General features: G+C 42.6%; 1 protein-coding gene across 3 annotated transcripts; it reads left to right on the top strand.

Annotated features, from left to right (window-relative positions):
* The first annotated feature begins 21436 nt into the window (after nucleotides 1-21436).
* tafa5l (TAFA chemokine like family member 5, like) lies at nucleotides 21437-63118 on the top strand. 3 transcript variants are annotated; one of them, XM_080445053.1, is made up of 5 exons: nucleotides 21437-22123; nucleotides 34875-35024; nucleotides 43832-43959; nucleotides 56139-56183; nucleotides 61883-63118. In XM_080445053.1, the coding sequence occupies exons 1-4, from the start codon at nucleotides 22027-22029 to the stop codon at nucleotides 56160-56162; spliced, it is 399 nt and encodes a 132-aa protein (XP_080301179.1). In that variant the 5' UTR covers nucleotides 21437-22026; the 3' UTR covers nucleotides 56163-56183; nucleotides 61883-63118. The 3 variants fall into 3 exon arrangements, with proteins under 3 accessions (XP_080301179.1, XP_080301180.1, XP_080301178.1); XM_080445054.1 differs by having other exon boundaries at nucleotides 56139-56192; nucleotides 61883-61916; XM_080445052.1 differs by lacking the exon at nucleotides 56139-56183.
* Nucleotides 63119-108566: the final 45448 nt, after the last annotated feature.

The raw sequence follows: 108566 nt of genomic DNA, 5'->3' as shown, positions 1-108566 counted from the left end.
CGGGGGACTGTCTGGTAGTGGTGGCTGGGCTCGTAGCACTATTAGATATACAGTGGCGTTCAAGTTGGCCCATTTGGCTGGCTGCAAACTGCATTGTGACACACTGACAGGCCTGGAATCACAAACCCCATGTTTTGTCTGCTACAGTGTCAAAGACCACCCCTCCCTCTGTCTGTCTGTCTCTCCCTCTCTCTCACTCAGCTCTAGACAGAAACTCTCCCTTTGCAGTGCGTTTATGCCCATTCCTATTTTTATTTACCCCTTGTTAAAACCACTTTCAACCTGGCGTTCCTATTTTTGGGCATGGCATTATGGGTGAAAATGTGATGTCCTACAACAAAGTATAGAAGCTTAAGTGGTTAAGATTCCGATGCACTCACGCTATCTTGTACCTTCTCCTCCTCAAGGTTTCGTAGTGGGCTCTTGTCTGGCTAAATGGGCTTGAAGACAGAGTGCTCAATCAGCGGCTGCCTGGCGCCTCCCCCTCGTCACCCCTCCCTTCCTTCCTAATTAAACTGCAGAACTGTTCAAGGTAGCCGGAGTTTGAAGGCAGCTAAGTGAATATTCCAAGTTATGGGCCCCAAAATGCTACACATGGGCGGCCCAATGCAGCCTTGCTATGCCGCGATCGATAGACTAACACTGTGTCCTATTTGGATGTTTGTTTTCTCTCTTATGCTGTACAAACTACACTGGTAACATATACGTCTGCTGTGGGAGGAAAATGTAATGCAAGCAAAAGCATTATCTAGGCAAAAATGTTACAAAATATAATTTGAACTGTTTCGATCCTTCTTTTTTTTCCTGTTCTTACTCAATCTATCCTCTCACGAAAAACTACAAAATAATTTCACCTACTTCCTTACACCTGCAAACCTGTGATGTGACAATAAAGCTGATTCTGATTCCAAATCTTACAAAGTAGCGAAAATAGCAGATCTATTAGATCTGCTGAGCTTCCACAAAGTATAAAATAGGGCTTAAATGGTTAACATACAAAACAATCAAAAACAACCACAATATCCATCATATATGATGGACATATAATAGTCCAACGTAGTCACAGTGTGTCAGAGGGTAACACTGTCTGCTGGTAACCTTAGTGTACGCAAGCTAGCTTTCAAGAATGTTCAAGGTGCAGATTGACACGTCCCAAATGAAAAGTGCTGTCCTTGTCTTTGTCTGCCTTCTCTATCATTCTACACCCCCCCCCCAACACACACACACACACACACACACACACACACACACACACACACACACACACACACACACACACACACACACACACACACACACACACACACACACACACACACACACACACACACACACACACACACACACCTCCACACATGAAATGATCCCTCACGGCATTGTGCCTTCAAGGCTGGCTGCTCAGGTATAGATTATGCTGCCTGCCTCCTGATGCACGTTTTCATTTGTGAGAAGGTGGTGAGAAACAGCAGATACAGAGACAGGGTGAGAGAAAATGATAGGGGGGGGGGGGTTAGCTATAGGCAGTGACAGAGAAGCCCGCCAAGCATGGACTGCTTCTGGCAAATGAGAATCTGTCGCGCCTCCCTCTCCATCCAGACGTCAGGGCCCTGCGGATCCCAAATTATGGCTGTAAATTTTGCACAATGGCCGTACGCTTGATTACCCCTGATCTGTGCTTTCGCGCTCCTCCTTTTCATCTGTGTCTGTGTGCCTCCTTTCATTCTGTCTGTTTCACTTTCTTTCTCTCTTCCTCAGTCCTGCCTGCTCTCTTTCTTACCATCTTTTACCATTTGTCTATTACTCTCTGCCGTCCTGAGTTTCTTTCCCCCTAGTGTCTATCTTTCCTCTTGTGGCCGCGCTGTTTTCTTCCCTCTAAAAGCTGAATCCTTCTAACGTGACTGACATTGACAAGATCCCCATGACATACTGACAAGACCAGATCTGGTGGTGCATTGCTTCTTATTGCTGCCATTCTTCACACAGTTGAAGGCCCCTCTCTGCAGCATGCATGCAGAGCACTCGGGGACATTATTTGAATTCTGTGCCTGTCGGCCGTTCTGTGTGTGATTTAAGGAGGAAGTAATGAAAAGAAATAGTGCCTTCTTGATATAATGGCAAAACTTTTTTTTCTTTTCTCCCGCTCTCTAATCCCTGCTAAGATTAGCTCTTCCTTAAGTGGATGAGTCACTAGAATTACTAGGCCAACTGAAGAAGAGGCCATTTGACATTCAAGTGGACAGCGTTCGAACGAAAATAACAACAACGCAAGAGAATGGTGAAGGAGATAAATCGAGCATTAGCCTCCGGCTCCTCCATCAAGACTAGTGTGGGGGCGTGAGCCGCTGGAAGATTTTTCATCGCAAACTCCAACTCATATTTTGTGCATACCGAAAAGGTACACAGTGAAATCCTGTTCATTTATTCATTTGTAACTCCGAGGACAACTTGAACCAAATGGACCCTTACAAGTCCATTTGGTTCCATTTGAGTTAAATTAAAGCTGCAACCTGGAACTTATTGTAATGAATAAAACATGTGTAACCAATTATGGTAGAGTATGTTAATACAATACAACTAGTACATCTGCAGTGGTCGGAGTGTAACTCCCTATCTTCCCTGGCCAAGCAGGGATTCTGTCATGGAGGAGAGGTAGAATTTTGGAGGAAACATGAAAACGAATTGTAGCTTTAACACTGAGAATTGTATTTTACCGTGTAACTTTTCGGTTCTCTGGATGTATCTCCATACAATGTTAATGTTAGGTTGCTGGCTTGCCCAGATTTTGGGGGGAGGGTGTAGCATCGGGGATGCTGCCTGCAGCGGTAGCACGGAGACAAACATTAGAGGAAGCAGCGGAGACAGGTCTGCTTACAGTCACTTTGCAACCAACTGCTTGACGGGTAAACACCAAATTCCCACTATGCCCTGCCTGTTGGTGCACTGAAATTTGGCTCCTTGACTGGAAATAAACCACTATGGATGCAGTTTTGGTCAAGGATGGATGTTTCAGTAACAGCACCTCCTAGGCCTATGATACACAGGCCTGCATGGACCCTGCTTTTAGTACGTGGCATCAACCACATGATCCATTTCACTGTGTTCGCACCGACATCACCCCCCATCCGCACCTACAGTATGTGTTTGCCTGCTGTGGGGCACACATTGGTGATCAATTTTGTGAGCCATGGAAAAATACAAGAATTGGTTTTGAAAGCAGCACTTAGAGCTGCAATCCGGAAATTATTTAGATGAATAAAATGTTCAAAACCAGGCTGCCTCTACTTGCAGGAGGTACTACACAGGCATCTCACTAATTGTCATTATAGCAAAACATCTTTGTCCAGACGGATAAGGGCATGGACTAAAACAAGGGCCACCTTTAGCTATATTTATTATATTTTATTTAGTGCACTCTTGCTCTCCCTGCGTGTTACAAACTTCCGACACAAATGCGTTTATTTTGTATACTGAGTGAAGTCTACAATGACTGTGAACATAAAAGCTACTGTAGATGTATCCATTGATTAAGTTTGACTGACTTTGCATGCATACTGTATTTGTTGACTCATATAGCCTAACTATTGATGCATAATATGAACTTTGGCTGTTCCGTTATTTGAATGTAGAAATGTGCCACATTTATCACTGCTAGTGCCAGTGCCTACCAGTTGATTGTTTAATTCCCTTGTCGATTCTGGCGTGAATCCTGGAGTTCTTGAATTGCTCCCATGGTGTAAAGTAACTACAGTATGTATACATTTACTCAATTAATGTACTTAAATACAATTTTGAGATACTTTTAATTTAGGCTTCAGCCAACTCAGCACCGTTCGAGTTATGTCTCGATAGGGACAACATTGTGAATCACCGCCTAGTCTCGGTATCTCCGAGACGTTAACACCGCCTCACACGCAGTCCAAGCTAACACAGCCGAGCGCTCCCTACCCCCGTTTCAGCCAATCAGAAGCCGCGTCTGGCCCCGGCTCCGTCTCTGGCTCATCCTATGAACACAATTATCGTGAGAGGGAGAGAGGCATTTGGGGATAAAGCATAGCGTCTTAAAGGCAATGGCACCTGGCACGCTGATTGGTTTGATTAATGTAACGCCCAAACCGCACCTATTCATAATGTAAGGGGTATAGCGCAAGTGATTTAGGGACAAGGCTGGTGGCGCACGTCAGCAACACGACCCCTCGCGCAGAGCTTTATGCCCAAATAGCGGGTAGGGTGGCTGGAGAGAACTATTGGACCCAGAGTCTGTACTGTAACTATGCCCCCTGAAACCGGCCATCTGTTTGTCACTTTCGTTCAAAATATATTTTAAAATATCTTCAAAATATATTTTGCAAGCTAGATTATGCTTTGACTAATTTGGTTTACTGTAGGAATTATTTACGCGACTGCAAAGGCAAAACAGCTCATTTTCAGCGCTTCCGTTGCACAGACTGTCGAAGCATTTGAAAATTGTGTGGGCCAACAGTCGGTCTCAATATCTCAAAGGCAAATATTGTCGTTGTTTAGTTTTTATTATCCACTATTATTTGAGAACTTTAGTTACTTTGTATATTTAGATTATTATATTAACTGATAAATTATGTATCATTATAGGGTAATCTAGTAGCACAAAATCATAGCCACCTGCAACATTAAAGTTAACAAAATGCATTACTAATTACAAACAATCCAATAATATAATGTGCCATAATTTATATTGATGGCCAATACATTTGGAATTTTACTCCAGTCAATTTTGAATACAGGCCTTTACTACATTGCCTATTTCTACATTGTGGTACTTCTACTTTTACTTACCACTCACCAGTGACTGTTCCTCTTCGTTCATTGTCCTCTTTAAGGCACATGGACTGGACCCGGACCCCGCCCGTTGTCTATCAAACGAGAAGTAATCAGCATGGACCGATTGACAACTGTCCGTATAATTAAGCAATTTATATACTGTAGTATGACAGGGTCGCGTACCAAAAAGAACAGATCTACAAGCTAACAACGTGTCGCATCGCAACATGCTGATAGTTTATAGATTTATTCTTCTAGGAAAGCAAGGATTATCTCCCAAGCCCGATGCGGCCATAGCTTAGTGGCTAGAGGGCCGTATGGTAATCAGAAGGTCATGGTTCATTTCCTGGCCATGGTCTAACACGTTGAAGTGTCCCTGAGCAAGACTTTAATTAACCCCCAACTACTTGAGGTCTGTATAGTTCCCAAACCAGGCAATGATGCAGCCCTGTCAGTGGTTCCTCTTTAGAAGAAGGCCTGTAGGACTTTGGGGCCCACTCCAAACTTCTTAAGTTGCCTGAGATAATACGTACATCTAGCACATCTGCAGTGGTTGGAGGTGATCTACCTGGTCTTCCTTTGAGGAATAGGGTGCCCCTGGTGCCGATTAGGACACCTACCGGTTGACAACCGGTCGTACTGCCCAAAGCTCATAAGCGCGACATCTCTCCTGGCTAAGCAGAGGTTGCCACTCGGTTTGGTTGTAGATGTAGACGACATCTACCCGGGTAGGACATGAAACTTTTTAAGCTCATAGGAATATCCAAGCACCTCTCCCTGCTTTCTATTCCTCCCTTTGCTCCCAACGTCTGAATTCCTGCCTGTTATTTCTTTCATAGACACATATTGCTCTGTCATAGAAAGACATTCTTAGACCGCAGTTCTCATAATGTGTGCTTTTCCCCCCTGAAGACATTATACAACGGCGCAAATACATTTCACCTCTCAGCATCATGTATGCATTATACCTGCTGAATATCCTTCCTGAAAGAGAAATATGGCACTTGCCACCAGCTGAAGGGTGTTAAATGTCGATGCTACTATACAGTGACATTTACAAGGAGAGATAACAGCATTGCGGTGACACCACGCTGGGCTAATAATCCTCCCTAAAATGATGACAACTAAAGATCACGATAAAATAAAAAACAACTCAGGAATGTCATCATTTAACAAGCCACTACTCCTAAAACCATAGCCTACACCAGGGGCACGGTAGGATTTTGTAAGCACAGCACCATGCCACCATATTCGTTTTCCCCTTCCTTGCTGGCATAGTAAAATGCTCAGTGTTACTCGGAGTGTACAAATGGAACCTTACGGGTCCATTTGGTTCCATTTGTACACTCTCAGGGTTACATTTACAGTATGGATTTTATTGTGTGCCCTACTTTCTGAAGCCATATTGTTGTCATTCAAAGGGAGTGGCCACCCAGCACCCACACCGCTGGAGGAGAAGCAAGGTCTCTGGGCAGATCGAGTATGAGGCTCCTGGGCTGCTGCTCTCGCTCCTCATTTCCCTCATGTCTGCCGGCGTGTCAGAGGCTCCTGGCCACAGCTGGAAGATAAATAGACCCCCACCACCTCACTTTGTCATGGTGTCTCTGCAGGCTGTACATGGAACTAAGAGACTCCCCGGCTCTCGCAAATGGGATATCCGCAGCCCTGCATTGACCTCCTGCATGTGGCTGGACATTTCTTTGAGTCGTAGAAGAATTGCGAACCATTCCCAAATGATCTCATAAGACATTTGGATGAGCCTCGTGAGCTTTTTTCCTCTCATTCCTTCCCTCTCGTTTTCCATTTTCTCCCAATTTAGTATTCGCCGATCCCCCCCCTTGTGTATTGTGGTCCCTGTCACTGCCAACCCCCACCGTTGAGGCCTGTGGAACGAGCGGAGTAGACTACAATACGGCTGCTCCTCGACTTGATGACTTTCATCGGGAGAGCATAACACGCTGTTTTCCCCTGCTTCCCTCCCCGCTGAACAGACCAACCAGTTTTTCACTGCACTTCAAGATGTACAGAGAAATGTTTCAAATAACCCAAGGACCAAAAATGTCATCCAGTGTGCATTTTGGGGGGTATAATATAAGCACCTATGTAGAGTAGGTGTGTACGTGTGTTCTTTGTGAGAGATGGTGTACAGTATGAGAGCCTGGGTAACTGTCGATAGAGCCCAAAGGTGAACGCCTTTGAATCACAAGGTTCTGGGTTCGATACCGGGCGGCAGTGGTGGAAAAAGTACTAAAATTCTTTACTTAAGTAAAAGTACCAATACTGCACATTATAGAAATACTCTGTTACAAGTAAAAGTCCAGAATTAAATTTGAGTAAAAGTACAAAAGTATTGGCATCAAAATGTACTTAAAGTACCAAAAGTAAAAGTACTAAAATGTTTGAAAATAGAAGATCTACAAGCTCACAACGCGATCGGCTATTTTCAACCTAGGTATAAAATAGGGCTAAAGTGGTTAATGTATGTCATATAATATCATAATTTATATCTGCAAAGTAACTAGTAACTAAAGTTTTCAAATAATTGTAGTGGAGTAAAAGCACAATATTTGCCTTGCGGAAATTGGAAATACTCAAGTAAAGTACAAATACCTCAGAATTGTACTTAAGTAAATGTACTTAGTTATTTTACACCACTGCCGGGCGGGCACTCAATGTATGAGTAGCACAGCTTGGATAACGTGTGGCAAGTACTGGGACCTGACAGTAGGTGTGGCACTCACACCTTAGCAAACCATCTCCCTGATCTGGCGACTTGTAAGGAGGACAGACGCCCTCGTTGCTCGGCTGATACCGACAATAAGCCACGTCGACCTACATACAGTACTTGTGGTCTCTTTGTACATGCACAAGGCCCTGTGTGTGTGTGTGCACACATAAAGCGTTGCCAACTTGTGCTTCATCCGTAGGCGACGAGGAGTTGAAGGCACCAAAGCCCCTTATTCCATACAGTAGTTCCTAGTGTTCCATCTCTTCGATTCAGAATGGCTGCTTCCCCCACCAGGTGACAGCAACACCAAGCTGTCTCAGTGTTTGCATGGAAACACATCAAAGACACAAGAGAGTGAGAGAGAGAGAGAGAGAGAGAGAGAGAGAGAGAGAGAGAGAGAATGAAAGACAAAGAAACATCTGCTGTACTGTACCGTTGTCTTGAAGGTCTCTGTTCCTTTTCTTGACAGCACAGCGACCTGTCACTCATTCCTTTTCCTGCCTACTGGAGGTAAAAAAGCAACGTGCCGCACCGCTATCGCAATGTGATGAACTTCAAGGCGGCCAATACCTTCTCAACCAGCCTACGATGCATACGTTCTTCCCCACGTACAGGGTGTGCCCATGCATATTTCAGTGGTTTTTAAGGTATTTCTTCCACACTGAGTGTTCTCGGCGTGATGAAAGAGGGGTTGACGCGTGGCCTGAGGAGCTTGGAACTGAGATTAAACTCGAGATGCCTTTAGGGCCGACAGGCAGTGATTACAACAGCTCCCATTAAAAGCTGCCTTGACGGAAATGCAGAGTGGCATCTCTCGCCGGGCCGACGGAATGCGCACACGGCCGTCTTGTAGACACACGGCAGGAAATGTTCCAGGGATAATGGGTCACATGCAGTATCCTACCACTGTTGACTGTCACAACAGCTCTTCCAGAATGAGATCCTCCAACAAGATCCTGTTTGGTTGGTGGAATAGAGTATGCGTATATATATAGATGGACTGCTCTGTCCTGTCACATCACAACGGTGTCTCAAAACTGAAACAGTGTTGGTGTCTGGATGATTTGCACAGAGGGTTATAGGAATCTGGCCTGTAACTTTATCCACCTGCGGTCCATGAAATCTGACACGTAGGCAACCACAGTACCTAGTACATCACGGCTCATGTGTTCACCAACAGCCTGTAGCATGAAAAACATGTTGCCGCAGAGCGTCGCGAGTGATGCCTAATTAATCCAGCAAATCATCCAGAGCCATCAAATCCCTCCATTAGATGCCACCTGCTATTCACATGCTTCCATGGACACAGGAGCTCATTTGAATTCGTCTTTCGGAAATAAATGAGACAAAATGAACAAGTGCTGCATAACGCTTAGGCGGCCCGGGGGTGAGGGGGAAAAAAACCAACATTTTTTTCATTGCTGATGATGCGTGGTGGCAGCATGGCAGATTGGTAGTGACTGGGTAAAGGAGATCCCTGTCCGTGACTGGAGTTTACCATATAAAGACACACAGTAAAAAGAGTTTTAATTTAACTCGGATGCTGAATTCGCACCAGCAGGGGTGAGTGAATTTGTGAATGTTCGATTGAGCTAAATGGACCAGTTGTGGTCCACAGAGAGATCTGCTGCTTAGGGTTAAGCAGCAGGTGTAAGAGAGCTCACAGGCAGGGAGGAAAATGACAGACACTCGATGCTTGTCTTTGGCAGCTTGTTTGCAAATTATCTATACATTTTAGGTAAGAAATAGGCCATTTGATTAGTTTCACATCTACAACTGCTAGTTTGAAACGTCGTTTGAATCAATATTCTCTACTTAACACACAGTAACCTAGTCCGTTTTGTGTGTAGGCGACACCTAGTCCACACCTACCACAGCGTGCTTCTGGTTGGCTATTGCTCTGTCGGTTTCCGTCTCAGTGCGGCAGCGGCAAAGTTGAACTTGTTTCAACTTTGCCACTCAAGTTGAACTTTTTTCAACTTTGTCGGCTCCGCCTCCTGCCGCAGCGGTGAAAGTGCCGGTCGATTCTCGCCAGAGACGATGCATTGAACCTCGCCGCTTTCTCAGAACGCAGAAGTGGAATAGAACTGTACAGTATGGAGGCATCGTGTTTCCTTGCGCTGTGCTTTAAATCAGTGGTTTTCAACCAGTGGTCCTTGGGGGGCTACCAGGGGGTCCCCAGCTAAATTAGTTAACATAGCCTCAGAATCATTTTAACCACTTAGCTTTAGCTATTCAAAAATAGCAGATATACAAGATCATAGCGCGGCACCGAGTGCCGCGCTATGATCTTGTAGATCTGCTATTTTTGAAAAATCTTGAAAATGTGTGCAAATCTTTGAATATATAAATTTTTCAAAGACAATTTTTTTAACTCAAATCTTTGCTTCTGGGGGTCCCTGGCACAAAACATTTTCAGATGGTGGTCCGCGGCCAAATGTATATCAATTTAGGGGTCCCTGGCATGAAAAAGGTTGAAAACCACTGCTTTAAATCATCAGCCCTTAAATATACGTACAATATAGGATTCTCCGCAGGGTCGCAACGCTATGTATAAAATATGACTTCCCATCGAGGGACAGCAACAGCATGCTGTTGAGCTGCCAGCGGGAACTGTACCCGCTCTGCTGCCGCTGCTGATGTGCTCTTTCTAGGGATTTCAGCAGAGGTGCGGCATAAGCAATCTTCAACACTCACTAAAACGGCTGCAAACGAAGACGTGTTCAGCCTATGATTTGAACTGGATTCTCTAATAGATTCTTGGTGTAAATGTCAATGGTGTGTATCAGTCCCAGGTGCTGCGTGTATTGACCTGCTCTAGATTCAAGCACCATATTGACCTTCTGTATTCAGCTCAGTTAATTGCACCAAGCTTTAGTCCGTCAAATACGTACGGCTGAACACCATCACTGGAAGCACAGCTTGACCTTACAGCCCCATCATCATCATCATCATCATCATCATCATCATCATCGTAAGTCACTGATGCAATGAAAATGTCTCTACACACATTTATAACCTCTGCTAAACATTAACCTGAAGGGTCATCCACACCCAGAATGATAACTACAGTATAACCATACACATGTCGTTTTAAAAATCATTCTAATCATTCAAAAACGTATTCCACCATGGAGCAGATGGGTAGAGTCCACACGACAGCTATAACGACAGCCAATCAAAATCCATCCAAATGTACAGGATGTCACGTTCAACACAGTAATCATGTTCAACATGTTTACAGAACATTATCGTTCATGAGTGTGTATGCTCGCATTAATATGGTTATAGTTATCTTTATAGTTACTTGGTGTTGAAGGCCCTTAAGCCTATGTCGCAATCATACTTGGAGTGGTCCTCCGTAGACCTAGCTATACTAAGTAAGAGGTGTTCAATGAAACATCAGCCAAGTTTCTAGTGGGATTCAAAGTCCCACCTAGGAGGATTTAATTAGCGGTGTGAATGGATCACATTGCGCCCCCTTTCTCTCTCTCTCCTTGGTAATCAGTTCTGGGCCATTAATGGTCGGATGACTATCGACTGGCGGAGCAGCCTGCTGATAATTGAATGTGTAGAGGCCATTAAACATTCCTAATCAAAAATAAACACTCCAGAGCTACGGTTCGCGCTCGCTCAACAATAAGATGAGGTGACGATGGAAGATTGTTCAGTGAAAAACAAGGGGGGAAATGTGTCAGAAAATGTGCTCTGCATTTATCTCTTTCTAAAGAGTTTACTTTTTTCTTTTGGAGGCTTTCAGTGCCCACAATAAAGAACTCGACAGACTAGAAAATAGACATATTGAGTTCCCCAACTCAGTGTTACAATAACAAAAAAGTTGAAGGAGAGGAGAGAGACAGGAAAACCACTTTGTAATTGAATGTGAGAGAGTGCATTCCACCTCGCAGAGGGTTTAATAAATCACTACTGGTGACTGTGGCATGCCGTTGGGAATCACCATATCGCTATTGACTTTGTGCTATTGATTGGACGTCATTGTCACCACAACTCATATGAAGTTGGCTGCTCAATATGATTAGTCCACAAACCCAACCTTGAGACAATCAATGCTGTTTTATAGACTGTGGTCAAGTCCGGTAAACACATGGATTTCTCATATATGCAATAGGCCTCCTCACGTAAATTTAGAAAAGAAAACATGATACGGTCTGATGAAAAAAAAGAATCAAGTGAAGCAGCTAAGCAAATTGTCATTTTAACATGCTCTGTAGGTTGCATTAGGCTTATCATGTAAACGGTAGCACGGATTGGTTTCTCATTTTAAAGCGACCAAATTGCCCTGTGATGTGCCATAGCCTGAAGTGGCGAGAAACGTGAAGAAGTACTGGGATGGAATCATTATGAGGGGCACATTGCATTCAGTAATTGCGCGGGGGACCTCGCTGTTGCTCTCGGATTTGTTTGTGTTGTTCATTCAAGGTCCACTGCGCTTCAAAAGGACAGACGCTCCTTTGCTTTCTGCAGAGGCATGCCAAACACGGCTCTCACTCCAGCGGAGCAGAAAAAGGGTCCACTCCACGTCCCATCAGACTCGCACGCCGCTCATGTCACCCGTAAGGCCACGGGTAGAACAGAGAATTATGCTAGTAATAAAAAGACAAATTTTTGCATGGAACCCAGAGTTTAACAACCCCAGTCCTGCCAGAAACACCATCAAGACGAAATTATACGATGCTGCATAGGGTCACGGACATTCTTAAGGACTGACCTTAAGAATGTTTTCAAAATGTGATCTTTTGGATACCTGAAATAGCCATGGCTGGAGAACTTAAATACACTGGAACTGCAAAATATAAAAGCTAGAAATCGGTTGCACAGTGTTTTTGTTCAAATCATGCCCATTTAATTGCTGAAATCAGATAAGGCTGCCTTGAGTATGAAGTGCAACAATGGACACTCCTTTTGCAAGCTTTCCTTTTATGTTCACAAAAGGACATTTTCTGAGCAAAATTGACCCAATTGTACCTCACACGCAATAGCCTGATTCTTACAAAAGCAAGATTGAGGCCGTCGCCAGTGCAAATCCCAGCTGGGGGAAATCTATGCGGCGAAGTGAGAAAACCATGCGTCTCCTCGCAACAACTAGGCTACAGTTGATGTGCCCTTGAGCCAGGCACTTATCCCCAAACTGCTCGGTGGCCAGCAGTAGATGTAGCAGCGCAGGGGCATCTCCCAGGCGTGAATATGTGTAAGTGTATGAATTCAAAGCACAGCATTACTCAGAAGCATAAAACCTGATTTATGCTTCATCATATGGTGTTGTTGTGTGCTAAACAATAGCTGATTTAACTTGTAGATCGTCTATTTTCAGTATGTGAAACCAGCGTACAAACGGGGTATAAATCAAGCATAAGGCTTAGAGGGATATTATTGCATGGTCCCATCTGCGAATCAATGTTATCCCTCATCCTGCCGAGGGAAAAGTCTGTTCTGTTTGTGCACAGATGAAACAACATGCCATATGCTCTACTACAGAGATCTCGGGTGGGTAGCAGAAGACATGGTGGGAGGTGGGAATCCATGAGACTGTTAGTCTGATTGTATTGTACAACAAATCATTGTCATAAGGTGCTTATGGAAAAGGCTGGAGAGCCAGAGATAATCCTATAGTCTAACTTAAGAAAATGCTCCATATATGCCCTAATTACAGAACAATATGGAGATATGTTTTGTATAGTGTTTTGTCTATTTGTTTGCCTACACCCAGGAGTTTGGTAATTGCACTTTGCACAAATCTGAATTCTACAAAGACTGTACGCATCAGTGTGCATCCATTATTCTTATGTTCCTTTGAATTAGATTGAAGTAACAGGCTTCAACAGAATTACTTTGAACTTGGGAGGTTTGATTGGATTCTAGCACAATTTCATCATGTAGTATTATTATGTGAAAGCTTGTCTCAGTAATAAACCCTGCCTAATTTAGTCATAAATATGTATTTTAAGAATCATACAGTGCAAAGGCTGTCAAATAATGGTCTAACTGACAGCGTCAACACGTAACAGGCTATTGTTGCAACAAAATGGTTTCACACACAAAAAAAATATTAATCTCTAATGAAAACATTTCACATTTACTGCCATTTGCATGCCATTTCCCTGCTGGTTCATGTCTTCGTGAGATTGAATGGGCTCCATTTGAATAGCTTAGGACAAGTAACTCTTCATATAATAAAGTGGTAATGTGAGAGTCCCGCACCGTAAAATCTTCAGTGTTAATTTATCCATTTGTAACTCAAGAGAGTGTACAAATGGAACCAAAACGGACCCTCACGGGTTTGTTTGGTTCCATTTGCACACTCAAAGTTAAATTAACACTCAGGATTTTGCAGCGCAGTTGGCCAATATGTCATCATAAAAGCCACTGAGGGACGGGGTGATGGTATGGGAGCGCGGCAGGGCCACCTCTCCATCTGCTAATAAAGTGCACACTGGCTGGTCAGGGATGGAGAGGAGAGTTATGGCTGTGGTCCCCCAGCAGCAAGAGGCTTTTAATGGCATCCTTTCAAAGAGATAGACTGGCATCTGCAGGCTTCTACATCTGACTGAGACCGACTTGGGAGACCGCCTTGAGAGACATACAGTATGCAGCAACACGCAGTACAGTACAGCAGGTACCACAGGTACTTGCAGGAAAACATGGACCCTTATGCCTGCATGCACACGAACCACTGGGTGGCTGATACTATGAAGCAGTTGTCCTCTGGGAACTGTTCATCCTCAACATTTGTAAAAGGAAAATCCATTTTAATCACTTCTCTATGTATTTGATCTAGGATAGATGGTTCAACATACCACTATAGCCTTTATACTGCTTTTACTCCTGCTACTACTACTACTACTACTACTACTACTACTACTACTACTACTACTACTACTACTACTACTACTACTACTACTACTACTACTACTACTACTACTACTACTACTACTACTACTACTACTGTAACAGTGTATTCACAGGTCTCCCTAAGAAAATGGATCAGACAGCTGCATTTGATTCAGAACTCTGCTGCTCGAGTCCTTACCAAGACCAAGAAAGTGGATCATATCACTCTAGTTCTCAGATCTTGACTCCGGCTCCCTATCTGTCAAAGTATTGATTTCAAAATGCTGCTGTTGGTTTATAAAGCGTTGAATGGTTTAGGGCCAAAACACATTTCTGATTTTGTACTACATCATGAACCAATCCAGACCTATCAGGTTGGCTGGGACCGGTCTGCTTTGTAAACCCAGAGTCAGGATTAATTTTGGAGAAACAGCTTTTATGCACCACATATCTGGAACAGACTGCCAACAAAATTCAGGTGTGCTACAACTCAGTTCTTTTTAAATCAAAGCTAACAACCTTTCTGTTTGCTGTTGCCTTTTACTGAGGTTTTTAATTATTTCTTCTGCACTCATTTTAATCTCTGTTTTGTGTATTCAAATGTAGTTTTATAATATTCAATCTTAATGTCTCCAAGAGTAAAGCACTTTGAATTGCCTTGTAGTTGAAATGTGCAATAAAATTTACCTTGCCTTACTACAGTACAATATGTATACTTTTTTATATGTCTGATTTTAGTTATCTAAAAGCCTCTAGGCTTCTAAACTTCTCCTGCACAATATTGTTATATGTATTTTTTCTTATATTTTTAACTCTTTATGTGCTGCTAATAAATAAAACTAAAAACTCAAAAACTGTTGATGACGACGACTACTACTAATACTACTACTGTAATATATTGGAGGTTTGACATACAACAAATACCTGTAGACAGTGGTGGAAGAAGTACTGTACTCAAATTTTTTACTTGAGTAAAAGTATCAATGCCACAATGTAGAAATGGTGAGGAAAAGGTTTGGAATTCAAAATGTACTTAGTATATGCAGGGCATCAAAATATACTTAGTATATACAGGGCTGAAGTAGTTGATGTACGTTTTGTAATAATAATCATTATAATCAAAAGAAAATCTAGTAACTAAAGTTGTCCAATCATTGTAGTGGCGTAAAAAGAACAATATTTGCCTCTGAGGTGTAGTGGAGTAGAAGTAAAAGTATAGAAATTTGGAAATTGTCCAGTAAAGTCAGAATTGTAATTAAGTACAGTACTTGAGTAAATGTACTTAAGCACTTTCCACCACTGCCTGTAGGCTACTGAATTATACTTATTTAAGTCTAGTAGATGGACAATCTTGGAGATATTCTTGTGCCGCCATGCACTCTACTTTGTCCAATACTGCAGGCCCAAACATATGGGAACTGTTGAAGACAAGTACAACTGATCTACTCAGAGAGATAAAAAAGTGTATTGTGTCTTTCTCTTTATCACATGACTGTGATAAAGACCTGCCTTGCCTTGTTCCTGTCCTGTCCTGCCTTGCCTTGCCTTGTCTAGCTTAGCTTTATCAGTCATGACTCATATCTTCTGGCCTTGTGAACGTGACCTCTGCATTCTCTGTATGTACTTAATAAACTTCAGAACATGACGTGTGACTCTATCCTGTTGTAATCTTATTCTCCGAGCTCATGCTTGCTTGCAGAGGGGCAATTCAACTGAATGACTAAGCAGGGGGATATTATCACAACAGAGGTCTACTTAATTCACAAAAACAACAACAACTACTACTACTACTACTACTACTACTACTGCTGCTGCTACTACTACTACTACTATTAATAGAACTACTATAACTACTAATAATACTGTACCATATATCAGTGGTTCTCAACCTTTTCAGGCCGTGACCCCCCAAAATAATCATATTTTAACTGGGGACCCCCCTCCCTTACTAGCACTTGGAATGTGGGAGTTGAGGCATAACATTTTCGGTTCCACAGATAAATATTGTGAAAATAGCAGATGTACAAGCTCACAATTTTGTTGATTACTTTTGATGCAGTAATGGCCTTTTTCTTTTCTTTCTTTTTGAGGTCCCCCCCCCACCCCCAAATCATGTGAGGACCCCCCCTGGGGGTCCCGACCCACAGGTTGAGAACCACTGCCATATATGCCAGTAATGATTCAATGGCAGCTTCATTGTTACTCGGCTTTATTACTCAACATCGCACTAATAAATGTTACTGCATCATATACAGAGTAGAGCTGTATCCAAACTACCTCTCTCAACAGATGCAGAGAGGTAGCTATATTCCCAAGCATTGGGAATATAGCCCAGTGGCGTACCCACTGTAGAGGCAGGACAGGCGGTCGCCTGCCCAACTAGGATCTCACCTCCCCTAGAAAACCCAAATAACCTGAAAATGTATCATTGCGTGCTTAATGTCCTCAAAGTCACGCATCCAACACGCTTTGAACTGAGCAGATTGGACCTTCCGTTCCAGAGATAATGGCCAAAACATCTTGAAAACGTCCACTTTCACCGGTTCGGTCGATTTGGGGGTGGGGGGGTGCAAAAAAAAAAACTCGCCTGCCCTAAATTTATTCCTGGGGCGCTACTGATATAGCCTACCTGAGACACAACCCAACCCCTCATCCCTGCAACTGCCAAACACAGTACACCCCAACAATGAAAATACAAGCTGGACTGACAACCCATGAGTGACTGGCAGGGTGGACACCACACACAACTCTGTAAACCACTGGTTCTCAACGTGGGTTCCCAAGGAAACCCCTCAAGGACCCCTGGAGGTCCCCACTCCCCAGCAAAATGAGCAAGAGTTTAAACCCATTAAGACCTGAGGCGATTCTTTAAAAAATTCTAAATCCTACGTTTTTGGAAAAAAAAATCTAAAAACATTTTTTTCAAGATTTTTCAAAAATAGCAGATCTACAAGCTCGTAGCGCAGCACTCGGTGCCGCGCTATGAGCTTGTATATCTGCTATTTTTTAATAGCCAAAGAAATCTAAAGTGACACAGATGCGTTCCAGGTCTCAATGGGTTGAACACTTGAGGCCAAGGGGGGAATCCCTCTATTGGTTTCCCTATTGGTTTCCCACGCAGCCGCAGGAGACCCGGTTCAAATCTAGGGTGTTAAAAGTTGTGTGTGCCGAATATAGCAGATCTCTACAAGCTCACAACGGGTCGCGGTTGCGATACGTTGTGATCTTGCAAATCCGCCAGGTTCAGAGCATAACACTGTCATATGACGAAGTATACCGTAAATCAGGCTTGAGTGTGGGCACACAAACATGCATGGCCTCCAGGCCATGCATGACGGAGGGCCTCAGTATTGTTCTTCATATACTGTACAGTCTGCATAACAACAAGCAGAACTTTGTTGTTATTGTTGTTTTTTTTGCTTTTATGTATATCTACCCGTTTCACTGAAGAGTACCTGTTTGAGAAAGCCACAGAACCCAGGCAGCGCTTCCTCCTTCTGTTTTATGCATGGCAACCAGTTCATCATCTGTGAAAAAGCACCAGAAAGATGATGACACCACAAGTGATGCGTTATGTGTGTATAAGTGGTGTATAAGTGGTGTGTTATGAGCTTTTAGATGCTATAAGAAAAATGTTGAAAAACACAAATATCGTATGGGGGTCCCTGTCACAAAATCTTTTCAGATGGGGGTTCAGGGCCAAGTGCATATTAATTTGGGGGTCCTAGACATGAACATGAAGTTTGAGAACCACTGTCTTATAATTAATGCTGCAATCCGTACCTTTTATGTCCTACCAGGGATTCAGACCCTTGTCTCCTGCACGAGAGACCAAAGTTCTACCGCTCATTAAAGAGGCAATCCCTGCTAATCCAGGCGAGATATTGTGCTTATGCGTTTCAGGCAGTACTACTTGTCTACCAGTAGGATGTCTTACCCAACACCAGGGTATGTATGATATGATGTCGGGTATGGAATGGTATGGAAGAGTAGGGAGACCGCCTCCAACCACTGCAGATGTATTTACAAACTCTACCACATGGGGTCTTCAACAGGGGGTCCGGGACCCCTAGGGGGTCCTCAGAGTTACTACATGGGGGCTGCCTATAGTGCCTGCAGGCAGCTAAGATCAGTTGCTCACCAAGATATCATCACCGCACTATTCTGACATCATAGTGTCATAGTGCGTCAGTGCATCATAGTGCGTCATTTTTGTGTAATCTGGCCCAAATTGTGTCTTATTATATATGATTTTGGGTTAGGTTGTTTTTGCCAAATCATTGTGTGATAGGAACTTTTTACTTTAACCACTTGAACCCTAGCATCCCTATTCTGGGGGGAACATTCGCAGAGAATAGAAGTTCTACAAGCTCGCAAAACGTTGCAGTGCGAGGTTGTATATCTGCATCTTTTGCATTGCAAAGAGGTTTGGTGTAGACGGAAAAAATAACAGACCAAGTACAGAGCCAAAGGTCAAGTTTAGCAAGTATATTAAGTGGTTAAATGTCTGAAAATACACATGAACATGAATCCAACATATCAATAGAAAAGATAATGATGTGTAAACAAACAAACAAAAGCATTAATTTACACAACACTGATGTCAAACAAGTCTATATGAAATCTATGAAAAGTTAAATCTGCAATACAATTCTATACAATAGGCTATGGAGTTGGGGGGGTCCCTGCTTCATCTCTCTCTCAGGGGTCCTTGGCTTGAAAAAGACCCCTGGTCTACCGCAATGTGGAAATTGTTTTAAGAAGTTAAATAGGCTATATATTGCAGGCCTACCTTTGTTACATGAAGGATAGAGATACTGTAGGTGCTGGTGGTTCGCCCTGGATTGTTGGTCAGAACACAAGGATGAGGCAAGGTGTAGAGTTGTTTAACCATTTACTGATGCCCAACTCAAAAACAGACAGCATACAGGTGATGTGTGTGGCTCCTGAAACAAATCAGGATGAAACATACTGTAAGCTCTACTGTACATTATATAACATTACAAAATTAAATAAACACAGGTAAAGGAGTAAAGAAAGACAATAACCCAAGGCATCATCTAGCAAAGGCATACAGCTCCTGTAGGTCACATGATGTGACTGCCTGCTTAGGATGAATCAACATGCACCACAAACAAAGTAGGATTAAATAACAACGGTTTAATAAACATGGAAACACAACTTACTGCGCTGGTCAATGACGCGCACATGGGGACAGAAACAGCAGAAAAATAATATAACAATAGTGTCCATTAACGTCGCTCTGTAGCGCAAACTTCTCTCACAGTCACTTTAATCACTAATTATGAACAGGTGCGCTGTTGCAGCAGCGCTCTGTGCCATAAAGCCTGGCTGTGCTGTGACTGCTGTCTCTATAGCTCTTGGACGTTATTACATTAAATGTAACAAAAACCATGTTTAAAATGTCATGAGTGCGTCACATTTTTACATGTCTTAAATGTTGAACTAATCGGCATCGTGGTGTGTGTGTGTGTGTGTGTGTGTGTGTGTGTGTGTGTGTGTGTGCGCGCGCGCGCGCGTGTGTGTGTGTGTGTGTGTGTGTGTGTGTGTGTGCGTGCGTGCGTGTGTGCGTGCGTGCGTGCGTGCGTGCGTGTGTGTGTGTGTGTTTGGCCACTGTGGGGGTGATAATAATAGGTATTAGGCTAATAATAATATTAATGATAATATAGAAATATATTATGCCTTCTTACATAGCCTATTAAATGTTGGGGGGGTGCATGGTCCTTGAGGATTGTTTTAAATATGCTAGTGGTCCAGAAGTTAAAAAAACAAAACAAATGTAGACAACCACAGCTCTGCCGTACAGATTGGTTAAAATGACATTGTTATCGTAAAATGAATTCTGATTTGCAGCTTTAAATGGGCCTATTCTAACCATTTATTACAATTAAACCCAGAGCTGCAAACAAGGCTGTCCTGACCTGAATACAAAGCTCAAGGGCAATTAACACCAACAAGAGAATGCATAATGAGGGACAAAGGAGCATGTTGTTTTTGGGGGCCTATCTTTCGATTGCACGGTTGGTAGATTGATTGGTTTAAATAAAATCCATCATCTGCACTTTGGGATTTACAGTTTATCTGAGAAAAAAAAAAGTTCTGTACCATTTCAGAAAAGAATCAGGGCAGATTATTTTCTCTTCAAACTGGCGCTGCACAGTAAAACCCTCTGTTAATTTATCCATTTATTGTTAACCCTGAGAGACGAGTGTTCAAATGGAACAAAATGGACTCTTATGGGTCCATGTTGTTCCATTTGTACACTCAAAGTGAAATGAACACTCGGGGTTTTACAGTGTGCGTGTGCTGTGATGGGATGGAAAAGAGGGGCATATTGTACAAAGCAACACACTGCGCACCAATTTCCCCCCCTTGGACACCACCACCAGGGATTAATGCTCTTTACTGGAAGAGAGCCTGCATTCACTCCACTGATCCACTACGATTCTGTGACTCGACACAAAAAAAAAACCTGCTTAGATACCCGCTGGTTCTTCACGATGGGAATTAAAATGTCCTTTTCAATTCTGCTGTAATTAAAGTGTGTGGTGCTGTGAGGAAGCGCTGACTTTGCGAACAGGAGCGGTTCCCCCCTGGAACAAGTGAGGGAGCAACAACACCCAGCGAACGTTCGAGATGATCCCGATAAGAAATAATCGATATTAAATCCCTTAGGTAAAAAAAAAAAAAGGAATACCCTGCGCCCATATATGGATTAAGTTCCAAGTTACCTCGACCACCAACAAACCATTAAATCGTGTTGAATCGCAGCTGCCTACGGGCAGCAGAAGATCAGTTGCGCACCAAGAAGATCATCACCGCACTATTTCTGATGTGATTATTTATTTTTTTGCGTAATTTGGCCCAAATTGTGGCCTTTATTACACCGTATGATGCATTATTTGGGTTCGGTTGTTTTCTTTAAACGCCACTCAAGGGCTGTGCTTGTTTATTGATGGCAGACTAGCCATGTTATCAACTTGTAACGTAATGTTTGTCTCGGCTGGCAGTCGGTCTCAGTGCAGAAGTTGATGAGACACGGTGCGCTGCGTCGCCGAGCGCATGAGGAAAGGGGAAGGTGACGCCGCTCGATGCTCGAGGAAGGTCTCCGTTGAACTTCCACCATCATTCTACTGCGATCCAGAGGATCAAATCTACCCTCCAGATGATGTATTGTTCTATCTCGTTGCCTATACTTCAAAACAAACCTAATTTGCGATAATCCAGCCACAGGATTGACTGCATAAACTTGCCAAATCCTCTCCTCGGAGTCGTACGTATATACGGTTAGTTGAACTTGTCTTGGACGCAGAGCTCGGCTCCCCGCTCCTCTCTCTCTGCGTTGACAGCCGGTTTGTGAGATACAAACGGGATTTGTTTTGATCAACGGGATATTATCTGTCCATCACATTTTGGCCTGGGCTTTCTTTTTTTCCCCTTCTTCTCTCTCTTCTGCTATTATACCTCAAAATGGACGCCAATGACAGACAATCGAAACACCACCGGAGTAACTATTTTGTCCTCCCCCGTGTCGAGCATCTTCACATGTAAAACCAGGAGATTTTTAAAGTTGGAATAACAACAACAAGCCGATAAGGGAAGGACCGGTCGGGGGGCCAGCAGGGAGGAGGATGCAGTCGGGAGTGAAGACGTTCTCCGCAGGTGGAGGTGCGTCACTTTGCTGCCTGCTGCTCCTGTGGATGTTCTACTCCCATCTCCTGAGAGAGGGTAAGAACCCAACATATACATCACACCTGGGTGGAAAAAGACAACTGTTATATTACTTTGGACCTACCAGAGTGAGTGTGTGTGTGTGTGTGTGTGTGTGTGTGTGTGTGTGTGTGTGTGTGTGTGTGTGTATGTGTGTGTGTGTGAGAGAGAGAGAGAGAGAGAGAGAGAGGCACACACACACACACACACACACACACACACACACACACACACACACACACACACACACACACACACACACACACGTGCAGGTGCAAACGCCATGCCTGTGTGTGTGTGTGTGTGTGTGTGTGTGTGTGTGTGTGTGTGTGTGTGTGTGTGTGTGTGTGTGTGTCTCTATGTGTGTGTGTGTGTGTGTGTGTGTGTGTGTGTGTGTGTGTGTGTGTGTGTGTGTGTGTGTGTGTGTGTGTGTGTGTGTGTCTATCTATACTGTGTATATTTATAATATACTTTAGGAGCTATACATTGCAGTGTCATCTTTTGTGATGATTTCATTCTGCCCTGCCCCTGCTGCACCTGCTCAACATATTGGATGTGCATGCACGTTCTTTTCTTTTTGTTACTGCTGCAAATGCCCCATAATTATACAGCAATTATGTTCGCAGCCATCAAACCTCATTCACATTATACATTATGTGCTATTCTTATAGCTGATAGGCTACACTTGTTCCCTTTCACGGTTTGATTATTAGTGAATGAATGGGGGTTTTGGTTAAACCATACATCCTGATCCTTTCTTTCAGTGAGAAGAAAAAAAGACGAGAACATCACTCCGACCGTAGTTTGCTATAGGCCTAGGCTACTGCTGGCAATACTTTCATTTTATATATATTCAAAGCCTTACCATTCCTTTCAGGTTTCGGCTATGTTCGTCCATTTCATGCTATGCTACTGTTATAACCTTTCCTGTTGAATAATGCATCCCCTACAGCAATTACACCTTCAGCCTCCAGGACATAAAGCAAAAACATGATTCACTCCACTTCATTGGCCACTGTCCTAACACAACACTAAAGAGCCCAGTTTTGTGGAGGATACATTAGCAGAACATAAAGCAATGGAACTTGTTAGGAAGACTCTCCTCTTTTTCATTATACACACCATGTTAGCAGATTAAATCTTCTAATCAACCATCGACCAGAAGTAGCCTATAATGAGGCCTATACCACCGTTTCTCAACGCCTGGTTCGGGGCCCACCAGAAGTCCAAATTGGGGACGCTTATGGGTCTGTAATTCTGAGAGTGTACAAACAGAAGCATAATCTACACTTTCAGTGTTAATAATTAACTCTGAGAGTGAACAACTGGAACCAAAAGGACCAGTAATTGTCCACGCATTTGGTACCATTTTGTACACTCTCAGAGTTACAGACCCTTAAGGGTCCATTTGGACCCCCTGGTGGGCCCCAGACCCGACATTAAGAACCAGTGGCCTGTACCACCGTGGAGCAGGCATTGTGCCCACATGAATGTATTTTGGCCCAATGCCGGGTACAGAATTTGATAATGATGTAAAATGAATTGCCTGTTCAATGAAATGTTCTTCCTTTGCCCTGAGATGCTTAATTTATGCTCCGTCATATGACGGTGTCCCACGCGATGCCATAAATTGGGCATTATACGCGCCATGTTTTCACCCATCTCTTCTCATCTCCCTCTCATCGCCACCCTCAATCAATCACTCTCGAGCAACTGTGTCATCTCAGGAAGTACAACACTTCTCGCAAAAGCCATCTATTATTGGCCTGTTTTCATCACCAAACCATGTCATTGCTTTATTATTATGAGCTACAAAATCAATTTGTCAATCTAGTATGAACTCTGTTCCGCTAGCTGTGGCCGATATTCCCAGAGTAAGACAGCAGTCTCCGGGGATTGCATGCCCCAATTATGCTTAATGTATAGTCTGTTGTATGATGGTGTCGCGCGCCAAAAAAAGCAGATCTACAAGCTCTACTGCATTTGAGCTTTTTTGGCACATGACACTGTCATTATGATGAAATATAAATCAGGCTTTATACACAGCTGTATCTGACTTGAACTTTGACAGTCTCCTTGTAAGTAGCCGGGGGGTGGAGGTGGGGTTCTCGCCCCCATATTTGAGTCCAGCTTTGAACTGAATTGTGTAGCGATGTGTAATTCTTAAGCCTCAATACTAATCTGCAAATCCTACTACAAAAGATCCACCTTTTGAAAGTAGCTGTGTGATCAGTTGCTGCTGTTGGATGCATATTTCTATGCTGTGCCTCCATCAGTCAGAGTTAGATACTTAGGTTAAAGCTACAGTCCGTATGTTTTATGTGATGTTATTTCAACGATGTTCAGACCACAATAAAATGGCGGTGCTTCTAGTGTGCAAGCTGGAGTGCTGTCTGCTAAAATAACTTTATTGACATTGTCAATGAGTCAGTGTCCTACCCGACACCAGGGTCTAAACTTCTCAATGGAAGAGTAGGGACTCCACCTCCAACCATTGCAGGTGTACTAGTTATATTTTATCAACATACTCTACCATACAGATAACGTTTTATTCATTGAAATAAGTCCTGGATTGTAACTTTAAGCCTGAAAGTAATCTCTTATCTCTTGGAAGGCCTATGAGCCAGAGCACACCTTAAAATGACTTACAGACAACACCTACGCACCACGTCCACTCGCCCGGTCCCGAAAGGCCACAGCAATGAGGCAAGGTGCGGGTGGATGAGTGGGCCAAGCGGATGGCAGCCGGTGAGGTGCTGTGGCGAGTGGCTGCCTCACACCGCCTTCCCCCCTCCGTTGCTCCGCCATCCGTCATGGCGGTAGAGACAGGAAATCAAAGCGCTGTTGCCTGTCCACGCATGCCATTGGGCCGGCGCCCGGCACGATGAATGGCCTGTCAGACCCCTCTCCGCGCTGCCAGTTTATTCAACGATAAATTTGGAAATGTCTGGATTTCCTCACTGGGGCCCACTCCGGTTCAGTGGTGCAGTCACAGAGCAGCGGCAACCCTTCTCTGCTTTGTCAACCACAAACCTTAGTGCTCGACAGGGGGGGTCGCAGCCGAGGTTCGAGACAGAGGCAATTTTTCTCCCATTTAGAAGTTTAAGGCACAGGTTTTCAAAGCCAAAGGCTATTTGGGGATCCTTGGCATGGAAAACTTTGGGAGGCCCTGGTTTGAAGTGCCAATGAAATGAAAAATGTGTTTTTCACACTTTCAGAGCATATCCGTGGTCATAATTAGCAAGCAGTGAAGCCATTTCCTGACATCTTTATAAGGCACATTGGTAAAGTAACAAGAAGACACTGACTGCAGGCCTCTACTCAGTAGGCTGCCTTTTAATGCCATAAGGCAATTGTTTTATGGGAGAATATAGGATCAAGGTGTTACACCAAGCAACTGCTCCAAAGATTCATACTAAATATTCAGACTTCCGTATCCGTAATAAGGTCAAGGTCATTTTGATACAACAAGCCTCATTTATATATTTTTTCGTAATCTGTGTGTAAATGTATGGATCAGTGGATACAAACAACAACAACAAAAATGTACTGAATTTATAATGCACAAAGATACAACATTGTTTGTATCCTTGTTATTTGTTGATAAATACCAATACACGCCCCTGAAATACCATGCAAGTAACTTGGAATTCCCAGCTCCTTACTTTGGTGGCAATGTAGAGATGGCAGAGAAAAGGCAAAAGGCAAAAAAGAATTTCTGTGTCAAAAGTTCTGCAACATGTTATTATTATTTGACAAAAATCCAAGCCTACAAAAACCCACGTCAGCCACAACCACAATGTCCACAATGGATGAACGCACTATCCATGTCTTTGGCTTCATTCATTCGTTAATTGTTCAGCTCATGGTAAGTGCTAATCACACAAACTAACATAACTAACATAGAACATTTTATAGCAAATTCCTTATAAAGGAAATGGCCAAATTCGCTGGCTATATTACCATCACAAGTAACATCTATTGCCATAATAGGAGAAAGCCACAATGTAAATGCTTAAATGAACCCTAAAATCTGTTTCAAAGAAAATACTCTACTGTTATGAGTGCACACAGTGTTGTCCTCCATTATGCAAACTGCCAAACTTTAAAGTAATGTGAGCCAAATCGACTTTCATAATCTGTCTGCTTCAGACATTTTAGTGAATCACACTTTTACAATCAAGCATCTACAAACACATTTTACAGACATGTTTTCGCCATTAACGAATACAATATGAAGTTATGAACAGATTAGAGAACTTGTTAAATCTCTTCAGACCCTATGAATGAACTGATAAGACAACTTTGATAAAGCCCACATTGTTTGTCTAAATGCAATGCCCAGCGATTTATGATCAAATTGTTTCATCTCACATTTGATAAATGTAGCCCAATAAGTCACTTACTGTAAAGGTGGGGAGGAATCCTGTCATTTTGATTGCCTTAAAGGAGTAGTTCACCAAAAAAAATTACTTATTTTCTATCAATTACACACCCGATGAAGCATTGAATTTGTGGATTATTTTTCCCGTTTTTGACGCATTCCTGAGCCAATAATTTGATGACCGGGTGTATTTCCGGTAGGAGACTCAAAGAGACTCCTTTGAGTCTCCTACCGGATACATTAGCGTCTTTCTGCCGGTAATCAAATTATTGGCTTAGGAATGCGACAAAAACTAAAAAATCTCCATGAATTCAAATGCTTCATGGGGTGTGTAATTGATAGAAAATAAGACATTTTTTGGGTCAGCTACTCCTTTAAACAACCCAAAGAATAACTATTTCAAAGCTATTTAATTTATGCTGTCATCTCTATTTACAGCCTGGAGCTGCCCCTTTGACAGTAGACTTGTGCAAGCAGTACCACTTTGTGGACTGGTGCAATGTTTCTTTGTTGGATTACTTGGATACAGTGGATACAAATGGATACAGTATGTGCATACAGTAACTCACAAACCAGAACATGTACTCTTATGTAAACAATGCTCCAAGGTTCCATCATGGTTTTCTCTTCTATCTTTAAAAGACGATTGTCTGGTATGTTTAGTCCATTGACTCTGGTTAATGACTATTTTCCAAAGCATGCTATGGTTTGATTTTGAATTCCATTTGAGACTTGAACTTAATTGAGATAGGAAATCTCAATTGCGTTTTGTTCAATTTTACTGTACAGATGAATTTGAAAAATCTAGCCCAGAATTGTTCCTAGATAAAAGTTTGATTTACAATCGGATTTGAAACGTCCATAACTCTTAACCGTTAACCGACTAAGTTACTCAGTTTGCCAACATTTTAACGGAAAATTGTGTTTATGTATGTTGTGACAAAAGCTGTGAATAATAATGATGACAATGGCGTGTATTGACACCGCTATGGACCTTTAAGAATTGATTGTCTATATGAAACTGTATTTTGGAGAGACATCATCACAGGATATAGAGGGAAGGATACGTTCTTGTGTCTTGTCTCTCAATGTGGGACACAGTTGCCTCTTGTAGAACAGGCACCTAAAAAATAAATAAAAAAGGAGATTGATTAGTATTCTTTTGGGGACTCAGAGAGATGCGCTACACTGTCCTGTTACGCTGCACTGCTCAACCGTCCAGGCATCAAACTAACTAGAATGGCGGAGAATTACTGACGTTCTAAAATGAAAAGCGATACTTTCTGATCCAGACTTCCATTAGGCATGCACAAGGAAGACAGCTTTGATTATGACCTTGGCAGCGAATTGTAAGCAGATCAACCAGCCCTGCTACAGTATGCGCTGAAGCTGCAAACCTGTGAGAATGTTTATGGTGGGAAAAAATGAAAAAGAATTCTCTCTTTTACAGCTAAATCAATTTGGCAGCACACAAACCTCATATTTCATAGCTCTCCCTGAATATGAATTTCCGTTCAGCTGTCTGCTTTGCCTTCCCTCGTGGTCGAGTCGAGTGCAGTGCTCAGTTTGTTTCTGCATTGTTATTTTCTCTGTAGAAGGCATTGGGCTTGAAAGTGTTCCATCACGGGGCGAGGAGAGAGGTGTAAATGATTTCAGTTGAATTCCCTGCATCTCGGGTACCATACAACCTCTCTTGGCCCAATACCGCGTTCATATTTTCCTCACAGAGGGGAGCTGTGCTTGCAATTCTCAAGGCACCAATACTTCCAGATGCCAAAATCACTTGGCACTTATGGAGGAATAACAGTCTATGGTATGGTTTGGGCGTGCGCTGGTTTCTCTGTCTGTCGCATTAACATAAAGAACATGAGAAGGGTGTGCTTTCTAAAGGCCTAATTCAGTACTCACCGCTGCCTCAGAATCCCCCTACGCATTACAATCACAGAAAGATACTGTTTGGCCTCATAGCACAGTGGTACATTCATGCCTCAAGCTTGTATTTGTAGAGAACATAAATAGAGCCTGACCAATATGCCGGTTTAGCGGATATTGTATCTTTCATTATTGGACTGTTTGTGACAACATCGGTATGGGCAACCGATGATGTATATATACCTACGTAATGTTTCATTTGTGTTTATTTGGATTTATTTGTTTGCTTATAAATGTTCTCAAATATAGAAACTTTAACCACTTGCAGTAAGCCCTATTCAAAAACATTTACAAAAAATAGTCCATCTACAAGCTCAGGTGTTGCAATGCGACACGTTGTGAGCTTGTAGATCTTTCTGTTTTTGTAATCGGTGGGCTAGGACTCTCCGAAATCAGGATCTAAACGTAAACTCAACTGCACGTTGGCTACACCAGATCACATACAGTACATGCTGTGGCTTTGGTGACACATTTAAGCCGGCCTGTCCCACGCGGAAGACGATGTACATCCCACAAGTGCAAGAGTACGTACAGTACTGCACTGTCAGCCCTGCTAGGTGTACAATTAAAGAGAAACACCCAACTCAATTTAATAATGCAGTATAATGTTAGTCCTGTGGTCTGGGGCGGTCCAGTCGTTATTAATATTGTGATGTAAGCTGTAAATGTGGAGCGAGACTGATGTTGTGTACCAGCAGATGGTTTATATCTTACAGCCAAATTAAATTTGTTTTTGCTTTTTCTTCTTCTTCTTTTTTACCTAAAAATGCACTCATATCTCTGCTAAAAAAATTACATCTGGGTGCAGTTAATTGATCTCATCTACACACAGTCACACACAGGTTCAAGTCTTAGTGCTGTGATTTGTGGAGAATAAGACAGTTTATGGTCATACATACTGATCGGGTTGTCGTACAGCAGATGCATAACATCTGGAACCGAGCCGTATGCCCTCTTTAGACTTGATATAGTGTGTGTGTGTGTGTGTGTGTGTGTGTGTGTGTGTGTGTGTGTGTGTGTGTGTGTGTGTGTGTGTGTGTGTGTGTGTGTGTGTGTGTGTGTGTGTGTGTGTGTGTGTGTGTGTGTGTGTCGCTCCAGTGCTCTTGTGCCCTACTTGCTGAGGAACATAAGATCACAGTGGTGTAGCGTGCAGGGTCATCAGAAGAACATCTGGTTCCTTCACCTGCCCGGTGTCCTACTAGCGTATATGTATAGTACTACCTACTGTGCCTTAGGTATCACATGGCGTTAAGGTAATGAGATGCGCAGTGCTATAGAGATGTCATGACTAGCGTATGCTATTTGAAATAAGATTCGCCAGTAGATGTCCTCCTGGATTGAAGTAGCAGTGGGATTGCAAATGGCATGGAGGGAAAATTATGGGAGTTTAAGGCTGCAATTCAGAACTTATTTGAATGAATAAAACGTTATTTAACCAATCTGTATGGTAGAGCAGGGGTCTTCAACGTTTTCAGCCCTAGCTGAGAGAGAGATGAAGCAGGGACCCCCTCTATATTGTATAAAATTGTGTTTCGGATTACACTTTTTTTGTTTATGTGGTCTGCTCTTTTTCCCCTCTACACCGATAGCTCTTTGCCAAAAAATAGCCGATCTACAAGCTGACAACGCCTCGCAGCGCGAGGCGTTGTCAGCTTGTAGATCGGCTATTTTTGGCCAAAGTTCTCCTCAGAAAAGGGATGCTAGGGTTCAAGGGGTTAATGTAAAAACAAATATATATCACACAAAGATTTGGCGGACCCCCTGTAGTAACTCTGAGGACCCCCTAGGGGTCCCGGACCCCTGTTGAAGACCCCTGTGGTAGAGTATGTTATAGAACTGAACTCTTATACAACTCTTCCATTGAGAAATTTAGGGTGTGTTTAGAAATACACTCTGAGACCGCTGGGTCATACTCTCTGGGGGCAGACATCGATACCAGAGTTCAGCTGAGTTCTGAGCACATTCTCAGAGTTTTATTTCCGAATGCACCCTTAGACCCAATGTCGGGTAGATCACCTACGTGTTTAAGTAGTACTGCCTGAAGCTCATTATGCTCAATATCTCCCCTGGCCAAACAGGGATTCTGTCTACTGTTAAATATATTTTCATTAATTCCGCCAACACAAATCCATTGTTCAAAAATTATCTCTAGTTGGTCTTATTTTTGTTTGTTGTTCAGGGGCCTTAAAACAGGAGGTAGATTGCCCAATTCTAACAGAAAGGTTGGCAAATTGTCTGTACCATGTAAATCAAATGTATACTTTGCATCTATACCTTTTTTTTCTCCGACCGTACTCTGAACATTGGGTACTTGGGAGTATTATTTTCTAGAAGTTGAACATTTTCATCATGGCAACCAGGCAGTTCAACGGCGGACATAATAAGAAAGGACAAATTGTGGCAGTGAGTTGACATGCTGTAATGGTAACCTGTTTCCCTGCAGTTATGTAACCATGTGGTCCTATGGTTTTCTGATCTTCTGTATATTTCACTTCAAAGCTATGGCGTGCGTTGAACAGACATGGGTGAAATAACACAGCCAGCTAGAACTATGCCCGGAGCCGTTGTGCTGCTCGAACCTCCGTGCCAGTGTCTCGGTCGTATATGTGATGGGGCTTTTCAAGTGGATGCTGGTGTGATCCAGTGATAAGGTCATTCGCCCGCCAGTCAGCACTGGGAGACGGTCTCTGCGCTCTAGGGTGGGGGTGGGCGGTGGTGGGAGGGGGGGCACAGCCTCGGCAGTTGTCATCTGTGATGGAAACCGGTGGCCACAGACGACAGCCCCCCCCGTGTCATCCGTCACTTGGCACGCCCGCTGTCGCCGCCGCGTTCGCATTTCATCATCTGACTGAAAGAGAGACGAGGCCAATGTCTATACTTCGGTGACAGAAACCACCCCCGTCACATGAATGAACTCCCCCTATGCGCGATGGAGCGCTGCTGGCCATGGCTGAGGGCGCAAAGCAGAGCGTCTCCGAATCCCCACCGTCACCTCCACCCACCCCCCCCCCACATCCATAAGTCTCTGTGCCACTGGCCACTGTTCCTCACTTCAACTCTATTCTGCCGTTTTCCTTTTAAGGCTTTGTAAACTAAAATTGCACAGGGCAGATATGTCAAATCCTATGTTTAAATTAAAACCGATCTTTCTGACGACACGACATAGCGGTGTATGGGAACCTGCAGTATGTCGCACCAAACGTGGCACAAATACTGTTCAGGGGTCTGCCATGAGAATAGTCACCCTGCAGGGACTACATGACGGCTCCTATGATCCAATCCGCACCAAGCCTGCCACAAACACTATTCAGGGGTCTGGCATGAGGATAGCAAACATATGGGGCACCTACAGCAGTGTTAGAGCATTTTAAACACTTCAAATGGACATAACTCGGTGACCATTGCTCTGATCAGCGCGATGTAGGGCTAGATTTGAAGGCCACACAGCTGCCCGAAAATAATCTAGTAACATATACAAAGACATTTCTTACAATGACTAGTTCCAAATAAACAAAGTAAATAACAATAGAATTGTACTATTGCCAAAACGGACCATATCCTTGATCATTTTAATAATTGTTCAACCGTGTCGTGAGCTTGTAGATCGGCTATTTTCACTACATTTTGGACATTTGTATCAACATTTTTGAACAATTTCTCACTAAATGGCTCCCAAGATAAGGATACTAGGTTGAAAGTGGTTAAAAGAGCATGGACAACCATGTGGAAATAATGATGGAAATATGCCATATCTGTTTATTTCCTCCAGCTGTTTTCATGCTGGATGAATGGAAATGATTCAAACGATAATGAAAAAGAATTGCGATAAGCTCAAATAATATAGCAATCATGCGATTATGTACCTCCTTCAGGCTTATTGCAAGAGACCCATTCATCTGTTAGCGTCATCTGTTGAAAACACGGGAAAAGGCACTGATATGATGGCATATGATGAGGGAAGGGGGGGGGGCAAGATGTGCGTCACCTTCAAAGATTGTGGGTGTTTTAAGACGCCGCTGTTTAAATTCCTAAATCAGTGAGCGCCAGTGGAGCAGTGCCTCACTAGATGCACAGTCAAATCCTCAGTGTTAATCGGACTCTGAAAGTGTACAAAATGTGTGCCTTCTCAGTTGCTGGGAAGGTTTGACCTTGCACTTCAAATGCATTCCGCCTCGCTTCAACGTCTGTCTGCTTTCATTCATGACTAAATGACTCTCTAGATTTTTGAAGCGTTTGAACATGATACACAGTTTCTGCTTTATGAGATAATTGCATTTGTGGCAAACATGGGACAGTAGACCGTATTCATGCACACCGGTTTCATATTTCTTAATTAAATGCTGCTTTTATGTGAATTAAATGTGTCAACCACAGAGTTCAAATTGAGGTCAGATCAAGTCAGTTGAGATGAAGTAAGATGTCTCTTTCGAATACGTCTTAGGTATATGGTGCATTTCCATAGCACCTATCTCCAAAGTGGTTTACAATGTGCATTACATTCACCCATTCACACACAGACAGTGGAGGAAACCATGCTCATCGGGAACAGTTACGTTAAGTCTTGCTCAAGGATACTTCGACACAAAGCCAGTCTGACTGTAACTTTTGTCAGTAATTGGTATAGAAAAATATACTGTAAATAAAACTGTTTTTCTTTCAAGTGTGTGAGGAAAGTAGGCCTTTAACCCCCAAGGTAGATAAAAGTGTGCCCTGAATAGAGCTAATGTTTTAGAAAACAAGAGGATTAATACAGTATAACAGTTAATACATTCAGAGTAGTAATGTGCGTTGTGGACAGGGTCAGTGTAAATAAAAAGCTACAATTATCCCGGGTGTTTTACAGCACGCCACCTCAACAAAACCACTTATCATTTAATGTTGATGAGAGAGATTACATGCTACAAAAGGCCATCCATAGGTCTCCATGCATACTGTAGGTATCATTATGTTCAGTTCAGGCAATGAAACAATGTTGCAATTGTTGATGCTACAGCACATTGCGTTGTTTTCCCATAGGGCTGGGATGTTTCCTGAGCTGCGTGTGTTCCTCTGACTCAGCTGTGTGTGTGAGGAGACTATTGACCAGATAATACTGATCGTTACACCGTCTAAATGCTTGGATCTGCAGTTTCTGGATGGAGCGGAAAGCTGTTGAGCCAAGAAAGCAAGGGGCCAGAAGAACTAAACTTTTAACCTTCAGAGTAGTTCAACCTTGCTTTAAGAGTAATTACAGGTGTACATTTCTGAAATGAGCAATGTGATTATTTCCTTGGCGAATGTTCTCCCGGGTGTTACAGAAAAAGTTCTCTCTCTCATCCAACTTAAATTGTTTGGGGATTCTCTACATTTTTCACACAGATATAACTCAAATTGGATTATTTGTCTAAAGAATTTGAGGCAAAAGTTTGAAAGTGATTTTTCACAGACTCTTTGCTCCCCAGGCATGAGATGATGAGGAAAAATGCACCCTCTCTGATGTTTTTAGTGATGATAAAACACTATTTCCCGAACAGCACATTTGATGTTGAAATACCCATGTGGGTTACTTAAATATGGGTAATTAATTTAGAGGTAGGCCTATCCATTCTGACTTTTCATTTTGCAGAAAGGAGAAATAGGAAAAAGAAAACAAGAAAACGAATAAGCCAGAATGCCGTCGCCCTGGAGTTATGCATCAATTTGTAATGTCTCGAGAACTCTGAAGTAATTCTGTGCACAGCCACCATGGAGCATATTGAAAAGAAAGTGTGTCCACTTTCCATGGCCTTGATGTTTCAGCTGACTTGGTTTAACCCATTAAGACCGGGAACGCCTCCGTTTGAGATTTGTTTGGCTATTCAAAAATAGCAGAGTGCCGCGCTATGAGCTTGTAGATCTGCATTTTTTTTGAAAAATCGTGAAAATGTGAGCTACTGGGGGTCCCTGGAACAAAATATTGTGAGATGAGGGTCCGTGGTCAAATACATATAATTTTGACATGAAAAAGTTTGAGCATCACTGATATTGTAGCAACATATGTTTTTTTCAAAAAACTGTTAGGATTTAGGAGACATTTGTAGAATCCCCAGAAGCAAAGATTTGAGTTAAAAATGTTTGCTTTAAAAATATATATATATTCAAAGATTTGCACACATTTTCACGATAAAAAAAAAATAGGAGATCTACAAGCTATGAGCTTGTAGATCTGCTATTTTTGAATAGCTTAAATGACAGAGATGCGTTCCCGGTCTCAATGAGTTAAAGGCTGCCGTGCTACGAAGCCGTTACAGGTCACCTCCGCCAAGGTATCGTTGTGATTGGTGGGAGCAGACGTCAGCAAATTATCTTTATTTCCAACAAACACCACGGGATTGCGTGTGCGCTTTGGACTATGAACAACAACAGCATTTGTAATTTGTTTTGCTGTGGCCTTTTTTTTATGGTAATGTGATGTGCTTTGTTCCCCTTTGCCAGGCCAGTTGGCGGTGGGCACCTGTGAGATAGTGATGCTGAACCGAGACAGCAGCATGCCCAGACGTACCATCGCCCGGCAGACGGCCCGCTGCGCCTGCCGGAGAGGCCAGATTGCAGGCACCACGCGGGCCCGTCCGGCATGTGTCGACGGTGAGTGTGTAATAATGATCACTATCTGTTACACACCTAAAAACAGACAATCTACAACCTCACATCTGCTACAATGGCTATTTTAGATTTTTATTTTGTATTTCTGAACATGTTCACCGATAATAACATGCCCAAAATGGGCACACCTGGTTGAAAGTGTTTAACAAACTTTATGCTTACCACCGCATCGCTGCTCTGGAGCTGGGCATAAACTCATTTGTCATGCGTTTTTGACTTGGTCCGAGGTTGAAGCCCCTCTGTTTTGCATACGGCGTGGACAATAGATTTTTGTCCCAGCGCAACACAGGGATTTAACTCGTGGTTTAAAAATCGGGAAGACATTACCAGCCGAGCAACCTCTACTGTGCAGTAATTGCCATATGCTGACTCCAGTGTATGCGGAATGCTACGGCTCTGCAGCAGGAGAGGAACGACACGACATGGGAGGGTTGGCCAAATCCAAACGCTCAATGGCATTGTGTATCTCAAGGCCCTTGCAGGTCCAATTTTACAATCCCAGTTAAATTAACACCTCTCTCTCCCTCCCTCTCTCTCTCTCTCTCTCTCTCTCTCTCTCTATCTCTCTCTTGCTCTCTGACTCCGCAGACAAGGGGACTGTAACACTCAACAGACACAATTAACTAAGAGAGAACTATGATTACACTGGCAAGAGATTGATTATTACTGGCTGCCCAGCCTGCCTTCCCCCAGTGCGCTCCATTAATAGCCAGTGCATTAAAGACAGGGCCTGAATGCTGGCACGCTCCGCCGCCAGGTCGCTGACAACTGAAAACTTGTCCGTCGCTACAGAATTTCACCCATACTGCACCTAAGCACCTTCAATGGTCCCCCTCATAAAGATGCTGTCTCAGAGCTTTACGGCTCAGCAGGTATTTACCATCAGGGCATCCTGGAGGCTCACCCTAATTATTACGCACGCCACGCTGGCACAAATTTAATTGACCTGAAATGGTTCCCAAACACCTCGTTCCTGTGTCTCCATTTAATAAAGCAGATATGCCTTCGGAAGGATAATGCATTTTTTTAAAGCTCCATTTTGATTAGAATTCCCCTTTCTCCCTTGTAGCCTTTTTTCTTTTTTCTTTGAAAAGTACACAGTCCCGCTTGTATCCTTCACTTATTCATCTTAGTAATTTTGCTCTTATTACCACAGCAAAGGCTGAGTGTCCTCTGGATATTACTTCGGCGCGTATTCAGGAAAGGGCTCTCAAATGAAACAGCTCTCAAACACCCTGTGATAATCTACATGATATATAAGAGCTCATTTAAAGGTGCAATCCAGAACTTATTTTAATGAATAAAATGCCATTTTGAGTATGTTAATACAATAAAACTAGCACATCTGCAGTGGTTGGACTCTCTCCCTACTCTTCCATTGAGAAATGTAGACCCATGGTGTCGCGTTGGACACCTACTGGTTGCCAACGTCAGTAAAGTTATTTGAAGCAGACAAGCACACCGGATCGCACCCTAGATGCGCCGCCATCTTTATTGTACTTCAGACATAATTGCATTTACCTCAACATAACACATAACACTTACGGAGCTGCATCAGCAGTAGCGTGTCCACAAAAGATTGGCCCTGCGGTGAACAAAGAGTTCCGCCTATCAGCGTGAAACTGTAATGATGGAGCTTGTACGACAAAGGATTTCACCCACGTCTTCACACCTATAAACCTGTGATGTGACAATGAAGTTGAGTTGAGTTGAGGTGTTTGAAGGTTTCCAAACGCCTCGTTAACTTTGACTCTTTTCAGTCAGCTGCCTCTTGGGCCACTGTGCGATTGGAGTGGATCCGTTTCATCTGTACTATTCTTTTCAACGGTGGTGTGAAGTAACTACGTACATTTACTCAAGTACTGTACTTAAGTACAATTGTGAAGTATTTTTTACTTTACTTGAGTATTTCCAATTTTCTGTACTTTTACTTCTACTCCACTACATCTCAGAGGCAAATATTGCTCCACTACAATTATTTGAAAACTTTAGTTAACTTTGTAGATTTGGATTATTATTACAAAATATACATTAACCACTTCAGCCCTATACATTTCGGCCATTTGAAAATAGCAGATCTACAAGCTCATAATGCATCGCGATGTGACGCATTGTGAGCTTGTAGATCTGCTATTTTCAAAGGATTTCTTTTTTTTTATAGATTTGAAAACTTCTGCATAATGAATACTTTTACTCTTGGTACTTTAAGTACATTTTTGATACCAATACTTTTGTACTTTTAATCAAGTACATTTTGAATTCCGGACTTTTACTTGTAACTTGTAAAACAATTGAGTACTTTTTCCACCCCTGCTTTTCAAGCCGACTAACTGGCATTGCTTGCGCCGTTTACATTAAAAGACAAATACATTCAGTGTTATACTGTATAAAACAAGACCTTGGTCTTGCCAGGGCTTCCGTTAGGTGTTGCTGGCTTTTAGCCTCTCGTTTTTGTGGCGAGGTGTGTTGCTATTGTGCTGATTAAGTCTGCATACACAGGGGGATTATGGGCTTTTTCTTGCTCATCTCCCGCTCATCTCCCGCCTCTCATTGTAATCTCCTCTCCTCGCCTGATTTCTCTCCCCCTTCTGTCTGTCTGTCTGTCTGTCTGTCTGTCTGTCTGTCTGTCTGTCTGTCTGTCTGTCTGTCTCTCTCTCTCCGTCTTCTCTCTCCCCCTCTCTCACTCCCTTTCTGTCTCTCTCTCTCCCCCTATCTCTCTCTCTCTCTCTCTCTCTCTCTCTCTTTGTCGCTCTCTCCTTGGCCCACTGTTGCCATGCCACCACAGCCATATAAAGCTCGACAGCTAATATGAAGAGAGTCTGCATGCAGCAAGATGTATCTACAGCTGCAAGCTTCGTCTTTCTCCAGCGCTCTCTCTCTCTCTCTCTCTCTCTCTCTCTCTCTCTCTGCCTCGGTTTCTACTCCCACTCTTCCTCTCTTGCACATCCCTCTATCTTACCCTTATCATCCTCTCCGCCACCCCCCCCCCCTTCTCTCTTTGTCTTCCTCCTACGTTCTCATGCTGCTGTGGTCACATGCGTACAGTGGTGTAAAGTAACTACTGTTACTTTACTAGTGCATTTACTCAAGCACTGTACTTAAAGGTAGGGTATGTGATATTCTTTTGTGTTTTTTTTGTTAAAAAGGTTAAAGTACTATATTCTGATAGTAATCATTGCTACAGAGCGTTTGTTCGGTCACAGGGGTCTCTCCAGCTCTTTAGTAAACAGAATATAGTACATTTTCAGGTAGGTGACAACATTTAAGCCAATCAGGAGAGAGCACTGAAAATGCTTTTTCTGTTTAACCCATTAAGACCTGGAACTGTGTCATTTTTTGATTTGAGCTAAAAAAGCATTATTTTACACTTTGGGCTATTCAAAAATAGCAGATCTACAAGCTCGTAGCGCGGCACCGAGTGCCGCGCTACGAGCTTGTAGATCTGCTATTTTTGAAAAATCGTGAAAATGTGTGCAAATCTTTGAATATATATATTTTTAAAGCGAACATTTTCAAATCTTTGCTTCTGGGGGGTCCCTGGAACAACATATTTTGAAGGGGGTCCGTGGCCAAATACATAATTTTGGGGGTCCTTGACATGAAAAAGATTGAGCACCACTGATATAGAAACATACGTTTTTCAGAATACTGTTGAGATTTAGGAGACATGTAGAATCGGCTTCAGGTCTCAATGGGTTAATAAAGAGCTGGAGAGACATGGAGACTCCTTTTTACTGAACAAACACTCTATAGCAATGATTACTATCAGAATATAGAGCTATTTAACACTTATTTTAACCAAAGTAAATCACTTACCCTACCTTTAAGTACAATTTTAGGTACTTTTACTTACTTTTACTTACAAAGACACTTTATAGCTAATTAAGTTATATGGTAGTTATAACGAGCTGTTCTGCTGAGCTTATAATGCATTATGACCAGCACTTTTAATACCTCATAAACCTGTTTATACAGTAAGTTGTTATGCATAATTATGAACATTTATAACAAGCGTTATAGCCTTGTAAGTGCATTATAATGCATTATAATTGCGATTTTAGCGCATTATAGACCCGACCTTTAATTTAAGTGTTACCAAACCGAGTACTTCCTCCACCAATGCAAGCGTATGCTGGCCCGGTCCTCTCTGGCCCCTCAGGCCGTGCCGGGCTGGGCCCGGGACAGCCCGGGCTTGGATGGCATGCTTTTCGCTGAGACACATGTGTGATCTGGTGGAAGGGCCAAAGACAGTGACAGGCGAGAGTCTCTATATATACTGCTGGGACCAGGGGCAGCTGACATCCCCGGGCTGCTGTCCACAGCCTCTGGGTTTGAAATCCGACACAGCCGGCATCTGTCTATCTGGACAGGCCACCCGGGTGCCGTGCAGCAGCCAGAATGTCATACCCCCCCGCGTGAACGGTATAGCGTCTCAGGAGGTAGAAGCAGCCGAAAGTTCCCGGTTCGATCCTGGGCTCCCACCTGTGTTAAGCTGGACACATACGCCACTTTTAGGTGATCACCCTCTCACCGCGGTGGTTGGAAAACTACAACATGACGTCACTGAGCCGCGGTGATAAGCGGGTCACCGCTCACCCCGACTCATCTCTCTGTTTTTACTAACCGAAATCACCCTGCCGCAGTGATTGGTCTAGAACAGTGGTTTTCAATCTTTTTCATGCCAAGGACCCCTAAATTGATATACATTTGGCCGCGGACCCCCATCTGAAATATGTTTGTGCCAGGGACCCCCAGAAGCAAAGATTTTAGTTAAAAATTGCTTTAGAAAATATATATATTCAAAGATATGCACACATTTTCAAGATTTTTCAAAAATAGCAGATCTACAAGCTCATAGCGCGGCACTCGGTGCCGCGCTTTGAGCTTGTAGATCTGCTATTTTTGAATAGCCAAAACCAAGTGGTTAAAATGATTGTGACGCTATGTTAACTAATTTTGCTAGGGACCCCCTGGTACCCCCCCAAGGGCCACTGGTGGTCCCCGGACCACTGGTTGAAAACCACTGGTCTAGAAGTTGGGTGGGCGGTCCCCTTGGTTTCACAGGCACATCGTGAACAGTGTTGTGAAACAGATGGGAGACACAGAACAGAGCGCAGCAGAGAGCAAGCGGACATCACCCGACTATGACCTTTCAGGCGAAAACGTTTTCACCTAAATGGTGAAAGGGTTAGCAGCTAAAATGGTAGCATGCAGCCACCTTTACTGTCGAAGTGTCCTTGAGCAAGACACTGAACCCCCTAACTGCTCCCGATGAGCAGGTTGGTGCCTTGCATGGTTTCCACCGCCATCGGAGTGTGTGTGAATGGGTGAATGTCATGCACATTGATAAAGGCGCTAAATAATTGCACCATTTACCATACACAACTTCTTCTCATCTCTCCCCACCGCAATAGGCGTGCTTACATTCATCCTGGCGTCATGTCATACTTTATTTATTTTATTTCAAACAATCTTCAAAATGTTTCGAAAATAGCAGATCCACAATAGGGCTTAAAACGGCCATCCCTCCCGGAGGGACAGGTCTTTAGTTGCACCAAACTCAGCGAAATTGTGCAAAAAAGCCGAACTGATGGGGGGGGGTAAAAAGATATACTGTATAGATTTACATTCCATCCAGCAACTCAGCTGTTTGCATCAGCCGAGCATTTCAGCAACCTCATAGAGGTATTATAATGACACCGTATCTTATAAAACATAATGACACATGATAACATGATGACGGTCATTTCTTTACGCAAGACTGAATGAGATGCTAAATGGAAAATCTCTAGTTAGGAGTGTGTGTGTGTGTGAGTGTGAGTGGGTGTGTGTGTGTGTGTGTGTGTGTGTGTGTGTGTGTGTGTGTGTGTGTGTGTGTGTGTGTACGCACAAAAGCAAATTAGTTCGACATCGGCTGAAATGAAAACTTAACAGCAGCATTAAACAGCTACATTGAGCGCATTCTGCTTGAACGCATGTAATCCACCAGTCAACACTGATCAAGTAAAATCTTCATACGTAGATGGCTCTGAATAGATAAATAAAAAATACTAACAAGTGTGGGTTCCATATAACAGTATCTAGAACCACGGGCAGCAGAAGCAGTGGATGAAGAATGCATTTTATTTGAGCCAAGCTCCACTATAGCCTTGGTGGGTGGGCTGATGCACTCTGCCGTTAGTCAGCACTCCCTCTGCTTTGCCTACTCAGCTTTTATTCCGTGCCCCTGGAAAATTGAGTTTTGCCAGCCCCCGTAATGCACTCAAAACTACATCTGCAAGTGACTGATAAATCTACGCTTTGTTGCGCCTGACGGATGGCTGTGACAATGGAATTCACCGCGGCGGGCTGCTGTGTCAGTAGCGGGGTCGCGCTCGGCGCTCGCCCCACCACCGCTTGTCAGTGGAATCAACGGGCAGCGCCGACCACAAATAATGATGTCTTGAAATCTAGCTGTATGTGTTGTGGGGGGATGTGGGTGTCTTGTTTATGCCGTCTTCTTCATGTAAAGGAGGGGAGTCAACATGGACTCCATACCCTCATTTCCATGTACGAGGACAGAATGCCTTCTTCACGTGTGTCAACAGTATCCATTATTTGCTGAGGTGGAAATGGCCTCCTGTCTACGGAGCTGTAATTGTGTGTGTGTGTGTGTGTGTGTGTGTGTGCGTGTGCGTGTGCGTGTGCGTGTGCGTGTGCGTGTGCGTGTTCGTTCGTACATACATGTGACCGCTGTTCGCAAGGCTCAATAAATCTCGCTGGATGACATGTCTTTATGGCATATAGCAGCACCCAGGGTCTGACTCCAAGGACCTATTTCAAATGACAGAGTGTTAACAAGGTTTGTTCCAGGGTTACCTTACGGCAAAATGTCACCAGGTCTCCCCTCCCCTCTCTCTCTCTTTTTCCCTCTCTCTCTCAGTCCCCCCCCCCCCCCCCCCCGGCTCTCAGCGTGGACCTTCGAACAAACCTCACAGTCCCTCTCTTTCAATTTGTTCCCTCGCCGCACACCCGAGGGACGGCTGGGCAGACGGGAGCACGGCGGGCAGGGTTGCCAGATTTGCTTATTATAATTTCCCCACAATATTTTATTTGAAAATAGCCGATCTACAAGCTCACAACGCGTCGCATCGCGACGCGTTGTGAGCTTGTAGATCGGCTATTTTCAAATAGCTGATGTATATGTTAACTTAAAGTGCTCATTGTGGACCATAGTCGCTTCTTTTGGGCTGGTTGTCCTAGACCTGGTTGCTTGTTTCTCTCACGGAATCTGGCAACACCGACGGCAGGCGGCTGCGGCCAGGTCCACAGAGAGCAGATAACCTTTTTGAGTGTTGCTTTGCCGCACTGTGCAAAGAACAATCAGTGCTTATCAGCGTGGACTATACGGGGCGAATGCTAATCCAGTGTCACGCGCACGAACACATTACAGAGAGAGCGAGTGAGGAAACGAGAGTCTGTCACTCCGGCCACTGCAGACAAATAAACTTCAGATAGAAATCAAAGCAAGTCCATCTGTTTTTGATGGCCATGCCTATAGAGCCCGACTGACGTATCGCTCTGGTCGATATATCTGCCATTATTTTGACCTTTTTGGTGACCTCGGTATCTGCAATTATGCGGCCGCTGCGTACTGATTTTTAACTACTGTAACCCTGGTGTCCCTGGTTTTGGGGATGTCATTGCAGGTGAAACTTTTCAAAAGTTTATTTTTGAACATGTTTGAATGGGGCTTAAGTGGTTAAATAAAATCTAATGTTACTTGTTTGCTTGTTCTTTGCATAATTAACCCATTAAGACCTGGAACGCATCTGTGTCATTTTTTGATTTGAGCTAAAAAAGCATGATTTTGCACTTTTGGCTATTCAAAATGAACTTGTAGATCTGCTATTTTTTTTAAATCGTGAAAATGTGTGCAAATCTTTTAATATATATTGTTTTAAAGCAAACATTTTTAACTCAAATCTTTGCTTCTGGGGGGTCCCTGGAACAAAACATTCTGAGATGGGGGTCTGCGGGCAAATACATATAATTTTGGGGGTCCTTGACATGAAAAAGATTGAGCACCACTGATATAGAAACATATGTTTTTGTCAGAAAACTGTTGGGATTTAGAAGACATTCGTAGAATCGGCTTCAGGTCTCAATTGGTTAAAGTAAAATGTTCTTCTCAAAAAAAGTTATTTGTGTTTGATTTTAAGTTAAGTTTTCCCCCCAAAAAAATCGGTCAAAGCTTTGGTAGGATTGGTCTAGGACCCTCCAAAATTTGGGTTTTTCCAAATGTGCCCCCCAATCCTCCCCCAACACCACAATATGGACGCTATAGGGTTTAACCCATTGAGACCTGAAGCCGATTCTACATGTCTCCTAAATCCCAACAATTTTCTGAAAAACGTATGTTTCTATATCAGTGGTACTCAATCTTTTTCATGTCAAGGACCCCCAAAATTATATGTATTTGGCCGTGGACCCCCATCAAAATATGTTGTTCCAGGGACCCCCAGAAGCAAAGATTTGAGTTAAAAATGTTCGCTTTAAAAATATATATATTGAAAGATTTGCACACATTTTCACGAATTTTCAAAAATAGCAGATCTACAAGCTCATAGCGCGGCACTCGGTGCCGCGCTATGAGCTTGTATATCTGCTATTTTTGAATAGCCCAAAGTGTAAAATAATGCTTTTTTGCTAAAATCTAAAAATTACACAGTTCCAGGTCTTAATGGGTTAAGAGGTTATATATATTGCGCTAATTTGCCCTGCATGCATGCCCTCTGTCTGCCCCACAGCGCGCATCGTGAGGAGTCGTCAGTGGTGTGAGATGGCGCCCTGCCTGGAGGGCGAGGCGTGCGGCCTCCTTTTCAACCGATCGGGCTGGACCTGCACCAGAGGCAGCGGACGCATCAAGACCGTCACGGTAATCCAGTGTTTCCCATCCTAGTGTCAGACGAGGGGGGGGGGGGCAAAAAGCAAGCAAAAAGGTTGCGCTCTCCTCACAGGTGAACCACGCGCTCTGCGTTCAGTGGATCAGAGCGTGACATCGCTCGATCCCGTCAACTCACAGCCAGGGCCCACCGCACGACGTGTTCAGCAACTTAACCCATTAAGACCTGGAACTGTGTCATTTTTAGATTTGAGCTAAAAAGAATTATTTTACAATTTGGGCTATTCAAAAATAGCAGATCTACAAGCTCGTAGCGCGGCACTCGGTGCCGCGCTATGAGCTTGTAGATCTGCTATTTTTGAATAGCCCAGATGCTTTTTGAAAAATCGTGAAAATGTGTGCAAATCTTTGAATATATATATTTTTAAAGCGAACATTTTTAACTAAAATCTTTGCTTCTGGGGGGTCCCTGGAACAAAATATTTTGATGGGGGTCCGCGGCCAAAAACATATAATTTTGGGGGTCCTTGACATGAAAAAGATTGAGCACCACTGATACAGAATACTGTTGAGATTTAGGAGACATGTAAAATCGGCTTCAGGTCTCAATGGGTTAAAACCCGACGAGGGCATTGAGGACGGCTTTTTTTTCTATTATGTTCCTTCCTGGCTGGCGGAGTGGTGGTAGCACCTGCAGACGATCGAGGTTCACCTGAGGTTGAGGGAGGGAGGGAGGGAGGGAGGGAGAGAGAGTGTGGGGTGGTGAGTAAAGGAATAAGCAGAATAGACAGTAAGTAACCTATAGAGACAGGGAGACAGCGCAGACAGAGTGTGTTGGTGTCAGCGGTCAGCGTGCGGTGACAGTAGGGACAGAGAGCTCATTGTCAGGTACACGGTGTCAGAGGTCAGCCAGTGACTGAGTCTGATGAGTTTCAGCCTCTCTTTTTCTCTCTTTCTCTCTTCCTCTTCTCTCTCCCTCCACACCCCCACCGCTGTGCCAGATTTCATGCTTGCGTTGCCACTGCGCTGTTTGTGTTTACAGCTTGGTAAATAGATTTTTAAAAGATCAATACATTTATTTAAAAAATGCCGATTACGCTGCATACCCTCCATTGGCTTTCAGTGAAGGGCTTTTGGAGAAGTTAATTGTAAGCGATGTTTGTTTGGGGCTTTTTGTGTGTGTGTGTGTGTGTGTGTGTGTGTGTGTGTGTGTGTGTGTGTGTGTGTGTGTGTGTGTGTGTGTGTGTGTGTGTGTGTGTGTGTGTGTGTGTGTGTGTGTGTGTGTGTGTGTGTGTGTGTTTACTTTGGTTTTGTTTTGTTGTGCTGCGTTTTGTTTGTTTGGAAGGGGGCGAGACTTGGCAGCTAAGGAGAAGAGACATTTGTTGTACTGTAAGGACCTGTAATGAGAGGGAAGCACATTCCACAAGATGGATGAAAATGAGAAATCTATACAGAGGATTGATCAGACTCAGGGATGGAGAGAATGCGAGGGCAGAGGACAGAGAGAGAGCGATAGAGACAGAGAGAGAGAGAGAGAGAGAGAGAGAGAGAGAGAGAGAGAGAGAGAGAGAGAGAGAGGGGGAGAGAGAGAGAGAGAGAGAGAGAGAGAGAGAGAGAGAGAGAGAGAGAGAGAGAGGGGGGGAGAGAGAGAGAGACAGACAGAGAGAGGTATAAGAGAGCCAGGATTGAGCAAGCGACAAGCTGCAGTTAGGCAATCAGCCAAGCACTTTGTATATTGTGTGTGTGTGTGTGTGTGTGTGTGTGTGTGTGTGTGTGTGTGTGTGTGTGTGTGTGTGTGTGTGTGTGTGTGTGTGTGTGTGTGTGTGTGTGTGTGTGTGTGTGTGTGTGTGTGTGTGTGTGTGTGTGTGTGTGTGTGTGCCTGCCCATCTGTGTGTGCACTGCATGCATGTGTGTATGTGCCTGCATGTAGGTCCTCATCTTTGTGACTCCCTGTCATCACACACACACACACACACACACACACACACACACACACACACACACACACACACACACACACACACACGCGCGCGCACGCACACACACACTAACTTCACGCACACTTTCCCCCTGCACCTGCAACTCGTTCTAAATTCTGCGCTCCCTCCCCCCTCTGGGGTGTGTTGCTAGCGGTGGCACTGCCAGGTCACACACTCCAGGCTAACCCGCTAATGGAGTTTGCATATGCAGCCCGCTCCCATTGCCAGGCAGCCATTAATATGAATCACTCTCGAGAGGCCCCCCAAACAAGCTGGCAATTTGTCTTCACTAGTGAGCCGCTGAAAGGTTCAAATATGATATTCTCCTGGGTGGAGAGCCCGATGGGAAGAGGGGGGGGGGTTAGGTTTGGTGCTGCAAACCTGATTGTGGGCTGTCTCTCGTCTTGGGACCGCATTCAAACTGGCGGTGTGCTCCGAGGGTGTCTGGACATCCGATGTTTGTAGATATGGATTGCCGCGGTCGCACAAGAGGACTAACTGTTTATGGGTGTGAAGAGGGAGGGCAGTCGCTGAGGTGAATGGTCGACAACGCGGTCAAGATGAAAGTGGAGTGCGGTAGATCACATCAGTAGCTCACAGCCCGGTGAGTGAACGCTGTAGCATTGGCCTTTGCCACACGAGTGCCGCGAGTGCAAATTTAAAACAAACCCAGCTAAAAACGCTTCTTGACTTATGGAAGAGACTAGGCAGCTCCCTGAAATGATGTTCTATGCTGCAAGAGTTTCTTCTTTCTTTTTCTTTTTCCCCTTTTCAACCAATTTTAGTCATTATGTAAATTCCCAATTCCCCTTGCACTGTAGTCCCTTGTCGCTGCTGACCCTTACTTTTAGTTTCAGGAGGGAAGGCGAAGGCGTTGTGTGAGAGACATCTCCCACACAGTGCTTAATTAATTATTTCCAGTTTGAAGCTTGTGTAAGTGTATATCATTTTATTATTTTTACCAGTCTGCTTCTTTCCCCTGGCATCGAGAAGTTTCACCGGGAGGACTATAGCACATGCGGAGTAACACGCTATTCTTCACAGTTCAGCTCCCAACTGAACAGGCAAACTAGGAGTCACTAGTCCAGCGAAAGAGATCGCCCTGTCCGCCCGTCTTCCCACCCTCGAACATGTCCAATGGTGTTTGCATGGAACGCCAGGCCAAGCCAGAGGCACCAGAGAAAATCTCGAAGATGGTGGTAAGGAAATGTACCCCCCCGTGCCACACGGACACCACAGCAAAAGTTTCTTTACAGGGAAGAGGGAGCTTTGTTTCATGAACTGCAGGTTCTGTAATTGAATCACTGATTTGATCACACTGTCACTGAAGATTTCACTTGCAACTTATGTCCCTGAGACAACACTTGACAGTAGCTGGGGGGCAAATTACTCACGTTACATAATTGCGACGCTGTTGCTCAGCTGTTGTGTTGCCTGGAGTGGAACTGAATAGCTGCAGTGGTGCATTTGTATTGGTTTTATTGCTTCTGTTGTTTTTTAAACCAAATGAAGGTATGTTGAAAAACAAACAACACACATACATTTTGTTTGCTCTTGTTCACAGATTTTCAATCACAAATGTATGAAATAATATTTGTCAGACAGACACACACCTATGCAATGACCTCTTCTGTAATATTATAATGTCTATGACAAGCTAGTAACACTCAAGTCATGTTTCATATGGCCAGAATTCCTTTATATCCTTCTGTTGATAAGCTGCCAGACCAGAGAGACTTCCTCACAGGGAACATGAAAGAGACACAGTCACCAATGGAGCCGTTTATCTCCTAGATCTAAATGGATTTGGAAATGTTGGTTGTTTGATGTACTTGACAGCCTGGGGTTGTCGATGGCCTGGTGGTGACTGCCTGTAAATGCACAGAAACAATTATTGGAAGGTCCTGGGTTCGATTCCCGCAGGGGACGCTGTGGGCGTTGGGGGCGTGTCCTCTCCTCCGCGTCATCAGTGCCCATACCTTAGGTGGGGTTGGCAAAAGGGCCTCTCTGTGTGAAGTTTGCATGTTCTCCCCGTGTCCCCTAGGGTAGGTACCCTCACAAAAAAATGCAGTAATCCTGGTCACTATACTTCTTCCCCCTGGCCAGCCGGGGCGCCTGATGGAGGGGAAGGGAACTGGTTGGAATAACGTGTTCCTTCCACGCGCTACGTCCAACCAGGGAAACTCTCCCCTGTCAGGTGACAAGAAGGTCAGTTGGCTCTCATGCATAGACAATTAGCACTGGGTGTAAAAAATGGGGTTTAGTTTCAAAATTGTGGGATAAAAATAAATAAAAATAAATAAAAATAAATAAAAATAAATAAAAATAAATAAAAATAAACAATTATTGGTGCGCCATGTGCAATGGCCGTGCGGTCGACTCAGCGCTGTCCGAGTTGCATACCGATAGGGTGGGAATCAGTTGTGATCATTATGTCATCGTAACCATGGTACGCGAACGGGCATCCTCTGCGTCAGCATTGGACGCGAAAGGTACGAAATATGATGAGCGTAGATGTGAGAATACGTTGCGTTGGTATTTGAGTAAAATCTAGCAAGGCCTATGGTAGGCTAGCCTTGAGCAGAGAACAGAGGAGTACAACAATGGAGTACAGTCAAGTCACCAAGATTACAATTCATTTTAACCACGTGAACCCTAGCATCCTTATTCTGGACATGTCATAATAAGCGAACATTTGGCAAAAGTAGGAAAACGTTCTACAAAAATAGCGGATCTACAAGGTCACAACTCACTTTGCAATGTGAGGTGTTGTGAGCTGGTAGACGTGCTATTTTCGCTATTTGATGTACGTCAAAGTATACAGGGTTTAAGTGGTTAATGGAACATACAAGCTTCCATATGGGTTTAACTGTGACACCTGCTCTAGTTTATGTTCAGAAATGATTTTCATTCTCTGTCTCATTTGCATGTGACTCTACAGAACACACAGCACTTTATATATAGTGCTGTATGTGTACATGACAGCCATGTGGACCTGGGAAAGACCTGTGAGGGAGTTTATGTACAGTACATGTGATTCTGAGTATATTTCCGCTATGAACTATAGTGACATTATTCCTCTGAATTTACATATAATTGCACGTAACCACCACAGCTATTAGAGCTGTGAAACACATTCGGATCAAAGGTCCTAGTAATTTAGGCAGTCACGCTGCAGTGACCGCTATGGAGGCTGCAAGTCAGGTTTCACAGAAAAAGACGGAAGACTGGGGTATGTATGGTAGCTGTTCATGTAGGGGCTGGTCAGCAGGTGCAATTCAGCCATTTTGTTTGAACAAGAAGCAAATGTTGGAGAAACAAGAGGCGGTAAAGCCGCTGGGACCTGTGTGTGCTTCCACCCCATACCACTGCCTCTGGGTGCTCTGAGCTTTCCTACAGACGTATTTCCTTGAGTAAAGTTTCCTCAGGGCAGCTGAAGAAATGTGTGATAAAAGCTGCCAGACACACTGTCCCCTCATGGGAAAGACCACATTCTGACTAATAGTGTGAGACAATTTATAAAAAAGAATGGGAATATTATTATTAATACAAATCCAGAGTTCCGAACAGCGTGTCCTGAAATTGTTTAATAATAACAGCAAGAACAGATAGAGAGTCTAATAACGGCGTGGCCTCCCTGTCCAATCCTTTTGTTATCGATAGACTATGTGCAGATTGTGAATGAAGGCATACAAATCATAAGCTTTTATCTCAGTGGTGAAGCTAGGTCTATGCGACCTAGCTGCTGTGTATTCATATCGTCGCTGTTCGGTGGAGTCACAAGCCTTTGTTACTACTTTTCAGTTGTTATGTATTGTCATGTATTAAATATTTATAAAACCCATAAACAGACTTGAACACTTTCAACCCGGAGTCTATCTATCTATCTATCTATCTATCTGTCTGTCTGTCTGTCTATCTGTCTATCTATCTATCTATCTATCTATCTATCTATCTATCTATCTATCTATCTATCTATCTATCTATCTATCTATCTATCTATCTATCTATCTATCTATCTATCTATCTATCTATCTACCTACCATATCTATCTACACACAAATGTACAGCAAAAACAGCAGATTTGCAAGCTCACATCGTGATGCATTGTGAGGGTCTAGGTCGTCTATTTTCACTAGCTTTATGCAAAACTGTCATACAACTAAGTATAAAATTAATAATAATGGAAAAAAATTACATGGAGAGTTTTCTGGCCGACAGCGACGGTATCATAGTGTGGTGACAGTCTACACCTCGTTGGGTGCTTCACAGGAAAGATGTTGGATGCTGGAAGGTAAGGTGTAACTAGAGCATGAGCTGTGATTGGTCTACATTTGAGGGGAAGGGAAGACATTCTGTACATACAAATGGTGCTCTGCACAGCTTGGCCTACGGCCATAGTTAAAGTGAGGTTAATATAATATAATTGGCAGAGGTATAGATATTTCCTGGCTTTAATTATGTGATTTAACCACATGAACCCTAGCGTGCCTTGCCTGTTCTGGAGCAAAGAGATTTGGGGCCCTATCTTGCCGCCTTACGCCTTTATGCCTTTAACTTTTTGGGAATTTTTTACTCTTTTGAAAAACATTTTAAAATTGTTTTTCAAAATAGTCAAAAATGCCAAAAAGGTATAGGCGCAAGATAGGGCCCTCCGTGTTGAGGGGAAAAGGAGCTGACCAAGAATAGAGTCCTGGGGGACCCCTGTCAACTAAGTATAGGTATTAAGTGTTTAAGAAAGTAGTAAAAATCTCAAAATAATTTACCAAAAATAAATGCAGATATTTTATTCTATCAGTACTTTGCTGTACTAGTATTTGTAAAAAAGAAAGAGAAAAGAAAGAGGGGAAAAAAGCATTTTATATAAAACAAAGCTAATGTTTAGGCAACGCCTGTTAGCTTTCAAATGCCTACTGTACAGTACTTACACACTTACTTTTGTACTTACGTACATACAGGCAACATATCACACTGAACTGCAAGTAGTACTGTAGATGTGAATAGCAACCACAACTTCATTACCACTACACTATATCAAATTGAAACGTTCATCTCATAGAAAGGATTGAACAGGTCATACTGCAACTGCTTTACAAAACTCGAGTTTAATTTTCACGCTAACCACTGTGTTATTATCACAGGTTATTCACTAACGGCAAGAATCTCTTGTCATTGTCTGTTCAACTATACTGAGAAAGTTATCCTGGGATTAAAAAATGCTGTGGTCATTTTGATACGATAAAAGCATGTGCCAAAATTATAAATGGACAGAATAGTTTTTTAGTTTGCACCAAACTACCAGGTTATATGTTTAATTTTTTTTTATTAATTCCAACTACTCTTTTGTGTAAAATCTGGCTGCCTGTTCTGAATAGGTTTCATACTGTAAGGGCCGTCACATTTGACAGGAATTCATGATTTCATTTGGACAACCTGGTTAAATATAAATTCACATCAAGAGAAGCATGTGCAGTGTGTGTGTGTGTGTGTGGTCTACAAATTGAATTCGCTTTTTCAATTTCAGTTGCTGTTAATTAAGTAACCGGTGCCACAAATTCACAATGAAAATTAAAAGTAGGTCATGTATTACCCCGAGATAATAACACCCTGAAAGGATTTGGGTGGAATGCGTGGTCACCAGTGTCCCCCTGAGCTTCCTGACTTCCAACACAGTCTGCCATTGTTAATCTGTACCTCTTAGGAATGGAGGTCCTTAGAGAAATGTTCACCCTTTTTAAAATGAATTAAAATACCAGGACAGAGGTCTGGTACTTGCACTACAGTAGAAATGTATTCTTTTTTTAAAAAGGAGCACAAACCCAGTTTGTATACACTGTATACGCTGACTGTGCTACTTGGTTTAATTCCAAAGGCTGCTGTGTATTCTGGTCCCTGTTGGTGAAGTGACAGTTGTCAGGTCAACTTATCAGATTGTAAGCTGGCCGAACTCCAAGAGAAGGACGCTGTGGGTTGCTGTGCCATTTCCAATGCTTTTCATGCAGGGGCGATGAATTTCAACTCATTCAGTCAGCATGAATCTCAGTACTATATACAGCACAAATGATAGATGTTATGGTAGATAAGCAAATATTGTCCATTCCTATTTGTTTCTCGATCTGTCATTTATCGAGTGTACATGAGAAATGCACGTATTGGTTTTGTACTCGTCTGCTAGCCTGGATGTCGTGGTGTGCTCATCAGTCTTGTGTGTCAGTAGAGATAATATCATTGCTGTCAGGTGGAAAACCTTATCTGTCAAAGAAAAAAAAGGAATCTGTGTTCCAATGGATCCAATGTAGTTATTATTTAGTCGCACGCTGTTGTTAGTCATTTTTATTGGTTAAATATTTATAAACCCACAGACGTAACCACTTTCACTTTTCTTTTAAATAGCGAAAATAGTCAAGCTCACAGTTGTGCTGCATCGCAATGTATTTCCGCTACTTTTGTGTAACACTATTGTAGTACTATGAAGTAGGGTATTAATTTAAGGAAGAAAAAAATTACATACAAAGTTGAAATATGGAGATACAAGGTTTTTGCCCAACAGCAACAATATGTGGACTTATGTGGAAATAACATTGAACCTGGGTTATAGGATGGAGACATGAGAGATACAGTAGAGAGAGAAACGTTTAGGTTACTTTGATTCCGTTCACTGACTTCCCAGTTTGCTCCTTTTATCTTTTCATTTCCCAAGCCTCTCATGTTGCGGTTTCCATTTAAGAAGCTAGTTAAGTTCATGACACCACTGACAAGAGCTGATGTCTCTTTTGGCAATGCCTTTGTTCTGAAGGATAAATAAAGCAACATTTTTTTGTGGTTCATTCTTTCTGCTGCCACCACCTATTAATCGAGCTCTTTATTTCTTCTTTCTGCATGTTACTAGTCGCTTGTCTCTGTCTCACTCTCGGAGCGAATGCGTTGCCCTTCTTCTGCGATCACTTTGAGCACCCCCCCCCACACACATTTCAGAGCAAGTTATGGTCTAGAATAATGTTAATGGATGCACAGCCTGTGGAATGAAAACACAGAGACAGATTTGACTCGCAAAGTCATTTTTGTGCCCCTTGGATCTTTTCTTTTCTGTAATACTTACTGTAGGCCCATTATTATACTGCAAGCACCTCTACCCAGTGATGAAATCAGTACTGAAAAATATCTTGAATGTACACATTCGTCACCCTACCAATGAACTGCCCGGAGTAGTTTCCACATGATGTCTGCCCAGCCAGTGACGGAGAGCCTGCAGAGTCGGATGTTTCACAGATAATTACACATTTTTGGCCCTGTACAACTTCAGTTCCCACCCAGAATAAGTGACGCGGTGTCTACTTAATCCCCTAACAGTTCCTCCCTGAATGCTCATCCTAGCCATATGAGCAGCCATCAGCTGCGTTGTGCTGAATGTGTGCTGAATTTCCACCACAGGAGTAATGTTAAAAAGGTTTACTGGGACAGGTGCGTAGGAGCAGGCAGTCAATGCGTTGCGAGTACACCGTTTCGGTCCAACTGACCTTCATCAGGTATCCCCAACAGTGATACCTGATGAAGGTACCTTATTTCTTGAAATGATGTCATCGGTGAGAACCCATATATGAAGATGATATCGTTGCTGTCCGGCAGAAAACAAATCCTCCTAACTCCTGAAAAATGAACATTTTGGAGTGATTTCTGCCGGACAGCTGGCAGAAACCAGCTGAAAAAAAGGCATAACTTATAATAACAGCATTTCTAGTGGCTGCTAATAGCTAGTAGCTCTGGGAGTCTTTAGTTCATGAAGGCAGTGAAGTCCTCTATAGCAGCCCGCTCTGACACCCCTTGAGCAGTAAACAAACAAGCTGCTTTACCTGAGGTGGACGTTCCACTAGGCAGACTTTCTATGTAGAGGGGTTGGCAGAATTACCCTTTTTTGCAGGGTTGATTTGGGTAATCTGAAGCGTACTCCATTTCGAAGAGGCTTTGATCCTCCAAATATGCTGTTTTGATGATAAGGGAAAGAGTTTAATTGAATCGTTTATAATGTTTTTTGCCAGTGCCTGTTGGCACTCTTTCATAGATCCCAGCCTTCATTTGAACTCTGAAACGTAATCATTTACGCTGATTACTGTGTGCACAAGGCAGGCTCGAACAAAAGCACCTATCGCTCCAGGCTGGGATACAGGAGTTTCACTTTCACCCCCAGCATGGGCAATTAGCAACCTGTGCAATTAGCAAAATGCTCATTAGTGTCTTTCTATCCCCTCCTCAATCTCTCAATCCCCCCCTCCCCCCCCCCCGTGCCAGTGGTAGATGAATATGTCTGCAGTGCCGCTGGCTTCTTGCCTTGTAACCAGCATGGGCAGTGTGAGTACTGCTCAGCGGTTCATGGTTGGCAGGCGAGCGGGCCCTCTCTCTGTCTCCTGCCCACCTCATCTCATGGGGGGCCCACCTCACCTTGTTACCCTTTTAATTAGTAGGAGCAGTTAATAGTCCCGACTTCTGCCGCCTCAGCACTCTGCTCCTGACTTCAAGAATCCCTCCCGATCAATAGCTGGGGAGCGAGATAGAGAGCGAGGGAGGGAATTGGTGGGGGGTTCTATTGTGGGGAGGAATAAAGGTACAGCAGTAGCCCGTCTTTAGATTGAAAGGAAAACGAAAAGCTCTTGTTTTTTTTCTTTTCTTATTTTTCCTAGAATGGCAGGGGAAGAAAGCACCGAGTCTATGTGTATTGCCATCTATCATGTAGCTTTTCGCCCTCGTACGTTTGAATAGATGGCATGATCTTGGAATTCCTCTCACACACCGACAGAGAAAACACAGAAGGGTCTAAACATTCACTCGACATTTTCTCTCACCCCCCCCCCCCCTCAATGTAATCAAAGAGCCAAGAGGTTTTGCTGTGAAGATTCTGTGTTGGCCCTATCAGCTTTCCCCCCCCCCCGCACCCCTTCACCCGCCCTCGGCACCCAGTTCTTGTTTTGATTTAAAGATGCAATAGAAAATACTTAGCATTTAGATGACATGTTGGTGGATCAGAGGACTGCAGGCGGACAGACAGCCCACAGAGAGACAGACAGGCACGTGGAACGGCAGGCCCGGGGTGGGCAGCAGAATACCAAGTTCACCCCCGCTGCTGCAGAATGCCTGGCACAGCACATAGGGGAGAGCAGAGGCTGCTGGGAATGCCAATGCGCTGCCCAGACAGCCGTCCCGCCTCGGCCGGCGCGATTGGCTGAACAGGCCATTAGCTTCCTGATTATGATTAGCCCGGCCATTATCTGCACAAAAGTGGCTCATTCACCAACATCAAGAAGCCGAGGGAGCTGTTTTCTTCCTCCAGTCAAGAGGAAAACACAGCCATTTCATGTCCAGTATTAACCCATTAAGACCTGAAGCCGATTCTACATGTCTCCTAAATCCCAACATTATTCTGAAAAACGTATGTTTCTATATAAGTGGTGCTCAATCTTTTTCATGCCAAGGACCCCCAAAATTATATGTATTTGGCCGCGGACCCCCATCTGAAAATATTTTGTTCCAGGGACCCCCCAGAAGCAAAGATTTGAGTTAAAAATATTCGCTTTAAAAATATATATATTCAAAGATTTGCACACATTTTAACGATTTTTCAAAAATAGCAGATCTACAAGCTCATAGCGCGGCACTCGGTGCCGCGCTATGAGCTTGTATATCTGCTATTTTTGAATAGCCAAAAGGGTGAAATATGGCTTTTTAGCTCAAATCTAAAAATGACACAGATACCAGGTCTTAATGGGTTAACACGGTGCGAGAGTGGGAAACGGCCAGTTGTTGCTCAGAGAGCTACAGAGAGGTGAAATTAGCACACTACGTTTCTTTATTGTTATTCTCTACAGCTAATATGATACATTAGATTATTAATTTGAAATCAGCGTGGGTGAAATAGATTCATAGAAGCACGGGGATCACTCTTGTCCGTTAACCCCAGAAGTTCTGGCGGACGTTACAAAGAGAAGCAGAGTCCATGGAGGTCATAAAATGTAGCAGATGACAAAATAACCTTCTTTTCTCCAACACTTTGCCTTGGATATAATTGAGAGCTGCGCCATCTGTGGTTTAACAAGGACATATGCTGTTCTGCGTCCAAGGCCAATTCACTGAGGGGGTGGGGTTGGGGGGGGGTGGGGGTTGCATGATAGTTTATTTTGGTAAAATACTGTGAAGTCTTCACTTTGTGCTTCTCTGATGTCGACCTTCTCTTCTTCTTTCTAGCCTTTGCCAAAGGAGCCATCGTAGAGAGCTGGGAGAATGCAGCGAGTAAGTACTGTGAGTTTATCTTCTATACTGAATGAAGCTCAGATACAATGCAGCCTTGGTGCATTTACACACCCACAAGGACGTTTTCATTCCTGCATCTTGTGAAGCACTTTTCTTTTCAGAACACAGAAGTACACATTCATCTTTGAAGAGCCTGCGATGTTAACAATAAGGCCCTGTTCTCTAGAGAAAAACGGCAAAATGAAATATCAGATGTGCCGTCCGTTTAGACGGCAATGGTGCTGTCGGGGGTTGAAAACGTAGCAAAGTGAAACCACCTTCCATGAGTATGAAATCTTTGAAAACGCAGGCAAACAGGCAATACGGGGAATCCGCAAATCGTGTGATGTCATGGCTCACGTTGGCTCGCAGTAGCGAGCCGCAGAACCAGTGTTGCCAGATTCTGTGAGAGAAATAAGCAACCGGGTTTATGAAAACAAGCCCAAAAGAAGCGACTAGGCCAGGGGCTAGGCTACGTCAGCACTTTAAACCTGTATACATTGGATATTGGAAAATAGCCGATTAAGAAAATGTGAAAAATGCTGAATGTTTTTTTAAACATTTAACAACTGGGTCTCTGGCATAAAATATGATGGGGTCGGGGACAGATGGGGGTCTACTCTGCAGACAAATAGGTCTACATATTAATCTGGGGGTCCTTGACATGAAAATGTTTGAGAACCACTGGTCTCTAAACAACATTTAGGAAACAAGCCCTAACAACTTCACTTTAGAAACAAGCCCAAAAAAAACGCGAACCTGGCAACCCTGCGCAGAACCACACTGCATTGCTGTACTGTATGTGTATGTAAACAAACAGGCAGCTGTGCCAGGAAGTAGAACGGAAGTGGTTCCACGCATGCGTGACTGGTCTATCTGGCAGCGTGTCTCTGCCACCTAGCCAGCTGGCATGCACACTATAGTGTTTTCGATCACTGTTGTGTCTCCGTGTAAACGCGTGTAAAAATGCTAAAGTGAGAACGCAACAGGACTTTGCCGCTTTCTCTAGAGACTGCTGTCGTCTAAACATGGCCTAATTAACATGCATTTTCTCCATTCCCAGCCCTATCATTGTGAATCACATCTGGATGAAATGTGGTCCTGTCGATTGATATAATGTACACATACACATGTAGCACATAAGGCATGTTCATTGTGAGTCGTCTTAACCACTGAAAATTATATTCTTAGCGATTATTCTATTGAATATTGTTGTGATTAATTGAATAATCGACAAGTGCGTTTTGTAAGGAAAAAATGTATTCATCATAATCTATCAACAACTTGTCAACTTGAAATTCTAATCGATTTTTCATAATCGACTAAATCGATTTGTCTGTTTTATATTTTGGTGTCGCACAAAAACAACCAGCACAAAATGTGACGCATGGCGCCACACTGTGAGCTTGTAGATCTGCTACTGTTTAAAAAAAAAAAATGTTTGATTTTTATTATTAAATTGTAAAAAAAATTTATTACATTGATTAGTCAGAGTAACTGTTTCACCCCTAAATCACTTTCATCCTAGCCTACATACAGATTTTGGGCATGATGTTATACTGTATTGTCAAAAGATTTTTTTAAAATGCTAAAATCACAGATCTACAACCTCACAACGTGATACGTTGTGTACCTTGTTTTCACCATGCATTGTATGACGAAGTATAGGGCTTAAGTGGTTAACTCCGATTAATTAGTGGATGCACCACAGTTTGGCATGGTTAACTGTTGAGGTTAAGTTAACATCAAGTCTTATCAAATTTTCCAGAAATGCAATTATTGAGGGGAAGCCAGATTTCATCAAATTTTTCGCAAATATTAGACAAATCAAGAGCAAATACGTATTCAAAAAATAAAGAATAAAGAAAGAATAAACTCAGACCACAGCATACAGCCATGTTGTGTCGACCATCGGATGCTTTAATCATTTATTTTCCACCAGGAACTGCTCCCTCCACACTGGAAAGTCCTGAGTCTTCATTTTAACTCTAAGAGACGTTTTCACAGTGTCCCTTTCTTTAATTAATGCTGTCTTAACACGTGAGTAAGACCCAATTGGCTCCTTCTCCCACCAGAGTACGGTGCAACTTTGATCTGGCTATGCAGAGAAACAGCCAGAAGTGAAATCAAAGGTAGATGTTTTGAAATGCGTACGGCTGCATATTAACAAAGCCCATGGAGGCTACTTGAAAAGGAGAGGCTACTTAAGATGGCCAAGTCTCCTGCAGAAGCAAGGAAGCACTCTGTGATATATTTATGGAGAGATTTCTTATTGGGGGGGAGGGGGGTAATGGAATGTAATCGGAAGACTTAACCACTTACGTAAACCCTCTATACTTAACGAAACAGACCTACTTGGTGCACTTTTTGACTGTGTGTCACACACAGTCCTATACACACCCGGCAATAAGAAGGCGTGCACTCCGTTCATATTAAATATGATATTAATTATACCCAAGGCAGGAAAGAGACGTGGCTGTGGAAAGGGGGCCTTCGGGCTATAGGATCTATCCTAAACTACGGCCTCCTGGAGATGGGATCCTAACACTGACTCGAGTCCCTCATCTGACTGACGATTGTCAGCGTCTGATAGCCAGTGGTGTAAAGTAACTAAGTACATTTACTCAAGTACTGTACTTAAGAGGAGTATTTCCTTCTACTCCACTACATCTCAGAGGCAAATATTATACTTTTACTCCACTACAATTATTTGAAATACTGTTTTTTTAATACCAATACTGTTTTTTTTACTTTTACTCAAGTCAATTTTGAATTCCTGACTTTTACTTTTAACAGAGTATTTCTACATTGCAGTATTGGTACTTTTACTTAAGTAAAAACATTGAGTACTTTTCCACCACTGCTGATCGCTCTGGTCAAACCCCATTCAGCAATTAATTCATTCTGCAGTTTTAGTGGCCTTAATTGTAAAATAAAACCAGCAGAATAAACATGCTGCATTCTGTCTTACCGTTCGTCAGTATAGTTGCAGCTTAATTCCATACATACAGTAGCATTTATTAGATTCATACACAGCCACAGAAAACACAATGAGTGTTCACATGGCTGTGTATGGAAGACATGCAATAATGTCCTGCTGTATTGTAACCTTATCAATCACTAGAAGAACGATGCAACGTTCATCTTGAGTACTGCTGGTGATTGTAGAGTGGGAAATTAGACTGGAGCAAGCGTCAGATAAATTATATAAATTATAGTTGTAACTACTAGAAACTATTCACATCCAACACAAATGCAGACTTTTACTAGGAAAAAATACACCTTTTGCCATGCACTTATTGCCATGCATATAGGCTCACATGTATCTTTTTGTCATTCATATTTATTGATGTAATTCACACTTAATGCTTAATGCTATTCATAACATATGCAATGTAATGTTTTCATATTGGTCAAGGTGCGCTGTCACAATGTTTTAACATTACGTCTGCATGTTTTTTATGGTGTGTGCGTGTCCGTGCGTGTTGCGCACGTGCGCGCAAATGCGTGTGCACGTGAATGCGCATGCATGTGCGCGAGCAAGTGTGTTATGCTGCACACACACAGTCAAATTGGATATGTTTATATCCAATTCATTCTTGTTTCACTCTACACCAAATCTCTTCACCAAAAATCTACAAGATCTACCGATCTACAAGCTCAGCTCGAGCTTGTAGATCTGCTTTTTTGGGTCGAATGTTTCCCCCAAGAGTAGGGATGCTGGGATTCAAGTGGTTAAGCAAATGTGTGGTTTTCAAATGTCATTCCCTAAACGTCATCGACTGTGGTAATTGGTCAGCGTAATTAATATGACTCGGGGACCAGCCTTATGTTCCGTCGAGCTTTGTTCCCTTGGAAACCGTTGTCAAGGTCGGTTAGTTGCATCCAGGTTTGCCCAAGCTTACGTGCAGGTGAGCCTGCAGTAACTGAGTGCTTTTCAGGGCTGCAACTATTGATTATTTCCTAGAGATTATTCTATCGATTCATCGAATAATGGAGAAGCAGGGTTTTGAAGAAAGAAAAGTTGTAAATATATCAATGAATCTACAAGCTCAAGTGTCGCATTGTGACACGTTGTGAGCTTCTAGAGCAGCTATTTTCACATTTTTTACGATTTTTGCCTGTAATGAGATGCCCAAAATAGGGGTTGATTATTAATCGATTATTCGATTAAATTACTGATTACCGAATATCATTTAAAAGCAATTACGGTAAATTGATTAGTTCAAGACTGTTGAACCTCTAGTGCTTTTCAAAGAGCAGAAGGGATTCTGCTTGAGCTTGAATTGAATCCCGCCCCCATGAACATGACTGCTCAAATGCAGAACACAGGTATTATTACTAAAGGCACATTGAGGACATTTATAAATATAGATTTTCCTTGACTGGGAATCCAATGCAACCCTTTGCGACACCGAGTGCCGCGCTATGAGCTTGTAGATCTTCTATTTTTTTAAATTCGTGGCACATTTTGGATTATATATTTTTTAAAGCGAACATTTAAAATATTTAGTTCCAGGAACCCCCAGAAGCAAAGATTTGAGTTACAAAAAAAAATAAAATAAAATATTTGCACAACTTTTCATGATTTATAAAAAATAGCAGATCTACAAGCTCGGTGCCACGCTATAAGCTTGTATATCTGCTATTTTTGATTTGCCAAAGAAATCTAAAAATGACACACAGATACGTTCCCGGTCTTAAAGAGTTAAGCGTCTGAAAGATTCATAAGGACGGTCCCGGATGCCTACTGTCACCCTTGGTAATTATTTTAAATCTAAAATATGTCATCAACTTCAGAATTTCTCCCTGAAACCGACGAGACTGGGGTGTACTTCTATGTGATATGTGCCAGTCCAGACTTTTTCTGTAATTGTCTGATTTCCAATCATGAACATTTTTATTACACCGAGCTCGAGCTCGAGGAGAAAGTTCAATTTCCCATTTTCCACCACAGGGCTGTGTGACGTGTCATGCTGTGCCGTGAAAATCATGGTTAGGAAGTCTCCCACGATGCCAGCCCGCTTCTGTACAGATTCCAACTGTGAAAGACTTTCAGCCCTTCTGAGCCCCATTTGTGACCTGGCGCTGGCCTGTTTAGAATGGGTTTAAATTCTAGTTGACTGTGACTGAACTGTCAGCAGGATGATTAAACTAGCCATAAACATGTACCACTTTCAAACAGATGCTCCTATTTTTGGGCATGTGGTTAAAGAAAAAAATCTTAAAAATGTCAACATAAAAAAAAGTAGGGAAATAAATGTATGGTGTAGTCCACCATGACAATTACGACACTGGGGAGCGAATCCATCTAGAGTTACAGGATGTCATGTTCAACAACGTTCAACGTGTTTACAGAACGTTATCATTCATCAGTGTGAGGATCACATCAATACCGTTAAATAATTATCTTCCTAGCTATCATTCTTGGTGTGTGTTATTATTTATACTTTATTGCACAACCATGTTGCTGGTCAAAAACAATAATTTCAACTGTGTTTTTCAAAGTGTCACATTGACACTTTTGAATACTTTTCATGGACCCTTTTGAAATTCGACAAACTATAAATTACCCTTATTAGCATAACAGATAACAGCTGGAAAAGACAAAGGCTCAGCCCAGCACAACTCGGCACCTGGTAATGAGTTTTTTCCCCTCCTTTTTCCCCTCCTCTTCCCCTCTGCCCACTGTCATGCAGGTTTATCGACATCCATGCTGCAACAGGGACTGAGGCCAATCACTACACCATCGCGTCCACTCACCACTGCAACGCTCATCACTGAAACACAAAGCCCTGACCTTCACTGCAAACTCCTGGAAACCCTCCATCACCACACACAGTAAAACACCCTCAGCTCTTCAATTTGGTCCCAAAAACCACCCTGAACTCTCTGAGAGGAGAGCGTCATGGCACACCATCGGCATGGAATCTTCACCCGAGTCAGATTATGAAAAGTTAATTTTACAGCAAACACCTGTAAAGAACATTTGTGGTATTTCAGTTGGTTTTGAACTTCTTTGTATTGTTTTGTCATGTGCCAACATCTGCTCTTCTGGGGGAGGACATCTCGTGGACATTTCTTTACTAATGGCTTTGCTTAAAACTCATGACAAGGACTTTCAAAACTCAGAGCCCCCCCCCCTCTCCCACCACTGCCGTGGATCCATCCCAGGTTTATTCCAAACTACAACAGAGATTTGTTGGATGGCTGTGCTCGTTCGTAAAGAGGAACATTCTTGGGGATTGAGACATGTCTTTGAACGGATTCCAGCCATGTCCCTTGTGTCCCTACTGTACATGTAGGTACAGTAAAACTTGCTACACTCTAGCCTACATTAACTCCAGAAACCACATGCATCGAGCGGACATTTTGAAACGGCATGAGACTCTGTGGGAATGATACAAACGTATTTGGATGTGACACTTTCTCCAGTGAACCAGGTGAATGGACTGACAGGGGGGCGGTGACCATGCGAGTGACATGGGGACATTGTTGACTGACGTGGCTCATATCGTATGTACTGTATGTGATGCAACTGTAGACTAGCTATCCCCATAGATTTCATCAGTAAAATCACCTGCACACTAAACGGGTGTGCTCATCGGACATCTGCGTGCGTGTGTGTGTGTGTGTGTGTGTGTGTGTGTGTGTGTGTGTGTGTGTGTGTGTGTGTGTGTGTGTGTGTGTGTGTGTGTGTGTGCGTGCGCGTGCGTGCGTGCGTGCTCGTGCGTGCATGCGTGCAAGCGTGCGTGTGTGTTTGTGTGCACACATGCGCACATGCGTGCGTGAGCTGGGGTCTGTGCATCCTGAGATACACTGTGAAATAAATCATATACAACATGTCATTAATACTCTTGTATATTTTTGGGACATCAGTCCAAATCAGACATCGGCAGTCTTGCATACATTGAACTCATTTGTATTCATCAGGAGCTGTGTTTAGACATTGATTTTCCTTCTTTGATATATAGGTATATTTATATTGGGGGGGGTGGGGGTATTGAAAGAGCTGTCGCATAAGTTAAATTCTGTGATTAAAATCCATTCGTGAGCGATGAAATGTATTTCAGCGTTGCTGTCTAAATTGCATATGTTTTGCTATGCAACATATTTGGGTCGTAAAACAGAATGTGCAGTCGCCTGACTGCAGATGTGTAATATACTTGAAATAGCAAATGCATTTGCAGTATTTTTATGTGCCATAAATATAATTTCAGCAAGAAATAAGGCAGAAAATGAGAGAAGATATTGGGAATTAGTTTTTCTTTTCTTTTTTTTCCCTTTCTTTGTCAGAATTACAGTACAATATATCTCCATGTAAATGTAATGTACAGTATGTGTTCTTTAAAAAAAACAGCAGGATAAAAGGTGAGCCTACCTTCCCTCGGCTTGTGTGTGTACGTGTCCATCTGTGCACTGCACACTTTGCATCACCTGCATACATGTGCAGGCAGCATCTTTGTGTGTGTGTGTGTGTGTGTGTGTGTGGGCGTGCGCGTGTGAGTCTGTGCGTGCGTTTGTGTGTTGGGGCCGTGCGTGACCTTCACAGTGACATTGACCTTAGCATCCAAGTGGACACTTGTGCCAAATGTCAGGAAATTCCCTCAAGGCGTTCCTGACCTATGTCACAGGGTTGGGACGTATGTACGTATGTACAGTACAGTACATGGATAGATATGGATGTACAGACATACACGTATGGACGGACAGGCAACCGTATCAATGAAAATCTAGCCAAATGTAACCAAATGGACCTGGGCCCATTTGGTTACATACACTCTCAGAGTTACAAATTGATAAATTAACGGGATTTTACTATGCAGACTCATGACAGACAGAGGTGATGGTTGAAAATGTGCTGGTATTGGCAAACTGAGCTTTGAAAATGCTATTCTTAATGTTGTGAAAATGTCGGTCCCAGAGAAAAGCAACCATAACATTGCATGATGACAAGGCTCCATTTTTGTTTTGTAGCCTTTTATCTTCCCTTTTGAAGTTTCAGGGTATCGGCTCCATTTTTGTTTTGTTGTCTTATCTTCCTTTTTACAGCAGACATCTGGACATGGTTAATGACACACAAACACACTCCTGGGGGCCTGGACTTGCTAAATACAGCATCGGTGAACAGCGTCGCAGCGTAGCGAATTAGCTTTTATGCCCACATAAAAGTCCATTTACTGAGCCATTAGCTTAGCATAGTGCTAATGAGATGCCAATGACGGCTCGCTGGGGACTTAAGCTAGCAAGCACATGGTCATTATTGGTAGAGACTTACAGTAGGCTACACAGGGTTCCTATGAGAAAACAGCGGTATGCCTGGTCTTCTGGAACTCCTGCTGTGACAATACAACCCCAGTTCAAAGAAATGAAAGTTTAGAAAAAAGGCTTCCAAAAAGGCTAAATAATGCATATGTGATACTGTAACACTGTATAATTATCTTATATTAAAATTGCAATGTGGGCGTTACAAATGTAACAGCCAGATTTGATTTAACCAAGTTTGCGTGATGTAGTGCTCTAATCAGCACTAGTAGATTTTCAGGCCTGAAAATCTTGTAATGGTAAACACTTTGCTTGCTTTTATAACAAGAATCATGACACATGACATTTTATAATTACTTATAAGGTCAGGAATCATAATTATTCATACTGTAATTGCTGGTCACTCACAGAACTTTGCGTTAACACTGAAATTCTCATAGTTGTAATACATTAATAATTTAAAAATGCATTATAATTACAGCTATAATGCATTATATTGTGATTATAAGCTACTGTAAGTGGTCATCACACAAAACATTTCTGCCTACACCTCCAGGAATGTCATTACTTTACTCAGAGCACGCGATGACCAGCAAATTTGAGATATTACTTGACAGTCCTTATGATTGATTATAAAATGCTTTATAATGTGTTATAATTGCATTATTAATTGTTAAAAGCATTATTAACAGAAATTGATTCCAATAGTTAAAAAGCATTATTAATAGAAATTGTTACCATATTAAATAAAGAACATTTTCACCAGTAACATATAGGATACCACTTTAGCCAATGGGCATGAGCACAGCACCACAATAAATGTATTTATCATATACCAAGCCTAACCCTTTATTTGCCATGGTGATGAATGTGAGGGAGAAAAACTTGGAGTGATTGTAGCTGCCATATTTTCCCATGGAGTTATACAGCAGCTGTCCAATCAGCGCAAGCTGGTTCCCAAACAGTGGTTCGAGACCCATTTAAGTCGCGGATACATTTTTGTGGGTCGCGACTTGAGTAACCCATAAAAATGTTAAGTACCTATATATATTTTTTTAAAGTATTTTAATATATATTTCATTAAAAAAAACTAAATGTTTTCCAAAGAATGTCATAAATAAATACAAATTCAAAGAAATTCCATGAATTATTTTTTTTACTTTAAGAAGTAGTGAGCGTAGATCGGAGACATATTTCACTAGTTTGAGTACCAGCGATACATAAAAATCATTTTTTTGGTCTCGAGCTAAAAAGTTTGGGAAACATTGTTCTATTATAGGAGTTATACAGAGATGTCCAGTCAGCGCAAGCTCATGCCATAACTTCCCCAGGAGTTATACAGCAGGCAGCTTTCAACAGCAGCCAAATGGGCCCTGTTCACTGCAGCCATTTTGACAGGTAAACACAGCTGCAGATATAAACTGTTAATTGTGTGTTACATTTAAATGTTTCTGCCAGCATGAAGTTAACTGTACATGAGCTGTCCATGCTAGCACACAGTTACTAAATTAAACACATGGGTCACAATTAATGATCATTACCTTCAGCTGTACCTGTCAAAATGGCTACTGTGAAAAGGATCAATATTATTGTCCCTGCTGAACAAGCACTGCGAGCAGCCCTGCTTAAGGAACTCAAAATGTCAAACACGGATGGAACTCGGCCAAACCGCTGCAGATTTTTTGGTAGAATTCCCAACTGTGACACTATCTGAGTGCAAAGGAACCAAAATGGAGTGGGAAATGGTGACCTTCAACGGTTCATAGAATAGCTGCATACCACGAAGGTGAGACATGGCAGCAACACACTGAGCCAACTCTCTCCCAGCACTGTTGGTGAATCCCAGTGGGCCTATACTTTACCTGACTTCATTGTCCCCAAGGGGAAATTCCCTTTGTTAGCTGTTCCTGTCCACATTGACAGTAATGTTAATCTAAAGTGTATTTCTACTTTCTTTGTAGTAATAAGAATAATAATTGTGTCCCCTTTCGTTGTATGGGGATATTTGTCAATGTACATTTTCATTATGTGAAAATATTCCTCTGTATTTATAACCCATACTAGGAGCAGTGAGGAAGTGCCAATAATACAGTCCCCATGGGTTAAGTGTCTTGCTCAGGGTCACTCGAACACACAGACTGGCCGGACAGGGGGGTGAACCTGCGACCTTCTGATTACCAGACAGCCTCTCTACCCATTCGGATACAGACGCCTGGGGAAAAGTGAACAAAATACAGCCTATGGGTATGTGACAAACAAATTTTCACTTCGCCGTTCGTTATTGACCTCGAATTATCCCTCCTTGGGCAGGCACGAGCCTGCCCTCGGTTGGATAAGCTCGGGCAGTGACGAGTGACCGTGTGATAATCTATATATAACGCCTGTCCTCCTGTGTATTGTGTGCTCAGAGACATGCATCATACTTGTACACCCTGAGTGTCACTGATAAGCATTTCCTCAAAATGCCACCCAGACACCTGCACGAGTCTGTCTCTTGGGAAATGGAAGTGCCTCTGTCACATGGAATCTGTTGTGCCATCCCTCAAACTAGTGATAAGACAGTGTCTACACTCTGACAATTACGCCCCCCCACCGAGTCTCCAGCTAAAGCCTAATTTATACTTTGTAGTTAGTATGACACGCTGTTAGCTGGTAGATCTGTTCTTTTTGGCAAGCGACACCCTCCCGTGATGGAGTATAAATTAATCTTAACAGACAAGTAGGGCAGCCAGTACCTGCAGCTGATGTACTAGATATACTATATGTACCAGATGTATATTGTACTCTATGTGGTGAAAAAAAGACAGGCCGCCTGCCATTCACTACACAATCTACTGCTTTCCTTTGGGGTACGGAAACAAACACAGAAGGAGAGGGAGGAAAAAACAAAAATCACAAAAAGATATTTGTTGTTTCAAAATAACTCTGGAGTGGGCAACCGTCATTCGGAAAGGGAAAGGGGGGGTTTAGGCTACAGAGGTACAAAGGTATAAAATGGTCATTTTGCTAGTGCAACACAAGCTAATTTATCATTCTTTGGGGGTCATGCGAAGCACCCTCGGTTGTGAATTTTAATGTTGTTTTTTTATGGGTCTTAATAAAGTCTATTTGGCTGCGAGCGTTTATGCAGAAGAGCACAACATCCTTCACTCCCCTCATTTAGTGAGTCAAGGAGAGAGGTCTGGGCCAAATTTAGCCACGGGACTTGTCGTTCTCACATACACACACGCCGAGGACACAGTAAGGTCAAAGATTCAAGGTGTTTGGAAGAATATGGAATTCAATGACACTTTTTTTCGTACACGTTCTTGGCACACTGTCATATATTCTGCCTGCCAGATAATGTTGCCGTGTTATAATGTGCTGTTATTTTTGGGGGTTGGATTTAACTGCCTCAAGTGCCATCCACCTCCTGATAATTTGAAGTCAGGGGTCACGATATGCCAGTGACCCGTGTAAGGGGCAGGAAATTGATTGTGATGAGGGTCTGCATGGCCATGCGGCACTATTGACTTGTTTATTGGATTTTAAAACGTTGAGTGGCATCATTTAACACCAGGGTCAATACGTGTGTACATGACTGTTTCCTGGCTCTATCTATCTCGCTCATCTACACATCACTTGCATACAGACAATTAACAAGCTATGTGCCTTCAGCAAAACAAGACTGTGTCGTGACTCTCTGACGTCATGTTGATGACATGTTATTGATGACATTGTCTTGCCCAAATATGGAGGGACAGTGGGAGATTATGAATTCACAAAAAAATATAAAAAATGATGTGAAAAATATTTATTTCATAAAATATTTACTTCCTTGGCTGACTAGCAGTGTGCCCAAGAGATTTGGTGCTGTGGTTTGCAAGGATAGTCGTGGACAGACACACAGTTAGGATGGGTAAATACAGAGGATTGATTTCAGTTATTTACTCAATAAAGTAAAAAAAGTAAAGTAAATGTACTTGACTAATACCTTATACCTCAACAACAACAACAATACGCAGACACACAGTAGATCCTCATCTAGACGGCTCGCCTCCAAGGAGCTATGCTGTAAAGAAATGTGTAGCCTAAACATAGCTCCACACAGCATCAGTGGTGGAAAAAGTACTCAAATTCTTTACTTAAGTAAAAGTACCAATACTGCAATATAAAAATACTCTGTTACAAGTAAAAGTCCAGAATAAAAAAATTACTTGAGTAAAAGTACAAAAGTATTGGCATCAAAATGTACTTAAAGTACCAAAAGTAAAAGTACTAAATATTTGAAAATAGCAGATCTACAAGCTCACAACAAGCTCGCATCGCGACGCGTTGTGAGCTTGTAGATCGGCTATTTTCAAATAGCCTATGTATAAAATAGGGCTAAAGTGGTTAATGTATGTTTTATTATATCATAGTTTATATCTGAAAAGTAACTAGTAACTAAAGATTTCAAGTAAATGTAGTGGAGTAAAAGTACAATATTTGCCTCTGAGATGTAGTGGAGTAGAAGTAAAAGTATTGGAAATTGGAAATACTCAAGTAAAGTACAAATACCTCAAAATTGTACTTAAGTACAGTACTTAAGTAAATGTACTTAGTTACTTTCCACCACTGCACAGCATACAATCTGACATAAAACAAGGAGATTGAGAAGGAAGGCGATATTTAAATCAAGGCAAATCAAGGTTTGATGCAACATATGGCCCAGCTGGCACTCACTCACAATGCAAAATACAGGGTTGCCATCAAGTCATAACACACTGCATAATTCTATGTGTAAATCAAGCAGTCTAATTGCAGTGAGGATTAAATGAGTCCCTGTTTGATTTGCTCTTCAATACAGCTACTGTCAGGTGGCACACAGAGAATTTAAATTTCAGAGGACAATTTGGACTGCCAGTAACTAGCTAGCAGGGAGGCTGGCTGGCTCACACACCAGTAACCTTCATTATTTTCACCAAAGCTCCACATGCTCATGCTCAAGCCCATGGTGCCAAAGCAGCTAAATCACTTTTTATAGTGATTGTATATATTACATGGTGCTGTGCACCATGACAAGAGCAAAATTCCATTGGACTCGACTGATGATAGATGTGCAATACTGTGCTAGTCTCATGTAGCCAGACGAGAGAGATCTCAGCCTACTAATTCGCCTGGTGTGACATCTAAATTCAATGAATGGGCTAAAACTGTCCACAAAATAATAATAATAACTGCATTGCGGAACCTTTATTGGGACAGTGATATGATTTGTTTTCAAGGCAGTGGACGTAAATTCAATATATATTATATTGAATTTACTGTACATTTCACCAGACGAATAAATAGGCGGAGATATCTGATCGTCTGATTACGCGAGACTAACTGAGTGCAGACAAAAGCAATAGTATATTTCAAACACAATGACAAAAGCACAATAAGTTAACCACTTGAACCCCAGCGCCCACCTGAGGGGACATTCGCCAGAAATAGCTTCCAGTTTTGCGATCACATCCTTTTCTGTATAAGAGATAAACAACTTTTTAATACTAACATCCCTTCAGGCGTTAAATATGTACTCAACATATTGTCAAATATTGTTGTATGTGGATTGTACCCAGCTCCATTTTTACCGTTACTTTTTTTTCTTCTTTTCAATTAAAGAATAATGACATGCTTATTAAGTTGGCCTTGCAGTTGACGTACGGTCACACAGTGTGTTGAGGCTATATTTAAAAATCTATTTTCAGACGTGCCCTCCATGCTGTTTTGATTTACTGTTAGCTGAAAATTAGTTTGATATCATCTCTACTCTCTCTCTCTCTCTCTCTCTGCCACACGGTCGGTGCTGTTAATCTCCTGAAACCTTAACTCAAAGCTCAATCTGTAGCCACTCTTCCTTGTGTGTCTAAACTGAGCCCTACGATGGCTGATTAAAGCTGCAATCTAGAACTTATTTAAACTGTATTTATTTCGATACTCTTTTTTTTCCAGTGAGACAAGAATGCATTTTTCTTTTAACCTGATCGAAAAGGTATAGGCAGAAGCTTGTAGACGATTATGCAAAAGATATTGTGATTATCTCAAATAATTGCGATAATAGGCGATTATGTAATAATTGTGACAAGCCTAGTTCTAATCTCATGTATCTTTTTCTTTATTTTTCCTTTATTTATTCAGGGAAGCCCATTGAGAGCAAGCTCTCTTTTTCAAGGACGCCCTGATAACAACATATAAATTACATACATAATGAGAAACAATAACAAACATTTGAATCACATTACAATATATGCAATATATACAGTATGATATATGAAACTCATGGACTGCAGCTTTAACCCAAAGCTGAATCTGTACAGTCTTGTGTGTCGGAGCCTCATGATGGTTGATTAAATGATGTTTGCCCACTGGGGCCCCGGGATCCCTTTCCATGCCATGAACTAGAAAACAAGATATCCTCAACTGTGAAATATGCAACAGATTAAAAAAGTCTGCCATTCCAGCCAGGCATTCTGTCATTGCCAATCTTGATGAAGTCAAACTGCGCTGAGCTGTGTGTGTGTTGTCCCAGCCACGCTGTCTTGAAGACTGCGTCCCCTGGGCTTCAGCTGTGACAGATTGAGGGTGTCAGGAATGATTGCCAAGGGGGCATGTGTATGTGTGTGTATGCATGTATGTGTGTGTGTGTGTGTGTGTGTGTGTGTGTGTGTGTGTGTGTGTGTGTGTGTGTGTGTGTGTGTGTGGTGTGTGTGTGTGTGTGTGTGTGTGTGTGTGTGTGTGTGTGTGTGTGTGTGTGTGTGTGTGTGTGTGTGTGTGTGTGTGTGTGTGTATGCATGTATGTATGTATGTGTGTGCTGCCTACAGAGAGGCACTGTACATGGTTGTACGCATGTACTGTACATGTGCGAGTGTGTTTATATGTGTGTGTGTGTGTGTGTGTGTGTGTGTGTGTGTGTGTGTGTGTGTGTGTGTGTGTGTGCGTGTGCGCGTGCGCGTGTGCGCGTGCGCGTGTGCGCGCGTGTGTGTGTGTGTGTGTGTGTGTGTGTCGGGGGGTAGTAGACATGATTCACATGTCTACTGTCACTCTGACAGCATCAAGCCGAACCCAATCACTGCCCTGAGGGCCCTCCAATCACAGTGACTGAAACACAGAGAGGCAGAGAGGGAGAGAGCAAGAGGGAGAGAGAGAGAGAGGGGTTGTGGACAGAAGAGAGCGAGAGGAGGCATAGAGATAGAGATGACCACAGGAGAGAGGCAAAGAGAGATAGGACAGATTGCAGCAGAGTCACAAGGGGTGGGTGGAGGGGGGGGGAGATATGAGAGGGAGATGTAGAAATGAGGAAGAGGGTGGGAGAGTGTCACACTGGTAAGCTAAATGAGTCATTACCAGAATGTAGGATATGTTTTTCCCGAAATAGACTCAACTGCTTTTCACTGTGGATGCTCTTTTGCATAGATAGATGGATGGATGGATGGATGGATGGATGGATGGATATTATTATTACAGAATAACTGAAATAACTGCGTCGTCAAACTACGTAATATGATGAGGTATACTGTAATAGGCCAGGTCCAGGGGAAAAAAAACTATGAAGCTCAAGAGCTTTGTTTCCATTATTTAGATCAATAGACAGACAGACGGGCAGACGGACAGACAGACAGACAGACAGACAGACAGACAGACAGACAGACAGACAGACAGACAGACAGACAGACAGACAGACACCCAGCATGTTTTGATCTGTGTCCCCCGGGGGTCCGATGTCCAGATGGCTCATTGGAAAGCATATCCTCCCTCCACTCATCCATGAGAGCCCTGTCTCTCATGCCACATGGAGAGCTTGTTATCCGACCAGAGTGTGTACTCTTGCACTGTGCTCTGTGGTCACAAATTACACGCCTTCCCGTGTATTTGTTCCAGTTGCCCATCCCTTGAAGCACGTGTGTCAGCTGTTTATTTAACCACTTAAGCCTGATTGATACTCTGTTTATAATGGTGTTGAATGTGGAACTAAAATGGTATAAAAGTGGTTAACAAGTAACTAAAGTTTTCAAATAATTGTGGTAATATCAAAACTATATTTGCCTCAGAGATGTAGTTGGAGTAGAAGTATAAAGTATTGAAAAATTGAAGTGAAGTCAAAGTACCTCAAAACTTTACTTAAGTACAGTGCTTGAGTGAATGTACAGTACTTAATTACTTTGCACCACTGGTGCAAATGTGATCTGCTTGTAGCCTACAAGAGAACACTGTTCGAGCATAACATGTCGGCCTAAATGGCTACTTAATGAAACACATAGAGAGAGCTCCAACTGTGTTAAATGATAAGAGCAGTGGTGTGTTCTACCGTGTTACGCTATATATGTAGTATGACGTGCAGAATGTTTTGAAAAAAAGCGTAGCCCTCTACTAACCATTTCATCCATTGACCACGCACGAGCGTTCGTAACCACGACCACACGCAGGGAATGATTATCGTATGCCCTTCGAAAAAACCTACCACCGGATAAGAGGAATGCTTGTCATATGGTTCATGAGCAGCTGGATCTTTTTTTGTTGGTTACATTTACATAAAGGCCTGCTTTAAATGATAATTCAAATGTGCTTCATTATTTGATTTAGGGGCACACAAAAAAAGGCCAGTAGTACTGTAGCTTTCTCTGGGTTTAATGTGTATTTTTTCGACATGCAAATCGGTGGGTTAGCAAAGTGGCAATTGGAATTCCGCACATGTGAGCATTTGATCCGAGCCCAGTGTGGATCCACGGGGCGCGTCGATCAGGGGTAATTCGCTATGAAATATCCAGAGTTACGCTTCGGCGAGTGCATCTGGCCCCCGCCATTCATTTTGTTTAGCCACTCCAATGTGGCAATCAAAATGAATTAGCATGACAATTTTATTTCTGAAAAGGCTGAGGGCGGCCCACTTTTATTGATGAATTTCAATAAGGACTCGACAAAAGGTCCTTTGAAATTGACTGTTCCCCTGTCTCCACTTGACCTTCAGGTGTCCAGTCTCCTCTGTGTGCGTTCGCAGGCGCTGTAAATGTCCATATCAGTTGTATGGTTTTACGATGGCGCTCCGAAGCCGCATTAATGGAGGCTCAGAGAATGTAAGAACCTTAGGTAATAGAAGGAGCTGAATAAATGATGGCCGACTTGCTCATAAATCTCCAGTGTGTTTTAAGATACACATCCAAACTCAAATTCATTTCCCCTGTCGCTAGGTTGTTGTTGTTATTTTGGATGAATATTGTTCTAATTCTCTACTGTTGATGATATAGGATATGGAATAATGTGTATATTGTTTGGGGTGTTATGGTGCTATCATTTGTAACTGACTGGATTTGAGCCAGCCATCTGGCTGAAGATCATCTTCTGGATTTTGACTAAAGCTGTCCTACGAACCGTCGGGCATTGCCACATACACAGCAAAATCCTGCTTTTTAACTCTGACCTGCAATGGCCTCTTTATACTCTAAATAAAATTTAAATTAAATAACACAGTATTTTACAGTGCGCATTACACTGGAGTACCTTTAACCTTTTAAGCCCTATTCTATACGTTGTCGTAGAACGTAACAGAGATAGCAGACCTACAAGCTCACCAATGCATTGCACTGCAGTGGTTAAGTGTCCTCAAATACATCACAAAGAAACAGCAACCCTCAAAATGGACGGCCCCCCTCCTGCTTCCTCTGATTTACTTCCTCTGATTTACGGGGCCTCCCTCGAAGAGTCGTGGACACCAAAACTCCAAGCGTGCTGCTCAGTGTTATCTACAACAGGCTTCCCAGTGGCAAAGCAAGAGGGTCAGAGCACCAGGAAAACCTTCCCCTCAGGGGAGGCCGCTAACACTATCATCAAAGAACTGCTGGTGTTTGATCTGCCCAGCATCAAAAGGTAGAGGACAGAACGGTCCTGCTGCTGTGGTGTTGCATGAGCCATGCACATACAAGAAGAGAGAGAGAGAGAGAGAGAGAGAGAGAGAGAGAGAGAGAGAGAGAGAGAGAGAGAGAGAGAGAGAGATGTGACTGGTATAATTGCGACCGCAGGGAGTCCATGTTTGGTCTGAAGGGATTTCCCACAAGGTCTCATCTGCGTCTCATCAAAGGCTACATACAGCTACATGTCACTCTCCCACAGAACTCTATCTCTTACCCCATGGGCCTGACACCAGCACATTGATTATCATACCCCAGAAGCAAGAAATACTTCAAGTTGACAACAACTTGTTCCACTGTCCACAAGACAAATCTCAACCAACATCAGTTCTTTTTCAATGCTAGCTGTTTTCTTCATCACTGATTTATAAACTGACCAGGGACAAATCGGTAGCGTACTGTTTATACTGCTGTGACCCTGTCACTCTCCAGTAGGTTTGTCCTATTGGCTATTGATGTTCAATGGCCAAGTAGCTAACCGTTAGCCCTGGTCAACCTTCCCAACAGGCATCTCATTAGCTTCCAAAGGGCATCACAGGAAACTAAGTTCTCCTCACTGTCCATCATTATCCATTTATCTGTAAAGGGCTATGGATACTGGCAGTGTCTATTCACTGCTTCACAATATGTAGATTTAGATTTTGTGTATGTTTACCAACTTTACTGGTCTTACCTGAATAATTGAGTGAATGTTGGCTAAACATTATTATAACCCCAGAAGGCCACAGTCATTGACATTTGAATTTCTCCGTAAATCCATATTTAATCTATTTCTAAATAAATCCGTGCTTTAAAATGCATTGAAACATATCAATAAGGTAACTTAAACAACACAAAGATATGTTGAGTTACTTATTTCAAGCAAGTTTCAAGTCTGCAAGTTGATTTTAATGCTCTACTGAAATTAATGGAATCAATGGCTTCCTCAAAAACAAAAATCTAAAAGGAAAAAAGTAGAAAAAAATCATAACTCCATCCCGAGTCGACCGCAGCTCGACTCGGGATGGAGTTATGATTTTTTTCTAATGTACCACTCGTCAGAGAATGTAAGGACCTTAAGTAATAGAAGGAGCTGAATAGATGATGACCGATCTTGCTCATAAATCTCCAGTGTGGTTTAAGATACACTTCCAAACTCATTTTCCCTGGTTGTCGCTATAGGTTGTTGTTGTTATTTTGTATGAATATTGTTTTAATTATCTACTGTTGATGATATAGGATGGAGTTATGATTTCTTTCTACTGTAGGCCTACCACTTGTCCTAGGACATCATAAAAAAGTAAGAGAAACGGCGGGCGGAATTCTCCTTTAACATGGACAGAGACAACCCAGACAAGCTATCCATAATAAAGCACTGAAAGTGTAAAATGGACACATAAGGGTCACTTTCAGAGTATGTTCAATTAAGATCTGTGTAGCTATGTCGTATGCGAGCGGGGTTTCGTGCAAGCGGTTGCTAGATACGGAGAGAGTATTTGTGATTGATTGAGAGAGTGAGTGAGTTAGACTGCAAGTGAGTTTCAAAGAGAGTGTGTGCACACACTCACAGCCCCTAATAAAGTATTAGTGGGACAAGCAATTTGCTGCTTTGCCAAGCTCCTTGGCATGTAAAGGAGGACTTACAATAATGAGAGAGGCAGTGGAAATGGACTCTTATCTCAACTAAAAGAGCAAAGGAGAGAAAGACTTAAATGGCATTGTATATCAGCACAGAACAGAGGGAGAGAGAGGGGGCACAGCTGATAATTCACGTTAGCTTCTTTAACCTCCAGTTAGCATTAGCCTAGCTACACAACCTGCATGGCCTTCTAAAGCTTTCAGTTATGAATGTGATGTCCAGTAAAAAAAAACAATATGTGCCTACTGCGTTAAAGTTGTATGTCCTCTCCTGAAGAGGTAATTGCAACTGTGACACCAGCGATTCAAACTTGGGGCTCCCGCTTGGGAAACTAAACATCTACCGCTCAGCAAAAGGGACTGACCCCTTGGCCATTGGAGATATTGGGCTTATGAGTGTCAGGCAGGGCAACTTGTCAACCAGTATGTCCTTTAGACACCATACGGTCTACATTTCTCAATGGAAGACCACCTCCAAACCACTGCAGATGTGCTAGTTTTATTGTATTAACATCTCCAGATTCATTCAAATAACATTGTATTCATTAGAATAAGTCCTGGATTGCAGCTTGGAAGTTGAATACCATCAAATCTATATTATTTCTTGCATACAGCTTAAAGCACCAATTTGAAGCGCTTTTTTAGAACGATTTTAGAACACGGCCATGGGGATGTCTCTTGAAATGGTTTCAAACCATTGAGACTGTTACACAGAGTTGCGGACTGGCACCTCAATTTAATGATTCATAAACACTGCATTCCTATGGTCCAGAAACAACTGTGCTAAAGCCAGGGAATGAAGACTTCATCTTATGAGTGATGTCATGAACGTGTTAAACCTGGAGCAGTTTTACAGACAATGAATAGGACGGAGGCAGATTTTTCTTAACCCACTGAATATTTGAGGTTTTCATATACTTAAATGAGATTGATTCTATGGTAGTGCTATCTCGGAACCATAAAATAGTACCCGTACTCCCAGATTATCCCCCTGGGTGCTCTTGCAGTCAGCTTTAACATATTCCCCACTTTATTCTCCATGGAACAGTTCCAGATTTTTACATATTTGACATATGACTTCAGAGGAGTAATAGATAGTTATCTGGTTCTGGGCTTTGATAAGAGTTTTTCATATTCATGAATACTGATTTGAGTGTCCTTGGCCATAGGCTAGTCTAGCGTATATAATTCTTGACTTCAACCAGGAATAGCGTATGCATTCTTAGATGTGATATTCTCACTGTTAGATCATTAATTATCATATGTGGTTTAGAAAAGAAAGCATTATAGCTCTACATCTGCATATAATTAGTGCCCTGATGTGTAGTAGTTAAGTATCTGCCTGCCAGAGGAAAACGGTGTCAAGAGGGAATATAACTCTGCCTAGTAACGAGACGTGTAACAAACTTAAATTTCCTGACCACCGGATATAAATCATAGGAATACGTTATTATCTCCACCAGGCCGGGAGGCAGGGGAGAGAGTTGTGTTTTCACCCCTGTCTGTTCGTCTGTCCGAAGCTAATCTTGCTAAGTAGAAGACCGTCTTACGCATGCTACCATTAGGACAAGGAACTGAATTTTTCAAATCGGTCAACGACAAGCGACAACTACGTTATTTTTGTGAATTCATAACCTCAGACCCACCATCCCTCCAGGCTATGGGGTACGTGTCTGCAAGGCTATGGAGTGCAACTAGCCAATTGTCCGAAAGCTGTCCGTCCGGCATATGGGATCTACTAGCAATTACAACGCTCCTGTCCTTCCATCACAAATTGGTAGGGCATGCTTCCTGGCAGAGAGGTACACTCTATTGAGCGCACCTTTGTAGTCTTGAGGATGTGAGTGAATTACTGCTCCCAATGAGATAAGTAAAGTGACAGGCCTAATACTGTTGCCTCTTTTATATGGTTAGTTGCAAATTCATGTTTTTGACTATACTGACACACAAAAACGAGCCCTGGAGGTCAAACAAATTAAGCAAAGCCTATTTAAAACCTGAACATGCACACATAATCTCTCTTTTGAAATGCTGAAGTGCAAATGTCTTTTAGCTGACAGTGACAACTCAACACAATGTATTGAAACCACCACAGCACAGGGTACTGTATATAGCAGTGATTCTCAACATGGGGTTCAGGGAGCCCCAAGGGCCCTTAAGTGAGTTCCAGGGGGTCCTCAGCTAAATGACTGATAGTTCATCTTCACCATTATTGTAGTACAGTATAGCAAGTACAGTAAGCAAATATAACTAGAGGATGTACAAGAATGGCTATTTACAAGAAGTGCTCGGGTGGTGCAGAGGGGTAAAACACTTGCCCATCACTATGGAATCCGCTGTGGTGCACCCGGCTTGCAGAGCGTTTATACGAACACAATAGGCTCTATGCACAGCAGCCATATTGGAAAGAAATTGGGCCTCTTCCTTACTTCCTTCGCAGGTTTTACCAATGATACTAATGAAGGCTTTGTTCCATTTCATGTAGCACTGTGGTTCTCAAACCTTTTTAATTTCAAGGACCCCCATAACTCTGAGAGTGTACAAATGGAACAGGTCCATTTGGTTCATTTTGGGGGCCGGGGCTCCTCACTGGCAGGTGAGCCAGTAGGGCACAACAGCAGTGGGAGGAATTAATTTGGCATAACGACTAAATTGGGAGTAATACATAGACTCTGGACAGTAAAGGAATTCTGGACCAAAATGAAAGACCACCATACCAGACAAAATCATGACTAGCATAAAACATTTTTCGTAGATTGTGGTCCCAGGGATACAAATCTCATGAAATGGGTGCCCGTGGCCTGGCTAATGCATATCAAATTTAGGGTCCTTGAAATTAAAACGGTTGAGAATCACTGGTTTACAGCGCCTGTGAGGTGGCGTAACCATGCAATATCTCTGAAAAACTACTACAGTGATATTGTTCATTGTCATTGGCAAGGATGAACGAGACACACTGGCACAGACCGGTCATTAGTCATGTCACTATTTATTCTCCACCCTTGTCTTTTTGTCTTCCTCTCCCCTCTCTCATGTGTTCCCTCTCTCCTCCTCCCACTTTCCCTCTCCTCCGTCCTGTCTCTTGCTCCCTTGCTAACTTAGCGAATTCAAGCCCTCTCTCTTATCATTTTATCGCCCTCATTTTCCCAACTGTTCCCTCTCTCTGTCTTAACTCTCTCTGTCCTCCTCTCCCTCCTCTTCACCTCATCTCTTTCCCCCCACTTCACTTTTGGTCTCTTTCTCCGCCTCTCCATCATCATCGACTCCCTCTCTCACCCTCTTCTCTCTCTCTCTCTCTCTCTCTCTCTCTCTCTCTCTCTCTCTCTCTCTCTCTCTCTCTCTCTCTCTCTCTCTCTCTCTCTCTCTCCTGGTGTAAAATGTAGCTCATTAGTTTGCTTGCCGCGCCGTCTTGTGTCAGTCTGTCCTTCACATCTCGCTGCACAGCTAAGAAGTCATTTACGCTGCTGCGTACCACCGCAGGACCGCCCCTCCCTCCCCATGCACACACACACACACACACACACACACACACACACACACACACACACACACACACACACACACACACACACACACACACACACACACACACACACACACACACACACACACACACACACACACACACTCTCACACACACACACTCAATCAGCAGCACACGCACGCTCTCTAAACCTTATGGTTCCGTCTTGATGATCCCACCGTGACACCTGGCAAAGAGAAAGAGCCCCCCAATGGCTCAAAAAACGGAGGAGTTTTTGGGCTATTGGTAGGCTTAAGGTGCTGCTGGGAGGGTGGGGTGCAGAGGACTAGGGGGAATTATCCCTATAGCACAATGATACCGGGAGGTATCAGGGAGGGCGAATGTTGTGACTGTATGTATGTATGTACAGTATGTATATATCAGCTAGTTAACCTGACATTGTCATTGCATGTATAATGTAATTTACCTACTGTACGTGCAGACTACAAATACAGTATTGTGTTTAGTCTGCAATTGGATAAAATTGGTATCCCAACCTGAAAATGTAGCTATTTTCTGTTTAATAGAGAGCTGGAGAGACCCCACTGAACAAACAGTCTATATAGCAATGATTACTATCAGAATAGATAGCATCTGTGAGAACCAATAATAAAACAGGTTTATCAAGCTGTGCGCTAGCACACAAGAGCACATTGAGAATGCATTGAAATGGCTGGGATGGCGGGGGGGTGACATTAACATTGAAGTCAATGAGACCACCTGGGTGCAAATTAAGTTTAAAGCTGCTTGCCCCAAAGCGGCGGGCCTACGGCTACACGGACGGGACTTTTGACCCTAATTGGATTGTGACATTCGGTAGGTGGTTTGAAGACACCACTTTTGGCGTAACACCATACAATGGCCAGTCACAGCTTTTAGAGTTATATGGTAGAATAATCATTTTAGCGTGCTCATCATCAGCAGGGAGGAATCTCTGGGCGAATTTTGACTGAGGGTACATTGGGATTGCAGGATGCCGGATTGGATGGATGGCGGTCTAATGCCTCTGTAGCTATACAGCAATACTGTACACATCTACTGTACACATGTAAAATACTGTCCTCCATTTAGACATTGAGGGTTATGTGATCATCATCGTGATGATAGTGTCATGGATCCCCTGTCCACTGTTCATGACATGCACAGATCTGTTTAAGAGAGGTGAGCATCCAAGCGGAAGCTTCCAGTCTGAAAAATGAAGGCAGTGCGAAAGTGTCTTAAACCTGCACTCTATCTATTTGCCAGCAGGGGGCGACTGCAAAAAGAAGTCAGACAGTCTGTATATAAGTCTATGAGAAAATAACTCTACTTCTCACTTAATGTGTTGCCTCTGTAAACATTTCCCAAATGATTTATGTTTTTGTTTTTGTAATTGGTCCCATTTGTAAAATGCAATAAAGCAGGGTACGCTTTAGGACGTGGCTACGGTGTGATTGATGTCACCATGGTACCTACATCATGATGATCAGAATAGAAGGCATAGCACTTCCACTTCCAACCTCTAGTCCAGAGGTCTTCAACAGGGGGTCCGCGGGTCCGCGGAGGTACTGCAGGGGGTCCGCGAAATTGTTGTTTGATTCAACAATATTTTAGTTTTTAAACATTTTTAAAACTTATTATTATTATTTTTTTATGTCAATTTGTCTTTAAACATAACATGACATATTTAAATTTTACATTTACAACCAGTACATCTACATCTACATCTACAACGTTAAGGCCGAAAGATTTCAAATATAAAGTGCTGGTCAAAGTACCCGTATCCTCCGTATTGTTCAATAAAAAGCTTTTCAATCCGATTGCTGGCCATTTAAACCGAAATCGGTTGGTAGGTGTATTGCACCATGATATATTATTACAAAAAAAATTAAAAAATGTAAAATGGCCGGTGATCGAATTAAAACGCTTTTTATTGAACAATACGGAAGATAACTTGCGCTTTAACTTGTAACATCCGGGAGGTCAGCACTTTAAATTTGAAATCTGAACGTTTATGTAGTAGCGTCATGGCGCTTGTGACAGATGAGAGTCATGTGAACCATGGCTACTACTGGGACAACCTGTATAGGAGCAGGCAACCATTGTTTCATATAAAACACAATTTTATACATAAATATACAATATATGTGGTGGCCCCCCTACCGTACGAGGTAGGGGGTCCCTGTTCCATCACCCCATCAGTTTGGGGGTCCCTGGCCTGAAAAGGTTGAAGACCTCGATCTGCGTCCAAATGTAGTCACTTCTGGCTACAGAAATAGTGGTGACATACATGGCAAAGATGGAACTCGAGGCTTCAAAACGGGAATCCACAAATCCATATGTGAACTCATGCATACTAGCATTTATTACGGCACAGCTCTGTAGGAGGCTAGCTGTCTATAGACTAATCCACAGAACGACAATCATTACTGCGGTGTTAAGCGGGTGCCGCTCCGCACCGCGACACCGCAGCTACAGGCAGCGCTCTGTGGATTCATAGGAGGGTTGGATCTCTTCCATCTGTGTGTCTGTCTGTGTGTTTCTCTGGAGCTGATCTCACAAAACACTTGACCGATCAGTGCCACATTTCTTGTGCACGCTGCCAGAGGGCCAACATTGTACCTCCATGCATTTTTCATAGATGTTTAATATCTTTTTTATTAAGTTTGATTTCACGATGGAAGTCAATGGGGCTTGGATCGAGCTCAAACCTTGCCCCAAAAATATGGACTCAATTTTTTGCTAAATATTCACCCCGAGTATAGGTTGTGTTTCTGCTGTGTTGAAGAACACAATAATACAGGAAGAGTGTAATTGGGGTGAAAACATGGGAAGAGTGTAGATGGGGCAGGAGACAACATGCAACTCAGGTTCGCAAGCAACTTGAACCTGATTCTGATTAGGTATAGCTGCAGGATTGTCCCATTTTTATGATGATGAGTTTTACGATGACTGAGCACAAATGGGATGTAGAGAACCGTACTCCTGTGTTGGTGAGGTCTTGACCGCGGCTGGGTGAGCCCATAAACCAAACGAACAATAAATTAGTCACACGCTCCAGCCTCACTGCAAAAACATTTAGTTGTGCTACTGCCAACATTTCATCTCTTCATCAGGATAAATAATGCTTGGGAGCGAGCCAAACCTTGATCGTGTAATGTCACAGAGAACAAAGGCTGCACGTTTTGTAGCTACAATTTATAATTTATGCATTTTAGTTGACGCTCTTTATCCGGAGTGACTTACAAATTGCAAGGTCAAGAAGAGTAAGCACTGTGAACGTTTGTCAAACAATAATAAGGCAAGGGGCATGGCAAACTCCCGAATGTTAAATTAACACTCCAGGTTTTTACTGTGCGAGAGCAAACACATGCTGGCTGCATAATTCAGGAGATCACATGCAGGTGCAGGGATATTAAAGTGCAAGACCACTTTGGTAGAGGTTTGGGTTGTGTAGTCACCTTGCCATGATGTAACTCCTACAAGAAATCAAAAATAATTGCTGCATCGATTAGACATTGATCATTCAAAATTGCTCCTCATTGACTTACATTGTACAGTGAAACAGAGTCACTCTTTTAGCACATAAACGAACGCAAACAAAAATGATTCCGACAATATAGAACATTACCAAACCCAGTAGCCTACTGTTTGATTTAGGCATTTTTATTAGGAAGAAACCCCAGACTGGATCCGCGGATCTAGATCCGGATCTTCAAATGGTAAAATCATTTTTTTATTTAAAAAACAAACTGGGTCTGGTGATGTTCCGTATTCTTTTGAATCAGCTTTGTTTGCATTCGTTTATGTGCTAAAAGAGTGACTTGTTTGTTGAGCTGTTTTCACTGTACAATGTAAGTCAATGAGGAGCATTGATTCTAATCAATGGAGCAATTATTCTTTATTTCTTGTCCACCTTTGGAGTTATATCATGGCAAGGAGACTACACAACCCAAAACTCTACCAAAGTGGTCTTGCCCTTTAATTTATCCCCAGTCCATTTTACACTGCCAGAGTTAAATGAACCCTCAGAATTGTACTGTGCACTGGTTCTGTGTACACAGTAAAGTACTCAGTGTTAGATCCATTTGTAACTCTGACAGTACGTTTTAACAGCGGGCGACTCTCGGGCGATCGCCGGGCGACATCGTCCAAAAGATAAAGAAAATCCATCTTTCATCGCCCCCCCGCCCACTTCGCCCTATCGCCAGTAGTTGCCGGCTCTCATAGACATATAATGCACTTCCGGAAAATACTATCCTGATCGCCCGCTGTTAAAACGCACCGTAAGAGTGTACAAATGGATCCTTGCGCCGCTTACGGATCCATTTGGTTACATTTGTACACTTTCATAGTTAAATGAACACTCTGGACTTCGCTGTGATGTCAAGGACCCCCCCCCCCCAAATGTATTTGGCTGCAAACCCCCATCTGAAAATATTGTGCGAGGGACCTGCATAGCAGAGGATGTGTTTTGTTAAAAAATTATAACATTATTCCAAATGTGTCAAACTTTTTCAAGATTTTTCCAAATGTTTCGAAACTACTCACTACTTGTAAAATAGGATTAAAATGATTCAACTGATCCTCATTTTTGCTGGGGTCCCCCTGGAACCCTGTCAAGGACCTCTGGGGGTCCCCGGACCACACTTTGAGAACCACTGGTCTACAGAACGGAGCACGCATGTGTTCACAATCGGATCTGAGATTTTCTACAAAATGGGCCTCTGAATCACGGTCATTTGACACACGTTCTGTTCCATTCAGCTAGTGAAGGGGATAATAAAATAGCAGTGAAGTGGCGTCAATGGAATAACAGGTTCCAAATATAAATATATATGCGTGTATTTTCACAGCCACATGCAGGAGCGTGGACTGCAGTGACTATGACAGATGGCCGTTATTTCAACGTCTACAAGCTACTGAACTCACACAACAGCCTTTATGATTATGCGTGTGTGCGTGCGTGCGTGCGTGCGTGCGTGCGTGCGTGCGTGCGTGCGTGCGTGCGTGCGTGCGTGCGTGCGTGCGTGCGTGCGTGCGTGCGTGCGTGCGTGCGTGCGTGCACATTTGTATACCCTTGTGTGCTCATGCGTGCATCTGAATGTAGAATGTGTATACTTATGTGAGCTAAGCACACTTGCAGTTGTGTATATTTGTGTGTGTGTGTGTGTGTGTGTGTGTGTGTGTGTGTGTGTGTGTGTGTGTGTGTGTGTGTGTGTGTGTGTGTGTGTGTGTGTGTGTGTGTGTGTGTGTGTGTGTGTGTGTGTGTGTGCGTGCGTGTGTGTGTGTGTTTGTGTGAGCGTGTGTGCTGAGTGCGTGTGTGCTTGCATATGTGTGTGTCTCTGAGAGGCAGAGCCGTGCACGTAGAAACAGAATATGTATGCAGTAGAAAAGGAGAGAGAGAGAGAGAGAGAAAAAGAAAGAAAGAAAGGAAATGACACAATGATTGGAAAGGCTTCCAATGCAGAGAGTCTAAGCTCATTTTTATGTAAATACTAACCTTTCAGCCATCGGACTTGTTGACATCCTGGTGCGTACAAAGATGTCTATCCTGTTGACAAGAGAGAGAGAGAGAGACACACAGACAGAGGGAAGGAGGGAGAGAGAGAAAGAGCGTGAGATATATAGAGAGAGGCCTGTCATCGCTGACTAATTGCACTGCTAGCTAACAGTTGAGTCTTCTGTTTACATTTGGACAGCCAAGGGAGCGCGAGATGAGCATCATTAATCAGATTTTTCTGTTGCATACCTATCAACACAAAGACACGCGCAAATAGCGGGCGCGCACAACACACACACACACGCACACACACGCGCGCGCGCGCGCACACACGCACACACACACGCACACACACAATTACACTATCGCAAATACCCATCAGTCATGTCTTGATTTGACACGAATGAAGGTCTTTCTAATTGCCAAAGAGTTTGCAGTGATGAATCCCAATAAACGCACAGTCCAGATCTGGTTAACCAAAACCTCTGGGGAGGGGTGGGGGGGGAGGAACCAATAGACTGCAGGCTTCAGTGTTGGTGAAAGTCAATGGGGACATGGGCCATTTCTAGCAAAACCATTTGCAAGCCATTCCATTACGTGCCACAAGATGTAATAAGATTTTGGTTGGGGGACAAATGCCTCAGTTCCCCATTGACTTGCACTGGCATTTTGATATGTGATCACTCCACTGGTTACTGGCTGCAGGGACACCTTACAGGAAAGTGATTATAAAAATAAATGTAATCACAGATGTGTAATAGGAATGCCTACACGTTTCCTTCAGGGGATCATTGTCAATTCAAATCAAACATGTGTTCTGTGTCAGCTCATTGGCATGTCAACATGTTTGCTGAGGAAATGCAATTGGTCTAAACTCACGTTCTCACATTGCCTGGAGGAGTTCTAAGGCAAATATGTCCAGCACTTATTAAGAAGTATTCCCTTTCCAAAAACTGACAGAAATCCTCTATAATATTGGATGCATACAGTAGCTTTCCAGGGATTTCTCCTGAATGGACATGTGTGTGCGTGGTGCGTGTGTGAGCCCCAACAAAAGCTCTCCCAGGTTTGAACCAGGGTTGCATTGCTCATGGGACGGCCTTGCACGCCGTGCAGGAACCTATTTGACCAGGAGCACGCGCAGGCACACACATAGATTTAAAACAACTTTAAATTCACACTTCAACAAACCCTTACAAAGGCTCCCGACACCTTTACAAAGGCTCCCGACTCACACCAAGTGGATTAACATAGGAATGAGCCTAGATGCATATCAATTGTCCATTGTGTGACCTGTAGTGTAGGTGTTAAGCGACGTGCGCGTCACGTCATTAAAATAGAGTGCAACCACGTTCCAACTCAGCATTGCAACATTGGTTTGAACCCACTAGAAGGCCCACATCCAAACAGTGAAAAATAGGCAAATACGAAAATAGCAGATCTACAAGCTCACAACGTGACACGTTGCAACTATTTCACTATTTGACGTACAACAACAAAGTATATAGGGTTTCAGTGGTTCTCACCCCATTAACTGGATTTGAAAAATCGGAAGGAAGGAAGGAAAGGAGAGAAGAGGAAATCAGAGGGCAGGAGTGGAGGAGAGAAGAGCCGGAGAGGAGAAGAAAGGAAAGGAGATAAAGGAGGAACTGTAGGGTAAAGAGGAGAAGAGAGGACCGGAGAGGAGTGCCCTGCCTTATCGTTTTAGCCTTGGACCAGTGGCTGGCGAGGGCCTCAGGTCATCTGGCACTAATGCACTGGGCCTCAGAGAGGCTCACTAATACACACTTAGACAAGGGCCACTGCAAAGGACAGAGAGGCAGAGGGACGCAAGAGAGAGAGAGAGGGTGAGCAAAACTGAACCCCACTGTGTGGTACAAGGTGGAAGGCAGGTGCTTGGAACACAGCCACCCAAAAGGAGAGGACAGAGGAAGAGATACGTGGACTAAATGAAGAGGAAGAGCAAAGTAGACAGTAATTATTATCTCTGGCCACAGGCTTGGCGTTTGCCAGTGTGTGTGTGTTCTGTGTGTGTGTGTTCTGTGCGTAAGTGCGTGCACGCTTGCGTGTCCATGCGTGCGTGCGTGTCAGTTCAGGTCCACTCTCACGTTTGATTAACACCAGCATGCGTGCGTGCGTGTCAGTTCGGGTCCACTCCCACGTTTGATTAACACCAGCATCCATTTATAAACGTGACAACACACCACAACACACCACATTAGAAGCTCAATGTCCGAGCACATTCAACTCACTTTAAGCTGTCGTAGCTCAGAGACAACGATAGGGAGCGCTCTTGATGCGTATGACTAGTGTTGTAAACACAAGTCTTTATGTGCTGTTCTACAGTGTGTGCGTGTACTATTAGTATTGTGTTTGTGTGAGTGCATGTGTGTTCTGTTTTATGTTCTCTATTTGATGTGTGTCTTTATGCTTGTGCGTGTGGCACGCACATGTGCGTTTGTGTATGGTGGTGATGCATGTGTATGACCTATGTTGACCGTGAATGTGTTCATGTGTGTTGTTTACATTGGAGCCATGCACTGATGCACATGTTATTTCAAGTACGTATGGCATCAGAAGCAACCCTTGTGTATTGTATAGATGTGGACTCAAAAAGGAATTAAAATTGTGTGTGTGTGTGTGTGTGTGTGTGTGTGTGTGTGTGTGTGTGTGTGTGTGTGTGTGTGTGTGTGTGTGTGTGTGAGTGTGAGTGTGAGTGTGAGTGTGTGTGTGTGTGTTGTTGGCCACTCCACCAGGTGACAGGTCTACTGGCCACAGTGAGCTGAACAGACAAGACACCTCACTGACAGCACATGTCCCCTCTGACAGCCTGCTGGAGTGGCCATGACAGGTACAAGTGACACGTTTTAGCCTGGACATTAACGCTATGTGACATAATGCTGCTCCCCCTGCCCTCTCTCCACGCAAGCCGAATATTTTACTTTGTCATACGACGGTGTGGCACGCCGGAAATACCCGATCTGCAAGATGTGACGCAATGCGTTGAGTTAGATGTTACACCTTTCAAATGCACAAAACTGTTACTTTTCAGGAAATGGAAAAGATTACCTGTGTTCGAAAGGATCCAATGTAGTTATCATTTAGTCACAATACTGACATCGTAGCTGACTGACAAACCTGAACATGCTTACTGCAACGTGACATGTTGTGAGCTTGTAGATCTGCTATTTGTCAGTGTGCGACACTGGTGTGCAACTATATGAATCAGGCTCTGAGTCATTTTATTTTAACTTCATTCTCATCTCTCTACTCTTACCTGTACCTTGTGTTTCACGCTCACTGCTGTTGATGCTACAACACCTGCCCCACAGGGATAAATAAAAAGGTTTATTTCATCTATTTATCTTTACTTATCTTTACCATTATGTTCTCAATTCAGATACTTCCGCAGGCACAATAATGACACTGCAGAATTCATAAGTGACAACATGTTGAATGGAGGCTAATTGCAGTTTATTTGTTGATGGAGTTTTTAATTGGTAGATAATAAAGTTAGGGTTAGGGTTAGTTTCAGACTTAACCACAAAATAAACAAAACTGTCCAGGAACTGTTGTTGTAAAATCTATCAGACCAGTTATATATACTCAGAACTACAAGCTCACAACGTGTTATGAATTTGCTATTTTTGCTTGTTGGAAAAATTAGAATATTTTGAAATCTTTTGAATTTTTTGAATGTTTTTTTTATTAAAAAAAAAGAATGAAAAGAAAAAGAAAAGAAATCTTTATACATATTATTTTTTTTACAAAAAGAGAAAGAACGGAAAATCACCTATAATGACATACCTTAAATAGGGACACCGGGTTGAAAGGGGTTAAGTATAAGTGACAATATGGATGCACATGCACACAAGGGAGAGCCTACAGTGTGCATTGTAGTGTATGAGGGCACTCATGTGTAGTGTGACAAGTGTGTACGCATTCATTTGAAAGATAGACAGACAGACAGACACACGAATGCAGACGCACGAATGCAGAACAGCTGGATTTACACATGAACACACACAGACTGTGTCACATATCTATTGTCTTATACGTATACTATGAGCGTTTTGCTGTTGGTTTCAGATTAGATAGAGTTCCGTGTTAGGTCAACACAGGGTGAAGATTCATCCAAAACGCTGTACCTTCCTAAATGTTATTAATGGGGTGTGACAATGTGTCATAGGACATCTATTCAAAACACATTTAACAGGCCTTCATTATATAACTTGACCACTTATATGTTAAAACCTATATTTGACTGGCATCCCCTAGACTCTATACTATGCTCCTTTTGCCTCTAGTCTACACCAATTCTCGACGATTCTCGAATGCTTACCCCAGAATAAGGACTAAACCATCATATACATAATTTTTTTTTATATTAGCAATTTTTTACTAATAAATGATCAAAATGACTTAGGCTGTAATGTTCTAAATAATGGATTCAGAACAATATTCTTGGGGTTCAATTAGTTATTAAAGTTATTACATTATTTTATAGTTGAAATTTTCACTGTAACAATTTCCGGTGCGTAATGCAACCAAGTATAAATCACCCTTTATTTCCTCTGGCTCACGCCCATGAATTAAAAGCCAGTATCTGTTGATAGCCTACTTTATATGGCCTGAACTAAACTAGCCAACACTGAAGGTCAGTCCAGTAAACAATGTCCTATAACATTATCAGCGTGCCATGATGTGGATACTGCAGCAACACAATGCCAAACGGCCTGGTGTAGCAATCGAATCGACTGCCTCTGCTGCGGGGGGCATGTTGCCAAACAAACAGACAACGACCACTAAGCCATGTGCTAACCTCACGTGGGGGTGATGTTTCACAGTTACTTACAGTAAGCCCGTCCATACGTTATATGAGAGTCACGGTAATGTGGCACCGTGGGAACTGGGAACGGTAGTAGCCTGGTATCCTCAGTCTGTCGTGCTACATGCTGACAGAACTGTCATCACTGGGGCAGCGTACCAGCCTCATATGAGAGAGAATGGGAGTGGTGATGAGTACACTATAGTGTATGTGCTTGCATTGGCATTTTGTGTGTGCGCACGCACGCACGCACATGCGGGCACAAGCAAAATAAGGTTCTTTTTATAGGCTACATGTGCTGCTTGCGTGTGTGCGTACGTGCACGCGGGCGTTCCCTCGTGTGCCAGTGTGCGGGCTGTATCACCCATCTGTCAGCCAATGTTAATCTATTAAAAACAAATGAAACATCTGCAAGGCTGGAAGAGATGGGGGTTTTATTATCGTTTTTTCTTTTTTTTTTTGCCCGCAACCCCTTCCATCAGGTCTCTCTCTCTCTCTCTCTCTCCCTCTCATCCTCCCTCCCTCCCTCCCTAGCTCTCTCTGTGTCCACCTCACGCTGAGAGAGAGAGAGAGAGAGAGAGAGAGAGAGAGAGAGAGAGAGCAGAGAGTCGGCATGCATGAATTGATGCAGTGGATGATTGTAAAAGCTCCGTGTCCTCAGAAGGAAGGTGAAGTCACGATCATGGTGGAAGCAGATGTGTTCATTGTTCTTCCCTGTGACAGACGCCGGGGTGAACAGGTCCGAGGGAAACAATGGCACACTTTAATGATAACCAGACGGGATTCTTTTTTCTTTTTTTTTTGTACATACATAGTTCTTTTGACATTTTATCTTTCAGAGAGATGAAGAGCTTTGTGCCATTTCCTTGCTGACTATTTCTCAGAGTCGCCCCAAACTCACCAACAACAGTAGAACCAACCAATGTGGTGACCCTGCAAAAGTAAACCCCTCAGTGTTGATTTTACCACTTAAACCCTGTATACTTAGTTGATCGGAGTCCCCCAGGGCTCACTAGGCACCCAGGCACCCTCCTGTTTTTGCTCTACATAACATTTCTTCACCGACCATGCCTGATCTAGAAGCTCACTGAGCTTGTAGATCTGCTATTTTCACAGAATGTTCGTGTTTGCCCCAAAATGGCATCAAACCCTGACCCTCTGGGTCAGGTCATAGATTATTTTTTTATCATGTCATATAAGAACTGTGTTAAAAAAAAATCCAGCGATTCTGTCAGGGAGGTGGCTCTGAATCGTTTATGATATTTAGCAATATGACATGGTGCTGATTGGTTGTGCGGCGGTGGTGCTGGGAGGTAATGTAGCCATTAGGTTATTTCTATTCTAAGCCAGAGCGTTGTTGTCGATCTGTACGTAGGTGGCCTTTTATATTTTCTTACTTCTTTGGATAAATGAGCACTTTTTGAAACATTTTTTTTAAGTCTTAGATTTTGAATGGGAAGAAATCTTTATGACCCAGGGTGTGTGGTTTTTGACATCAGACTTCAATACTCTAGCATATAGCAGTGGTGGCCATTTAGTGGTGCCACAGATAGAAACCCCATTCATTTTCCCATTGAGATTTCCGAAAATATTTATATGTGATAAAGGACTTCCGCACACCCAGTCAGTTTAAAAGCAGGTGTGGAGGCGACAAACAGTACGTGAGGTAAATCTGGAAAGATATAGGCTACCCGCACAGGCGCACACTGCCACTTGCACATTCAATAGAGGTTTTTTTTTTAATGTAAGTGTATGTGTCGTGTAGACCTTCTTCAGGTTTCACACTAAACCAAAAACCAAAAGATATTTGAGAACCGGAAAAAAGGGTATCATATAGTATATAATATAATTTAATATAAAATTTAAAAAATCACACAGAATCAAATGTTTTATGGTCATGATTCACCAGGAGCCTGGGCTGCTTGGTTCCAGGCTTAAAATATTATTTATACATTTTCGGAAATCTCTATGGGGGAAATGAATGGGGTTTCTATCTGTGGCACCACAACATGGCCGCCACTGCTATGTCCTATAGGCAGCTTGCCTAGGGTGCCATCCCAAGGGGGGTGGCAAATTTGTATCCAGAAAAAAATCTGTATGCAATTTTCCCGTCCCTAATTTGACTCCTGGCTGGGGACCTGTTTGCATGCCGTCCCCTTCTTTCTGGCCTTCCTGCCTCTCTCCGCTATCCAGTCCAAATAAGTCAATAACAAGGCCCAATTTTCAGGCGGAATAGCGTGAGGCACGCCATGGACAGCTTAATTGACTCAGGAGGAGAAGTGGGAGAGTGTTTTTCCCCAGCTGCATAATATGTTTGATGTTTTGAGGACTCGCTGTGCACTGTGTGGGAGAATAGTAGGGGGTATGTTGTTTGCAAATCAGAAGCGCATTTTAGGGTCAACAAGGACCATGATTTGCGTCATCCGCGAGCTTGGCAACTGGGCCATATCTCTATATATATATTTCTTATTAGTTTTTTTTTTTTCAATTGCTGGACCATGTCTGCCGCCGTAGTATAGTGAGTCACGCACTTGTCCACTGCTATTTTCAGCACACTTTAGGCGGAGGCACACCCAGATAGATCACACACAAGCCTGGGTTGTATCCACCTACATAATTAATTTGATGATTATGAATTGGGCTTATGAACTGGGCTTAATTGAGAAATGCCTCTTTAAGGACTAGCACCAGATGCATTCACTGTGTTTATTTCCTCCCAAGATAATTTTTACGTCATCTGCTCTTGGTGGTCTGTTTGAGGTGCTTTAGATCCATTATTGATGATTCTGCACCCCGCACATGGACATCAGTTTGCTCTTGGGAGAAATTAGATTTCTGAGGCTTTTCTTCCATGACACTGTGAAAATTATCAGTTGAAGGTGATGAAAAGCGATGATTTGATTGGTCATGATTGGATCCACTTGTAACACACCCACACCCATTAATTATATATCAGCCTAATCCAACCCACCTCGCCACTTCACTGTGGGTAGCCTACACTGCCTTTCTCCACTTCGGAAAAATTCAAAACTGAATTGAATGAAATTGCGTCTCCTCCTTCTTGCCTGGTACACAAAAGCAATGCAGTCTCTCTGAAATCCGTAAAAAGTCAAACAATTTCAACGTACTTGAGGCAAATTCCGTACGGGGAAAAAAACGGAAGGAGGAGTTTCACACACATCGGAGATAACGGAGGTTCCCATAGAAATGAATGTAACAAAAGGACTTACGGACAGAACACACAGCTGTGTGGAAACGAGGCGTAAGAGTCTAAAGAGTAAGCCCCTGGAGTCTGTGCTGCTTCTTACAACCAGCTGTTGTTGTTTTTGTTGTTGGGGTATTGTTCACTGTACATTTTGCACATACAGTACCTGACATTTGTCTTCTGTCTTTACCTATCCTAACTATTAGAAGCAGTGGGCACTATTAATACAGCACCTGGGGAGCGGTTGGGGTTTAAGTGTTTTGCTCAGGGAATTGTTAATCGAAGGGCAATAGAGGAAATGCCATGGAGTCACCAAAATCACCTGGATTCATCCTGCAATCTCCCTATTAGAGTATGAGATATCTTGTGTGAAAAGTTGTCATTTTGGTCTAAGAGTGGGACAAGAGGAAAGGGCATGGGATCACTCAAATAGGTTAGTTCCAAGGAGCAACTCAGCAAGTTTCAAAGCAATCTGCCCATTACATTTTGAGCCATTTTGTGTGCACGTGGACATTTTGAGCAAAGGCCACTGGGTCACCAAAATCAATAGGAGTCATCTTCTGAGGAACATGAAGGAAATACACAGCTAATTCCATGCCAGTCCAGCAAGTTTGAAATGTTGAGACCAAAATGGTGGACAGACATATGGACATATGGACAGATCAACATCGCCATACTTAGCGAGGCTAAAGGTGTCATAATGAATAACAAAAGCAATGAATCAACAGTTGATGGAAGAGATTGTTTTTAAGACATTTTAGCGTTTCCACCTACAGTAGGCGTACGTCAGTATTATACATGTATGCATCTGTTTGGTGTGTAGTCACTGTGCAGTCGCTCTGTTCAAAAGTGTGTACGGGTACTGTAGCAAATTGAAGTGTCTAGATTTATAGGATACTGTTGATGTTTTTTTTTAACATTAAGGTTCCATCAGTGTAATCTATCACTGTCAAAATATGGTCAAGTACAAAAAAAAAGAAAAATACAAAACAATACTTAAAAAAAAAGACGTTGATAGATAACGCATAAAGATAGATAAAGAATAGTTTTTTTCTTGACCACATTTTTACAATGATAGATGACATCGACTGAACCAAAACCTTCCTGGCCCCGGATCAAATTGTGCTAAAATATTCTCTCCTGTGCCTTCCTTGTTATTGTCCTCTCAGCTTTCCTTCTGTCTGTTTCACAAAAATAAAACACCTGGACCACCTGCTTGCCATGCCAAATAGGCTAAAGGCTAAAGCTCAATCTATGGGTTACTCCGTCACAAGACGCATCAGAATATCATTTGGTTCTTTTCGGCAAGTGACACCTGTTGTGCAACAGAGTATAAATTAGGCATTAGTCGTGACTCGTGTGGGAGAAGTCTTTGGCCTTCATTTGCAACTAAACACCATTGCTATGTTAATGCACAATGTATGCTTTACGGTAGGCTATGGTACTGTGGTTTCTCTTCTATAAAGTCAAAACAGTCAAAGCTACAATTCCACTAGCTGACAATTCCCTTCGGTCGTCTTTGTCAGGACAGATTGAACACGAGAGGCGCTTCAGTTACAAGGATTTCCTCTCCATTCTCGACTCTCCAAATGTGATTGACCTATTCGTGAAAGGCCTCAGTCAAATCACAATAGCACTCTCACCTTCAATCTATTAAATACCCCGAAAAAGGCATAGTGCTTTTGAAAGCTTAGTGGATTTGGCTTTAACCCTTTTTAAACCTGGCGTCCCTATTTCAGGCATGTTGTTATAGGCACGCAAAAAAATAAAAAAATAATCTAAAACCTCACGTGTTGTGAGCTCGTAGGTGGCTATTTCCGCTAGTCATCGTATGATGAAGTATATAGGGCTTAAGTGGTTAAAGACTCATTTGAATCCTGCCAGAAGCTGATGTCCCCGTGCTAAAAGCACAGCATCTGCACTGAATCCATGCTGCCCGCTGTGAAGGTCTCATGCACAACTATTTTTGTGCACGTGTGTGTGTCCGTACTTGTGTTTGGTTATCTGTGTGTGTGTGTGTGTATGCGCTCGCGTGAGTGTGTGTTTTTAGGTCTGTGTGTCGCACGCACGCTCGTGTGTGTAGGAGTGTGTTTGGTGCATTTGGATGCTGAGTACATGGGTGTTCCCTCCAGCGGCCCCCCTGGAGGTCACTTTGAAATGGAATAGATTTTTCTAGAACACACCCAAGGCTTTAGGGAAGGTCACTACATTAATCACAGCTAAATGCCACTGTCTGCCCGTCTCCCTTCTTAACCAAGTAACACCCACAGATAACATCATTGATTGATACTAATAATTAATTCTCCTTAAGTAGAGTGTTTGGTGTGAGAGAGAGAGAGAGAGAGAGAGAGAGAGAGAGAGAGAGAGAGAGAGAGAGAGAGAGAGAGAGAGAGATAAATGGAACCATTCAGTGGGACACCTTTAATTACCATGTGAAGACTGATTAGGTTAACGTCATTGTGGCCACAGTGGCACAGGGGCGAATAGATGTCTTCCTCTCTCTGTGGCCTTTGGTGTGGCCTGTCTTTTCCTTCTTTCAGTCTCTCTCTCTGTCAATCCATGTCTTTCCTTCAAACAGAATCAGAATTGTGTGTTTTTCTCATCTCCGTCCAGTGATGGGGTTAACGCACTACGAAAAGTTGGGTGATATTATTGCATTATTTATAGTTTTTTAAACTATCTAGCCAGTCTGGAGCCGTGAGGAACATATTTGAGCAAGACTGATGTCACATTGATGATCAGTCTCTCTCTCTCACACACACGCACGCACGCACGCACGCACGCACGCACGCACGCACGCACGCACGCACGCACGCACGCACGCACGCACGCACGCACGCACGCACGCACGCACGCACACACACACACACACACACACACACACACACACATTTTAATTCCTTTTTGAGTCCACATTATTTTTTATAACTGCAACCCTAATAACCTCTAAACCTAACCTCTAAAACCCAAACCCTAACCCCAACCTGAATCTTTTTCTAATTGTAAGCCTAAATCTTCCTTAACCATAAAACATCAATTTTTCTTGTGAGGACAAGGCAAATGGTTCTCTTCTGTTTCTCAAAATCTACTATACTTGTGGGGACATTTGGCACTAACAAGTATAGTAATACAAGTGTACACACACACACACACACACACACACACACACACACACACACACACACACACACACACACACACACACACACACACACACACACACACACACACACACACACATTTGTGGCGCTGATAGAGGGCAATGCGGCTTCAGAGTTGTTTGTGTTTTATCACGACATTGAAATAAGGCCGCTATAGCAATTTCATACTGATAACTTTCCCATTCAGTTTGCCCTCTGGCCTCTTCCATTTAATATGATGTCTGGTGCTTTAGCACTTCATTTGAGGCCGTTTTGTGACAGTAATGCAAAAGTGCCATACTTGGCACAGAAAGTAATGTTGTAATGTAACCTAACACATTACTTTTTTATTATTTAAAATGATGTGCCTGCATAGTAGACTGGCATCAATCGAAAGAAAAGGTGACAAGAAAGAAGGTTTACAGGGAGAGTGAAGTGCTAGATTGTGAGGTGGAGTCTGAGGAGTCTTCAGACCAGTGCCATGTCCACTTATTATAAGAGACTTTGGGCTTGTTTTTCTGTCACTTGTAAATATTGATAGTTGCGGGTTGCAGTTTTTTGGGCTTGTCAAGTGTCGTTGGGCTTGCGTCCTAATGTTGTTGAAACCAATGGTTCTCAAAAATGTTCTTGTCAGGGACCCCCAAATTAATATTTATTTGTCCGCGGACCCCCATCTGAAAATATTTTGTGTCTGGGACCCCTCCCCCATGCAAGATTTGTGTTGTTAAAACATTCCACATTTTTCCAATTTTTTTCAATATATATATTTAAAAAAAGTTGATCTACAAACGTGTCACAATGCGGTGTGTTGTGTGAGCTTGCAGATCGGCTATTTTCAAATAAAAGTACATTAACTAATTTAGCTGGGGACCCCCCTGTGTGTGTGTGTGTGTGTGTGTGTGTGTGTGTGTGTGTGTGTGTGTGTGTGTGTGTGTGTGTGTGTGTGTGTGTGTGTGTGTGTGTGTGTGTGTGTGTGTGTGTGTGTGTGATCATGCAACCTACTAGTCACTATGCGACTCGCCGACTCTCATTCCCTCTCTCTATCTCGCTAGCCTTCTGTCTGTCCGTCACACTCTCTCCTTCCCTGGCAGAATCCATTTAGCATGCGAGGTAAATTCCTCTGTTGAGCCACCTTTTGAAAATGTCAGGTGTTGCTCAGGAGGAATGTTGTAGCTGGATTGAGACAAATGTGATGAGAGCACACGCATGCGTGCACACACATACACACATACTGTACAGTACGATCCTTGTGGGGATGTCAGAAGCAGTTTTTCAATAAAGCTGTAATTCAGAACTTATTTTAATTGATACAAATGTTATTTCAACCAATCTGTAAGGTAGGGTGTGTTAATACAATATAACTAACCTCATTGGCAGATATCTGCATCCCATGGGGAGATAAAGCCTGGAAAATAATGACTGCCGTAACTGTAGTAGTAGTAACTGAAGTAGGCTATAACAATAGGGCTGCAACTAAAGCGAATATTGTCTTGATTATTGATTATGCATCATTCTATTCCTTCACTTTTTTTGATTACTTTTTTGATCACTTTTTCGATTAATCGCATAATCTATTCTAGAAGACATTTTTGATATTAAAACAAATATCATTATGAAACGCATCAATTAAACAGTTCTTGTCCAGCCTGTAACTAGTAGATCTGCAGTGGTTGGAGGTGGTCTCCCTGCTCTTCCATTGAGACATTTAGACCTTACTGGTTGACAAGTAGTACTGCCTGAAGCTCGTAAGTGCAATACCTCCCCTGGCCAAGTGGGGATTGCTTCTTGAATGAGCGCTAGATGTTTGATCTCCCACCCAGGAGGACACTGCAGGGTTTGAAATCCATGGGTATAGACATAACACTTACGGATCACAGCTTTAAAAATGCCATTGTGTGTGATACTCCTATCAACTTGGTTTAAGGGATTGAAGTATAAAAATGTGAATCCCAAAGCTTCTCTCCCTGCCCACACAGTTCTCTGGAATGAAAACCCACCAACCTAGCACACATCTTATTGTGGTTTTATAGTGCCTGCAGACATGCTGCTCTGCCTGCACATATACCGGTAAACAAGAACAGAGGACAATGATGCCATACAGTAGAACAATACAAACCTCTTTCTATGTGTTTTGGGATAAGGGGTGCAACAGTTAATCGAACTAATCAAGTCAATTGATTATGAAAAATAATACATTTTTAATTAAACAATATTTTTTTTACCTTTTTTAAAATACAGTGTGTGACACGTTGTGAGCTTGTAGATCAGCTATTTTCGTAGTTTTTGCATGACACCGTTGTACGAAGAAGTATAAAACAGGGCTTAAGCCGTTAATTAGACTAATAGATTTATTTGAAATTTCTTCATATCAATTTGTTGATGTATAAAAACAACAGCTCTTCTCCATTATTCAATTAATCAAAAAAGTAATCGATAGAATAATTGCTATGAAAATAATCAATAGTTGCAGCCCTAGTTGGGATTATGTATGGGAAGTTGGAGCAGCAATCCATCTCTTGATTAATGAAATAATTCATGGAAGGAACAGCATATATCACCAGAATTCTTTACATACATACTCCATTTCATTGTAATAAGCTATTGATCCATATCCATCATGGAATAAATACAGGTCAGACCATCAAACTTGGTCTGAATACATACCATAATATGTTCATGGACCCACCAAGCATTTTATAAGCTACATAGGCCTACTGCTGCTGGTGTTCATTATTTATTTCACATTTTGGTTGCACCAATGTAAAGTTAAGTGTTTGCACCACCCTGTGGTCAATGTCGGAACATTTTCAGACTTTTGCAAACGCCTGACCTCAGTGTTGTAATAACCAGGAAGGCAGCCCTCTCACCTTACCTCTCAGATGGCACATATTTTCACACAGCATAGAGTGAACCACTTTATCAGGGGAGGTACCAGCATTGTTCCGTATCGGCACAGTGCTGGTACTTCCCCTGGATATAGCAAACAGTAGGCTAGTGATGTCAGCCACAACTATGTGTGCCTGTCATACCACAAGATTGAAATGAGCTTAAAGGTTAGCACAAACTACTAGATGTTGAGAACATATTGCCATTTGGAACAAAGTCATTAAAGTTATTTTATTGTATTACCTACCTAATAATTGCTGTGCTAAATTGTGCAGGGTGACTAAACACACACACACACACACACACACACACACACACACACACACACACACACACACACACACACACACACACACACACGCACACATTACCATGAAACAATGTCTTGAAGATTAAAGGAACTAAGGCTAAATTATTTTTGAGAAGCTCCTGGCAGAGAGAGTAATTACAGGTCGACCACTCCTTTATTACATAATGCTGGCAGCTCACTCCTACACCAGAGCCAAGTCTGTCAAGTTGATGAATTTGAGAACTGGAAATGTTGGAAACCGACCGTGATAGTGGTGACGGTGACAGTGACAGCACCATCACGCAAATTTAATCTAAGTTTTGTCCCTGTGTGAAGGTATGAGATAAGTGAGCATCAATGTAATTTAATTTGTCACAGAACTTTTCACACTTTTCTTTTGGCCTCATAAAGATTCTATAAATAATCGATGGGACCTGACATTTCTGTTCCACTTACCTTGGCAGAGTAGTGGTAGCGGGTCTTTCTGAGCAATTTATGAAGTGCACGGTCAAATTAATTCAGCGAAATCACCTTCTCTCTGATATTAACATATATATGAAACGGAAAAGGACCACATGAGGACTGTGATGAATAATGAGGACCCCTTTGAAAACTAGATGATGCATCTCAAGGGCTTTATCATCTAATTACATTTTGAAATAAAATCAAATTCCCTGTGTTAAATAAACCTGTTTATCGGCACTCGAGCGGTGCAGTGGAAAAATCCCTGCACGCCACCACAGAGGTTGTGGGTTCGAATCCACCGCGGTGCATCCGGCTTTGTCGGGCGTCTACATGAACACAATTGGCCCGTGTTCGGGGGAGGGGGATATTTGTAACTGCATGTAATGGGGCTGGGGCAGCACCTGTCAGCGAGGAGTGTTGGGTGGGAGGAGTAGGACGAAGACCCTACGTCCTCCTGGTAGGGGCTCCTCACTGGCAGGTGAGTCAGTAGGATATAACAGCAGTGACAACAGAAATGTGTGTGGGGAGGAATTAATTGGCATAACGACTAAATTGGGGAGAAAAAGGGGGCACAAAATATTTATTAACAACCAATTTTCCCAAGGAAGACATATGTAGCCAAGTAATATCATAAACAAAGTTGCATATAAACGCCATAATAGCTCAAGTTCAAATAAATAAAAGAACAATACTAGTCATGCAATAGCCTGGTACAAGTTGTGCAGAAGGCTCAAGTCAATGTTGAGCAAAAAGCAAAATGGAGACAACTCCTGTGTCATCCTCAAAGCCCTCTAGAAGCATTTTAAATGATCCATTAATGTGTGAGCAGGAACATTTATAGCCATAAACACACACATACATATTGTAGCGTCCCAGGCTGCTGGTTGGCTGTGGAGGGACTTCCCAGCATGCCTCAGGGCGAATCTGTGTCATATTTATCGTGTTCATTATTTTGTTAATGTGTGCAGGGATGTGTGTTCATCATAGTTTATGTTATGTTGTTATTCTTCATTTATTTGATATACTGTACTTGTAGGTGTGGTATATTATGTAGTTAATATGTGCAGGGGAATGTGTATATTGTTGTTTATGTGTTGTTTTAACGTTATTCTTTATTTATTTTATATACTGTACCAGTATGTGTGTTAAAGGAGAACCCATGAGTGATAGGAATAGTTGTAACCTTTCTGTTAATGAGTTGCATTGTTTTTTGTTTTTGTTCTGTGTTCTTTACAGAGCCGAATAACACACTGTTCCTATCATGAAGAGTCATCATTCCTTATTGAACCCACGGTTCATTACAATATGAATGCATTTCTGTTCTCAGTTGCATCCTGCAGAACTGGCCACTTTAATGCACCATTGCTTGCACTTGTTCTACAATCTCACCATTCCTGCTCATTAAGTAGCCTACATCGCCTCCGGAGACAAAGCGGAGGAAAAGAAAACTCGTTTGGATCTCTGCAGACCTATGACAGCAGCCAAAAGTATTACAGCAAGATGAGTGACACACAAGTGGTAATGACCCATGTAGTATGTGGCAGGGACACACAATATTGGTATTTAACCACTTAAAGCTTCACTATATGTAACTTTTTTTTAGTGAATACATTTTTATTTGGACCAATCTATATGGTAGAGTATGTTAATGCAATATATACTATATGTAGGCTATGACAACTACTCGTTGAGAAGTGGTACTGCCTGAAGGTCAAAATCATCTTTCTCCCCTGAGTAAGTAGGAGTGTTCTATCAGGTCAGAGGAAACAAATTGTAGCACTTGCACGGTGTTTGAATTTCGATTAGGACATGATGCGATGTGATGCCTCGAGTGCAGACTAGCGTGGACTCCTGGATGGCAGCCCTCCCCGCCCTCCTAGCCAGCATTAGGGTCTTGAGCTCAGCAGTGTTGCTATAGCTCCGCTGTCACGTTGCATTGCGTCTATGTAGGTGGTGCGTCTCTTTCCCTTCCTATAGCTGTGCCTTGGGTTCCTGACCTTGTCCGTGACCCGCGGGAGGCCTCTGTAGAAGTCCACGTTTCTGATGTGGTCCGCCCACGTGGCATCGAGAGCCATTCGTGGCATTGTTGTGTAGACACCGTCCAGAGCTTTTTTTCTGCTGTGATGTGAGTGTCCATGTCTCTGCCCCGTACAGCAGCACTGATTCTACTGTAGCCACAAGCAGCCACCTCTTGAGGTCAGGACAGGAAATGTACACATTGTAGCTTTAAGCCCTATATATATAATTTTTTTTAATGTAATCCTCCCCCCCCCCCAAAGAAAAAGAAAAGAAAGAAAATGCCTTATCTATAAGTTCATAATGTGTCACGTCATTGTGAGCTTATAGATCTGCAATTTTCAAAAATACAAACATTTAAAAATGTTTTATGCCCAAAATAGGGACCCCAGGTTCAAAGTGGTGAAGTAAAAGAAGACCCAGCTGTGCAGCTAATGTCGCTGCCTCCCTCCCGGATGAGCTGAATAGTTTTGACCCCCCTTATCAAGGTTATTAACACCAATCTCATGGAGGGAGCCCCCCCACCACCACCACCACCGCTGACATGCTCAGAGCGTGCATGGTGCAGCTGGCTGGTGTGTTCATGGACACATTTAACCTTTCCTGTTCCCTGTGTGGAATCCTCTCCTGCTCCAAATCACACACCATGTTTAAATGATTGGCGTCCTATTGCTCTCCCTCCCATAGTGAGTAAATGCTTTAAGAAGAATGTTAAAGTGCTAATTTGTATAGCATGTTACTGCCCACCCTGGACCCTCTCCAATTTGCTCACCGGCAAAACAGTTCCACAGACGATGCCATAGCCACAACACTCCACACCCACCTAAGTGAGAATGCTGTTTGTAAACTGTAACTCAATATGTAACACCATAGTACTGTACCCTCCAGTCTCTACAACAAGGTCAGGGATCTAAGATTAAACCCCAGCCTGAGCAGCTGGATCCTGGAATTCCTGTCAGCTTGATGCCAGGTGGTGAGGATGGGCTCAAACACCTCTGCCCCTCTCTCAATACAGAAGCATCCAAAGGCTGTGTCCTGAACCCCTGACCCCCCTCTTCTACTCCATGTATACCCAGGTGGTATACGCACACCAACGACACAACAGTGACACGTCTGATCATCAACAACAACGAGACAGCGTACCGGAGAGACATAAAACAAGAAATGACAAAGTCATAATATACCCGCTTGCGGCAGGCTATTTTTGCCCCAATCTGCAGCACAAAATGTAAAAGTTGTCATTAAAATCAAATCTCAGCCATTCGAATGCAACAAAAATAACTCCACAGAGGTTCATTGGTTGGCTACCAATATAAAGTGTGTGTGTGTGTGTGTGTGTGTGTGTGTGTGTGTGTGTGTGTGTGTGTGTGTGTGTGTGTGTGTACAATATCAATGATAGTGAAAATAATTGATCTACAATTTCACAGATCTACTATTTTCACCAGCTGATATAGTTACTTCAAAATGTAGCCTACCCTTACCCAAGTCAAAACTACAGTGTTTCACTTAGAAATGTATGAACAACAAAAATGAAGACACACACACACACACACACACACACACACACACACACACACACACACACACCCAGGAGGACTGGTTGATAGTGTTGTATGCATTGTTCCTGGACAAAAGACCGGTGGTGACCAGTTAGTATTCATTTATGTATGAAAGAAATAAACTATTTTCACAATAAACTAAGTGAGTCCATAGAGTACAGGTAGCGTAAGGGCAGTCATGTTAAAAACATCAACAGTGGTGGAAAAAGTACTGTAATGTTGTACTTAAGTAAAAGTGTCAATACTGCAATGTAACCCTAACCCTTTATAAAAGTGAAGCTCACAACTTGTCTTTTGATTTCACTGTTTGAAACAGCTAGGCTTGAGTTGTAATGCATAACTGCAAGTTTGCCCTTTTCACTACTGGCTTACATGAAAGAAAAACCCAAATGGGTCCACTTGGTTTCATTAATGTCTTTTGTAAATGAAGTATTCAATAAAACGTCATAATAAAAAATAGCAGATCTACAAGCTCACAAGGCGGCGATGCGTTGTGAGCTTGTAGATCTGCTTTTTTCTGATAAAATGCAGCTGATTTTAGCATCATACCTTACATGAAAAATGTTGCTACAGTAACCTTGGTTGTAGTGTGTATTCATTCATTTGTGAACAGGGCAGTCATGTTAAAAACAGCAACAGTGGTGGGAAAAGTACTCGTATTAGTGTTGCCATGTATACTAATTACAAGCGACCTTGTTTTCTGTGAAGTTGCTTGTAAATGTAGGTAGTTGCTTTTTATTTGTTATTATTTTGTTGTGAGCTTGTAGATCGGCTATTTCCAAATCGTCTATTATGAAATAGCCGATGCATATAGGTTTAAAGTGCTCATGTAGCCTAATAGTCACTTAAATCTTTGGGCTTGTTTTCATTGACCTGGTTGCTTATTTGTCTCTCAAAATATGGCAACCGTGTCATTGTTTAGACCAACGAAGAAGAAAATGGCGGAAGCGATCCTCTTTTCCAAGGCCCGTGTGAAAGACAGTATTATGTTGAGAAAATATAAAGTCATTACAGCACCATAACATGGTTAATAAATTTTATTTTGGGATGTACAATACATGAAAATTACGAGAGTAATAACGCGACTTGCGTCGATAACTAATGGGGAGCGGACATTTGCGCGCTTGGCTAAAAACAGTTAGTTAGTAACATCATACAAGCTAACTATTAGCCAAATTCGGCTAGCGCTCGGAGGACTGCATAGTCCCATAGCTTGGGAGGACGAGGCCGCCCGTTCAGAGTATGGGAAAGTATCCCATTGGCTTAAACGACAGCCAATGACGCAAATCTGTCGAACAAATCTGTCGAATGCAAATGAATCTGTCGAATGCAAATTTGTCGAATGATGAGTCGTAGGTCTGCCTCTTCATAGACCCGCAGCTTTCGCAAGCGGGTAAAAAAGAACGGTGACAGGAGCACAACTTCTCTCTTAACGTAGACAAGACCAAGGAGCTAATTGCGGACTACAGGAAGAGAGGAGAGAGGCTAGACCCCATTGTCATCAACAGTATATATCTGCTGCTATGCTCACGCACCTTTATGTCTTACTTCAGGTACTTACCACACCGGATAGATATACGGTACTATGTGTAAATATGTAGATATTTTGTTTGTTTTTATTGATCTCTCTCCCTCTCTTCCCCTTGCCCCCCTTCTTCCTCTTCCCTTTCTCTTATGGAAATAACAAAAACTAATTTCATTCACTGTTTTTCACCTGTAAACCTGTGATGTGACAGTACGGTTGATTCTGATTCTGGCTCTAATGTAGAGTCAGCAGCTTCAAGTTCCTCTAAGTTCGCATCACAGGCCTCGCCTGGGATGAGCACATAAGCCATGTGGTAAAAAAAGGCAAGCAATGCCTCTTTAACCGCTGAAGAAGTTCAGCTTGGGGCTCAAGATCCAGGCCTTCTACAAAGGCACCAGCTGGTATGTGAGTTGCACTCACTGCCCTCAACTGGGTCTGAGTGGAGCTTCCCTCCATCCAGGATATTCTGTGCAACAGATGGTGTGTCAGTAAAGCTATAGGATTGTCAAAGACTCCAGCCACCCCATCCATGGACTGTTTCAGCTGCATGCTACGACCTGGCAGGTACAAGTAGTGGGACCACAGCCTCATGCTCAGGACCAGCAGGCTCCGAGACAGCTTTTTCCACCAGGCAAACAGGCAAACATCAAACACACACACACACACACACACACACACACACACACACACACACACACACACACACACACACACACACACACACACACACACACACACACACACACACACACACACACACACGCGCGCGCACACACACACACACACACACACACACACGCACGCTGCTATTTCTATTGTTATTTTCTTGATTAAAATAAATAGATACAATGTTCTCCTGTTGTGACAATGTTGAGGAGCCGAAGCCCAATTTTAGCCTCTTATGTATATAATGGGATATACTGTATCAATAAAGGTTCTTGAATCTTGAGTCACATGGAAGAAAGAACAGCTCAGTGAATGTTGAAACTGACTTAATATAAACACTGTGCCTGTGTTTATAGAATCCACAGAGTCAGAGCTAGTTTAACACAGCCAGCCAAGCCTCAAACTATATGAGCTTCCAATGATTAGATAAGACTCAAACAATATATGTTACTGATGAATCAATAGTTACTTTTGAAAACATGCTTATAGTCTATAGTGTTAGCCTCTTATGGGGCTAGTGGGTGATCACAGGCTTAATCAACACACCATGGCCTCCCTGTCATGTAAACTACAGTAGGTACAGTATAAGCGACCGCAACCAGTACTTCTACTCCACTCAGGGCTGCCAACATTGGACTGTCAGAATCCAGGAGATTTCGGGGGGTGTGGTTTGGGGTAATTGGTCAAGTAATTTGTCAACATTTTGCACAGTCCAATGCTCTAGAATGTGTTTTTAGAGGATAATATTAAAAATCACTGAAGTTCAAACCCTCTAGAGCAGTGGTAGGCAACAGGCGGCCCGAGCGATAATATCTGGCCCGACAAATAATTTTGTAAATAACTTACAACAGCTGACTGACAGTCCAGGTAGGATATGGACAGCAATAGCTTTGAATTGATTAAATCAGGTATGATGAAGAAATTGTTCTATTTCCATTTTTTGATTTATGTTATGTTTTCACTGTCAACTTTCCTCTTGAGACTTTTGGATGAAAAACTCCTCACTCCTCAAAAATACACCAAAGCTGTTTAAATGATACATTGTTTCTCTCCATTCTAAGAGACCTTCAACCATGAAAGAGCTCTTGTTCGAAGAGGAGTACTCTCTGTCTCCAGATAAAATGTTCACTAAATATCCTCTAAGTGAAACATTCAAGGATGACGCCTGCACAAAAAGGATTACATAAGCATTTCTGTGTGCACCTGTAACATTTGATTCCACATGCTTTTTCTATCAATTGTTATAAGGATAATTCCTTTAACAGGTCTGTTCATGAAAGTCCTTGCGGTCTTGTTTCCAATGAGGGCCTGTGAGCAATTAGGGGTTAAGAGTCTTGCTCAGGGACAAATTTCATTTAATCGACACATTTGTTGGCCTGGCCTGAAATCGTACCTGGGGCAACCAGGGCCTCTGGCTCCCTAGGCGGGCTCACTAACCACTCAGCTATGGCCGCCCCTTATACCTGCCCGTTATACCACATCTTTATGTAGTAACGTTTATAACAATACAGTTATTATATGGTTGTTTGTTGCAAGTTCTAGGTCCTACATTATCCATTGATTGTGTTCTGGACCACCATCTAATGTCTTTGAAAAAGTTTGGCCCGAGACCAAACTTACTTGCCGAACCCTGCCCTAGAGTTTCTCTTAGAGGTACAATGTTACCATCATTTGATAGTCAATGAACTGTAGCCTCACCTCATTACTTAAAAGTGAATATCTCTGTATGATTGCATACACTGACCACACCCCCCAAGCGGGGGGTTTGGGGGTCCTCCCCCCAATTAAAAAAATGTGGATCCCTGGCTTCTTTTTAAACAGGCCTGAAAAACCATCTATCAGGAAACCACAAGGGGAGGCAAATGCAATTTTCCCATAGAAAGGAGGTTTCATTCACTACCAACATTTTCCTTTTTCGCATTTGTACATAGTGTTTTGTAGTTGTTGATATGTATTATTGTGTTATTTTTTTAATACAATGTTGATGAATTGAATACACAGGACCACAATAGAAACAAGTCCCCAGGACGTTATCCTTCAGGATTTAATGTCTGACTGTACTTCGTGCTGTTTACATTTCTGACTAATAAAGTATTCAATCAATCAATCAAACAATCTCTCAGAGCCAAATTTGTACTTTTTACTCCACTACAATTATTTGAAAACTTTAGTTACTAGTTACTCTGTAGATTTAGATTATTATTACAAAACATACCTAAACCAATTGAGCGCTGTTTTATACTTGGTCTACTTTGAAAATACTGTAGCAAATCTACAAGCTCACAACACATCACAATGCCATGTGTTGTGAGCTTGACTAAAGTATACTTTTACTTTGGTACTGTAAGTATATTTTGATGCCAGTACTTTTGTACTTTTACTCAAGTAAAATTTGTAATACAGGCCTTTTACTTGCAACAAAGTATTTTTATATTGTGATATATTGCTACGTAAAGGTACTGTAAAATTAATTGTGTAGGCCTACTAACTCCACCACTGACCCCAACATCATTAAACCAGGGAGTCCAAAAAAAAAGCAGCTAGACCTGACCCAACTGCATGGAAAAAATGTCGTTTGTATCAACTGAGTCTGACATTGTTAGTGCTGCCTTAAGAGACCTGTACTCTCAGTCTCTCACTAGTGGGTGGCAGAATCTGCTGCAATAAAGAGTCTTTTAATGTGTTTTATAAGACCACCAGGCTTTACTATAAGCCCTCAAGGCCTCGATTCTCAATGGCTCATAGCAATGATACTGCCATAGTTCATAGTGTGTGCATTCAGTAAACTCCTTTTAGCAAGAGAGAGAGAGAGAGAGAGAGAGAGAGAGAGAGAGAGAGAGAGAGAGAGAGAGAGAGAGAGAGAGAGAGAGAGAAACTCATACTGACACTTGTTATGTTATGTTGTTATTCTACCCCATTTGAAATAAACTGCTACATTGGGTGCACATCTTTAATACATAGCTACTAATCTGTACTGACTGGCTCTCTGGTACAGAACTGCTGCAAAC

Source organism: Gymnoscopelus braueri, assembly GCF_963280865.1.
Source record: "Gymnoscopelus braueri genome assembly, chromosome: 12".
NCBI lineage: Eukaryota > Metazoa > Chordata > Actinopteri > Myctophiformes > Myctophidae > Gymnoscopelus > Gymnoscopelus braueri.
This window is presented reverse-complemented; position numbering and strand designations above follow the sequence as displayed.

Bases quoted from the DNA above. Each gene is read 5' to 3' on its own strand.
- tafa5l (XM_080445052.1), top strand. From the start codon at position 22,027: ATGCAGTCGGGAGTGAAGACGTTCTCCGCAGGTGGAGGTGCGTCACTT. The intron at 22,124-34,874 runs GTAAGAACCCAA...CCCCTTTGCCAG, and splicing joins CTCCCATCTCCTGAGAGAGG to GCCAGTTGGCGGTGGGCACC. The intron at 43,960-61,882 runs GTAATCCAGTGT...ACTGTCATGCAG, and splicing joins GACGCATCAAGACCGTCACG to GTTTATCGACATCCATGCTG.